Source organism: Vulpes lagopus, chromosome 11 (assembly GCF_018345385.1).
Source record: "Vulpes lagopus strain Blue_001 chromosome 11, ASM1834538v1, whole genome shotgun sequence".
NCBI classification, from domain to species: Eukaryota; Metazoa; Chordata; class Mammalia; order Carnivora; family Canidae; genus Vulpes; species Vulpes lagopus.
This window is the reverse complement of record NC_054834.1, coordinates 77,485,074-77,593,791: the sequence shown is the minus strand read 5'-3', so window position 1 is coordinate 77,593,791 and position 108,718 is coordinate 77,485,074. Positions and strand designations below refer to the sequence as shown.

Genomic DNA, 108,718 nt, shown 5'->3' with positions numbered 1-108,718 from the left:
TTTGAATACATTACTCTTGGCAAATAAAGATACAAAAAGATGTTCAATATTATTAGTCATTAGGGAAGTGAAAGTTAAAACTACAATGAGATATTACTACACAGTAGGTAGAATAGGTAAATAAACCCTGCTAACAATACCAAGTGCCAGTGAGGCTACCAGAGTAACCGGAAGTCTTATACCTGCATATGCAATTATATTTTACCATACCACACAGGCACAATAGGTGTAAAGAGCATTGATAATAGTAAACTGTGGTAAAATAATTAGGAAGAGATGAAGTTAAGATTTTATTTTTACTTTTTTAAAGAAATCTCTCTATGTGGGGCTCAAACTTCCAACCCCAAGATCAAGAGTCAAATGCTGTACCAACTGAGCCAGCAATGCACCCCGGGAGGTGATGGCTCTTGTAGCTGGTTCTAGCACACCACTGTCCTTAAGATTGCCTTTAAGGGGAGGATGGCTGGGAAAGAAGAGAGGAGAAGTCAGGACTGCTGAGGCCCATTCATCTGCTTCCTTGCCTGATCTTTCTTTTTTTAAGATTTTATTTATTTATTCATGAGAGACACAGAGAGAGAGGGGCAGAGAGAGAAGCAGGCTCCACGCAGGAAGCCCGATGTGGGACTCCATCCTGGGACTCCAGGAACTTGCCCTGGGCGCCCCCAGCAGGGGCCAAACCACTGAGCCACCCAGGGATCTCCTTGCCTGATCCTTCAGAAGGGATCCCCATGGAGTTTGAGTGGCAGACTGGTGGGATCAACTATTCCAGGAAATGGACAGTGTCCATACGAACTGGTATGTGACAGTTCTGAGGAAGCAGACGTGTCTGTTCTTGTTGTAGGGTGGGTCAGGATCTTTTATTTACAACATAAAAAAAAAAAACAAAACATAAAAACCTTACTCAGGCTACTGGGAGTTTGCTCAAAGCCTTAAGGATTGTCCGGCTCTTAAAAAAATAAAATAAAATAAAAAAAGGATTGTCCGGCTCTAGAACCAGCTACCCTGGCTGAGCCTTACTCATGGGTCTGTGTCTCATGGTTTCTGCCTCTTTCTGCATGGCCCTTTTATCAGTCAGAGTCTCAACAGGGAATAGATTGCATTTTCACTCCGGTTAATTGAGGGGAGTTTAGCAAAGGGACTGTGTACAAAAAAGTGGGCAGAGTTGAGGGAACAAACAAATCAATTCTCTAAGCCCCCCATGCGTGTGTGTCAGCGGGTTGGGGGGAAACGGGAAAGAGGAGTGCAGTGACTTGGTTTCTCACACCAGGAGGGAGGACTGACTCCTGGGCTCTGATTTTGGCTGCTTCATCTCCTAACTACCTGCAGCAAGGAGTGGGGTGCTCCATTTTATTGAACAAATGACTGCATAAAAATCTGGAATGTCCTAATATGCAAGAGTCTTGGAGGTCAGACACTGTAAATTTGAATCGTGACCCTCATGTGACCTCAACTGTCTGAGCCTGGTCCCTCATTTGTAAAGCTTGCCTAGTGGTGTTGCTATATACATGAAATGAGATAAAGACAGCTTCTTACTATGCTTACTATGTGAAGGCAGTCTTCAAATATTTGCCACACGAATGCGTCCTGCTAAAGCACTTTATTCATGTTGTCTTTTTTTTTTAATTTTTTTTTAATTTTTTATTTATGATAGTCACACACAGAGAGAGAGAGAGAGAGAGAGAGAGAGAGAGAGAGAGGCAGAGACATAGGCAGAGGGAGAAGCAGGCTCCATACATCGGGAGCCCGACGTGGGATTCGATCCCGGGTCTCCAGGATCGCGCTCTGGGCCAAAGGCAGGCGCCAAACCGCTGCGCCACCCAGGGATCCCCCATGTTGTCTTTTATTAGCTAATTAATTCCGTTTAACAGTATATTGCGCATCTCTCCTAGCCAGGAAACTGTTCATTTAGAAGAGGCAGCATTTGCGCCGCTGATGACCCGGGCCGGAAGGGCGGGGCCTCACAGATTTCCCGCCCACGACAGCGATGCCCAATTGGGTCCGCGTAGGGGGCAGAGTCCCGCCCACGTGGCGGGGACAGGCCCGGAAGCAGGGTTCCGGAGGCGGTGTGTGTTTCCGGTTGGGTGAGAAACGCGGCTACCACCGAGGCAGTTTGGGTTTGGCTGCTGTCCGGTCCCGGCTGGGAAGATGTTCTATCACGTACGCGGAGCACGGGGTGGCCGCGAGGGCAGGGTTAAGAGGAGGAGCGAAGCGGGGCGCCGGGACGAGGAGATGCTGTTCCTCGCCCTTGCTTGGTCTCCATGCCGCTTTCCCCGCAGATCTCCCTGGAGCACGAGATCCTGCTGCACCCGCGCTATTTCGGCCCCAACCTGCTCAACACGGTCAAGCAGAAGCTCTTCACCGAGGTGGAGGGGACCTGCACCGGCAAGTGAGTCCCGAGTACTTCGTGCCGCCTGATCTGCAGCCTCTACCCAATTCCTATTCATCCTGCAAGCACCGGCCACCTGCCCCGGGGAACCCTCTCACCCTCTCAGGCACCCGAGGCAGTCACTTGCTTCCGGCCTGGGTTCCCGAGGTGCCCTCTGGATCGCGAGACTTAACTTCAGTAGAGACTGGTCATTTGTGTACTCCGCAGACTTTTTTTTTTTTTTTTAAAGATTTTATTTATTCATTCATGAGAGAGAGAGAGAGAGGCAGAGACACAGGCAGAGGGAGAATCAGGCTCCATGCAGGGAGCCTGATGTAGGACTTGATCCCGGGATTCCGAGATCACACCCTGAGCCATCCAGGGATCTCTGAGAATCTGTGTTTTAAGAAGTTCCTCTTAGGTGATTCTGAGGCATCCTCAAGATTGAAGTCTCTTGGCTTAAGGACTGCAGTCTCCTTGGACATTTATTGTGAAACATGAGAGCAGTGTTTGGCATTATAGATACTGATCGGTATTCTTCTCCCAACATTAAGTTCTGTGGGCAGGGGTGCCATCTATTTCCCTTTGTGCCGTCCTCTAACCCCCATCATCACTGATTTGTTGTAGATGATTTTAGAGGCTCTTGCACACACACAATGCCTTTCTTTTTTTCATCCTCCTTACAGGTATGGCTTTGTAATTGCTGTCACCACCATTGACAATATTGGTGCTGGTGTGATCCAGCCAGGCCGAGGGTTTGTCCTTTATCCAGTTAAGTACAAGGCCATTGTTTTCCGGCCCTTTAAAGGGGAGGTCGTGGATGCTGTTGTCACTCAAGTCAACAAGGTGAGACCATACATAGTGGAGGCAGTTGGGTGGCTGCTCAGAAGATGGGGGATGGGTCCCAACTGCTCTTGCTAACTCTGTGTCCTTGGGTAAGTCACTTTTGCTTCAGTTTCTACACCTGTCAAATGGTGCAGAAACCTCCCTTGGGGTCCTGTAAGTCAGTATGAGTTGTCAGCAATAGTAGCCTCCATTCATTGAATACTTATTATGGGCTGGGTAAGGTGCAAAACCTAACGATGACTAAGGTCATGCTTTTATCCATTTTTATAGAAGCTTACACCTGGAGAAGTTAGAAGTTGTCTAATGGCCAAGGTCATGTGATCAACAGGTGGTCAAATTGTGGACCGACAAGTGCCAGGCCTTGGCTCTATAGTGCACTGTATTTGTGTAACTTGAAATGAAATCTCGGCAGAAGAGACATGAAAGCAAATGATACAATTCAGAGTGGATTCAAAATATGAAGAATATTATTAGGAATTAGATAAAGTTGGAAAGCTTAGGTGAATTTGAGGATAAAAGAAAAAGCAAAGTCGAGGTGCCTGCCTGGGTGGCTCAGTCGGATAAGCAGCCGCCTTCGGCTCAGGTCATGATCCTGGGATGGAGCCCCGCAGCCAGCTCCCTGCTCAGCAGGAATCTACTTCTCCCTTTCACACTCTACAGAAGTTTGCTCTCTCTTTCTCTCTCTCTCTCAAATAAATAAAATTTTAAAAAGAAAAACAAAGTCCCTCATTGTCGTCTTAGGTTGGACTTTTCACAGAAATTGGACCAATGTCCTGCTTCATTTCTCGACATGTAAGTCTGGGCGTGCTGGGGGTGCTAAGGAGAGAAGCCAGTCATGACTCTCTGGAAGCACTCCTGTAAAGCTCTGTCTTGCTTTCCTTTCAGTCCATCCCATCAGAGATGGAGTTTGACCCCAACTCCAACCCACCATGTTATAAGACAATGGATGAGGTGAGTGGGGAAGAAGTCCATGAGAAGGACGAAGAATGAGCCCTCAAAGAAATTTTGGCTTGGGGGTATCTGAGTATCCTGTTTACTCTTCCTCAGGACATTGTGATTCAGCAGGATGATGAGATCCGCTTGAAGATTGTGGGGACCCGTGTGGACAAGAATGACATTGTGAGTCTCTTGCCTACCTTCCTACCTGTACCAGGCAGAGCTGGGAGCTGTTGATTTCTTACCATGCAGGGTTCCTGGGGGTTTTGTTCTCTTCTGCCAGGAAGAGGGGATGGGTGAGCAGAAGGCCTGGGGCTGGGCTAGAAGTTAGTTCTATGCTTGCTTAGGTTCATTTCCTTTCTGCCTTCCCTCCTGCAGTTTGCTATTGGCTCGCTGATGGACGATTACTTGGGTGAGTGCCTGATCGTGCGTCCAGGGTTGTTGCCTAGAAAGGGGTGTGTGGAGGCAGGGGGTGGATGTGGGACTTAATGCCCGAGTCACAGATGAAAGAAACTCTTATGACTGTCTGCTTGGAAGATCGGGACCTGTGCCTCGTGAGATGGGAAGTGCATGGTGATGGCTTCCCCGAGCCTGAGCCTAACTGGTGTGCTTTTCCTGTCCTTATAGGGCTTGTGAGCTGAGCACCGGGGCCTCCTGCTCTGTTTGGTCCTCATCTAGGAGCTGTGACGGTCACGCTGTGCATATTGTCCAGAAGCCTAGTCTGGCTGCTGTGGAGAGGCAGAGAAGGTTCCTTGTCCACAGAAAATATCTGGTTCTTCTTGATGCTTAGCCACTCCCCAGGTTTTTGACTGTACATTCTAACCATAAAAGGTCCTTGTTCGCATGGAGGTTTTATCCCCTTTCTTTGGTAAGAACAACTCTTTCTTTGAAAAGGCTGGAGTCCAGTTGCTTGCTAGCCTCCCTTTTGGTGGCCTGCTGCCTCAAGTAGCCTCAGCTACCCAGGGGATCTGACTATCCCTTCTGCAGAGGGCTACCACTGACTTCAGTGAAGGGAAGGCCCTAATGTTAGGTCTTTGGCTTCTAGCAAATGGCATTGTCATTAGAACCACTCTGAGTCCTGATCTAGTCTCAGAATATTTGCCCTGCCCTCGCCTTTACTAGTAGCCAAAGGTAGAGCTGGGCATGAGGGAAGACAAGATAGTGAGGAGGGAGAGGGAAATAAGAGGATAGTAATGACCCAGACTATGGCTTCCCAATGCAGCCCTCCCTAGGAGGGATCTGCAAACATTTTATTTTTTTAAGATTTTATTTATTTGAGAGAGAAACAATATAGCAGAGGAAAAGGCAGAGAGAGAGGGAGAAGCAGACGCCCCATGGAGCAGGGAGCCTGATGTGGGGCTTGATCCCAGGACCCCAAGATTGTGATCTGAGCCGAGATCATGACCTGAGTCAAAGGCAGATGCTTACCCAGCTAAGCCACCCCAGGTGCCCCAACAGAAGTCTTTATATATTAATCAGTCACTAAGCTGAATTGAAAATGTGAGCGGGCCCAAACTGTCATTAGAGTGACATAAACCAAAATCTATGAAATGACTGAAAGACTAAATAAACACACTACCCTCCCTCACAGTGTGCTCACACTCTGCTTTTGTAATACAATTTGTCTGTCTTGGAATGTCCTCTCCCAGACTGTCTGCTTACTGCCTGTTACTCTAGCAAATCTCAGTCAATTCTTTTTAAGATTTTTTTCAGCTTTTTTGTTTCCTTGGAAAGTAGAGCTGCGTCGTAGAAAGCGTGGTCTTTGAATTGGTGCAGAACTGGGTTCCAGTCCGAGCTGGGGGGCCTTATGTTTTCTCATTAACCCTCTTTGGATGGTTGCTGCTAGTATGAGATCACATGTACAAGTGGCTTGTAGAGAGCCTGGCCCATAATAGACCCTCAACTGTTGATTATAATAACCATGATATAATGCATATAAAGCAGTGATTGGGGATCCCTGTGTGGCTCAGCGGTTTCGCGCCTGCCTTTGGCCCAGGGCACGATCCTGGAGTCCCGGGATCAAATACCGCGTCGGGCTCCCGGCATGGAGCCTGCTTCTCCCTCTGCCTGTGTCTCTGCTCCCCCCTCTATCATAAATAAATAAAAATAAATCCTTAATTAATTAATTAATTAATTAATTAATTAAAAAAACAGTGATTATCGGGGCATGTGGTTGGCTCAGTGGCTGAGAATCTGCCTTTGGCTCAGGTGGTGATCCTGGGGTTCTGGCGAGTTCCGTATCAGGCTCCCTGTGGGGAGCCTACTTCTCCCAAATGTCTCTGCCTTTCTCTGTGTATCTCTCATGAATAAATAAATAAAATCTTAAAAAAAAAAAAAACAGTGATTATCAACTGGGTGATTTTTGTCCCGAGGGGACATATGGCAATGACTTTTTTAGTTGTGACCACTGTGGATGGTACTGCCTTCTAGTGGGTAAAGGCCAGGGATGCAGCTAAAGTCCTACAGTATATAGGATAGCATCCACCCTCCCCCCAACAAAGAATTATCTGGTCCCAAATGTCAATCATGCTAAGGTCTAGAGACCCTGATATGAAGCATCCAGAACATTGGCAGGAACATGGTAAGAAAATGGCACTTGAATGTAGTTTTCTTCCTGCCTTCACCACCCCTGCACAGACTGATGCAGGCTTTTCCATTTATACCTCTACAGTGTATCACATAACATGTGCTTTAATTACTGTGTCCTGTTTGCTTTTCCTAAATTATTTATCTTTTTTTTTTTTTAAGATTTTAATTATTCATGAGAGGCACAGAGAGAGAGAGAGGCAGAGACACAGGCAGAGGGAGAAGCAGGCTCCACAAAGGGAGCCTGATGTGGGACTTGATCCGGTGGCTCCATGATCGTGCCCTGGGCTGAAGGCAGCGCCAAACCACTGAACCACCAGGGCTGCCCTCTCTCTTTTTTTAAAAAAAACTATTTATTTATTTATCTTAGCACAAGTGGGAGGGGGAGAGGGAGAGAAAGTCTCAGCAGACACCTCACTGAGCGCAGAGCCTGACTTTGGGCCCAATCTCATGACCCTGAGATGACCTGAGCCGACACCAAGAGTGGGATGCTTAACGGACTCTGCCACCCAGGGGCGCCCAGGTGGCTCAGTGGGTGAGTGTCTGTCTTCACCTTGGGGCGTGATCCTGGAATCTGGGGATCAAGTCCCTCGTCAGGCTTCCCAGGGGGAGCCTGCTTCTCCCTCTGCCTGTGTCTCTGCCTCTCTCTCTCTCTCTCTCTCTCTCTGTGTTTCTCATGAATAAATAAAATCTTTAAACTAATATAAAATAAAATTGTGCTATCATTTTGTTGTACTATGAGTTGATTACCCAGGTTGGACTTCCCCTAAGCTGTGAACCTCACTCCTCGTACTGAGCAAAATTCTTCCCATGCCCTCAAATGGAACTAGCAATCTGCAAATTTTGTTGGGGGTAACCTGAAAGTAACATCAGGCCTGGAATAGAAGCAACTGATGGACAGAAAGGGCTCATTGAACATGAGCCCGTGGGTGGCAGTGAGGATGTAGGGTGTGACACCCACTAAAAGGGCACCAGCCTTGTGGGGAAAGGGATCAAGTGCGGGTGGCCTGGACATAGTCTGCAGGATTCATATCTTTTAAGCTTTTTTTTTAAGATTTTATGTTTTTTATTGATTAATGAGAGACACAGAGAGACAGGCAGAGGGAGAAGCAGGCTCCACTTAAGGAGCCCAATGCAGGACTCCATTCTGGGACTCCAGGATCACACCCTGGACCAAAGGCAGGCGCCAAACAGCTGAGCCGCCCAGGGATCCCCTCTGAAGGCTTTGTAACTGAAAGTTACGGCCTCTTAAAAAGGTCACAGGTAACAGGAGTATCTGCCTGCTAATGCCAGATCTTTGATTTTTTTTTTTTTTTTTATTCATGGGTGGGGGTAGAGACAGGGGCAGAGGGAGAAGCAGGCTCCATGCAGGGAGCCCGATGTGGGACCTGATTCCGGGTCTCCAGGACCACACCCTGAACTGAAGGTGGCACTAAACCGCTGAGCCACCCCGGCTGCCCTGCCAAATCTTTTACACACATTATTGTTTTGTTTACAACTGTTCCATGAAGGTTCTGTTCTCCCACTTGACAGTTGATAAAGTAGGTTAGAGACATAAACTGTAACAGCAAGGTCACACAGCTAGTGAGTCGTGGAGCTTTGCTTTTGCTTTTATCAGCACCGCGCTCTAACCAACTGAGCTAACCGGCCAACTACTGCTTTTGCTTTTAAACTGTCAGTCTGGCTCCAAAGCCATCATAGCTCTTTTTTGCCAGGCACTAGGTAGTTGGTGAGTGAGTGGGACCCACCTTTCTCTTACCTGTGGCTATGTGAGTCTCACTACCACTTTTCCTTGGCCTCTGCCTCCACTTGAGGTTGGGCGTGGATGGGCCCCAGACAGTTTGAATAGTTTTACTAAATCCTACAAGCCCCAGGTCCTTCTACTGTTGTCTCCTGCCTCCAAGGTAGCCAATGGCTATCCAGACTACTAACACCTCAGCAAGACGATCTGCCAGCAGCCCAGATCTCACTAAGTTGATCTCAGACTCAGGACAGTGGAGGAGCCCCCACTCCTCTTAATGCAGAGGTGGGCAGACACTCCAATGTTCACAGTACTGAAACTACTCCAAACATCATTCTGAATATAACTGGAAGAAACTCAGCAGGGTCACAGTCCCCTTAGGGGGTGTTGCCATGGCAACTTCAGCCACATCCATTTGAGTATCCCTGCTCTGGCCTGGGAGGATCTTTTCTAGAGGCAGCAGCATTTAACCCTGAGAGGGAGGAAGGGTGAGGATGTGTACATTCATGCTTCCCCACGGGATACCATGGGATACTCCTTTTTTTTTTTTTTTTTAAGATTTTATTTATTCATGAGAGACACAGAGAGAGAGGTAGAGAGAGAGGCAGAGAGAGAAGCAGGCTCCATGCAGGGAGCCCCATGCGGGATTGGATCCAGGCATCCCAGGATCACACCCTGAGCTGAAGGCAGACGCTCAACCCTCAACCGCTGAGCCACCCAGACGACCCGGGATACTCCCTTCTGTAATGAACAGCCCATTGCAAACCACCTCATCTTGGATGAATATAAAGGAATTAATTCACTGTCTGCCACGTGCTTTTCACAGATACTATCTCATTTAATCTACAGTAATCCTGTGGGGTGGGTATTAGTACCATTTTGTAGTTGAGTGAAAATGTGGTTAGGTAATTTGCCCCAAAGCAGTGACAGAATTTGAACCCAGGTGGTCGGACTTCAAATACTATAACTTAACTCACTAAGCCCACTTGGTTCTTTTTTTTTTTTAATTTTATTTTTTTAATTTTTATTTATTTATGATAGTCACACAGAGAGAGAGAGGCAGAGACACAGACAGAGGGAGAAGCAGGCTCCATGCACCGGGAGCCTGACGTGGGATTCGATCCCGGGTCTCCAGGATCGCGCCCTGGGCCAAAGGCAGGCGCCAAACCGCTGCGCCACCCAGGGATCCCCCCACTTAGTTCTTAATTGAGAACTAACTGCCCAAGTTCAGGAAAGTGTGCGCGTAAAATGGCCAAGGAAGTCAGCTAGTCAGGTGAGGAGGGGCTTATATTTGGCTTACTGAACAGGAGTGAGAAAGACAGGAGGTAGAATGCCAGGATGAGCACAGCCCTGGAATCTGCAGCTTGCACATGAGCTTGGGGCAGTGAGAAGACCCTTCTGCCCGAAGAGAATACCTACTGGGAACTCCATTCATCGTGCGGGAAAGGAAGTGCAGGTGATGGAGAGGTAAGTTGAGCTCCACCAAGCGGGCAAAGAAAACCGATTTAGGCGCCAAAGTTTAAGGTTTCGCTGCAATTGCGTAAATGCAAATGCTCGGAAACTCAGGAGCAGACAGGACCAAGAGAACCGGGACGCTTTCCTTGACAATACGCCTTTTTTTTTTTTTTTTAAAGATTTTATTTATTTATTCACGAGAGACATAGAGGCATACAGGCAGAGGGAGAAGCAGGCTCTATGCAGGGAGCCCGATATGGGACTCGATCCCGGGACTCCAGGATCAAACCCTGGGCGGAAAGCAGGAGCCAAACCGTTGAGCCGCCCAGGGATCCCCGACAATACGCTTTTGAAACATACACGAAACCATAGGTACGGACTCGAAAACTCCCCAGAGCTGTTGCTTTAAGAAGCCCGATCTTCAGTGTCACGTGACCCCTGGCGCCCAGATGCTTTTACAGCTCCTTCTAAGGACCAATCGCGTGGCGGGAAGCTCCCCGGGAGGGCGGGAACTTTGTAAGGCGCTCGCCGATTGGTTGTGCTCTTGGAAGGTGGGTCCTGGGCTCGGAGAGAGGGAATTAGGGTGAGTGGGAGCAGCCGCCGCGGCGGCCGTCTCGGTAGCCTCCTTCGCCGCGCGGGAGCCCTCTGGTGAGCAGGTCCTCGCAGACCCGAAGACTCTCCGCCCCCCTGCGGGCTGCGCACTCAGTGGTCTTAGGGCCGGCGCCGCTGGGGGTCCGCCCCCTTCGCTGGCCACGTGACCCAAGTTCCGTAACCCCTGACCTCCTCCACCCCGCTGCACCTTACCACTTAAGTTGTAAGTATGAAGCGAGGCCCGGGGTAGGATGCACACCCTCGAAGCGGGTGGCGGTCAGTGCCTACGCTCTTTACCAATGTGGCTCGTGGCTGCCGATGCAAAGAGGAGGCTGAGGAGGGGGATACCTTGGTCATTAAGACTTTGTGCGTCTTAATGTGGGCACTAGTAAGGAAACTCCCTCTGCGCTTTCCGCGTCGGCAGGACTATTTACTCGCATTTTACAGATGGGGAAGCAGAAACTTCGGGATTATCCATTGGCGGGTCTCCAGCGCCAAGTCTTCGGGCTGGGAATCCAGGCCTTGTTCCCCGGCACAGCCCGCCACTGCTGATGGTTAGGAACAAGAGTTGAGTCCCTGCTCCCTACTTAGTGCTTGCTGGATGATCTTGGACAAGTCATTGAGTATTTAACCTCTCTGAGCTTTGATTTCCTTGGCTGTGAAATAGACATAGCATTTACATAATGCGCATCTCATTGTTAATGAGGATAAAATGAAATATATGCCTGTAGAGCACTTAGCTCTGTGTCTTAGGCATAGCATGTGCTTAGAAAAAAAAAACAACAACAGCTTTTTTTATTTGTTTTTGTAGCCAGTGTTTATTGAGGGCGTATTATGTGCTGACACCGTGCGGGACGCTGGGGATGCAAAGGTGAGCAAACAGGCATGATCCTAGCTGGTGTGGAGCTTACAGTCTAGTGGGAAGGTAGGTGTTAATCACAAAGCTATACAAATATGTAATTACAAATTGTGGGGAAAAATTGTGATCACTACTGTGAAGGCAAAGTACTGGGGCAGTGTGGAGGTCTGAGAAGACTTCCTGAGCAAGTAGTGACATTTCAACTGAGATGTGAAGGAGCAACTAGGAGTCCACTAGACAGAACGGGGATGGAGGAGGAGGAGAGTGTTTGAAGAAGAGCAAACAATGTATGAACATCCTGATAGCAGGTGTTTTTGGGGAAATGGAAAGAGGCCATGGTGGGAATGCAGAGCACAAGAGGGAAAGAAGGGTTGTAGAAGTAAGTGGACACACAGGACCTGGGAACCAGGTTTGTTCTTTTATTATTTTTTAAGATTTTATTATTTTTTCAAAGATTATTTATTTATTCATGAGGGACAGAAAGAGAGGCAGAGACATAGGTAGAGGGAGAAGCAGGCTCCATGCAGGGAACCTGATGTGGGACTTGATCCTGGGACTCCAGGATCACTCCCCGAGCTGAAGGCAGACACTCAACTGCTGAGCCACCCAGGTGTCCCACTTTTTTCTTTTTTTTTAAGATTTTATTTATTTATTCATGAGAGATACAGAGAGGCAAAGACATAGGCCGAGGGAGAAGCAGGCTCCCTGCAGGGAGCCTGATTAGGGATTCGATCTCAAGACCAGAGGATCACAACCTGAACCAAACGTGTCCCTAGGTTTGTTCTTTTTATTATTTATTTATTTATTTATTTATTTAAGATTTTATTTATTTATTCATGAGAGACATAGAGAGAGAGAGAGGCAGAGACACAGGCAGAAGGAGAAGCAGGCTCCCATGCAGGGAGCCCGACGCGGGACTCAATCCTGGGACTCCAGGATCACGCCCTGGGCTAAAGGCGGTGCTAAACCCCTGAGCCACCTGGGCTGCCCTAGGTTTGTTCTTTATTCCAAAACCAATGCAGAGCCACTGAGAGGAATTTTTTTGTTTAGCGATTTTTACTTATTGGAGAGAGCGAAGGAGAGAGAGAGAGAGAGAGAGCGAGCAAGTGAGCGAGCATGAGCTAGAGGAAGGGCACAGGGAGAGGGAGAAGCAGGATCCCAGCTGAACAGGGAGCCCAATGTGGGGCTTGATCCCAGGACCCTGAGATCATGACCTGGGCCCAAGGCGGATCCAAAGGCAGCTACGTAACTGACTGAGCCACCCAGGTGCCCCCCCTTTGTTGCGTTCTTATTCTGCCATATCCTGCGAGCGGAAGAGCAGGTTCCTGCTCTTAGGCCTTGCAGCCAAACTGGGAGATAGTCCAGCTCTAAAAGCCCGGTAGTCCTCGGTGGCATATGAGCAGAAAGACCTTAAAGGACAGACTGGATTTGCCTTGCCAAAGAGGCTTGGAAGAAAGAGGGAGACAGACCAGCAAGAGCTGGTGGTGAGCACAGGGCAGGCCGGAGCACACTAGGCTGGGCTCACTGGGAGGAGGGATCCATCCACTTGAACAGCTGTGGGGATTGGGACCAAACACAGAATTTCAAGCTGGGGAGTTTAGAGTTTCTTTTAGAATCAGTGGGGAAGGGATCCCTGGGTGGTTTAGCACCTGCCTTCGGCCTAGGGTGTGATCCTGGAGTCCCAGGATCGAGTCCCACGTCAGGCTCCCTGTGTGGAGCCTGCTTGTCTCTGCCTCCCTCCCTCTCTCTCTCTCTCTCTCTCTCTCTCTCTGTCTCTCATGAATAAATAAATGAAATCTTAAAAAAGAAAAAAAAGAATCAGTGGGGAAGGACTGAATATTTATTTATAGATATATTTTTAAAGATTTTATTTATTTGAGGGAGACAGCAGGAGCCATGGGGAAGGGCTGAGGGAGAGAAAGAAGCAGGTTCCCCACTGAGCAGGGAGCCCAGTGTGGGGCTCCATCCTCGGACCCCGAGATCATGACCTGAGCTAAAGGCAGACCCTTAACCCATCGAGCCACTCGGGTGCCCAGGCCTGAAGATTTTTGAGCAAAGGAGAAGTAGTGTTTTCATTGAGAGTTAGTTGGTAGCACCTGTAGCAATAATCAGAAGGAAGAAGACATGAAGTTTATACTTAACTGACCACGGTTACATCTTCCATCGTCTGTTTGGGTGGTGTTGCATTCTAGTCCCTGGCTTCCCTGTACACCAGCTCACTTTGTCCTCACAGCAACTTTTCAGAGTTAGGGAGGGTAGGGATGATGGCCTGTTTTACAGGTTGGGACAGGAGGGCTCAGGCTGATGAGGATCTCAGCCACAGCTCAGCCACATCTGGCTCAGGAAGTGGTAAGGCGTGGCCGGGACCCAGTGCAGTGCAGTGCCCGAGGCCAGGCCCCTGTCGGGCAGCACTCCTGTCTGATGCAGCTCGCCTTTTTCTCACGCTTCACCTCAGCGCTCAGAGCCTCGGTAGCTCCTTGTTCAGGGATCTTGGAGCCAGAGCCATAAGACTGGCCCAGAAGGCCTGGAGTCAGGCTCCTGAGCTCTGAGGGGGCCCAGGGGGCTTTTGACACCTTCTCTTCTGACCGCCAGCTCCATCAGCGTCATGTCGGAGCGGGAAGAGCGGCGGTTTGTGGAGATCCCCCGGGAATCGGTCCGGCTCATGGCGGAGAGCACGGGCCTGGAGCTGAGCGATGAGGTGGCGGCCCTGCTCGCGGAGGATGTGTGCTACCGGCTCAGGGAGGCCACCCAGGTCCGCTCCCCTTCTCTCCCCGCACGCCTCCCTAGCTCTCCCTGTACACACCCTCATGGGGATTTAGTCAGCAGGTGTTTGTCTGGCACCCACTCTGCTGTGAGGGAACACCGTGGAGGTGGCCCCCGCCCTCCCCAGAGCTCCCATTGAGCCTTCTGGCCAATAGAGTGTGGTTGGGCTTCTTCTCACGTGTCCATCTTCCCAACACCCGTGCCAGGCTGACCAAGCGAGTTCATGTGCACGTTCTGCCTGTGAGAACTTGGGTCACAGAGTGGGAGCATACTCTGGGGGCTGTTTGCCCAAGACCGGAGCTGGATTTGGGTTTTCTGATCTCGGTTCCTGTGTCCTTCTTGTCGCCTGGCTATCTCTTCCCTGGGGGACTCCAACCCCCTGCTCTCTGTCCCCTGACTTTGTTCCTCCCCTCTCAGAATAGCTCTCAATTCATGAAACACACCAAGCGGCGGAAGCTGACTGTTGAGGATTTCAACAGGGCCCTCCGATGGAGCAGTGTGGAGGTGAGCTGAGCATAGGCTGCAGAGGCCTGTTGTGAGGCCTGCATTGGATTGGGCCAAGAGGAGGGTAAGGGAACAGCCTGGGCACAATGTCAGTATTAAAGTGTCCTGCAGAGTTGTTGTGGGCCAAGGACTTGAGGGAGGAACGTCACGTGTAGCAGAGAGTAGTGTTGGGATGCCTGGCTCACTCACTTGGTGGAGGACCTGACTCCTAGTCTCAGAGTTGTGAGTTTGAGCCCCATGTTGGGCATGGAGCCTACTTTCAAAGAAAAAAAAGAGTAGTGTTATCAAAGTTGGGTGAGTATAAGGACCAGCAGCATGGGGGTGCGGGGCTCAGCCTGTACGAATCTGGGAGGACCAAATTCTCCTCTCTGACCCAGTGAGCACTGGATGCTCCAGCCAGATGCCCAGCAATAGGCTTGAAGCCTCAGGTGTCTCCCCTTTTTCAGGACTTTTTTTTTTTTTTTTTTACGATTTTTTATTTATTTATTCATGAGAGGCACAGAGAGAGAGAGAGAGAAAGGCAGAGACACAGGCAGAGGGAGAAGCAGGCTCCATGCAGGGAGACCGACGGACTCGATCCCAGGTCTCCAGGATCAGGCCCTGGGCTGAAGGAGGCACTAAACCGCCGAGCCACCCAAGCTGCCCCCTTTTTCAGTACTTTTGGACCTCCCTCAAACATAGACTCTTTTCCCTGGTTGGTAGAGTGCCTCCTCCCTCCCTGGATTCAGCCTGCTCTCTGATCCTCTCTTTGCTCAGGCCGTGTGCGGTTACGGATCCCAGGAGGTGCTGCCCCTGCGCCCTGCCAGAGAGGGTGAGCTTTACTTTCCTGAGGACCGAGAAGTGAACCTGGTGGAGCTGGCCCTGGCCACCAACATCCCAAAAGGCTGTGCCGAGACAGCTGTGAGAGGTGACTGCTGAGGTCCTATGGTGGGGGTGGGGGGCCGAAACTGGGTTGTCAGAGGAGGGGTGATGGGCTGGCTGGTGGATAGAGCAGAGCTCAGAGGGGTGGGTGATGCTACAACAGGCAAAACCCTAGGCTGACCCATCTCTCTGCTCTGGTTCTAGTTCACGTCTCCTACCTGGACGGCAAAGGGAACCTGGCACCGCAGGGATCAGGTAAGGTGTAGTGTGAGGAACAGACTCCCTGAACTTTCCTCCCTTTGGAACTGAGAGGGGTATCCCATACCTCTGATTGTTCATCTGACAAAAATTTATTGATACCCTGTTCTGAGTGGGCACAGTCCCTGCCCAGAGGGCTCGGATTTGGAGATAGGAGCCCAGACCTGGAACCAGTCATGGGTTGGATGGGTGTTGGATGCTAGCACAGAAGTCTGGGCAGCTGGGGTCCCTGAGAGCAGGTGTGCAGGAGAGATTGAGGACTGAGCAGGAATCTGCCTAGGCAGAGTACAGAGCAGAGGGGTGTGGAAAAGCCTGCAAGGTCAGGGCTGCACAGGCTACTCTGAGGAGCTGGTGGCTCCGTGCTCTGGGAGTCTTGTCTGAACAGGTTTCTGGCGGGGGGGGGGGGGGGGGGTAGGAGGGTGAGTGAGAGCGGGCAGGGGAGGCCAGCTAGGCTCTCCACCCAGACCACCTTCCGCCCATCTTCCCACAGTGCCCAGCGCTGTGTCTTCGCTGACTGATGACCTTCTCAAGTACTACCAGCAGGTGACTCGGGCTGTGCTGGGGGATGATCCACAGCTGATGAAGGTGAGTGAGTGGGCCAGAATTGGGGCGTAGAGTCCAGCTTTCAGGTTCCCATGAAACTCTTTCAGATGCCTACTTCCTGTCCACCCCATACCACTTGACTGACGTGGCTGGAAGCTGCTCTCGGTGGGGGTGTCATGCTCAGAGGCTGGTGCTCCAGGACTGACTCGTCTTCCCACTCTAGCAGGAACCCTTGTTCTCAGCAGGGCCATTTGGGGGGCTCAGGTGGTCAGTACCCCCACACTTTAGTTCCAGAGCCTCCACTTTAGGGTGTCTGTTGACCTGGGGCCAAATGGGGCAGCCATGTTGCAGCTCTCATTTGCGTGTACTTGAGAGGTAAAGAAGGGAAGTAGAGAGAGCCTGGTCAGGGGGCCCAGCCAGGCCTGCCCTGAGACCCTGCTGCTTTAGCCTCTGGGACTCCCCAGAGTGTGCTGGACACTACCTATGGTTGGTTGGTCCTCTCCTATCCAGAGACAGGTGAGTGCTAGCTGGGGGTTCTGCTCAACCACGTGGCCTTTCTCTGATGGTTTACATCCTGTACTTCTTCAGGTGTCTGGCCATTGTTGCCGCTTCCCCTGCAGAATTGGGAATGTTGCCACCATATGTTCCTGCCTCGGGAGCTTGGCTCTGTTTCTCCAGGACAGTGCAGATGGCTGGATGGAGGGCTTGGGAGCTGAGCTCCTTCCTAGCCAGTTGTTTGCTTTCACAGCATCTGAGTATAGGAGCTTTATCTAGAGGGGTTTGGAGTATATAAGTAATAGAGACTCAGGCCTAAGAGAGTTTTTCTCATTAACTTAACTCTCTTTTTTTCTGCTTAGAAAAGTAACACCAGTATGTTCATTATAGAAATATTGCAAAATAAAATATATGAACTGGAAAGTGAGAGTCTCCAATTGCTATTTTTTAACTATGATTACTTTAGTATAAACTAACGTGGTATTATAGTAAAGACCTGGTTTTAGAACAGCTGCTTTTCTCAGTTAAAAAACATGTTGGACATTTAGGTTGCATTCAATTTCATATTATCACAGACAGGTCTGTGAGTGGGTATGTGTATCAGTGGGTGTTTCTTATAGTGGGTTAAAGTGATAGAAATACAGTTGCTGAATCAAAGAGTGTTGACATTGAAAATTTTAATGTGTAAGTACTCAATCATCCTTTAATAAATGTCAGTTTAGGGGCGCCTGGGTGGCTCAGTTGGTTAAGGGCCTGCCTTTGGCTCAGGTCATGATCTCAGGGTCCTGGGATCGAGCCCACTTGGGCTCCCAGCTCAGCAGGGAGTCTGCTTCTCTTTCTTCCCTTGCCTCTCCCCCTGTTTGTGCTTTCTCTGAAATGAATAAATAAAAATAAATGAGTAAGTAAATCTTTTTTAAAAAGTCAGTTTATATTTAGGGCTGGTAGATCCAGTGTAATCCTTTTCAGATTGCTCTCCAGGATCTGCAGACAAACTCCAAGATTGCAGCACTCCTGCCTTACTTTGTCTACGTGGTCAGTGGGGTGAGTGACCAGGCTGGGGGAGAGGAGAATGCTTTGCGGGGAGGTGACCCAGCATCGTGTAGGGCTCGTGGCAGGTGCAATCAGAGCAACAGGCTCCAACCTGCACCCTCATGTGCCCCTCAGCCACCGTCTTCTACAAACAGGTAAAATCTGTAAGCCACGACCTGGAGCAGCTGCATCGGCTCTTGCAAGTAGCCCGGAGCCTGGTTCGGAACCCCCACCTCTGCCTGGGGCCCTATGTTCGCTCCCTTGTAGGCAGCGTCCTCTACTGTGTCCTGGAGCCATTGGCTGCCTCCATCAACCCTCTGAATGACCACTGGACTCTTCGGGATGGTGCTGCCCTCCTGCTCAGCCACATCTTCTGGTAGCCATGGGGCCTCGCCGAACACAGGGTGGGGTGGCCCCAGGGCTGAGGAGTTTGTAGTCAAAATCAGGTGAAATGTGTGGCCTCAAGGCTGGATGTTGAGAGGTCAGGGAACCTCTTCCATTAGAGCTTTCCAGCCTTGAAGCTGTGGCAACCTGGGAGTCTGCACATGGATGGCAAACACCAAGGGCCAAGGGTTTGGTCCTTCGGCCCTTCAGGTAGTCTTGTCACCCGGAGCCCCATTGCTCACTCACCCCAGTGGGCCACACAAGTGCTGTTTTCTCTGTGGGCTCTGGATTGGGCTTGAGTCCAGTTGGGCAGCCCCGGGCCTCATTGTCCTCTTTGACTGAAGGTTGCTTCCTTAGGACTCATGGGGATCTCGTGAGTGGCCTGTATCAGCAGATCCTGCTCTCCCTGCAGAAGGTCCTGGCAGACCCCGTGCGGCCTCTCTGCTCTCACTACGGGGCTGTGGTGGGGCTGCATGCCCTTGGCTGGAAGGTGAGTACCATAGCCTTTCCCACAGAGCCATAACGTCTCTCCTTTAGGATTAGAGAAAACAGTATTTGTTTCTTCTCATAAAAATGATCTGTGCTTGCTGCTGCCAGGTATTAAGCTCTTGCCCGAGGGCAGGCTAATTGATACTTTCTGTATATTAATGTCTTATTCTTTCAAAAGTCGTGCCAGGCAGATAGTAATATATCCTCCACTTCATGAATTCCTGCCCATTCTGTGTTAATCATGTGAAGGATCAATTCCTCTACTATTTAAGCTTATTTACTTTTAGTAATCTTTGCACCTACCGTGGGGCTCAAACTCATGACCCCAAGATCAAGAGTTGTACACTCCCCACTGAGCCAGCCAAGCGCCTCATTCTTTTTTTTTTTTTTTTTTTAAGATTTTATTTATTTATTCATGAGAGACAGACAGAGGCAGAGACATAGGCAGAGGGAGAAGCAGGCTCCATGCTGGGAGCCCGATGTGGGACTCAATCCCGGGACTCTAGGATCCCGCCCTGGGCTGAAGGCAGACACTTAACCGCTGAGCCCCCCAAGCGTCCCTTCTTTTGGGTTTTTAATGTAGGTCATATAGTAGAAATAATGACAGCTTTATTCCATCTAAACCTAACACCTTTAATTTTTTACTTTATTGCTGGGACTACTAATATTTTAAAGATGATGATAAGGGGCATCCTTGTATCATTTCCAATTTTAAGAGAAGTGCTAATAATCTTCCCACTTAGGCTGATGTACCTTGTGTTGATAACCTTTATCCGATGAAGAAAATTATTTCATATTGCTTTATATTCTTGGTTTTATCATTTATGTTGAACTTTTATTGAATGCTTTTTCTGTATCTTTTGAATTGATCCTAAGGTTTGTCTGCTTTTTTCCGTTAATGTGATTTATGGATTTTTATTTATTTTTTAAAGATTTTATTTATTTATTCATGAGAGACACACACAGAGAGAGAGAGGCAGAGACACAGGCAGAGGGAGAAGCAGGCTCCATACAGGGCACCTGATGTGGGACTCGATCCCGGGTCTCCAGGATCAGGCCCTGGGCTGAAGGCAGCGCTAAACCGCTGAGCCACCCAGGCTGCCCAGATTTATGGATTTTTAAAAAAGATTTTCTTTATTTAGGGAGAGCCCAAGTTCTCACCCTCTAAGTAAAGAAAATCTTTGAGAACTTGTACACTTAAGAGCAGTGCAGGGAGTGGGAGTGGGAGATGCAGAGGCAGAGGGAGAAGTCGATTCAAGTGGATTCCATGCTTTGTGACCCTAAGTTCACCCCCTGATCCAAATGGAAACTAAGAGTCAGGACTGAGCAATCCAGATGCCCTTATTTATAGAATTTTAATAGTAAATCACCATTACATTTGTAAGATAAACTTAAATAGGCTATAGTATAGACTTTTTTTTTTAAGATTTTATTTATTCTTGAGAGAGAGAGAGAGAGAGAGAGAGAGAGGCAGACAGAGAGAGAGAGAGACAGACAGACAGACAGAGGGAGAAGCAGGCTCCATGCAGGGAGCCCGACATGGGACCCGATCCCAGGTCTCTAGGATCATGTCCTGGGCCGAAGGCGGTGCTAAACCGCTGAGCCACCAGGGCTACCCTATAGTATAGACTTTAAAAGGAATCTAGGGACACCTGGGTGACTCCGTGGTTGAGCATCTGCCTTTGGCTCAGGGCATGATCTCAGGCTGAGAGCCAGCTCCATACAGGGACCCTGATGTGGGACTCGATCCCCGGCCTCCAGGATCACGCCCTGGGCTGAAGGCAGGCGCTCAACTACTGAACCACCAGGCGTCCCATATAGTTAGAAAATTATTTAAGTTTTTATAGCTGAGGCAGTGGTGAGTTATATTTCTCTAGGAGCTTGCTGATTTAACATTTTCAAATCCTCAGGCTGTGGATGATGACCAACCGAAGAACTCTCACCCACCAAAGCACGTAACAGAGGTCTCCTCTGTGAAATCTCAATTGCTTTCCTGAAAATTAATCACAGGATTTAAAATTTGGCATGATGAGTCCAGGTCTATGATCAGTTGTTTGGTTTTGTGGAAGTGGTTTGAACTGAATCTATTTACCTCAGCAAGATGTAAACTTGCCTACTGACTATATAGGCTAAGAGTTGGCAAATTAAATTGGTCTGTTAGCAATGGGCATTACATATACCCTCTTAGCCCCTGTCATACCGGTCAGTGATCACAGGGTCACTTTATATTGTTTGTACCTGACCTTTATTTCCAGTGCTTATTAGCAAAGGCTTGGGCATACAGCGGGTTCCAAGTAAATGTTGGTGGAATATACCAAGCTGAGAATTTCATATGGGAGATAAAAATAGGTCTTCCATGGGAAAGGGTACTTGAGAGGCAATAAGCAACAAAGAGGTGCTTTACTGTGTTCCTTCTCTCCCTTCCAGGCAGTGGAACGAGTCCTGTACCCACACCTGTCCACTTACTGGACAAATCTGCAGGCTGTGCTAGATGATTATTCCGTCTCTAACGCCCAGGTTAAAGCAGATGGGCACAAGGTTTATGGAGCCATTCTGGTGGGTGCCTGCCCCTTCCAGCCTCCCTTCTTCCCTGCTTGAACTCAGCAGCTCACCTGCCCTAAATCTTTATGGGCCCGGGTTCCTCCTAGTTCTTGCCTATCCCAGCCCCTCTGCTCTTGCAGGTGGCTGTAGAGCGACTGTTGAAGATGAAGGCCCAGGCGGCAGAGCCCAACAAGGGAGGCCCAAGCGGCAGGGGGTTCCGGAGCTCAGACGACCTGCCCTGGGACAGCCTGCTCCTGCAGGAGTCTCCCTCCGGGGGCAGCGCGGAGCCAGGCTTCGGGTCCGTCCACCCGCTACCGCCAGGAGGCGCGGGGCCAGAGGATCCTTCCCCCTCAGTGACTCTGGCGGACATCTACCAGGAGCTGTACGCTTTCTTCGGGGACAGCTTGGCTACCCGCTTTGGCACGGGTCAGCCGACACCTACCACTCTGCGGCCGCCCGGGGACAAGAAGGAGCCGGCGTCCGCCCCGGACTCGGTGCGGAAGATGCCACAGCTGACGGCCAACGCCATGGTCAGCCCGCAGGGCGACGAGAGCCCCCGCGGCGGCGGCCCCGCGTCCGCCTCTGCGCCCGCCGCCTCCGAGAGCCGGCCGCTTCCGCGCGTGCACCGGGCGCGGGGGGCGCCCCGGCAGCAGGGCCCCGGCGCCGGCACGCGTGACGTCTTCCAGAAGAGCCGCTTCGCCCCGCGCGGCGCCCCTTATTTCCGTTTTATTATTGCGGGGCGGCAGGCCGGGAGGCGGTGCCGCGGGCGTCTCTTCCAGACCGCCTTCCCCGTGCCGTACGGGCCCAGCCCGGCCTCCCGCTACGTGCAGAAGCTACCCATGATCGGCCGCACCGGCCGCCCGGCCCGCCGCTGGGCGCTCTCGGACTACTCGCTGTACCTTCCGCTCTAAGGTGGCGGGCCTCTTCTGTAAATAAAGCCCAGTGCCGGAAGTGACGTCTGTCGCTCGCGGGTCGTGCCGGATGAGGCGGGGCTTGGGCGGTTGGCTCCCGCGGCCGCGCTTCCTGCTGGCGGGGGCGCTATGGCGCTGCTCTGGCTGCAGCGCTTCGAGCTCTTGCTCCTCACGGCCGCCTTTCTGTGCGGGGCCGTGGCGGCCGCGATGCTGACCCGGACCCAGGTGCGGGGCGGGGCGGGCAGGCGGCGAGGGGTGTGGGGGAGGCAGGCACGGTCTTCCGGGCGGGGCCGGGCCCGTCGGGCCGCTCTCGGAGCGGGTGGGCCAGGGGAGGCCCAGGGCTCGCCGGTCTGCGGCCGGGATGCTTCGGCGCTCACGGCACTCTGTGGCTCCGCCCGCCGGTGTGCTGCGTCGCAGCCGTACCCTCGCCAAAGGGACGAGTCCTCAGGGGTGACTTAAGGCACCAGACGTAGCCCGGCCTGCCAGCTCCGGCTGCATTAACTTACCCGGCCCTGCCTTCATCCTTTAAATCAGACACTGTTGTGCCGAGCTCCGCCAGGAAATAAAGCTCGGTGTGGCGGAGATGACCAAGCTACCGCACCATTACAGCCCAGTGTGTGTGAATGACAAAAGAGCCATGTAGAAAACGCCCGCGTAAAGCAGAGGGTTTCCCCAGCCAGGCAGTCATGTTCACAAACACAGGCTCATGTAACCATAAAGTAGGCACCGTTAGGAATTTTTGATTTTACGGATTAGAAAACATCGGAGAGAGCCGAAGGTTACACAAGTTCTGGTTTTACTCTAGGATTTCTGAAGAGGGAAGACCAGAACTTGTGAGGCATCTCCGAAGCTCACTGTCTTTTATAACCACCGCCTATTTCCTGATCCTTCTGGCCACTGCAGGTTTGACTTCCCCAGCAGGCCCTCTCCATCAGTCTGTGGGCTCAGAAACAGGACTGGACAGTGCATATAGAACTTCCTAGGGTGGCCCTCTCCTAGGTGATCCCTCACACCTGTCCTGAGCCTGCGCCAAGGCTTTCACCTGAAATGTAGGTAGGGATCAGCAGCTTCTCTTCACAGGGCTCCTTCAGTGGCTGCTGTCCCCTGTATGGTGTGGCCGCCCTGAATGGCTCCTTCCTGGCCTTATCCCAACCTTCGGCCCCGTCCGTTTGCTACTTTGTGGCTGGGGTCTCTGGCCTCCTGGCCCTCTACTGTCTCCTGCTTCTACTCTTCTGGGTCTACAGCAGCTGCATCGAGGACTCCCACAGGTGACTGCCCTACCCTCAGGGCTGGGGGCTGAGTTGGGAGTAGTCCCATCTCAACTACAAGGCTGGTTCTCTCCCTCCTCCTAGAGGCCCCATAGGGCTCCGCATTGCATTGGTCATCTCGTGTATAGCCATCTTCTTGGTCTTAGTGTCTGCCTGTATTCTTTGGTTTGGCACCCGTTCTCTCTGCAAATCCATCATCTCCTTGAACATTACAATTAGGTAATGGGAGAGGGAGGGAACCCTGGATGGGGCTGATGGCCTTCCTTCTGCAGAGGAGAGCCCATAACCCTCTTTCTCACCACCGTCTCTTTGACCTCACAGCTGCTCCGAAGCCCAGAAAGTTTCATGGACACCCCCTGGAACCGCCCTGCAGTTTTACTCCAACCTGCACAATGCTGAAGTGAGGTCCTGGGATATGAAAGACCGGGTGGAGACCCAGGGGTCTGCAGGTTCCTAGAGGCATCCGTAGTTATGGGGGTGCCCTGAAGCAAGAGGCTCCAAGGGACTGAAAGGCTTTTGACCTGACAGTGAATAGAAAATAGCGGTATGTGGGTGGAAGTGGGTAAGATGGCCGCACTCCTCACACTCCTGTTCCTGTTTCCCACAGACCTCTTCTTGGGTGAATCTGGTTTTGTGGTGTGTGGTCTTGGTGCTTCATGTGGTGCAGTGGAAGTCTGAAGCCACCCCATACCGGCCCCTGGAGCAGGGGGACCCTGAATGGAGCTCTGAGACAGATGCTCTCGTTGGGTCTCGCCTTCCCCATTCCTGAAGAGTAACCAAGGGATGCTGCCTGCAGCCTAAGACTCGGTGCCCAAGTGCCTACAGTCCTGTTGCCCCCTCGTGGCCCTGTTTATACTGGGAGCCCCTTTGCCCTCCACGAGGGAAACAGGATACTAGGCCCCCTCCACCTCTCTTCCTACAGTTGTTTTTGTACCAAAATATTATATTACTTTTTCCCTTCATCTTGGTACTGAGTTCTTGGTGTTAAAGCACTGTAGGCAGGTGGATGGGAGGATATGGTGAAAGCTCAACAGACAAGGAACAGAAGTAAGAGGTACCATCAGCTGCCCTTGGGATGGCCACCCTTTTATTTGCTAATGAACCTTGGGCCCCCTTGTGACCTTGGTTGTCACCCCATCCCTAAGGTTCAGCTTTTATTCCCCTCTGGGAGGGATGAGTGACTGGAGGTGGTTTCTTCACAAGCTGCGGTAGGCACCTACAGTATTGTCAAAGAGTTTTGTGTTGGGGAAATGTCCAGCTTTGTCCAAGAGGAAGTAGAAGCGCCGGCCTTTGATCTTTAGAGGCAACATAGCAGGGACTTCACCGCGGTGGGCCATGCAGGATACCTGATTTAAAGGGACGGTGAAATGAGCACCCAAGCCAAAGGGGGCATGAGTGGTGAGGGTCACCTGCTTCCCTCCAGCCCGGAGCATCACTGAACGCACAGAACGGAGGGAGAAGAGAAGACCAGCACCAAGTACCAGGGTACCTGCAGGAAAACCAAAGCTTGGGGTGAGGGGTTTTCACTGGAGAGGTAAGTAACCACCTTTCCAGTGCCCTCCGAATTAAAAAATTGTGATGATAGTAACATTTACCGAACTCTTCTACGTGACTCTTGTGTTCATCCATCCCCCCAACAACCTTCATGTCCACCCTCGTTTTAAAGGCAAGGAGACAGGTCCAGAGCTCGCAGAATGATGGGCACACCTCCTAGCCTGAAGGTCGGGAGTCCCGCCCCGTCCGTGCTGGAGCACAGTGGGTCGTGCCCAGCTACCCCACGTCCCCATGGCGGGAAGCCAGCCCGCGCCTTACCAATGGCGCCGCAACCGACAGCCAGACCGTAGCGCCAGAGTGTGGAGCGTAGGTCCAAGCGGCCGCGGTCTGGGATCTCGGTGTCTAGAGGCAGCGCCTGGGCCGGCGGTCGGGCCAAGGCTGCCACGGCCAGAGAGGCCCAGAAGACGCCCTGGCCCGCGCAGAACAGGCCGAGGACGGCGAAGAAGCTGCCCCGTTCGTGCTCAAAGAGCAGCACGTCCCGCGGCGGGGCCACGTCGTGCAGGAGCTGGCGCGCCGGCAGGGACCGCAGTGCAACTAGTAGCCGCACGGAACACAAGCCCCCAGGTGCCCCCATGGCCCATACGGCTACGGCGCCGCTTCCGGGGTAGGACTTCCGGTTGGAAAGCCCCGCCCCTGAGCTTCCGGGCAACTGGCCCGGGTTAGTTACTGGCGGTAACAGGGTGGCGGCCCTTCACCCCAAACCCGCGCGCATACTCAGCAAGAGCGAGGCAAAAACAATGTAGCAAGCATGACAAAAAAAATACAATATCACTCTTTATCTTAAAAAGTAGGGCAGGTTTGGGGGTTAAGTACACAGAGCACCTAAGTCCTTCGGGGAGTTTAGTGTCAGTTCTACAAAGTAAGCTTTGGCTTCCTGGCACCAGTGAGGCTCAATCTTCTGGAAGTCTTCCAGAAGTCTTCCAGAAGGCAGGTGAGGAGAGGGATCCAGCAGCCCTTCCTCTTGAGTCACAGTCACGGGGTGGCCTCGGGGCCAGAGAGGAGACGACAGCCATGACAAGGAGACATCAATATCCAAGGGCTATTTTACAGGGAGCTTCTTCTGGGGCAGGACTACAGATCACTTCATAAACGCCACTTCTGGGATCTCGCCCTTGGCCTTAGAAAAAAAGAAAAGGTCAGATCCAGGCCCTCTCCCCCATTCCCTCCCCTGGCTTGACCTCTTAAGGCCCAGAGATCCCTCGCCTTTTTGCTACTGACGTCCCCAAACTTACCTTGAGATGAGTAAAGGCCTGGGCAGATCTGGTGTAGTCCCAGTTGTTGTCTTGAAGGCACCTGGAGTGGGGGAAGAGCAGGAACCCCCCATCAGAACCAGAATAATGCACTCACCCTGACCACTTCAAAATCCACCCTATTAACCCCCAGCATGTGTGCCAACAATTATATACACTCTTGCACTATGTGTTACAAATGAAAAATTAGTAAAAATCCAAATGTCTACCACTGGTCTATTGGATACAAAGAAGTATTAAATAATGGATCAAGATTACTAAGGTAATTTTTATAGTGATAGGGAAAGACAATAATGGGATAAGCAAAAAAAGTAACTTGTAGAACAGTATTAAAAACAGTAGGGCAGCTCGGGTTGCTCAGTGGCTTAATGCCGCCACCTTCAGCCCAGGGTGTGATCCTGGAGACCTGGGATCGAGTCCCCTACATCTAGCTCCCTGCATGGAGCCTGCTTCTCCCTCCTGCCTCTCTCTCTGTGTCTCTGTGTCTCTCATGAATAAATAAATAAAATCTTAAAAAAAAAAAAAAATAGAAAACGTTTGTTATGCTGATGTAGGCATAGGCCAAATTTTTTTATGGGCCATATTTATAAATTTTGGCTTTTAAAATTTAAGAAGCACTTTTTTTTTAGGATTTGATTTATTTAATCATGAAAAACACACACAGAGAGAAAGAGAGAGAGGCAGAGACACAGGCAGAGGGAGTAGTAGCAGGCTCCATGCAGGGAGCCCAATGCAGGATGGACTCTATCCCGGGACTCCAGGATCACCACTGAGCCACCAGGGATCCCCCAAGGAGCACTCCTTACTCATTCCCACCCCTACCTCCATTTACCCCTATTCTTACACATGCCCAGCACTTACTTCTGGGACCATTCAAGGTTCATGCCAGACTGGGTAGAGAATGCCTGCAGCATTTCCTGCTGCTCTGGGGACAGGGTGGGCACTGGACTGGAGGAAGGTGTAGGTGCAGGCATGGCGAAGGCTCTCTGGATCTCATCAGCGCTGGCATTCCGCACAAATAGCTCGTCATTTACGATGCACAGTCTTTGGGACAAAAAGCACTTTAAACAGCTGGACAGCCAGCCAACCTCATCTTCCCAAAATTATTCCTGTTCTCACACTTGACAGATTTTTTCAATATCCCCAAAGTCCTCCTCCCTGTTCTTGGTCATTACCTTTTATCATTTATGCCCCTTCCCATAGAACCTGAGTATAGGGTTAGCTGCCAAACATTAGAATTACACATTTCCTCCAATTCAGGACAGTTCTTCTCCCCATTTATCTTCACAACAGACCAAGGAAGTTGTTAGTAGGTAGCTTATACTAGTTTCTAGATGAGGAAACTTGCCAGGATGAAAAATCCAGACAATCTGGCTCCAGAGCCAAGCTCACCACCACTGTGACAGCCTCCTCTTGATTCCCCCTCAGCTTTCTGAAATTCTGAAAACATCCTGAGGACTGGCTCCCCCTATGCCTCCCCCACCAACTCCCATTTGCTGGCTATGGATTGGGACTGGGAACCCATGTGGAAAGCCAAACACTTACCCTGAATTGCTGGCAGGAACAGCGACAAATGTCCGGGTGAAGGCTCGTAAAGAATCCCGAGACTTTCCATCCACTGCAATGTCAACAACGGCAAAGACCTCTTAGAATCAGCTACACCATGTTAACAAAAAGCTTCTCCAATCATGGTCTTACTTGATACAACTAAACTGAAGTAGACTAGACTGATGATTATGAGTGTCCAGGGGAGCAGAGGGGAAGAGGAGTGTCAGAGGCCAGGGAGGACAACCACCACCACAGTTAGCCCGCCAGGAGTATTAGTGAGCCAGCTCCTGTGTCAGGCACTTCACTGACTCCCCACAGCACCCTATGACATGGCTATCACTAACCCTCTTTTACAAATCAAGAACTTGAGGCTCAGAGATAACATAAGTTGCCCACATGGGACCAAGGCTGGAATAGAAACTCACTACTGCCTGACCCCAAAGTCTGTGTCCTCATCCTAAGACTTGTCCCATTTCCCAGACAGAAAAGACAGGTGGAGATGGTAGGCCTCATGGAGATGGCCTGGGGCAGAACAGGAGGAGCTCAAGGAAGGAGAAGGAAGAGAATGGAGAGTGCTGAGAAAAAAAACTAGCTGCGGGAGGGCCCACTCTGCACACCCCAAACTCCAAAGATTCTCACCTTCTTTGAAGACCCCGTTGACAGAAAAACACAGCAACGTACTCTGAAAGAGAAGAGGCGCTGGTCAGCACACAGGCTCCAGCCCGAGCCTGAGGTCCCCATGCCTTGTACCTGCCCCTTCACCCAGTTCAGGCTTCTGTAGCAGCAGAAACAGGTGCTTACGGTCTGGGCACTTATGTCTACCACAAAGGAATTGACGTCATGCTGAGTTTTGGGCAACTCATTGAGGAAGGCCACCACGTTGAGACGTGTGTGCTTCAGCAGCCGGAACCGCAGGGCTGTGGGAGAGGAGAATTCAAGATTAGCAGCTACCACAGTCTCCTGGACCCTGTGACCAAGTCCCACCTGCCCCCCTTCCCATGCTGCCCTGCCCCCTTCACATCACACACTTACTCGGGTCTTTGAGCTTCTTCACATTCCTGCTATCCTTGAAGTACTCGGCCAGATTGCTTCTAGAGGAATAAGCGGAGAAAGGCAAGGCCCAGAGCAGTATGAGTGCTGGCAGGCGCTTGCCTGCAGCTGCTGAGAGATGCTGGTCCTGGGCAGGCTCTGGGCAGGGATACTCACCGGGCAGGGTTCTGGGGGGTGAAGGGAATGCTGAGGGAGCAGCAGGCCCCATCGTGGTAGGCATCTAGTAGCCGCTGCCGGTCTCCAGAGTCGTAAACTGCATAGTACCTATGGAGAGAACAAAAGGGAAAGCCTGAGCCCCGTGGTCTGGAGGGAAACCTGACTGCTCCCGAGAGTCAGCTGTGCTGGGGCTAGCTAGCCCTCCTCTCCCAGCCTCAGGGGCCCTGCAATACTCACTGCTGCAGGAAGTGCAGGACCAGGTTCTTCAGGGTCTCTGTCCCAAAATAGCTTCCCTGGAATCACACAGGTTATCAGGACCATGTCACTGTTATTTACCTGACACAACACAAGTTCAAACTCTATCCCCCCTTCTTACTTTGCAGGGCGGTAACATCGTGGGGGCTTCGACATCAAAGGCAATTGGCGGGGGTAACTCATGGCCATCCTGGGGAAAGTGGAAATTGACAGCATAACCAGAGAGAAAAGGCTTGATGAGTAATGAGATGGGCGAACCAGGAATGAGGAGTCAGAGATCAAAGTGTCTAGGAGACGTGGAAAAGGCTCAGGGATCCTAAGAGATGTGACTCTTGTCTACTGGTCTTTTTTTTTTTTTTTTTAATTTTTATTTATTTATTTTTATTTTATGATAGTCACAGAGAGAGAGAGAGAGAGAGAGAGAGAGAGAGGCAGAGACACAGGCAGAGGGAGAAGCAGGCTCCATGCACCAGGAGCCCGACGTGGGATTCAATCCCGGGTCTCCAGGATCGCGCCCTGGGCCAAAGGCAAGTGCCAAACCGCTGCGCCACCCAGGGATCCCTACTGGTCTTTTTCTAAGGATTATAGCTTTTGCCAGATTCTCAAAGGGCTCCAGGTCTCCAAGTTAATGGTCATACAAACCCACGTGAGCAAAGACCTTTTGGGAGGGAGAGCCTATGATCATTAAAAAGAACTGGAAAAGTTATGGACTTACCAGGCGTAATAATTTGGGAAATCGTTCTCGAATGGCGCTGTCAAAAATGGGACAGAAGTGAGTGATGCTTCAGAGCCACCGTGCCTCCTGAGCTGCTCTAGGAGCAAATACTCCAACACCCAAGGGATTACCCACCCCGTCCTGCTTGTCCTCTCACTCCTCCCCAGCCTCTGAGCTCTGGGGAAAGAGGCCCCACTCCCCACTTCACCCGGGGCACCCAGAAACAACCGCCTTGAAGGCAGACTCTCTTCCTGCTGCCTGACCCGAGTGCCACAAGAGCAGCACTCCCAGCCCAGGCTTTAAGCCAGGACCTCCTTCCCCTCCCTGCCCCCCTTACCTTCCACCTACTCACCTGTGCAGCCCCGGGAGGAGGGAATGGGGTGGGAGCCCAGGGGCTCCGCTGCCTCAACAGGTATCCATCAGTTCTGCCCAGCCTGGCCATAGCCAAGACCAGAACACACCACAGGGATGGCACAGGATGTTGGGGCAGGGAGATGAGCAAGGTAGGGGTCAGGAAGAGGTGAAGGAAGAAGATGGAGAAGGAGAAGAAGAGAAAGAGAGAAGGGAGGATGGGACCAAGGCCAGGGAGAGATGGGGACACAGAGGAGGGGAGAGAGTAAAAAGAAAGAAAGCAAAGGCCAAAGAACTAGAAGGCAAGGAGGCCTTAGGAAAAACAAGGAAGAAAAAAGGAAAGAGGACACCCGACACAGCCTTTTCCTTCAGCTGCCCCTTCTTTCCCTGGTCCAAGGTACAGACGGGAAACAAATTCTCGCTGCGGCCGGAGGGCAGTTGCTGTTGGCCAGGTCTCTGTCTGCTACCTGGGTCCCAATCTGAGCTGGGCGTGGGATGTGAAGCAGCCATGGGGGCAGGAGACCTCCCTCAGGAGGGGTGAGGGTTCAGGCCCCTGCAGAGTTGGGGGGGTGAGGGTCTGTGCCCCACCTCTGTTGGCCCCCAAGTTCTCTCCTGATGGCCCCTCTGCGACTGTGCCTGTCTTAGGTTGTTCCTTCCCTGAGGAATCTTACCCGTCTCTGGCTAACCAGCCATCCTCCGGGGCCAAGCAGGGTGACGTGAGGTGTGCGAGTGAGGGCGGGGCAGCGCCCCCAAGAGGGTCAGTGCTCTGTCTCCTCCGCAGTCTATGCCCCCGTGGCCTCCACGCCCAGCACCTGCCTTGGGCTTCCCTCGCCTGCCGGCGGGGCCCCAGCTCTGCTCACACAGCTTGGGGAACCCAGGTTTCTTCTCCAGGGAGGGCCCAGCTCACACAGCTCCAGGCAAGAGAGACAGAATGCATGGCACCAGCTCCGAGGAGGCCTCAACCTCAGCACGAGGGAGAAAGCCCAGGCAACAGTGGCCTTGGGCACCTGGACCATGAGAAGAGAGTCCCTCTTGGCCAAACGGCAAGAGGGGCTAGCGCAGAACAAAGAAGGAAAGGCCCATCAACAGGAAGTCCCAGGGCAGAAGGGCTTTCTCAGCCCTGGGACAGCAGGCTCTTGCATAAGGCAGCTCCACGTATGGGGCAGATGACAGATACCCCATGGTCATGCCACAAAGCAGGAGATGCCCTTCCTGGAACAGGAGAGTAGGGAGACTCTAGAAAAGGCTGTGTTTGGGAAGAGGAAAGACCACAGAACAGCAAACAGGTAGTCAGGTGAGAAGGAAGGTAAGGAGACCTCGGGGCCAAACTGGGACACACAGACAGACGAAGGGAGGAGCATGTGATCCTCCCAAAGGACAGGTGGTTCCAGCTCAGGGCTGCACATCTCCTGCAGACGGGCACTGGTCAGGGTACATTAGCTCAGCCTCCCAGGGGGTGAAGGTCCCCAGGAGGGGAGACAGAGGCTACAACTGACCTGATGTAGGTGGACTGATCTCGGAAGGTGTCGCACAGTGGGTTTCCGTCGAGCCACAGCTCTTCCAGCTTCAGCCCTTTTACCTTGTCCAGCTCCCTCTCAGATTTCAACTGTGGAGAAGAGGGCAGAGAGAGTGGGCAGGAGACCCCAATGAGGGGAGCCGAGCCAGTGAGATCCCCACACCGTGCCTTCTGCTGTCAGCAGGGAGCCCTCTGCACCCTCTACTCAACATCCCCCCCCCCCCCCCAACATAAACAGACAGACCCTCAGGTCTCACCTCATTTCCGGAGAGGTTGAGGATCTTCAGGTTGGGTGCTTTCTGCACAAGGCTGGACATGTCATCCAGCCTGTATAGCCTATTGTTGCTCAAGTTCAAGGACAAGAGCTACAGGCAGAGAAAGGATTAGAGGAAGCACTGCCAACAAAGGATTCAGAGAAACATCTGCCTCCTAGCCCCATTCTACCTGTCCCACTCTGCCTCCTCCCATCTCAAAGCAGGACAAAAGCCTCACCTCAGGGATATTCTCCTCAATGATTCGCAGGGTAGCCGCCATACAGCTCCTGCGATTCAGGACAACATCGATGTTCTGGGCCACCAAGTCTTCAGGTAGCATAAAGGAAGGAGAGGAAGTCTGAGAGGACTTTCCCACATCAGAGTTCATACCAAACCATTCTCAAACTTTCCCCGCCCGAGAGACCCCCTCTGCCTCCACCTCTCTGAGAATGACCGCTGCTAGTCATACCTGGGTCTGAACGGAGACCCTTGAGGTCAAGTGCTTGTTGGGAACCATCGTATCGTTTGCTCATGATCAGCTACAGGGGAAGGAAAAGGGGTCAGTGGTCGCTCGGGTTGTGCGGAGGGGTTGTGGATGTGAGAAGTGGTGGAACTAGAGAGGAGACACATGATGTGAGCCTGCCTCACCTTTAGTTGCTCTACTTGTTCTGGCTTCAGTTCGTTCTGTACAGAATGGGGTGGGACAGAGGAGTTGATGATGATAGATATCTGCAGGGAAGACACAGAGAGCAAGGTGAATTCCAGGAAAGCCTAAGCCACAGGACCACGACCCAACCCCAGCCAAGCCAGGCCCTTAACACCCACCCTTCGGTTTTCCTGATCCAAAATCTTATAGTTGACAGCTTTCAATGCAGAGGCGGTACTGGCATCCTCCACAAAAAACTGGGCCCGTGTATTTTCATAGTGAAACTGCACAAAGAGGAAGAAACAAGAGCATGAGACTGGGAGCCCGGGGCCCCTGGTCCAGCTGGCCCCTCACCTTCCTTGGTGCCCAGCCAGCCACCCGGGCCTTATCTCACCTCAATGGGGGTGAAAGGGACACTGCACTTGCTCTGAATCACACTCAGGAGCCATGACTTGTCATATTTTCTCCCATAGGGAATCTAGATGAGAGAGAAGGAATATCATGTAATAAAGGCTGACCAACAGACTCAACCTAGTGCTGCTTTCACACCTTCTGCCAACTTCCATGACATTTCCTAAAGGAAGGGCCAGTTAAAAGTTTTTTTTTTACTTAAGTCAGACACAGATTCCTTACCTTCCTTTCTGCCCATTTAAACTTAGTATTTTTCAAGAAAATAGAACTATGTGGTTCCTTTTTTAAATTTAAGATTTTATTTACTTATTTATTTAACAGAGAGAGAGAGAGAGAGAGAGAGAGAGAGAGAGAGAGCGCGCTCAATCAGGGGGAGTGGCAGGCAGAGTGAGAGGGAGAAGCAGGCTCCCTGCTGGGGTTTGATCCCAAGACCCTTGGATCATGACCTGAGATGAAGGCAGATGCTTCCGACTGAGCTACCCAGGTTCCCCAAACTATTTGGTTCTAAAAGTTCTAAGATATGAAAAAAAAAAAATAATAAAAGTTCTAAGATATGATTTAGACCTGGCCCACCCCTCAGAGAACTTAAGGGACCCCAAGCCCCATACTGGGCCTGAGCCAGAGAGAGACATTTGGATGGGTTACTCCACCTCCCAACCAGTTTGCTTGCTATTTATTTATTTATTTATTTATTTACTTACTTACTTACTATATTTTACTTATTTATTAGAGACACAGGCAGAGGGAGAAGCAGGCTCCATGCAGGGAAGCCGACGTGGGACTCGATCCCGGGTCTCCAGGATCACACCCTGGGCTGAAGGCGGCGCTAAACCACTGAGCCACCCAGGCTGCCCCCCACATTTCCCTTTAGATGGTGTCCCCATCCCCCTCATCCTGCTTATCCCCCTCTAACTCCTTTTCTGAACCTGCTCTTAGGTGTTCTAGGAGAAAGGCTGGACACCTGACTGTGGAGAAAACAGTGAAGATTGATTTTGTTGTGTGAAAAGTAAAGACCTACACTCTGAGCCCAGCCCCCTATCTCCCTTGCACCATCTACTTCCCCAGACACTCACTGTAATCTCTTTTTAGGGGGAGGGGGGAGGGGAGAGGGAGAGAAAGAATAGGAATCTCAAGCTGGCTCCATGCCCAGCACAGAGGTGACGTGGGGCTTGATCTCATGACCTTGAGATCATGACCTGAAATGAAATCAAGTGTAGGACAGACACTAAACTGACTGAGCCACCCAGGCAACCCAGACACTCACTGTAATCTTAAACCAGTTCTTCGAGGTCCCATCCTGGCTGGTGCCAGCCCCTCCTCTCTCTGGAAGAATTCTGTCTCTCCGCACAGTAACATGAATGCGATCTCGATCATGCCAACTGTCACCTCGACGGTTGGGTCGGGGAGGATAGGGGTTGCTGTGGGGAAGCAGAGAGTAAAATGTCCGCAAACACTAGGAATGTCTTCTCAAAGGCTTCCCACACTGTTGTCAGGATTATAGCTAAAATTATTCAACCATTAAACTGGCCCTGACATCCCTCACTTTTCCAGGTGAGAAGGAAAATGGTGTGGGCGGCAGAAAGCCATATAAATAAATCTGGTTTGAGCTCTCAAACCAGATCAATCGGTCGCTTACTGTCGTATTCTGGGAACATCCTGGGCATCACTCATTGCCACATCTCTGTCATCTTCCTCCAGGCGGGAAGACCGAATGCCAGAACCTCCTCTTCCAGACCTACGGTTCCCCTCGCCATACTTCCACCGGAAAGGACCCCGGCCTTTCTTTCTTCTTTGAGGGAAACTAACACGGTCATCATGCTCTGGGGTTAAAAAAGGACATCCATTAGAAAATATGCTGTCAGTCCAGCTACCCTGCTGTGGGAATCACAGTAGGAAGCAGCCTGTGCTATCAAATGAGATACACACCAACTACAGAGCCCACCTCCATGCAAACTTCTGTCTGTTGAGAGGAGAACCCTCTCTGTGGCATGGCAGCAGGAGCGAAACATCACTGGAAGACAGGGCAGGGCTTTAGAAAAAGGACTCAGGAACTGGAACTTACAGACCAGGAGAAGCAATGTGGAAGTGTGAGTAGAATATGGACCCAGTATGGAACTAGACCCCTGAAAAGTCACCTGAAATCTGCTTGCTCTTAGTTTCCCAAATCTATTTAAGCCTTCTCAAAACTTGGATGGTGACCTCTCTCAACATCTCCTAAATCAACCAATCACAACGATTACATCAGCTCTCAGTAAACAAAGCTTCCCTTGCGCAGAGTACAAGTGTCAGTTACAAATAAAATTAAGAGCTTCTTTAAAATTCTTGTTCTCAAACTGCCACTCTGAACTTTTGGGAATGAGCTGTTTATTTCCTTGGTGAAAAATGCTTTTTAACTTAGGAGACAACTCCTAAGATTCAGGTTCTAGTGGCAACTAGGGAGCTTAGCCAAGGGTCCTGGACTGCTCCCCTGGAACATGACCCTCTGAATCCTGGGGTGTAATAGCATCTTACAAAAAAGTCCCTGACTCCCAAAACGCCTCATGCCTGGTGTTCTGCAAACAATGAACCTTAAGAAATGACGGGGGGGGGGGGGGGCAAAAAAACACAAAACACCACAACTGAATAGAAGGCACAGCAAACACTCACTGAGAACTTTCTTCAGTGCCAGGCACTATGCCCCAGGCACTTGATACGAGTGATCTCATTAAACAGAAGGGCAAACTTAGGAAGTAAGTACTGTCACCACCTCCCACGGAGATAGAAATGAGGCCTGGGAGTGGAATTCCCTCAAGCTCGGTGAAGACCACTCCGGACTCAACCCTCGGCTGTCATGTGCTCCTCCTCACCACTCCTCCGGACTAAAACCTTGCGTAGTGTTCGGGCTAGCACAGCAAATTGGTGTGGAAGTCTAAAATATTAAAGCCGAAGCCAAGGCCGCAGGGGACGCGGGACGAGAGACTGGACGCGGTGGAAAATAGGACACAGGGAGCCGACGAACAGAGCACTGACTCATATCAAAGGAAGAGTCCGGGCGCCAAATCCAAGTGACAGGCATCCACCACCCACAAAGTTCAAAGGAGCCTCGCCACCGCCCGCCAGGCCGCCAGGTCCAGGCCGAAGCTCCTCGCAACGCTACGATTCCCGCGTCAACACGTCCGGCGCCCCGCCTCGAGTGCGGCCTGACCCGCAGGCGGCCTCGCCCCCGGCCCGCGCCGCCGCCCCTCCCGCGGCCTCCCGGGCCTCCGGGCCTCCCGCCGCCTCCCGCCGCGGGGCTGCGGCCTAGAGCGGCGCCGCCCACCGGGCCCCGATCGCCTCGCTCCCCGCCCTGACGACCAGCACTGACCGTTGTAGGACTTCCCCTCGTCCGCCATGGCACAGCGAGAAGCGAGGCCGGCTCAGGCACGGGCCGCAACTCCGCCAAACGTCCGAACACCCAAGCGCCCGGGCCAAAGCGCTCCTACCGCCGGCGCCACCGCATTTATCCTGCGAACTACGTCGCGCGCCGCCGACGTCCCGGTGGTGGGCGGTGCCGCCAGGGAGCGCGGCCCGCTGCGCGTGCGCACCGGGCCCCAGGCGCGCTGGGGGCGGGGCTCGCCTCCCCGGTCCTGCCGAGGCCCGCGCTCATCCAGCCTGCCCCGAGTCGGGCCCGCCCCGCCGCCTGCCTTCTTCGGTCTGTCGCTACGCCAGTACCTCCGGGGCGAGCGCTGGAGCCAAGAGCGGGCTGCTGCAGCCCGGGACTCCGGGAGGAACACGGAAGGGGGGCCTCACACGAAGGGCTTCCGAGGAGCGGGCGACCCGGACTTTCCCGGAGCGGGAGGGGTCGTTCACCGACCCCTAGCAGTATACAGCCAGCACTGAAGTCTCCGCCCAGCCTTCTGCCAGCACCGGATAGATACCCTTTCTTGTCTATAGACTGTCAGGCAACAGAAAACTAGAATGTAAACCCCGAGAGCAAGGGCCTTGACTAATTCATCCTTTTTTCTCCAGCTCCTGGCTCAGGAACTCTGCCTGGCATGTGCCAATAACTCCACAAACACTTGTGATATACATGAACTTCCAATCTATGCATCCTTCCAAGAAGTCAATTGACAGTGTGCGTTTATCCAGCTTTGGCAAGCAATTGTCTTCACAACCTCCCCACCCACCCCTGAAGTGCTGTGCGGGAAACACATTCACTGTCAGCTGGGCAGTGAAGATGCAACTGAGACCACCAGGTGAACAGAGGCCAGGGAGAGAGGAAATAGTAAAATGCTGGCCTAGAAAAGATATAGGTTCTCCTTCCTTTTCCCCTCTCCAGCCTGCCAAAGTTCTAGGGTCAGCTCTCAGTATGCTGGTGGTTCTCTGTAACTTGAAATTCCTTTAGGGTGTGAGATGTGGGGGGACCGCAGTAATCTCAGAATGATGTGGTTGTGGCTCCTGGCCCAGAAGTGTATTAATCTCTCTGGAGGGTGGGTGTTGCAGGCAGGTTTCTCCTTCATTCTGTCACTGGCTTGGATTTGGTGAGAGGCTTGGAGTGGACCAAGAGCCTCAGCTGGAGCTGGGAAACCAGTTCTTCACCTTTCACTCCCAGCAGCAGGCAGAGCTCCTGCGTCATCCAGTTCAAGGAAAAATGGGGGCCAGCTGGGTAGAGGATGCAGCTGAAACAGGTACAAATACTACTGGAGACGATCCTGGAAGTTGGCACCAATCAGGGACCCATTCTGGGGTAGTGCTTCCCCCTCTGACGTTTCCATGCTAATGAAATGCTGCTGCACTTGGTTGTTCCCAGCCCAGAGGCAGCTGTGTGCACCCACCCCAAAGCTCGGCCCTCAGAGCCATCAGCCCAGCTTTGCAGTTCTGGTACTAGGCAGCACACTCATTCCACTGGCTGTGAAGGCCCTCGACGCTCCCACCCAGAAATGACAACATGGCTAATGAGGCTGACAGTCTTGCTGTAATTGGGAGAAAATGGGCTGCAGCGCATTTGGCAGATTGAGAGTCACCAGCAGCCAAAGGTGGGGTTGTGCAGGCAGCTTGAGGGGCTCAGGGCCCCCTGCCTCATGTAGTGGAGAGAGGAAGAAGAGAGAGGTCAAATTCTAACCCAGATGGGAAAGTTGGTCCCGGGGGCAGTTTCACTTCCTTTCCTCACTCTCAGGAAGGGGAAGGGCATCATCTCCCCTTGCTGCCAAAGTTTCCTTTGGAAGAGGTTGGGGAGTTTCTAAAAATCTCCTACCTAGTGGAGACAACCTCCCCTACCAGCCCCCCGTTGGCCTCTGCTCCCTTCCAGCCACTTCACAGCAGAGTACACATCCAGAACTGTGTGTGTTTTGAGGGCCTGAGGGTGGTGAGGGGAGGACAGGGTGGCCAGAGTCAAAGGGTCAGGGGCATTGGCCATTCTCAGCAGTCCCAGGGAAATAGGGCCTTCCTCCCAAGCACCCTGCACAGGCTCAGTGGCAGCACTGGCCACCCGCCCTCCCAAAGGGGTTCCAAACTCGCACAGAGTGCCTCAGAGTTGAGAGGGTTCAGGCAAGGAAGACCACAAAGATGATGAAGAAGACAATGAGGATGAGGAAGATTTTGACCATGAGCCACCGGTTAGAGGTGACTGACTGGAAGTACTTGAGGATCTCTGAATGGGCAGCCTCAACATCCAGCTGGGCGCCCAGCACGTTCTCGTCAATCCTGGAGACAGGGCCGAAAGAGGAGGAAACAGAAGGATACTGGGTTAAAAAGTATGCTGTTGAAGTGTATTTACCAACATGGAAAGATGGTCACAATATGTAAAAAGTATTTACATACAATAGGATCCCCATTTTTGTGCATATATACTTGCGTATAGAAAAAGCTCAGTGGCTTTTTCAGCTGGGCGTCTGCCTTTGGCTCACTCAGGTCATGACCCTGGAGTCCCAGGATCAAGCCCCACATTGGGCTCTGTGCTCAAGGAGCCTGCTACTCCCAGTCCCTCTGCCTCTCCCTATTCATTCTCTCTCACTCTCTCTCAAATAAATAAAATCTTTAAAAAAGAGAAAATAGAAAAGAAAAAACTCTGGAAGGGTAATGCAAATAAGTCTTCGCTCTGATTTGAAAATCAGCTCTGCAGCTCTTTAGCTTGTGATTCTGAGCCATTTAACCTCCAGACTCATTTTCTTAAGCTGCAGAGGGAAAATGAGGTTAACAACACTGCATCTCTAGTTGTTGTAGGCCTCAAATGAGTTAACAAAGTGCCCAACCCACACTATGAGCCCCTAAGATGTTAGCTATTATACTTTTTTGCTTCTTAGTATTTATTGATTTTTGTCTAATGAATAATATTGCATTTGTAATATGGGAGAAAACACTCACAGACCATTAAAGTCAGGAAATTCCGGTTCTGAGTGAGACAGGAGGGATGCCTCGGTGGCTCAGTGCCTGCCTTCAGCCTGGGGTGTGATCCTGGAGACCCAGAATCCAGTCCCATATCAGGCTCCCTGCATGGAGCCTGCTTCTCCCTCTGCCTAGATCTCTGCCTCTCTCTCTCAATCTGTGTCTCTCATGAATAAATAAAATCTTAAAAAAAAAAAATTACTGAGATGGGGGAAAAAAAAACATATTGATCTGGACAGGAAGTCAAGAGATAAGAAAAGCCCTACAATTCAGAGAACATGTCTCTCCAAGGTACAGAGAAGTCCTCAGAGGAAGCGCCATCTCTTGAGAGACTGCTGAGGAAAATAAAACATTTCCTGGCCACCTTGCATATGCAATCCTGAAAATCCCTGGTCTTTGCAAAGGGAGTCCGTGGGAACAGAAACTGCACTAAGTCCTGAGGACAGAAAGCTGTAGCCTGGTAATCCAGCTGGAACAGGAAAGGAAAACCTGGGCCAATGGGTGCAAGCTGCAGGGCCACAGGAGGTAGGCATGAAGGCTGCGAACTATTTTCTGTTCATATGTAGGAGCCCAGGGATGCCTGGCTGGCTCAATCAGAAGAGCATGTCGCTCTTGGGACACCTGGGTGACTCAGCTGGCTGAACTTCCAACTCTTGGTTGCGGCTCAGGTCATGATCTCAGGGTCCTGGGACTGAGCCCTGTGTTGGGCTCCCTGCTTGCTGGGGAGCCTGCTTCCGATTCCCTCTCCCTCCCTCTCTGCCCCTCCCCCTTCTTGCATTCACTTTCTCATAAATAAATACATCTTTTAAAATAATTTTTTAAAACACTTATTAATTTATTCATGAGAGATACAGAATGAGAGAGAGAGAGGCAGAGACACAGGCAGAGGGAAAAGCAGGCTCCCTGATGTGGGATATGATCCTGGATCCCGGGATCACAACCTAAGCCGAAGGCAGGTCCCCAACTGCTGAGCCACCCAGGCATCCCTAAATTTTTTATTTTTAAAGGTTTTATTTATTTATTCATGAGAGTCAGAGAGAAAAAGACATAGGCAAAGGGAGAAGCATATTCCGTGGGGAACCTGATATGGGACTTGATCCCAGGATCCTGGGATAACAACCTGAGCCAGAGGCAGACACTTAGCCGACTGAGCCACTTAGGTGCCCCAAATAAATTTTTTAACTTATTTAACAAAAAAGGACCCCGAAAAGATTTTACTGGGGGTGCCAGATGGCCAGTTCATTGAGCATCTGCCTCTGGCTGGGGTCACGATCCCACAGTCCTGGGATGGAGCCCCACATTGGGCTCCCCGCTCTATAGGGAGCATGCTTCTCCCTCTCCTCCCTGCTTGTGCTCTAGTTCTGTCTCTCAAATAAATAAATAAAATCTTAAAAAAAAATTGTATTTATTTATTTATTTGAGAGGTGGCTGGGGGAGAGGGAGAGAGAATCTGAAGTAGACTCCTCACTGAGCAAGGAGCCCAATGCAGGACTCGATCTCACGACCCTGAGATCATGACCTGAGCTGAAACCAAGAGTTGGTCACTGAACCACCCAGGTATCCTGAATAAATATTTCAAAGGAGGGGTGGAGGGCAGACCCGGTGGCACAGCGGTTTAGCCCGCCTGCAGCCCAGGGTGTGATCCTGGAGACCTGGGATCAAGTCCCATGTAGGGCTCCCTGCATGGAGCCTGCTTCTCCCTCTACCTGTGTCTCTGCCTCTCTCTCTCTCTGTCTCTATAAATAAATAAATAAATAAATAATTAATTAATTAAAAAAAAATAAAAGGAGGGGTGGAGTGCCTGGGTGGCTCAGTTAGCTAAGTGTCTTCCTCAGGCTTAGGAGCCCACCTCTCTCTCTCCATCTGCCTGTGACTCTCCCTGCTTGTGTTCTCTCCATCAAATAATAAATAAAATCTTGAAAAAAAAAAAAAAAAGCATGCAACTCCTGATCTCGGGGTCATGAGTTCGAGCCCCATATTAGGTATAGAGATTACTTAAATAAGTAACTAAATTTAAACAAAATGTCAAATACAGGAGCCTGGACTGTGCATGATTCCCTATTTGTGTCAGAGTGGCTAACTCAAGTATCAGGTTTCCTACCTTTGGACTTAATTTCATGTCTCAGTGTGGGCGCAAATGTCTTCTCATACCCAAGAAAGCTCATCTTGGCAATTAAGAATGGTTTTAACGGAAACAGATGCACAGTAAATGCAGTCTGGCATAAGAAAGATTTTAAATGGGAGTCCATGAATGATAACTAATGGGAGGGTACTCTGGTGGGGGAAAAAAATGAGCAATCCATGGGATACTCAGAGACGGTAGTAGGGAGAAGACAGAAATGAGGGGCGGGGGCAGAAAATAGGGGCTTGGAAAGGAGAAGGCTGAAGAAAATGGGAAAAGTTAGCATAATGAGGAGGACAAAGGAATGTCTCATGGAGAGTAAGAAAGACGAAAGAGAGAAGGAATCAAGCATTACGAAGCTGGAGTCTCAGGGCACCTGTGTGGCACAGTAGGTTAAGCATCTGGCTCTTGATTTTGGCTCAGGGTATGATCTCAGGGTCATAAGGATGAGCCCCATGTTGGGCTCCCTGCTCAGTGCAGAATCAGCTTGTCCTCTTCCTCCCTCTCTGCCCCACCCTCCTCCTAGTTGAGAGAGAGAGAGAGCGAGCACGAGCAGGAAGGAGGGGCAGAGGGAGAGAGGGAAGCTGACTCCTCGCTGAGCAGGGAGCCCGATGTGGGGCTCGATCCCAGGACCTAAGAATCATGACCTGAACCAAAGGCAGACACTTAACTGACTGAGCCACCTAGGTGCCCATAAATAAATAAATCTTAAAAAAAAAAGGAGCTGGAGTTAGGAGTTAGAATAGCAAGGATACATGACCCGATTGAAGGAGAGGTATGGAAACCCAGAGGATCAGAAGGTGAGTGTAAGTTGGGGATGACAACAAAAAGAAGGTTAAACAGAAGATAACAGTAAGTCCAGAACTGGAAAGACAATTTGACCTTGACTACAAGATCTGAGATTTTAGTTTTCAGAGTATATGTTTCCCCAAAGCTTTGTAATGATTGACAGGAGTTGGGTCATGTTCAAAGGCTACAGAAGCTGCCTTTATGGAGTTCCACATGGCCAGGTTTAGGAAATCAGACTCTAATGAAAAAGATGATGGTAATGGATTACAGTACATTGAATATGAGAAAGAAACCCATTATTCCTAGTAATATTTTGAGAAAGCTCCTGCTTTACAGAAGGATGCCAGCTAATAAATGTACAAGGGATGAACTGGAAAACTGCCACTTTGCCACACAAAAAGTCATGAATGAATCGGGCAAGGACAGTCATGGGTCTAAGGAGCTGGACGTTGGCATGGACTTGAAGCGTCACTCCACAGATGAAAAAAGGGAAAGCAAATGTGAGAAAAAATTAAATTGACAATTCTGGGTGAAAAGGAAATAGGTGTTTGTACCATCCACCCAACTTTTCTAGATAGAGATTTTGTTAATTACAAATTGGGGTGCAAAGGGAAATGACGGAGTAAGAGATGAGCAGTAACTGTCCATATTCATCCCTTCTGCTAGACATGAGCTCCATGAGGACCAGAACTGTCTTACGCTTTCCTGTCCCCAGATCCAGCTGGACTACCTCACAGCAGCAACAAATGTTTGCTAAAACAACAAACAGGGCAGCCCCAGTGGCTCAGCAGTTTAGCGCCACCTTCAGCTTAAGGCGTGATCCTGGAGACCTGGGATCGAGTCCCACATCAGACTCCCTGCATGGAGCCTGCTTCTCCCTCTGCCTGTGTCTCTGCCTCTCTCTCTCTGTGTCTCTCATGAATAAATAAATAAAATCTTAAAAAAAAAAAATACAAAAAAAAAATGAACAAATGATTTTAGTATATGTGCTGCCAAAGTAAGCACACTAATGAACACTAACACTTAAAGATACTTCACTCATTCAAGGAAGGCCAGAATGTAAAGTTGCATGCATATGCATATAATATTTTTTAATAATTCTGTTTCATTGAATCTATAATATTCTTTTTTTTTTTAATTTTTATTTATTTATGATAGGAACACAGTGAGAGAGAGAGGCAGAGACACAGGCAGAGGGAGAAGCAGGCTCCATGCCCCGGGAGCCCGACGTGGGATTCGATCCCGGATCTCCAGGATCGCGCCCTGGGCCAAAGGCAGGCGCCAAACCGCTGCGCCACCCAGGGATCCCGAATCTATAATATTCTAACATTTGGGGCCTGGATGGCTCAGTTGGTTGGGTGTTGGCCTTCGGCTCAGGTCATGGGTCTCAGGGTCCTGGGACTAAGCCCCACCTTGGGCTCCCTACTTAGGAGGGAGTTTGCTTCTCCCTCTCTCTCTGCCCCTCCCTGCTGCTAGTTTGTGGACATGTGTGCTCTCTCTCTCTCAAATGAATGGAGTCTTTAAAAACGAATAATAATATTTTAATATTCAAAATACAGGGCAAAAAAAAAAAAAATACAGGGCAGCCCACGTGGCTCAGCAGTTTAGTGCCGCCTTCGACCCAGGGCACGATCCTGGAGACCCAGGATCGAGTCCCATGTCGGGGTCCCTGCATGGAGCCCGCTTCTCCCTCTACCAGTGTCTTTGCCTCTCTCTCTGTGTCTCTCATGAATAAATAAAATAAATAAAATAAAACACTGTTAAAAAAACCAAAATACATCACAGCTTGAGGAGTGATAGTGTTTATGGAACAACCCAGTAAGGAGTTCCCTAGGTCTCAGCTAAGCCAGGTAAGAATCAGCTCTTAATTCCAGGACCAAGACAGCTAGACTCACTGCACCTTATAAATGGCTGGTACCATAGTCGTTGAATAAATAAACAAACATCCTGTTAACTAGTGGGTTCTCAAACTTGGATGCTCATCAGAACTCCCTATGGGCTTATATAAAATGGAGATTCCTTGAAGTCCACTCCACTCACACCTATGGCATAGGAATCTCCAAGGGTGAGATGGCTAGGGACCTATTGTCTTTACCTTGGCCAATTAAATATGTGAAGCTGCTTAATGGGCTGGTGCTGAGAAATCTGCCTTATGTAAATGTAGGTGTTCACCCAGTCTCACATGATCAATAACCTAGGGTGGAAGCTCTCTGCTAGGTGCCATGGGGAATAAGGATCAACCACGATCTGATATTGCCAAAAGGCCTAAGAGCAAGTGGGCAGCAATGTGTAGCCATGTGGACTCCTCCCCCTCCCACATCTCTTCCTCTGCTCTCTGTACTGGCTTTCCCTCTTACTGAACTGAGAACATTGAAACAGCCTGAGGAACTGGGCATGGTCTGAGTAAGTAACGGCTAAACGTTTCCTGAACTTTGTGAAAGACATAGATGTACAGATTCAAAAAGCTCAGAGAATCCGAAGAAAGAGAAATTCAAAGAAAATGACATTTGGAGAATAGTCAACTGCAGAAAACTAAAGACCAAAAAAAAAAAAAAAAAAAAAAAAAATCTGCAAAGCAGCCAGAGAAACACATTACATATATAAAGTTACCACTGCCTTCTCCTTAAGAAGAAGAAAGACTAAAAGACAGTAGAGTGATACATTTAAAATGCCTAAGAGTAAAACTGTAAACCCAAAATTCTATATCCAGGGAAAACATCCTTCAAAAATGAAGGTGGGGGGATCCCTGGGTGGCGCAGCGGTTTGGCGCCTGCCTTTGGCCCAGGGCGCGATCCTGGAGACCCAAGATCGAATCCCACATCAGGCTCCCGGTGCATGGAGCCTGCTTCTCCCTCTGCCTATGTCTCTGCCTCTCTCTCTCTCTCTCTGTGACTATCATAATTAAATTTAAAAAAAAATTTTAAAAAAAATGAAGGTGGGGGGGGCGCTGGGTTGGCTCAGCAGTTGAGCGTCTGCCTTTGGCTCAAGGTGTGATCCTAGAGTCCCTAGATCGAGTCCCACATCGGGTTCCTGGCATGGAGACTGCTTCTCCCTCTGCTTGTATTTCTGCCTCTTTCTGTATGTCTCTCGTGAATAAATAAATAAAATCTTAAAAAAAAAAAAAAATGAAGGTGATAGCACCCGGGTGGCTCAGTCAGTTAAGTGTCTGCCTTTGGCTCAGGTCATGATCCCAGGGTCTCAGGATCAAGTCCCTCATCAGCTCCCTGCTCCATGGGGAGCCTGTTCTCCCTGTCCCTCTGTCTGCCACTCTCCCTACTTGTGGGTTCTCTCTCTGTCAGATAAAAAATAAAATCTTAAAAAAACAAAATAAAACAAAGAATGAAGGTGGGGGTGCCTGGCTGGCTCGGTCAGTAGAACGTGCAGCTCTTGATCTAGGGGTTGTGAGTTCAGGCCCCACGTTCGGTATAGAGCCTACTTTAAAGAAAAAAAAAGGCAAAAACCACATGAAACAAAAAAGAAAAAGAGAATGAAAGTGAAAAAAAGAAATGTTCAAATAAAAGGAAAGTAAAAGAGCAGATCTGGGGCATCTGGCTGGCTCATTCTGACTTTTGATTTCGGCTAGGTCATGATCTCCATGTCGTAAGATCCAGTCCAATGTATGGCTCCATGCTCAGTGTGGAGTCTGCTTCTCTCCTTTTCCTCTCCCTCCTCCTCCCCTCACTCAAATAGATAAAGCTTTAAAAAAAAACAAAAAACAAAAAAACCCCAAACAAACAAACAAACAAACAAACAAAAAACCAGAAAACTGCAGATCTGCGCTACAAAAATGCTATGGGAAGTTCTTCAGGTTAAGAGGAAAGGGCTACCAAATGGAAACTGGCTATCTGGGAATGAACAGAGAGCCCGGGAATGGTAAACATAGAGACTGAACCACAGAGAACAAACTGAAGGCTGATAAGGAGCAGGAGATGGGCTGGATGGGTGATGGGCATAAGAAGGGCACTTGTGACGAGCACTGGGTGTTTTATGTAAGTAATGAATCACTAAATCCTACTCCTGAAACCATTATCACACTATGTTTTAACTAACTAGAATTTTTTTTTTTAGATTTTATTTATTTATTCATGAGAGACAGAAAGAGAGAGAGAGAGGCAGAGACACAGACAGAAGAAGCAGGCCCCATGAAGAAAGCCTGATGTGGGACTCGATCCCGGTACTCCAGCATCACGCCCCGGGCCAAAGGCAGGTGCTAAACCGTTAAGCCACCCAGGGATCCCCACTAACTAGAATTTAATAAAAATTGGGGGAGGAAAAAAGGGAAATGGTAAACACAGAAGTAAATATGAAACACAACTTTTTCTCTTAATTTTTGTAAACAAAAACTGTAATACTGGATTATGGAATTTCAAAGGAATGTAGGTGCACAGATAGGTCAACTAGAGCATAAGGGCTAGATGACAGGGTTGGACAGTTCTTTGTTGTATTTTTTTATTGGTGTTTTTATTTGAATGAATGTGTGTATAAATAGGGTCGAGGGCCAGAAATAGAGGGAGAGAGAGAATCTCAAGCAGGCTCCACACTCATCGCAGAGCCCAACATGGGGCTTGATCTCATGACCCTGAGATCATGACCTGAGCTGTAGTCAGACTCCCAAGTGACTGAGCCACCAAGCACCCCTAAAGTTCTTATATCTTATATGAAGTAAGCTATGAGAGCTGATGATGTATGCTGTAATCCCTAGAGCAGCCACTTAAAAAAAAAAGAAAAGCAAGGCAATGACATGTAGCTAAAAAATGTTTAACAGAATTCATTCTGAAAAAAATTTCAGTTGTTCAAGGGAAGATTAGGGAAGGAGGAACAAAGGAACAAAAAAAAAAAAAAAACAGGAAAAAGAAAAAGAAAGCAAATAGTAAAATGGTAAGCCTAAATCCAACCTTATCAAATATTACACTAGTTTTATGAATCACAAAAGACCCTGGATAGCCAAAGCTACTTGGAGCTGTTTGGAGAAAGAATAAAGCTGGAAGTATCACACTCCTTGATTTCAACCTACACTTACAAAACTATAGTCATCAAAACAGCACGGTACTGGCACAAATACAGACACACAGATCAATGGAACAGGAGAGAGAGCCCAGACATAAAGCCACCCACATAAGATCAATTAATTTACACCAAAGGAGGCAAGAACATAAACAGGGAAGACAGTCACTTCTATAAATAGTGTCGGGAAAACTAGATAGCTACATGCAAAAGAATGAGACTGGACCACTTTCTTTCCCATGCACAAAAATAAACTCAAAATGGATCAAAGGTGGGATGCCTAGGTGGCCCAGCAGTTGAGCGTCTGCCTTCAGCTCAGAGTGTGATCCTGGGGTCCTGGGATCGAGTAAAAATTCTAGAGTAAACATAGGTGGCAGGCTCCTTGACATCACTTAGCAATATTCTTTGGACTGGACTCCACACTAAAAGGGCAAGAAAAGCAAAAATAACAAATGCGAATACATCAAATTAAAAAGCTTTTACACAGGGATGCCTGGGTGGCTCAGCGGTTGAATGTCTGCCTTTGGCTCAGGGTGTGGTCCTGGAGTCCCAGGATGGAGTCCCACAATGGGCTCCCTGCATGGAGCCTGCTTCTCCCTCTGCCTATGTCTCTGCCTCTCTCTGTGTGTGTCTCTCATGAGTAAATAAATAAAATCCTTAAAAAATAAAAATAAACAAATAAAAAGCTTTTACAGAGAAAACTATCAACAAAGTTCTCTCCTCCTAAAAAGGAGAAAGATTTGCAGGGGATCCCTGGGTGGCTCAGCGGTTTAGCGCCTGCCTTTGGCCCAGGGCGCGATCCTGGAGTCCCAGGATCGAGTCCCACGTCGGGCTCCCGGCATGGAGCCTGCTTCTCCCTTCTCCTGTATCTCTGCCTCTCTCTATGTCTATCACAAATAAATGAATCTTTAAAAAAAAAAAAAAAAAAGGAGAAAGGTTTGCAGATCATATATCCCATAAGGGGCTAATATCCAAAAAATAGGGCAGCCCGGTGGCTTATCAGTTTAGCGCCGCCTTTGGCCCAGGGCTTGATCCTGGAGACCCGGGGTCAAGTTCCACATCAGGCTCCCTGCATGAAGCCTCTGCTTCTCCCTCTGCCTGTGTCTGCCTCTCTCTGTGTGTCTCTCATGAATAAATAAATAAAATCTTTAAAAAAAGAGATAATATCCAAAAAATATGAGGAATTCATACAACCCAACAGCAAGCAAGCAAACAAATAAATCCAATTGCAAAATGGGCAGAAGGTCCAAATAGATTTTTTTTTTTTTTTTTTTATTTATGATAGTCACAGAGAGAGAGAGAGAGAGGCAGAGACACAGGCGGAGGGAGAAGCAGGCTCCATGCACCGGGAGCCTGATGTGGGATTCGATCCCGGGTCTCCAGGATCGCGCCCTGGGCCAAAGGCAGGCGCCAAACCGCTGCGCCACCCAGGGATCCCTAGATATTTTTCCAAAGAAGACATCCACGCAGCCAACAAGCACATGAAAAGATGCTCAAAAGCAATCATCAGGGAAGTACAAATGAAACCACAATGAGGGGGCAGCCCCGGTGGCACAGCGGTTTAGCGCTGCCTGCAGCCCAGGGCCTGATCCTGGAGACCCGGGATCCAGTCCCACATCGGGTTCCCTGAGTGGAGCCTGCTTCTCCCTCTGCCTCTTGCTCGCTCGCTCTGTGTCTCTCATGAGTTAATAAAATAAAATCTTAAAAAAAAAAAAAAATGAGGTCTGAGGTATCACCTCACACCTTTCAGAATGGCTAGTATCAAAAAAAAAAAAAAAAAAAAAGGAAAGAAACAAACAAACAACACGTGCTGGTGATGATGTGGAGTAAAGGAACCTTCATGCACTGTTAGTGGGAATGCAAATTGCTGCAGTGACTATGGGAAACAGTATAGAGGTTCCTCAAAAAATTAAAAATAGAATTAATCACATTATCAAGTAATTCCACTTCTGGGCATTTATCCAAAGGAACAGAGAATACTAACTCAGAAAGATATCTGCGAAAAAGAAAAAAAAAAGAAAGAAAAAGAAAGAAAGAAAGAAAGAAAGAAAGAAAGAAAGAAAGAAAGAAAGAAAGAAAGGGAAAGGAAAGGAAAGGAAAGGAAAGGAAAGGAAAGGAAAGGAAAGGAAAGGAGAAAGAAAAAGAAAGAAAGAAAGAAAGAAAGAAAGAAAGAAAGAGGGGATCCCTGGGTGGCGCAGCGGTTTGGCGCCTGCCTTTGGCCCAGGGCGCGATCCTGGAGACCCGGGATCGAATCCCACATCAGGCTCCCGGTGCATGGAGCCTGCTTCTCCCTCTGCCTGTGTCTCTGCCTCTCTCTCTCTCTCTCTCTCTCTGTGACTATCATAAATAAATAAAAATTAAAAAAAAAAAGAAAGAAAGAAAGAAAGAAAGAAAGAAAGAAAGAAAGAAAGAAAGAAAGAAAGAAAGAAAGAATCTGCACCTCTATGTTCGCTGCATTATCTACAACAGCCAAAATACGGAAGAAGCCTAGAAGTCCATCAAGAAGAATCACTTAGCCCCTTTCTTCACACATCATCCCACTGTAATTCTCTGTGTAGACCTTATCACTACCTGAAAAGTTCATGTCAACTCTTTTGAACAGCTGTCCTCACCCACCCTACTGAATTCCCCACCTAAACTACAGAGACTTTACTCATCTACTAACTGCTATACCCCCTGCACCTAGAATAACCTGACAAAAAAACAGGCGCTCCATCAACACTTGTTGAATGGATTCCCTGGGTGGGCCAGACTCACTCTACTCTTCCAAAGGACATCCAGCTGTCCCTGGGAACATTTAAGATGCCACCCCACAGGGAAGAGAAGGCTCTTCTGTCTAGGGTGAGAGAGAGTCTCACCTCTGAATGGTTTCTTCCTGCTCCTTGACCATGTGGGCCAACTGCTGAAAGATGGAGCCCAGCTCGACAATTGTGGACTCGATGTTCTGCATAGTGTCTGCCCGACTCTGGATGTAGGAATCCTTCGAAGGAGAGCACACGTCAGCGCTAGGAGCTTCCTCAAGGCAGGGCCTGCCTCTTTAGGACCCTCCCAGGTTGCCACTCTACTCAAGGTACATTTCAAACACTTGCTGGTGGCCCGCAGAGGAGGACAGAGGAGCATCTCCTCCCCAGTTCAGAGCCCAGGTACCTGCTCATCGATGAGTTGTAGTTGCTGGCTGGTCCGAGAGTCCATCATGTCAATGGCCACATCCCCAGAAGCACCGGACTCTGCTCCCAAAACCACAGCACTGCCCCCTGGAGAAAGAAAGAAAAAGCACTTTCTAGTGGTTGAAAGGTTCAAAGTCCACATGCCCCGGATTTGAATCCCAGCTCTGCCACTTACTAGCCTTGCGACCCTAGACAAGTCATCTAACCTCTCTAGTTCTCAGTTTCCTCCCCCCATGAAATGGAGCATAGTAATAGTTGCCCCTCCATGAAATGGAGCATAGTAATAGTTGCCTTCTCAGAGGTGGTGGTGAAAATTAGATGAGAGAACCTGAATGAATTAAAAGAATACTGGAAACTGTCATTCTACTGCCCATGATTGAATTCAGCCCCAACAGTGAGAATGTGGGAGATGAAGTGCAGGTCATGAATGCCAGCAATCAGGTCTGATCTCTGAAAAATCCTGGCATCTCCCTTGGCTGTCCATTCTCCTATGCAAGTCCTGCCCTCACAGGGTTAGAGGATGCCATCACAGCCAAAGTAACTGAGCTTTACCCCTCTGGGCTCCCTGCACTGCCAGTGACTTACCCAGGTGGTTGGGGGCAAGGGGCAGGGCTGACACAGGTGCCCGGGAGAACTGTTCCCGCCGATTCCTCTGCTGCTTCAGGTTCTGGGGTTGGGGAAGAAATGCAAAGGTCCTGAGGCCTCTGGAAAGCAGGTGTTAGAGAGAGACTCTCCTGTTGGCCTAGGACCCTGTTACCCTCACCCCTGCACTTGTTTCTTCCCCAATTTCCCCTTGGGCCCTTATCCCGAGTCCTACCCCTTACATAGATTCTTCTTACCTCTGTCCTCACTTCTAAAACTGATTTGAAGTCATTGGACATCGAGGCCAGTTTTGACTAGAAGAAAAGGAGAGAGGGTCGGCCAAAGGAGACAACACCTTTCTCCCTTCTGCCTCCCCCTCTACAGACCCCAGGTCCCACCTGCAGGGAAACCACAATGGTGTTGGAATGGGTTTGCAGGTGCCGGCCACTCTGGCTGCCTTTGGCTCTCACAAAATCCTGAAGCTGGGCAATTTGTTTGTTGAGGCTATTGATGTCCTAGGGAGAGCCAAAGAAAAACTATTAACAAAAGGGTCCTCAGCCAATGTCTCTCCCACATGGACACCTCTGGCACAGAGGACAGAGTGGAAGTTACGAGCAGGGGTGTGGGTATTTCAAAGTCAGACCAGAAGCGCCTGCTGGGAGGTTCCAAGCACTGGACCTTGCTCTGGTTCAGTCCCTGCAGAGTAGAGCCAGAAAAGGAGAAATACGGTCTCATTTTTTTTTTAAAGATTTTATTTATTTATTCATGAGAGACACAGAGAGAGAGAGAGGCAGAGGGAGAAGCAGGCTCCATGCAAGGAGTCCGATGTGAGACTTGATCCCAGGACCCCAGGATCACGCCCTGGGCTGAAGGCAGGCGCTAAACCCCTGAGCCACGGTTTTTGGGATCCTCCTTTTTGTTTTTTTTAAAAGATTTTACTTATCTATTTGACAAAAAAGAAAAAGAGAGCACAAGCAGGGGGATCTGTGGGCAGAGCAGGGAGCCCAATGCAGGGCCCAATCCCAGGACCTTGGCATCATGACCTGAGCCGAAGGCAGACGCTTAGCTGACTACCCCCTTCATCCTACAGCCCAACTCCACCTCAGGAGGCCAGGCACATGGCCACAGAACTACTCTGAAGACCAAAATTTCACACCTGGAGCATGCTGACCAACAAAGCACCTGTGGCAGCAGTCAGGCGAAGGGAAGAGTCAAAGTCTCTGTAATTTCCAGGAAGCACCAACAAAATACTTCTTATATACAGAATTCCTGTCAAGAATTACTATTGCAAAGGAGTAAAAGCTGTGAATTGTCCAAGATCACACACGATGAGGTAAAGTAGCACAGCCAGGCTTTCTACACCCGACCAAGGCATCCTCTGCTCCCTGACTGGGCTTGCCAAGGGCCACATAAGACAAGAGAGATGAAGTTGGCTGGGGAGTGGCAGAGAAAGGTTTCCCAGGAGATGGGGGTGGGGTGGGGAAGAAGAGGTCAGGAATAGTGAGTCCAAGGATCAGGCTAAGGACAACCTAGATTTGGAAACTTCTAGAATTCTTCCAATAGTCCCCCCACTTAGTATTCTAGCCACAACCACTCTTGAGACCCGTGGGCAATACCCACCGCCAACTGGTCTGTACCTATGGAGCTGACACAGTCCCCTTAGAGCCCCACATCCAAAACTGCATTCCACAGTTTCTCCCAATAAAATCTCCTCTCCCCAGAGTTCTGGCTTAGAAAGCAGTACCACTTCCCACTGAGGAGCCCAAACTAGAAGCTTCTAGTCAGAGACTCCCACCTCTTAACCCATCTTATATGCCACAACACAACCACACTCTACTGATCACTTACCAAGCACTGAGCACCTTTTTTGTCTGTTTACTGTGCTTGCCACACACACATTAAGCAGCTTACAACTATTTTTTGTCCTTAATGCAGAAACAATTTCTAATTCCCCACCAAAAGCTGTTCCGCATTCTCTCTCCTTATCCATTTTGGTAAATGGCACCACCAGTCACCAGCTGCTCAGACCAGATACTGGAGAGCCATCCTCAATTTCTCTCTTTCCCACTTAATCCATATGGAGCCTAGCAGGAGCCTACTGAGAACCCAGCCAATTCCAACAGATAATCTGAATTAGGCTGTTCACCTCTTTCGCTGCTAAACCTACCTTAGACCATACCATCACCTTCTCTCAATACTCACCAAGAGCTTCCTAAATGACCTTCTTACAGCCTGCCCACGACAATCCACTCTCAACACAGCAACCAGAGTGAGCTTTTGAACCAGAAACAGAGCCATCATCCGTCTGCTTAAAATCTTCCAAGAGGGGCAGCCCAGGTGGCTCAGCGGTTTAGTGCTGCCTTCAGCCCAAGGCCTGATCCTGGAGACCCGGGATCGAGTCCCATGTCGGGCTTCCTGCATGCAGCCTGCTTCTCCCTCTGCCTGCGTCTCTGCCTCTCTCTCTGTGTCTCTCATGAATAAATAAATAAAATCTTAAAAAAAAAAAAAAATCTTCTAAGAGCTTTCCACTAAATTTAGAACACAAACCAAATACCCTACCTGGCTGACACAGACTCTCTAGGGTCTGACCCCGTCCATTTCCCTGACTTCCCAGTCTCTTTCTCACTTGCAATGCTGTAGCCATGCTGGCCTCCTTCATGTTTATCAGATGCATTAAGGTGGCCCACCCTTCAGGACCTTTCCCTTTGCTATTCCCATTTTCTGGAAAGTGTTCCCACCAGATCTTTGGATGACTGACTTTTTCTTCACCATTCGGGTCTCAGTGTCACTTCTCACAGGCTATACTCGATCACCCCATCAACATTAATTACCTACCCTGACAAACTCATTTCCCTTTTTTTTTCCTTTTTAAAAAAGATTTTATTTATTTATTCACGAGAGACAGAGAGAGAGAGAGGTAGAGACACAGGCAGAGGGAGAAGCAGGCTCAATGAAGGGAGCCCGATGTGGGACTCGATCCCGGGTCCCCAGGATCACACTCTGGGCCGAATGTGGCGCTAAACCACTCAGCCACCCGGCCTGCTCTCATTTCCCTTGTTTCTTTAAAAAGATTCACCACCCTGAAACTTTTCTACTTGTCTAGTGTCTGGTTCACCCATTTAGAAAGGAAATTCCTGGGGCACTGGGTGGCTCAATTGGTTGAGTGACCGATTGTTGATTTTGGCTAAGGTCATAATCTCAGGATTGGGATTGAGCCCCGAGATGGGGTCCGTGCTGAGCATGGAGCCTACTTGAGATTCTCTCTGTTCCGCCCCTCCCCCTACTGTCTCAAAAAAAAAAAAAAAAGGGTAAATTAAAAAAAATTCCCCGAGGCAGGGATCCCCGGGTGGCGCAGCGGTTTGGCGCCTGCCTTTGGCCCAGGGCGCGATCCTGGAGACCCAGGATCGAATCCCACGTCGGGCTCCCGGTGCATGGAGCCTGCTTCTCCCTCTGCCTGTGTCTCTGCCTCTCTCTCTCTCTCTCTCTGTGACTATCATAAATAAATAAAAATTAAAAAAAAAAAAAATTAAAAAAAAAAAAATTCCCCGAGGCAGATACCACACCTGTCTTGTTTAGACTGACTCCCCCCAGAACCAGGCAGCTAGAAGTCACTCAATAATGTGACTCCAGGGCAGCCCGGGTGGCTCAGCGGTTTAGTGCAGCCTTCAGCCCGGGCCTGATCCTGGAGACCCGGGATCGAGTCCCACATCAGGGTCCCTGCAGGGAGCCAGCTTCTGCCTCTGCCTGTGTCTCTGCCTCCCTCTCTCTCTGTGTGTCTCTCATGAATAAATAAATAAAATCTTAAAAAAAAAAGTGACTCCAAAAATAAACAACTGGTTCCCCATGACCACCCTCTGACATAGATGCTGTTATTCACCCCCTTCTATTTATAAGGGAGCTGAGGCTCAGAGCAGTCAGGTGGCTTACCCAACGTTACACCATAACTAGTGAACTTGGGATTTGAACTGTCTTCAAAGCCTACATAATAGTGCCCCAAAAGTTCACAGCATCTTCTGTCTTCCACCCTGCAGGCACCCGCTGAACATGTCTGCCCTGGTCTCTGCCATGTTACCTTCACACTAGAGCAGAGCCTCCTCCCTAGCCTCTCTGCCTGCCCATGCTCCAGGCTGGTTTTTTTTCCCCCTCCATGGTCATTCAACTTCACATTTTATTTTCATGACATTGTGCTGGGAAAGGAAGGAATCACAAATGTACAGATTCTGCTGTCGGGGGCGGGGGGGTGTCTTTCAGATAGACTTGGAATCCAGATTCTGATTGTCTTTGCAGCCTATGGCATTGATTCCATCCTCCCTTAACAAAGCCCACAATGATCTTCACAACCAGCCACCAAACTACCTTCCCAGCCTCATCTCCTGCCCATCAGTCATCCAGTCAACAAATAGTGAGTGCCTGGTCTACACCAGACACTATTACAGACATTTGGGATGCATCCGTGAATAAGCAGGGAAAAAAAAATCTCTGCTCTTGTGGCACTTACAACTTTTTTCTTTGTTAGGGGTGGTGGTGGGATGAGGTAGATGAGAGGGAACAAAAACAAACATCAGTAAGTTGATGATAGAGAATGTTAGAAAGTATCAAATGGTATAAGAAGGAAATAGAGCAAGGTAAGGGACGTCATAGTTAGGAACAGTGAGGTACTAAACAACACAGTCAGGATAGGCCTTCCTGAGCAAATAACATCTGAACACACACTTATCAACAAACACTTAAACTTTCTCTTTTAGAAGCTGGGCCACTGCATACACTGTTTCCTCTGTTTGGAATGTTCTTGCACTGCTTCTATGCAAGCCTTGAAACCAGTTCATATTTCACTCCCTCTATAAAATCTTCTCCAGCATCCCCAGACTGTCTAATTTATCTTTTTGTAAGGTCTAGACCACTTGTCTTCTACTTGCTATGAGTTTGTGGGGCTAGATATCTCTTACAGATGATAAGCTCTTAAGGTGGAAATCTTGCCTCAAGTTTTCAGGCAAGTTGACAGCTGATGATCAGTAAGTGTCCGCTGACTCAACAGATGAGCAGGATGTTTGGGCTGGCTCTAGAAACTTGCTCTGGACATCCAGGACAATGGAAAATCATCCTAGTGATCTCTTTGGAAGGCTAGCTCCTGATAGCTAATAGCTCACCTGTTTGATGATGTAAGTTAGCTCTTCAATTTCCACTGCTTTATCATCAAAGAGAGACTTGCGCTTTGCCACTGCAGAGACAATGAGGCCACAACGTGGAAGGTCAAAGACAAGGCTCAGGAAGTATGGTTCCTCAGCCCTCTCTGGTTCACTGCCCCATCTCTGAAAGACCCCAAGAACACTCACAGATTGTCAGCTTCTCCAGCTTGGCAAATGTGTTGCTGAGGTCTTTCCCAATGCGCCTGGAAATGAGCATTAGTGAGGGCACCACAGGGATGGGAAGGACAGAGCCTATTCCCCCATTAGCTCCAGCTTAACCAATGCAGTCCTTCCTCCCTCACACCAAGGGCACTGAAGGCAAGCCTACGCCTCTCCAAACTGCATCATCCCACAACATAACTTCTCTCAACTTACTTGGCCATGAGGGTAAATTCGCTACGCTGCCGGACAGCACGCAGAGCTGGCTTATTTGTCTGGATTCCATTCTGAAATGCAACATGAAGAGGTAAAGGTTTAGTGCCCCCTCACTTCCAGCTGCCACTGTTCCTCAAGCGTCCAACTCAATTATCTCTAGTACCCTCATCAGGTAGTCTAATCTTATCAGTAGCAGTCATTTAGAACTCAGATCTGAACATGGAAAGACCAAGGTTCAAATCTTGACTTCACCACTTATCAGCTGGGAGGTTTGGGTTAAGTGCCTTAAACCATTCTGAATCTCTTTTCCTCTTGTATAAGATGAAGAAAATCCACACACCTATTCTTGCCGGTAAGATCACACAACATAGGACTATAGAGTATTTTAGTCAGATACCCCATACATTGTAAGCACTAAATAAGTGATAAGCACTATTGCCATTCTATTCCTCCAATCAGGAAATCAAAGATGATAACTAGAAAGCTCTTGTAGATCATACAGAAGAGCAGCTGTTAAATGCTGAGCAATAAAAATATCTAAAATTACTAAAGTAATTATCTATTATCTATTATCTAAAGTCACTCAGGTCCCACTTTGATTAGGACGTCTGGACTGAAAAAAGGGAATCTAATTTGTAAAAAAAAGCACTCTAAAGTAATTTTAATAAAAATTACTTATTGAGAAAGCTCTTTTCATTCTATAGATATAAAAACCGAGGCCCAGGGGTGCCTGGTGGCTCAGATGGCTAAGCCTCTGACTCCTGCTCTCAGTTCCAGTCTTGATCTCCAGGTCAGGAGTTCAAGCCTTGTGTTGGGCTCGGCACTGGACAGGAGCCTACTTTATTTATTTATTTTTTTTAATTTTTTTATTTTTTCAGGAGCCTACTTTAAAACAAACAAACAAACAAAACCCCACACACCCAAAAAGCCCTGAGGCCCAACTAGACTAACTTCCGTGTGGCCACAGAGCAAACTTATGGTAGGACTATTCCAGAACTAGAATTCAAAGTGTCTGTCTCTGAGCTAAAGGCTCTCTCTAGAACCTCTTTCTTACCCAAATCAAATATACTGCAGCTACCTTTCATCCTGAGATATTCCTTCCAGAGTAGCGAGGCTACCCTCTGGGGTAATTTCTCACAAAACAGTTTAAGTCCTTGCTTCTAGACAGCTGATCCACCCCTTTTCTGTGGCTTAGTAGATGCTACTGCCCCCTCTAAGCCAGATCAGTTCTCCATCATGTCAATCAACAGTGCTGGAGCACAGCCTCTCCTAGATTTCAGTAAGGCTCACTCCTGCCTTTCCCACTCCTGGTCCTTACCTGACGGCTCTGCAGGGACTTGCAGGCAGACAGGAACTCCTGGGTCCGATCTCGGCAGGACATGGTGTTGGGAGGGGGAGGGACCAGGGCCACTGGGGGGGGCAGAGGGGCGATGTCGCTGCTGCTATTGCCAGCAGTTGCAGGGGACAGGACCTGTGTCTTTGAGAGACCCAGGTAGACACCCTGATCCGTGTTCTTAGACCCGTAGCGTTTCCGCGGGATCATTGAGACGCATAACCTCGGACTGTTGTGGAGGGCAGAGTGTCATTCCCCAGGTGGCCTCCTTCCCCACAAATCCCCCGTCCCCACAGCAAATCCTTGGGCCCCTTCTGCACTTGGCACGGACTTTCGCGCCCAAAAGCCACCCGCAAATTCTGGGCCCGGCCCACGGCGGCGGGCAGGGCCCCGCTCTCTGGCCCAGTCGGTCCAGCTCCTCAGACTCTTCCAACTTGGCTCCGGCGGCCAGATCGCGGGGCCGGGGGCCTTGAAGCCGAGACAGGGCCAGAGGCAGGTCCCGTGGCCCCGAGGCTCCAGCCCGGCCTGTGCAACTGCCCTAGGTCCTAACCGGGCCCTCTCGTATCCGCAGATCCCTTCGACTCCTCAGGGAGAAACGGTGACCGGCCTCCTGAGGGGGACACACTTCGGTAGGCGGAGGGGGGGAAAAATCTCTGGGTGTTTATTTGAAACAGGAAGTTCCTCCCCCGCCCAAGTCCCGCCTCCTGGAGGACTGCAACCAGTGATTAGCTAATGCCGACGTCTTTCTCAACAGGGGCTTTCCTGATTGGACGGCGAAGTATTCCCTCACCCCGAGCCCGGCCGGCAAGACTAGCCCGCTCGCCCCAGGTTCCCTTCCCCCTTCACGTCACCGCCCCCGGAAAGCCGCTGCCCGGAGCGGACAAGGCAGTCAGGCCCCTTCTAGAGCGAGTCCTACCTCCTCTCTGCCGCCTGCCGCCGCCACCACTGCCACAGCCTCCTGGGTAGTCACCGCCTCCTCCCCAAGCGCTGAATCCGCCGAAATCCGACCGAAGACTAGGAGCCGCCACGTCACCCACACGTAGCCCCACCCCCGGTGACGGGAGGGCGGTGCTACGCCTTTTGGAGCACAGCGACCCGAGAGACACGCCCTCCCACCATCGCCGGAGCGACTCCGCCCTCCCATTGGCTAGGCCGCCCGCGACCCCGCCCCCGAGGAGCTAGGGCCGGAGCCCAGGGGGCTGGGCCAATCTCAGGAGAGGAGCCTTAAAGAGCCCGTAGTCCCTGCGGTGCCCAAAAGTCATCCGCAAAACGGGCAGCAGAGGCGCTTGTACTCGGGCAGGTACACGTTAGAAACTTTATTCTCTGGAGGCTGGGGCAGACTGAGAGCAGGGCTGGGGTCACCCCTTCTCCGGCTCCTCCAGGATCCCCTCCTGGTTGCTCTCCTGCAATCCCTGCTTTTGACTCTGGGCTGATGGTCTGTTTGACCCCCGACGGCTGAACAGGGATAGCCGCCGCCACAGCACGGTGATCAGGAGGCTTTCATTCGACCTCTGATTCCGGTGGTCGGGCGGGCCCATGTCGACCTCTTCAGAGCCTGCGGAGATGATAAAGCCGCTGAGCTCTGCTTTGCCCTCCCGGGTTCAACCTCCTGGGCGGTCCTGTCAGAGCAACCCCTTCTCCCGTTCCCTGGGTCCCGTTGGTGTGTCTTGGGTCCCACCTTCGACTTCCTCCGACTCGGCCTCCTTGGCCGGCTCATCCGTCTGGAAGTCCTTGTCTTGGCAGCAGCCCATGGCCCCGAGCGGCCCCCAACTCCGTGCCACCCACGCCAACCCACCAGGCTCCGGCCTGCCTTTTGTGACGTCAGATATCCTACTGCACCAGCGTAGGGAGCAGCCACCCCTCTTTCCTTTCTCCCATCACAAAAGGCTCAGGGTCATGGCGGGTGTTGAGCTGTTTATTTACAAAGTGAGCACAGGCTCTTCAGGTGCTGGTGGACCCAGGCCGCTGCTTTTTTCTCCGTCTGGTTTGGAGAGCCCCTTGGGTCTGCTCGGAATCAGGGAGCGGCCGCTTGGCAGCTGCCTCCAAAGAGGCCCAAAGTTCATCTGTCTCTGTGTCTTCCGGTGGTGCCTTTTTGGCCTCTTGGGGCTCATCCTGGCAAGTGGGAGAAAGGTTAGAGGAGTCAGGGACACAGTAACAGATACACAGGGAAGAAGGATCTAGCTGGGAAATAATCGCTTTTATTTCCTGTTGCCAGACACTATTCCCATCCATGCTATGTCAACCCTTGGCAGTAACCCTATCAGGAATATAACACTCCTCAGAGAACTTCAGTAACTTGGCAGACAAGGAGACAGTTCCAGCCACTGTTTTTTTTTTTTTTTTCTCTCCCCAGGGAAATGCTCACACCTGCGCCCTTACTCCCACAGACCCAGCTGCTTACCTCCCAGTTATCCCTGCCTGACAGAAGAAGGCAGTTCAGTTGAGACTTGAGATAAACCTACAAAAGATCAGGAGCCTTAGGGAGGCAAGCACACTGAAACAAAAACCTGGATGGGGACACATGAGGCAACCAGCTCTCACCTTATGCTCCAGGCCCCGTGGATTCTGGATCCTGTGTATCCTCAAGACTCTGTCCAAGCCACAGGAGGCTAGGAGGGGCTTTGAAGGGTGGCACTGTAATCCTCGGACACTGCCCGCCAGCCCCTTCAGACAGCCCAGTAGGCACCCTGGGGAAGAGAGGAAGCATCAGCACTAGCTGGCCAGCCAACAACCATTAAATGTTTCTTTTTTTAGAGAGAGAAAGAGTGCATGTGCGGAGGGGGTGGGGATTTTACACAGGCTCCATGCCTAATGTGGAGCGGGTTGTTGGGCTCCATCTCACAGCACTGAAATCATAACCTGAGCAGAAATCAAGAGTTGGACACTTACCCAAATAGCCAACCCAGGTGCCCCAGTTCTTTACTGTTTCAATCACCTTGTGTTTCAATATTCTTTCTAAAAAGATTTTATTTATGAGAGACAGAGAGAGGCAGAGACACAGGCAGAGGAAGAAACAAGCTATCTGCAAGAACCCAATGTGGGACTCCATCTCAGATCGCAGGATCACGCCCTGAGTCAAAGGCAGACGCTCAACCGCTGAGCCACCCAGGTGTCCCTATGTTTCAATAATTATTCCTCGATATAAAACTAGGACAGGAATTATCACTGGTATGTCTCCATTTTATAGGTGAAGGAGCTAGAAGACACAAGGAGTTGAAACAACTTGTCCAAGATCATATAGCTTCTGGTGAAACCAGGATTTGAACCCAGGCAATAGGCACCTGAATGAGGGCTCAGCCACTCCACTGCACCCCCTCAGAGGGAATCCCATCCTTCCTCCCACCCTTTGTCCTCTTGCAAGGTTCCCTAATCCACTCACCTTGTCGAAGGTCAATTTCTGCCAGCTGCCCGTGAGTATTCCCCACGATCACAGAACTAAGGAGGAGACCAGAGGCAGGTGGGGTCAGCAGGAGCCCCCATGAGTCCTCTCTGAGCCCCAATCTTTGTCCTCTCAACACTTACTTGCCCCCAGGAGTGAGGGTCATGGCCATAAGTGGGTACTCTCCATAGGTGACCTCTAGGACCGGCCGCCGCTGCGGGGAGGCTGGATCATAGACACGGACCTGGAGACACCAAGGTATCACAAGAGTACCATATACCCCCAGCTCTGTTTTCTCCCCATCTTTACCCCTTCCTTCACACACTGCTTTATTTATGACCTACTCTTAGAGAAACTTTCTCATTTGAAATGTACCTCCTTTCCTCTGAGTGTCAGGGAGGAGTGGGCAGCGGAGATCTGCTTAGGAGCATGAATGGGCAGGGCTGAGAAAAGAGTTACCCCAGATTGGGGGGTGGCAGCATTCCCATGGTCTTCATGTGTGAACATTCTATCCCTTCATACTCTCATCTGGGGATGAAAAAAGCAAGCCAGGAGATGCCTGGGGCCCCAGTGGTTGAGCATCTGTCTTCAGCTCAGGTCGTGATCCTGGCCAGGGTCCTGGGTTCAAGTCCTGCACTGAGCTCTCCATGGGGAGCCTGCTTCTCTCTCTGCCTATGTCTCTGTCGCTCTGTGTCTCTTGTAAATAAATAATTAAAATCTTAAAAAAAGAAAAATAAAAAAAGCAGCAAGCTAGTCCAACTGTCAGAGTACTGAATTCCAGAGAAATTTAGCCTGAACAACAGAGAGAAAAAGCCTCATACTGTGTTTGAACAGAGGCAAATCAACAAGATCAGATTTCATTATGCAGGAGTAAAGGAAATGGGGCAAATAGTGACCCAATCCTGCCTGGGTCTTAGGATTCAAATAAGGACGGCTCTAAAGATCCCCAGTTGGACCCTCCTTTCCTCCTATAAAGCTAGAAGCTGAGGCTGACAAGGGTCAGGCCTTGATCCCAAACAAATCAGAGGCTGCATCAAAACCAGAACCCGGGGACATCTGGGTGGCTCAGCGGTTGAGCATCTATCTGCCTTTGGCTCAGGGTATGATCCCAGGATACGGGATCGAGTCCCATGTCAGGCTCCCTGCATGGAGCCTGCTTCTCCCTTTGCCTATGTCTCTGCCTCTCTCTGTCTCTCTCTCTCTCTGTCTCTCATGAATAAATAAAAAATCTTAAAAAACAAAAACAAAACAAAACAAAAAAACAGAACCCAGAGACACCTGGGTGGCTGAGTGGTTGAGCATCTGTCTTCGACTCAGGTCGTGATCCCGGGGTCCTGGGATCAAGTCCCGCATTGGACTCCCTACAAGAAACCTGCTTCTCCCTCTATGTCTCTACCTCTCTTCTCTCTGTGTCTCTCATGAATATATAAAATCTTAACAAACAAAACAAAACCAGAACCCAGTTTTCTTGCCACCCAACCCAGTGTCCTCTCATCACACCTGTACCCTGTGATTCTACTATGAAAAGGGCATTCTCTTCTTCTCTCCTCCCTTCCAGATAGGAAATAAAGGGTCACAGTCCAGAACACTCGTCCTAGAATGCACTAGAAGGTCACTGGCTCAGCCATGGGGCTGGGATGGATGGGGGAAAGGCTCTCTCTGAAAACTCAGGGACAGAGCCTAAGAAGGATAGCTGTGCCAAATGATGAGTACTGAGCCTGTGTAGGGAGGCTATTTCTCCAGGAGAGAAAGCCCAGGAGGCAGGAGTGGGATGGTGCCTCACCTGGTGGTACCCTGTGCATGTGACAAGCTTCTGAGACTCAGGAAGAAACTGTATGTCCTGATCCCAGATGGGAACTCGCAGGTCAAGCCAGTCGTTCCGTACCTGGTCAGGGGTGGGTAGATGGGAGATAAGTTGTGGGAAGCTCATAGGCCCTTTCCTTCAGCCCTTTATCATCATCCCGTAAAGCCTACCTGGTCTCTGACTCAGTCAGTGGCCTCAGCCCCAGAAGGCCCTTTCCTTCAGCCCTTTATCATCATCCCCTAAAGCCCACCTGGTCTCTGACTCAGTCAGTGGCCTCAGCCCCAGAACCTCCCACCCATTACTTACATTCTTGGCCCTGAACACAGGTTCCTCAGACCCCTGTAGGTCCCACACCTTCAAAGCATTCTCTTTCCCACCCGTAGCAACCATGTGGGGGTGAGCTGGGTCTTGGCGCATCCTACACACCCCAGGACCCACACTCAGTTCCAAGAGCTGAAAAGAAGAGGAGATGGGAGGGGAGATGAGAAGCAGTTCCATAGTCTTTAATTCTTCAGTCCTCTTCCCCCAAAGCCCTTGCTTGGTTCCTGGCCCCCACCTTCCCCAACCATCACTGGCAAGCCAGGGGAGCCTTACTGGGTCAGAGGATGCCTCCTTGTCATTCTCACGCCAGACTCGGACAATCCCAGAATCCACACATGTGATGAGGGTGCTGCAGACAGAGGAGGATAGAATTAGGTTAAAAGAAGAAAAGTAGGGCACCCCGGCTGGCTCAGTGGTTTAGTGCTGCCTTCAGTCCAGGGCGTGATCCTGGAGACTTGGGATCAAGTCCCATGTCCGGCTCCTTGCATGGAGCCTGCTTCTCCCTCTGCCTGTGTCTCTGCCTCTCTCTCTGTATGTCTCTCATAAATACATAAATAAAATTTAAAGAAAGAAAGAAAAGAAAGAAAAGAAAGAAAGAAAGAAAAGTAAGTGTAAAAGTAATCTCTAGACCCCAGTGGACCCACTCCCAGATTTATTACAAGACTCTCTCCTTCCAGGTCTGTTACTTAATATCCTCAACAAGAGGAGGGCTTATCAGTTTTGTGAGTGAGGAGACTGAAGCTCTCAGAAATGATAAGAGACTTGCCTACACAACTATAAATGTCAGAACCAGAGCTGGAAATCAAGTCTGTGACACTCCAAAGCAGAAAGCCTTTGCTATTCCACAGCAATGTCTGGGGGCACCTGGCCCTGCTGGTCTTTCTGAATCTTAAGTGGGTCACCAGGAGTCAGGATCAGTAGCTCTGGTGAAGTGGGACTGGTCTAAATTTAGGATCTGGCCAAAATCAAACACTAGCTTCTTCCCTCAAGTTCCCTGTTTGGAGTTCCAGATGGTAAATATCAATCTTGCCCTCAAAGTATGCACCCCTCCCATGAACCCTAAGCAAGTCTCTCCCAGGAATAGGAGCTGCAGAATCTGAGCCTATGTTCTTTCTCATGTCTGCCCACCTTCTCTACCTCGGTTCAGGCTGTCTCTCTTGCCTGGATGAGAGCCCACGGCTCTTTCCAATCCATTTTCCTTGCTCAAACCCAATACCCCCTACCACCTGCAAATCACAAGGGCAAATATCTCAGCCTGGCTGTGAAAGACCTTTACATTTAATACCTACCTAGCTTGCTCATATTGTATTAAAATGCATCCTCGGGCTCGGTGGTTTAGCACCACCTTTAGCTCAAGGGTGTGATCCTGGAGACCCGGGATCCAGTCCCAAGTCAGGCTCCCTGCATGGAGCCTGCTTCTCCCTCTGCTTGTGTCTCTGCCTGTGCGTGTCTCTCATGAATAAATAAATAAAATCTTTAATAAATAAATAAATAAAAATAAAATACATCCTCGGCTTCAACCCCCAAATGCTGTTTATCTTTCCCATAATTACAGTGTAGCCTGACACCAATCCTTGGCCTCTGCCCAGGTAGTAGCCTCTTTCTAAAATGCATTTACTCTTTTCTCTTCCGGTCAAAATTCTGCCCCTCCTTCATGGCCCAGTGCAAATGTCTCACCCACACAGACATTTCTACATCTCACTTGTCAGAACACCACCAAACCTACACAGCTTATTCATTCACAGCCTTCTCCATTTTTGGAAGAAAAGAAAACGTTTGGCAAGTTACCTAACCGCTAGCACTTTCCTATCCTTTACTTTGGGAACTTCACCATGTTGTTGGTGGTTGTTAGTCTCTGTTTTCAAACATACTTTAAACTATTAAATGACCTGCTCATGGTAACCCAAAAGATTATGGAGCCAGAATGCAAAACTCTAGAGGATGCAAACTCCATGAAGGCAGGTACTTCACTGATGCATCTGGTTTACCTGCAGCCTTTGCATTTCACCCAATGCCTGTTACTCAGCAGGTATTCAATAAATGCTTGTTACAGGTAGGACACAGGTTCCTGTCACCCGCCCCAGTCCGTGGCACTATGGGTTGATTGTCATTACTCGGCCTTCCTGAGGGAGTCTCCACGCTCTTCCCACAATCTGAGCGTTCAGCGAGGGGCTCGGTCTTACCTGTCGACCTGGGCGAGGCCTCGGAACGTGCCTTCCCCACCGGGGCAGTGCTTCTGGCCCTGAAATCGACCCTCCTCGGTGCTGAAGAACCTCACTGTTCTGTCGGCGCACCCCACCAGGATCTGCGGGGAGAAGAGGGCAGGATGACGATCAAGCAGGGCTGCCGCACCCTGGCTCCCCAGCTCGGGACCGAACAGCTGCCGCTCACCTGAGTCTCACCGCCGGCGCCCCAGCACAGGGCGCTCACCGCCTCCTCGCGCCGCGGCTGTCCAGCCGCCGTGAAGTTGGCCGCCTGTTTGCGTTGAAGGTTCACCCCTGCGGGAGGCGGGCGTCAATCGCGCCGCGGTCACGAGCGGGGGTCACCCTCCACCTTCCCCACGCCGGGCCCAGCCACCCACCTTTCAGAATCCCGGTCTCGGTGCCCACCCACACATGGTTCCAGCGTGCCCCAGCAGCGGCCGCCATAACGGAGCCCGGCAGCCCACTGCTCGCACTTCCGGCGCAGCGTCTGCGTCACCAGCGCGCGCGGAGCGGATCTGGACGATCGCGGTCTCCGGGAGTTCTAGCAGCCGGAACCAGGGAACTTGGTGGTTACTTGGGAAAAGCTTGCGACTTTTGATCTGGGGATCGTGTTGGCGCTCCACGTTGGGTGTAGATATTTAAATAAATAAAAACTAAAGAAAAAAAAAGAGAGAGAGAGAGGGAAGAGTAAGGACCCCCTGCCTGCGCCAACTGGTTTTGCTTTAGGAAGAGGGAATCTGGAGACACCTGTTTAAGATCCGGAGTAACTTGTTTTGCACTTGGAGTGGAAGGCATCCTAGGCCGACCGTCGCCCGGGGAGCCAGGCCTAGTCCGTCTCCCTATTCCAAAGCATCATGTACATCTTGTTCTCTGTACAAGAAAGCACACTTTAGAAATGACTCAAATCACTAATGAGGCACATGGCTTCGACCTCGAGTGTAAAAGACAAAAGAAAGAAAGATGGGGAAGATGAAACTGACGATCTTAAAGCAGAAATCTGGAAAGTGGAGGTAGGGACGTCGTGTTTTCTTTCCTCATCTTGAGGTTTGGTGATGGTGAAAATCAGTTCTGACAATAAAAATCTGCAAAATTAAAACAGTATTTCTCTCCCAGGGACAAACGGCTACTTTACAACGTCGTGACAGCCCCTTCTTTGAGTGACTACTGTTTTCTTACGGAGAGATTTTTCCTCTCTGAAATTAGAGTACCAAAAACTTGACTGTTTGAGATGATACCAGTAAGAATAAAAACATCCCACTTTTGCCTGCACAGGCCTCTACAGAGAAACAAGCCTCGGTTTGCAGCTCAGCTGCAGAGCTGCTGGTGCGAGTTCTGGGCATCACATTCCACATTTATCTTAACGTCGTGTTACCAAGGAAACAATCACCCTGGGTCTACTTCACAGTCTATACCTGCTATTGGCCTCCTTGCGCAGCCGCCCGCGCCCCCGCTCCCCCCGCCCTACCTGGTATTGAAATAGCACAGCATTAAACTAAACCTAAATTCGCCCTTATCTTTAAAATTCTACATTTAGGGAGCCCGAGTGGCTCAGCGGTTTAGTGCCGCCTTCAGCCCAGGGTGTGATCCTGGAGACTGGGAATTGAGTCCCACGTCGGGCTCCCTGCATGGAGCCTGCTTCTCCCTCTGCCTATATCTCTGCCTCTCTCTCTCTCTCTCTCTCTCTCTCTCTCTCTCTCTCTCTCTCTCTGTGTGACTATCATAAATAAATAAAAATTTTAAAAAATCTTAAAAAAAAGCTCTACATTTAAATCCTTTATCTTGCGAGAGCCTCTTTTGGGCGGGTTTTCTCATTGTAAGCGTCTACCTTCCAGCCCAGGGCGTGATCCTGGAGTCCCAGGATGGAGTCCCAACAGAGCTCCTTGCAGTTGTTTCGCTGTTATTCCTAAAACATCTTGAGTTCAGAAAGAGTTTCATAGAACACTGCTTAACCTGAGAGAAACCAAGTTAAGTTGCTGGCCGGTTGAGAAACAGGCAGTCACTACTCCACCTGTTTCAGCTGTCATCAACACAGGACAGTGTTTACAAAGTGGATTTTCCCAATTCGAACTGCAATAGCTTTTTCTTGCACTTTATGCACCGGCATTACTCTACCTTTAGAAAAGGTGCACTTTTTATGATTCATAAGTTATTTGACGAGGGTGGACGGAGTGGTTTGTTTACTGTTTTTAAGCTCCCCATGTTACCTGGTATTATAACAGAAGACCACTGGCTCAACCCGGCTGGCCTAGGCCTGTTGTGTGCTGGACCTGACTTACAATGAGACAACTCAGCAATTAACCGTCTACCTTCCAGCCCAGGGCATGATCCTGGAGTCTCAGGATCGAGTCCCACAACCGGGTCCCTGCATGCTGCAGGGCCTGCTTTTCCCTCTACCTAGGTCTTTGCCTCTTCCCTCTCTCTTATGAATAAATATACAAAATCTTAAAAACTGCAAGAAGCTACTTTCTAAAAGTTTTTTTTTAATCCTTTTTTTTTTTTTTTAAATTTTTATTTATTTATGATAGTCACAGAGAGAGAGAGAGAGAGAGAGGCAGAGACACAGGCGGAGGGAGAAGCAGGCTCCATGCACCCGGAGCCCGATGTGGGATTCGATCCCGGGTCTCCAGGATCGCGCCCTGGGCCAAAGGCAGGCGCCAAACCGCTGCGCCACCCAGGGATCCCTAAAAGTTTTTTTTTTAATTTTTATTTATGATAGTCACAGAGAGAGAGAGAGGCAGAGACATAGGCGGAGGGAGAAGCAGGCTCCATGCACCGGGAGCCCGACGCGGGATTCGATCCAGGGTCTCCAGGATCGCGCCCTGGGCCAAAGGCAGGCGCCAAACCGCTGCGCCACCCAGGGATCCCCTAAAGAACTTTAAATAGCCTTCTTTGCTCCTTAGCCTGCCAGTTCGCCCTAGATGTTTTACATAACCCCGCCCCTCCGCTGTTTTTACTTTCTTGGGATTGGCCCACATAGAGGTTGTATGACCACGTGGGCGTGGCCTCTTTTCCTCCTAGGCCGTCGCGACAGCCAGCCAGTCTGAAAGCGTTCAGGCGCCTCCCGGGGTCGGTGCGGTGTCGGTCTCGGTTGGTGGGTAGCAGATGGTGTGGCGGGTGCCGGGACCCCTCGCCGGGTCCTTTATTTGGCGAGGCGGCGGCTGCCCACGCACAGGCTTCGGAGTCCGAAGAACCGGGTTGGGATCCCCGCTGCCTAGTTGGTGACTTGAAAACACGAGGTCCAGAGCTTGCACGACCGCCTCGGTGTCTGTTAAATGGGTCATGAGAACCAGCACAGCGTGCGCGCGGCTAGGGCTGGCGGTGAAGACTGGCCTAGAGGGCTGCGTTCTCCTCGCCGTCCCCGTGATTGTAACGTCCACTCCCGGCCCCCTTACGACTTGCGGTCTGCGCTCTCTGGTCCCACGCCGTGAGCTCTTCGCAGAGGGGAAAAGAGGCCCCGAGAAAGGCCTTTGGGATTCCGGATCCTAAACTCGTGTGGGAGGGAGGGGGTCGGCCAGCGCAGATAAACTTGAGCGAAGTTCTTTTCGTAGGCTCAAAGCAAAGTCTGGCTGTAGGAAAGGGATTGAGATCAGGCCGGGCTGAGAAGGGACTTGGGGTCCCGTTTCCTTAGAAACTGTATTATATAAATGTGGAACGTTCTGTCCCACACTCCCTTCACAAGATCTATACCCAGGCTGGAAATAGAGGCCGAATCTCCGGGTCGAAGTGACCTGGTGGGAACTTCTTTCTCCCGGACAGGCTTTCAACTAGCAGAATGTGTGTGATCTGTGCTTTTAGAGAACACGGCTCTCAGTATTGTGTCCCCGATGTTAATTGAGGCAGTCTCTATAGATCCCCATAAGTAAACCCAGAGCCTCCAGCGAGGTGCTGAATTGAGGGCGTGGCAGCAAGACCAAGATGCCCGGATCCTGATTCTCAGGGCCTCTCCAGTGTGTTACGTTGCATGGCAAAAAGTACTCTTCAGATATGGTTTAATTAGGGTTTGGGGGATTATCTTGGATAATCTGGTAGGCCCTGAGATCACAAAGGTCCTTATCAGGGAGAGGGAAGGCAGGAGCCAACGTCAGAATGATGGGGCATGCAGAAGATGGATGAGGCATTGCTGGCTTGAAGATGGAAGGTGATCAGATGGATATGGGCGGCCCCTTAGAAGCTGGAAGAGGCAAGGGAACAGATTCTTCCTTAGAGCTTCCTGATTGGAACGCAACTCTACCAACACAGCTTGATTTTGGCCCAGTGAGACCCGTTTTGGGACACCTGACCTTCAGGACTGTAAGATAAGTTTTGTTGTAGGCCACCGAGTGTGGTAATCTGTGACATTAAACACGAACAGGGGCAAAAGCAAAATTCAGGTTTTTAAAAAAGATTTTATTCATGAGAGACAGAAGCAGACTTGGCAGAGGGAGAAGCAGGCTTCCTGCAGGGAGCCTGATGCAGGACTTGACCCCACGACTCCAGAATCACGACCCAAGCCAAAGGCAGACGCTCAACCACTGAGCCAACCAGGTGCCCCCCAAATTCAGTTTCTTTTCATCTCAACTTTCTCCAAATTCTGCAAGACCCAACCTCAGGCAAGTCACAGCTTGCCCGCGAGCTGAGCAGGCTTCACCTTCTGCCCAGGCTACAGCCTTTGTTACTGGAGCACAGATCATAGATCTTGGGGTGGGCAATTCCCCAGACAGGGCTGCACTCTGCAGCAGCCGCCATCTTCCTCGGAAGCCAGAACAAGTGGGGAGTGGCTCCTTCACCCAGTCTGCTGTTACCCCTTCTTCTTCCTACACAAGTAAGGGAGACTGATGGTGCAGGTGCCATAAGAACTTGGGATTACATTTGCTCCTGGGAGGCATTTTGTTCACTTGTTTGTGCTTGTTGAGCACATTCTGCAATAATAAAATCAGATGGGGTCCTTGCCTTCCTGACGTTCAGAGTTTCCTGGGGAGAACAGGGAGAAGAATCCTGTGATCATCTCGGTGAGAGCCTTGGGCCTTGACTGCAGAAGTGGAGGCAAGTGGTAGAGTTCAGAGAATCACTGGCTTTGAGGACAGGCAAAGTGAGGCCAAGGAAGAATATTCTTTCCAGGTGCATATTCTAAATTTATTTTCATGAAACCAATATTCTGTTAACTGTTGCATAATATTCAAAGGCTTTTAACATTTCCCCTTTTTTTTAAGATTTATTTATTCATGAGAGACTCAGAGACAGAGGCTGAGGAACAAGCAGGTTCCACGCAAGGAGCCCAATGTGGGACTTGATCCCAGGACTCCAGGATCATGCCCTGGGCCAAAGGCTCAATCGTTGAGCCACACCCTTTTTTGGTGTTCTTAAGCAGATGTTATAAACTCAAAAATTAGAATATAGAGCAGGTCAAAAAAATGCCTAGTCAACTTGAAGAGGTTCTTAATTCTAACTTTATTTTTTTTTTTAGATTTTATTTATTCATGAGAGACACAGAGAGAGGCAGAAACACAGGCAGAGGGAAAAGCAGGCTCCATGCAGGGAGCCCGATGTGGGACTTGATTCCGGGACTCCCAGATCAGGCCCTGGGCCAAAGGCAGATGCTCAACCACTGAGCCACCCAGGGATCCCCTTAAGTTTAACTTTATTGCATTTCCCAACCGCTCTAAGAATCTGTTGAAGCTTTACCCAAATGAGTTGCTGTATACTCATTTTGTATACCATTTTCAGGCAGATCCTTAGCATCCCCTAGGCCCATTCGCTAGTCTACAAGTTAACCACCACAGCCCTAAAGAGGCTGGAGAACTTGACAGAAGGTATCCAAACACCTAACAAGAGGTCATACCAAGTAGAGGCACAGATGGGGAGGTCCTGTGGGAGGCCGGTTGCAGGGTTGTCCGAGTGCTGCCTCTGGGAGCTGGCTCTACTGGACCCACTTTCCTGTGGCAACTTTGGGATGGATTTGGGCAGCTCCTGGAAAAGAAGCACCAGCTCTCCTTTTGGCCACCAATTTCACTCTTTGCTAATTGGTCTCAGCCCCTTGGCAGCCTTGAGAGTAGTTACTATCATTTTCCCTCTTTAACAGATGGGGAAACTGAACCACAGGTTAGGTGGTTTTCTTAAGGTCACACGGCTAGTGGCAGGACTCCAAAGTCAGGCAACTTGGCTATAGAGCCCGTATTTCTAAACCTATGCCATACCACCTTTGCTGGACTGTCTCCCTGGGTGTCTGGGAGGCATTTCAGACTCCTCTCTATCCAAAATGGTTCCCACTGTCTCCACCGGAACATCTTTCATTTCCTCTCCACATCCATCAGCTAGTCCTATTGCTTCTACTCCAAAATACATTCTGAATGACTCCAGTTCATTCCATGGGCTGCTCCTCAGCCTCCACACCTCCCCACCTTCTTTCCTATCTTTGCTCAGATGTCACTTCCTCATAGATGCCTTCCCTGACCACCTTACCAAATCAGATTCTCGTTCTCTGCCAGCTTTTCTATGTATCTTAGGGTGTCTGCAACTTATTAGCACTATTGATATTTTTGGCTGGATAATTCATTGTTTGGGATGTAGCGGAGAGCTCTCCTGTGCATTACAGGTTCTCCCCATTGGATGCCAGTAATACAGCAACCCCAAAGCTGTAACAATCAGAAGGATCTCCAGGGATTGCTAAATGTTCTCTGGGGGTCAAAATCACCCCTGTTTGAAAACCACAGTGCTCAAATATCTTATGTATTGGCGGTCTTCTTTTCTGTTTTCCTCTTCTTCTAAAATGTAACCCAACAGCAGTCAATAAAAGCAAGAGCAAGGCTGTGGCTCTTCTGAGTACACTGCTAGGTTTGGGCAGAGCAGCCTGTCGGCGCTGTGACCATTTACAGGGGTGGGGGATAGAGGAGTGTAGCAGATCTGAGCAGGGCAGGGAAATCAGACATCTCAACATCCAGTTGGGTTTCAAGTGAGGAGGGTCAAGGCGTGAGTGGACACACCTGAAGCTCAGGGGAGAGATCTGAGGCATCAGGAACACAAGCCAGGCCTGTCATCCTCCTGCATTTCTCCAAGTTGTCTATTATTCCTCTCATCTTTCAGCCAAAGTAGCCATTGACTTGGACCTGAATTTGAATTCATTTGCCAAATAGTGAAAATAGTGTTCCTGGAAGTCTTGTCAACCACTCTCCTGGTGAATATGGCCTGGCTCCTGTGTTGACCTAGACCACTTCTCTGGGCTGGATTAGGGTAGCAGTGGCCTCCAGGCTCCCAGAGGTAACAGCCTGGCCTAATGGTTAAACAGTAGGATTTTAACTGCTGGCCCTCTCCTCCTCTGTTCTTTTGAGTATATTCGTAGCACCTCCTTCCATGGTAAGGGATAGAGGGGCTACAAATATCAAGCCCCAAGACCAAGACCTGAGCCAAAACCAAGAGCTGGACACTCAGCTGGCTGAGCCACCCAGGCATCCCTAAGTTGCCCTGTAACTCTGACACAATATACTTTAAAAACTCATATATGAAAGTGAATCCAATTTCATCATTTGGCATCCATCCTCTCATTTTGAATAGAAGAATGTTGACTATGAGAACTACTCATTGCAGCCAGAATTGCCTGGTGGGATGGAGTTTATGAAAATGCGAAGTGTGCAGATTTGAGCCTCCAGGTGTAGAAAACTATGTAGCTGCTCTGCAGACTAAGAATCATTGACCTAAGCACACCTACAACTACCACCTAGTGTTTCAGGTTTGACAACTTCCTTTACTGTCCTTCATCAAAAGCCAACTCATCCAGGGAGTTAAAATGCAGACTTGGAAAAAAGAAAAATGCAGCATTGGGACACCTGGGCGGCCCAGTGGTTGAGCATCTGTTGTTTGGCTCAGGCTGATTGATCCCAGGATCTGGGTTTGAGACCCACATTAGGATCCTTGCAGGGGGCCTGCTTATCCCTTGCTCATGAATAAACTCTTCTAAAATAATGCAGCATTTGGGGGCACCTGGGTGACTCAGTTGCATCTTGGGATCCAGTTCCCCTGTTGGGCTCTGTAATCAGTGGAGAGTCCCCCCCCCCCCCACTAGCTCTCACACTCTAGAATCTTTAAAAATTAGTAATGTGTGGGAATAAACCATCTGAAGGAGATTCTAAATTCTTAAGTACCCAGTTACATCTTAACTCCACTTCCTAAATTTATGGCCAGATACAATGGTAAAGGTAGAAAAAAGAAAAGTATTTAGTGTTATGTTTACTGGACACTCCTACCAGATGTCCTAAGTGAATAGAAATTCTGGTTTCCCATGGAAAGAAATGGAAGGAGAGACAAGCACAATTATTCCAATCAAACTATATACCAACAGCATAAATTGACAATGATTGGCCAAGGTAGGCTTTCTAGCAGTGCCTTTTTTAAAAAAAAATTTATTTATGATAGTCACACACATAGAGAGAGGCAGAGACAGAAGCAGGCTCCATGCACCGGGAGCCCGACGTGGGATTTGATCCCAGGTCTCCAGGATCACGCCCTGGGCCAAAGGCAGGCGTTAAACCGCTGCGCCACCCAGGGATCCCTAGCAGTGACTTTTAAGTAGGCTCCATGCCCAGTGTGGAACCCAATGCAGGGCGTGAGCCTGTCAAGTGTTTAATGGACTCAGCTACCCAGGTGCCCCCCCAAGCAGGGACTTGAGCAGAGAGGGCCCAAGTCACCCACATGAATAAAAAAAACCTAGAGAAATAAAAACACAAAAAACGAGGAATCCAGAAAAAGGGAATAAATGCAGAGACCTGGAGTTTCACCACAGAACAGCAATTCAAGGGCTGTAGAGACCTGTTCCTACAGACAAACCTGACTCCACAGCAAACATGGTTAAGTTTCATGTGCAGAAAAAGGGCAGTGGAACACCAGAATCTGACAGCTAATTTTTTGAGTAAAGGAATCCTTGATGTCCATACGTCCCACTGACTTCCAGTGCCTGCAGCCAAGCCCAAAGTTATCACCCAAACCCAGCCAACATTCCAACAAGGCACAATGGTCAGTGTGTGCTCAGGGCATCTGGGTGGCTCCGTTGTTGAGCATCTGTCACAACCCAGGGGTTGTGATCCCTGGGTTCTAGCCCGCATCAGGTTCCCTGCTGGGAGCCTTCTGCCTGTGTCTCTAATGAATGAGTAAAATCTTAAAACCACACACACGCAGACACAAGCAGAGGGAGAAGCAGGCTCCATGCAGGGAGCTGATGTGGGACTTGATCCTGGATCTCCAGGATCACACCCTGGGCTGAAGGCAGCGCTAAACTGCTGAGCCACCTGGGCTGCCCCTAGTTCACATTTAAAAAAAAAAAAAAAAAGATAGATTGATTGCTTGATTGATTTATGATAGACAGAGAGACAGAGACACAGGCAGAGGGAGAAGCAGTCTCCCTCCCGGGAACCCCACATGGGACTCGATCCTGGGACTCTAGGATCATGCCCTGGGCCGAAGGCAGGCACTAAACCACTGAGCCACCCAGGGATCCCCCCTAGGTCACATTTCAAAAGCCTTTTTCTAGGTACATTTTTCTGTTTATCCTAGTCTACTGAATACGAAACACCAATATTTAAACAGATACATACCTGTTATATAAAAGCTTTGTTCTTTCTTTAGACCTACAAAGAAGTATGTACAGTTGACTTCACCAAATGATTTATTCCCTTTTCCCATATTTAGAAATCCCTTATGATCCCTCAGACAGTTCCTTCTGGAGCAAATCTTCCTTCCCCCAGCCAGCCCCAGTGGGTTCACCTTCACAGGCTCTGGGACTAGGACAGGAGGTAAGACATGTGACTGTTTCTTCATTGGGAGGTTCTAGTTTGGGTCACTCTGTATGTAGACTTACTTGCCTCAGACAGGAGCTTAACAGAAAAATGGCTGAGGGTTCCTGCAAAAGAAAAAAGCCTCTCATCAGCACGTATTTTTCAGTAACCACCAGTAGTCCACAAGACTTCCTACTGGCTTAAAACCTACTTGATAAATTTCTCACTGTTGTCACCTCAGCAAGACAAGCTCACTGCTCAGAAAATACCTTTCAGTCACGGTGATCAGACTGGGGCGGTATTGAATTCATCACTGGTGAGAGGGAGCTTGTTGCAAGTGGTTCAGAATGGCCAGACAGAACTTTGGAGTAAACCAGTAATGTCTTCTTACAACTACCCAGACCAAAGTGCCACCCAACACCCCAACCCCCACCCAATTTATAGCAACTAAATAGGGTTATAAAGGCATTTACCTCAAATCATTCTTGAGTCCCACACATGGTACTGGACCTGATACAAAGAAGGGAATCAGTAATGCTTACCTCTAGCAATAAAGATTCTTCCCATTTAAACTATCATTCCTAGTTCAGATTTCCGAGTCTCAACAGCAAGTTATCAGCCGAACGAGATTCCACGTAAGTCATCATGGATTTAGGCTCCCAAAAGGGTACTTTTCTGCCCAATATATTTCATGTACCACATAAGGAAACTACTCACCTTTCAGCAAACAAGCAGGTCATAGGTAACAGGACCTAGAGGATGAAGATGTGGGTGAATAAAAAGACCCTTCCACATAGCATCCCTCCACTCCTGCTGTCTCCAGTTTCTCAGGTGTTCACTTATTTTCATTGTATAGGTCATAGTGAGCTAGTTTGACTCATCATGGAAACTGCAGATTTGGTGGCATGAGCCACAGACATTAATCAACTAACCTGTTAACTCTGGAGACTTTGGGATAGCATACAGGAAACAAGCTGCTCCTGAATGAGATCACATAATTAGTGAAGGATCCAAACAATTAGTGAAGATTCAAAATCTATTTTAGCTATGGCTACTGGATTTAAGCTAAGAAAAGCCAAACAAATGTTACTAACAGGCATATACTGTGCCTCAGACTGTTCCCTATGGAACAAATTCTCATCCTCTCTCCCAGTCAGTCCCAGTGGGTTCACCATTACTGGCTCTGGAACTGAACAGGGGGTAAGACAGGATGCTTGCTCTCCTCACCGGCACATACTCAGGACAAGCCACAACTATTAAGGTTACAAGTACTCACCATCCTTAATGTTGCTTTTGGAGAGCTCAACCCTGGCTCATCAAGGCAGTACCCAGAAGAAATAAAGCAAAGGATGCCTGGCTGGCTCAGTTGGGGGGGCACCCAACTCTTGATCTTGAGGTCCTGAGTTTTGGCCCCATGTTGGGCACAGAGCCTACTTGTAAAAAAAAAAAAAAAAATCACTCAGAAAAAAGATTAACAAACAAAAAGAACCAGTAATCTATATGGGCCAATCAAGTCTCTGCTCAAATAAACAAAAAAAAACTCCAGGATGCTAAAATCATTCTTTGGATTATGGATTCACATATATGCTAACTAATCACAATACTGGGAAAAGCTCTTACTGTAAATAGATGAATGGATCACCATCAAGTCAACCTGTAAAAGGTGAACAAACAGTTACCCAAAAATATTAGGATGGAATAAAGTTTCCTTGTTAACAGAAACTGTCATCAGAACTCTAACATGCTATTAATTGTTGTACCTCACAGAGGATCAGCATATCTATTCAAATCATCTGACAGTGATGAAAGGGGTAAGGGAGAGCACAGCCTCACAAGTATACAGCTGGGCTGCTCTCTCCCTCCACAGGAAAGTCATTCCTAAAGGAACAAGCTGGAAGGAGCAAAAAGGCAACACTGCTCCACTGGACATTTGCTCTTCCGGTTGTAGGCAAAACTGGAGAGAATTCTCCAACCCCCCACATTTGAACAATTATTACCTGTATTCACTGTGGAGGTCAGTTGGATTCCTCAGGCTTAGAGAAGAGATGCTACACGCAGAAACAAAAGGCATTACATGTACCTAGCAATAATCACTTCTATGACTATAGTCATAGACCCTTAAGTACTCTTGGCCCACTTCTCAGCAATAAGATGACATCACTTCTGAGTTCAGCCATATGCTTGTCTTTTTTATGTTCATCATAGAGTGGTCAGCACAATTTGAATAAGAAGCAACCCCACCTAGACCATGCCCACCCACACCTGCGGAAATCCCTGCATACCCACCGGGAGCACCGCGGTAATGCCTAGTTCATAGACAGGTCTTATCTCATCCTCCAAACTTTTAAGGTCTTTGGAGCTGAACCACATCTGAAAAAAAAAAAAACCGAAGAGGACCCCTCACTTAGTTCCACACCTTGCAGTCTGTCTCCTGTTCGTTCCTAGGAAATCCGCGCTAAAAACGCAAACGTTTGCTGCGGAATGGTGCTACTCAGAATCTTTACATTTTCTCCACCAACCCATCAGAAAGAGAGAGTTCAATTCCTAGTATCATCCCCGTAGCACATTCCACGGGACTTCCCTGAACCCTACAACAGAAGAACGCGGTAAAGGTTGTCACACTTACTCTATCAAGTCGGTTCTTTTCCATTCTTCGGCGTTCCCAAGTGCGCCTAGAATCTGCAGACCAAAGAATATTAAATCAACAGCCATTCATTTCACAAGCGCTTTGTTTTCCGGAGCCACGACAGTGTCGGACTCCGGCTGTGCCAAGGCCCGTCTCCTGTTCTTATTTTACTTATGTATTCATGAGAGACACATAGAGAGAGGCAGAGACACAGGCAGAGGGAGAAGCAGGCTCCATGCAGGGAGCCCGACGTGGGACTCGATCCCGGGACTCCAGGATCAGGCCCTGCGGCGAACGCGGCGCTAAACCGCTAAGCCACCCGGGCTGCCCTCCTCAGAGTTTTTTTATCCTCACGGAGATCAGTACAGGTCTGTGAAAGGTTCTCATCACAGAGAGGGCCTCCAGTGCGGCCCGCCACCGCCATTTTGTCCTCCGCAAAGCTCCGCCGCGGCTCCGTGCAGTCGAGGCCACGGCCGAGATTTCTCATCCCTCCCTCGCCCATCAATGAGTGAAACTGAAAGTGCTCAGGCATCCTACGCTCACCCAGTTTTTCTGCTCAAGTCACTTAAAAAACATAAAGCAAAAACGAAGCTCACCAATTGCCGCAGGAAAATGAGACCGAAGGACCGCAGCAAGACACTTAAATACCACCTCGCAAGGGCCCACGGGATGGGGCAGGCGGGACTATGGCGACGCAGGCGCATAAGGAGAGGGCGCTCGAACGCGGGGGGTTGTGGGTAGAGAATTCCTGGGAAGGCGGGAGTTCGGTGAGCCCCGCCTGGAGCTGGGGCGCGAAAAAGGTGCGCATGCGCCTTAGGGAAGCGCGCTGGCGGTCTGGTCTTACTACCGGGAGGTTGGTGCCCGGCTTTCCCTGGGACTGAAGGGCGGAGGCTTCGCACGGAAGCTGCGACGCCCTGCCTCTGTCACGGCTGCCTGTCCCGGCACCCTTCCCTGAGCACCCCCCTTACCCACACACCCCCTAAACCAGTGTGCAGCTTCCGCGGATCCCGAACCTCCCGAATCCTGGACTGGTGTCATCTGGGTTCCATGGCCGCCGCCTAGCCTGGTGCGCGGGGTCCTTAGGGGGTGGGTGGGGGGGGTCCCTTGCCTGGAACCCTTTCCGGAAAGTGAGTCAGGCCGTAAGTGCTCCGCTTTTCTAACAGGTTCTGATTTTTCCTGAGCGGCCATCTATGACCTGCTGTCTGGTCCGCTGTCGCTGGGAATTGGGCTAATATTCGCTAATTTTGGAAGCGCTATTTTAAGCACACTACAGGAATTGATTACTTTTTTTTAATTGATTACTTTCGTTCTCCCAAATCCCAAGCTAGCCCATAACTGGCCCCATTTTAAAGGTAAGGGGCCCTTATTCAGTCTGACTCCAGTGCCTGCGCTTCGGACCACTATGCTTTACTGCTCTGATCACACAGTTACCGCTCGACGTTGTCAGGGCGCCGGCAAATGCACAGAGAACAGATGGAATGATCCCTGGGACCGTATCTCGATCTGTTTTTCAATATCCTCTCGCCCCTCCCCAGGAGTCTTACAAAGACTACTCTCTCCAATCCCGCTAATGAAACTTTAATACCAATGATACACTGTATATTTGTATGATGATCCTTTGGAGGGCCAGAAACCTCTTTAATGTCTAAGATTTTTTTTCCTGCCCCTCCTCCCGCCAAACCAATTGCCACTATTTTGGGCGCAGCCTTGCCCCTATGTGTGTCCCAGAGTAACTGAGAGAATTCCAATTTGAATACATTTAGGGACTAGAATAAGCTTATTTACTCAGTAAATATTAATTGCTCGTACAAATACATGATTGAAAAAAAAAAAACAAAAAAAACAAATACATGATTGAAAAGTTTTAACAAGATATATAGAAGAGGCAGCCCCGGTGGCGCAGCGGTTTAGCGCCGCCTGCAGCCTGGGGATCCCTGGGTGGCTCAGTGGTTGAGCATCTATCTGCCTTTGGCCCAGGGCCTGATCCTGGAGACCTGGAATCGAGTCCCACATCAGGCTCCCTGCATGGAGCTTGCTTCTCCCTCTCTCTCTCTCTCTCTCTGTCTGTCATGAATAAATAAATAAAATCTTAAAAAATATATATATGCTCTTTTTGGAAGCTCCAAAGGGGGTAAGGAGAGAAAGCACCAAACAAGGCAGTGTTCTTGGCCCTTGAAGATCACAGGTGACATTCAGTTAATATTTATTCTACCAATATTTATTTGAGCACCTGTTAGGTGCAGGAAATATAACAAGGAACAAAGCAGACAGTCTCCTTATGCTCCCTTGGTGCTTATATTTTGGTGAGTAGATAGAGAAAAAAAAAATACTATGTTAAGAGTTAAATGCCATGGTAAACGTTAAGCAGGGAAGGAGAGAAATGAATGCTGAGGTCAAAGGGAGGACTTGTCATGTTACTCAGAGAGGGCCTTCCTTTATTTTTTTTTTAGAATATTTTATTTATCTGACAGAGAGCAAGAGAGAGTGAGAGCATGTATGCACAAGTAGGAGAGGGGCAGAGGGAGAGAGAGAAGCAGGGAGCCAAACATGCCCAATCCCGGGACCTTGGGATCATGACCTGAGCCCAAGGCAGATGCTCAACTGAAAAAGCCACCCAGGCACCCCTCCACTCCCATGATTTTAATGACCACCATTATGCCTATAACTCCAGCCCAGGATCTTTTTCCTGTGCTTCATAGCTGTACATCCAGTTGCCTTCTGGATGAGTGTTTTTTTTTTTTTTTTTTTTTTAAGATTTTATTTATTTAGTCATGAGAAACACAGAGAGAGGCAGAGATACAGGCAGAGGGAGAAGTAGGCTCCATGCAAGGAGCCCAGTGTAGGACTCAATCCCGGGACTCCAGGATCACACCCTGGGCCGAAGGCAGACAGTCAACCAATGAGCCCCCCAGGCGTCCCTGGATGAGTGTTATCTCTTGATTGGTCCACAAACTTACCAACTTTTCCACAGATTTTTCACACAGAGACAATATTTTAGCAAATGGAATTCAACTCACTCTTCATTTCCACCCAATTGTCCAAGCCTCACCCTTCCACTACTCTAATTCAGGCCATTCATCCTGTGGTTTTCTTTTCTTTTTTTTCTTTTCTTTTCTTCCTTTCTTCCTTTCTTTTTTAAAGAGTTTATTTGAGAGAGAATGCGTGAGCAAGCTGGGGGGTGGTGAGTGGGGCAGAGGGAGGAGGTGCAGACTTCCTGCTGAGCAAGGAGCCTGAAGCAGAGCTCAATTCCAGGACCCTCAGATCATGACCTGAGCTGAAGGCAGATGCTTAACTAACTGAGCCACTCAAGTGCCCCTTTCCTGTGATTTTTACAGCAAATGTAATCTGGTTCCCTGACCCTGGTTTCCTCCCTTCTAGTCAATCCATTTTCCACCCTGGTGCCAGGGTGATCATTCCAAATAAAACCTTTGTGCTCAGGGGACCCCTGAGTGGCTCAGCTGAGTGTCTGCCTTAGGTTCATGGTGTGATCCTGGAGTTCAGGATCGAGTCCCACAATGGGCTCCCATAGTGAAGTCTGCTTCTCCTGCCTGAGTCTCTGTCTTCTCTCTGTGTCTCTCATGAATAAATAAATAAAATCTTAAAAAAAAAAAATTGTGGTCAGGTCTCTCTTCTCAGCTCATAATCCTTCAGTGTCCTTCCATAGTCTTTAGGCTAAAGACCAGACCATCAATATAGCCGTTAAGAGCTGCTTTCCTTGCCATTTTTTTTTTTAAACCACTGCTCCCTCCCCAAGCCTGATCCACCCTGCCTCCCACTGTAATTCTTCTAGGTTCAAGAGATCATGCCTATGTAAATCATCATTGTATACCTGTTGCCTGGCAGAATGAAAGAGACTAAGGAGGACCCAGTATATATTAGTTTATCTCCATATTTTTTTTTAAGATTTTATTTATTTATTCATAGACACACAGAGAGAGGCAGAGACACAGGCAGAGGGAGAAGCGGACTCCATGCAGGGAGCCTGATGTGGGACTCGATTCCAGGTCTCCAGGATCACACCCCAGGCTGCAGGCGGCGCCAAACCGCTGAGCCACCGGGGCTGCCTTATCTCCATAAATTTTGAATGTCCTTTTTTCAGCCCCAATTCATTGCCCTGCAAATGGAATGAGCTCCTTGCTCAGAGAAGTCGGGCGAGTTTGCTGGGTGAGCAACTCTGCCTCCACCTGGCTGTAAGAGGCACTGCCTCCCCTAACGGAGGAGGAGGATATGCAAATAACCATTGCTTTGGCAGGAATTGGGAGACCTGCCAGTAACCTCAGTGGAGACACAGTCCCATTTTTTTTTAATTTTACTTTTAAGATTTTATTTATTTATTCATGAAAGACACACAGAGGCAGAGACACAGGCAGAAGGAGAAGCAGTCTCTATGCAGGGAGCCTGATGTAGGACTCAATCCTCGGACTCCGAGATCACGCCCTGAGCCAAAGGCAGACGCTGAACTGCTGAGCCACCCAGGCGTCCCAGAAAGGTCCCAATTTGATAACAGAATTATCTGGATTGTGGTGGAGCTTGATATTGGGAAGGATTAGCCTGATCTCAGGGAAGATAAGGATGTTGAAGATTATAAGGACGCCAGGCTCACATGCTGCATTTGTGCACTGCGGGGGGAAGCTTTGGGACTGGAGGGATGATGGGAGGTTGATACAGGTAGTATAGATTCTTGGCCTTTTGGCTAAGATCAAGCGTGGTATCTGTTCTTACCAGTTTAACATCGGATATGTCCTCTATCTGAGGACAATGTATTCCATTGATTTTTGGAGTAGGGGCTGTATAGGAGCTTGCTTTGTGTACTCCATACATCATTTTCCTGGTCCCTGGGTGTTTAACAGGGTTGATACACTTGGAGTTGGAATAATGCCACATTAGGGTCTTTGGCCTGAGAAAAAGAGCTATCACAATGGGAAATACAAAATAGAAATCTCTGAAACTGCCCCGTTCCCATTCTAGTGATGTCCTTTCTTCTTCTCTTTTGAACCCATCCATGCTCTAGCTCCTGTACCCACCCCTCCACCAAGGCCACTACTGACCTCATTCACGTAATCCTAGAAGATACTTGAATCTTTTTTTTTTTTTTAAAGTAATCTCCGGGCTGGAACTCACAACCCAGAGATCAAGAGTCACACGCTCTACAACTGAACCAGCCAGGTGCCCCAAATACTTCAATCTTTCTTGACCTCTCAATAGCATTTGACACTATTGACCTGCCCTTCTTCCAGAAATAATCTCTACCCTTGCTTTCTGGGACCTTGCACTCTCCTGGGTCTCCTCTTCTTATTTGTTGACCATTCATACGATCTATCCCTACACTTTCTTCAGGGTTCTGTCCTAGGTCCTCTTGTTTTTTCATTTGCTATGCTCTGCCTAGAGCAACTTCCCCTTCACCTTGGCCTCATTTACCATATCTATGCTGCCATGTCCCCAACATCATCTCACCCCAGGATCTCCTGGTTTGCATATCCTTGTATCTAACTGTTTACCAGACATCTTCATTGGAATGGCCCATAAACAGCTCAACTTGTCCAAAACAGAATTCATTGTCTTTTCCTACAAGCCTGTTCCTTATCCAATGTGCTCTCTTTTGCTCAATTGTCTAAGCCAGAGTTGGTCACTGTGCCCAGTGCTGATGCACTGTAAATGCTCTACATCAAAACACTGCTGGGAACATATTTGTATTGGAGCAACTTGGATTTATTACTTATTACAGTGAGAAAAAACACATACCATGGGAAACTGCAGGGTAGTTAGGTAGGTAGTCGGAGGGTGTTAGAAAGAACTTATTATAGGACTTGGGATTGTGTTAGATGATTTTGGGGAGGGTTTAAGCAAGTGAGGCTCTGGATTCAATGTTTTTAGGAAGTGGCATTGTTTTATTATTGGGTCTCTTAAAAAGTCTTACCTAGAAGGAGGGAAGACTAGAATGAGGCTAATGGATGATGGGTAAAGAAGCAACAGTCATTCATATTAGCCAGGATAGGAAGCTTTTTGGACTTTTGTGATTTGGACAATGTTTATGTTTTTTCTGTGTTCAGATGTGATTATGGAATGGGCCTGTTTTGATCGCAGAGTATCTTCATCTTATGTTGGTATTCTGAAAGTATGATCAGCATGAGAACATCAAGGAAGGCCTTGTTGTAAGTGCTAGGCTAGTTTCTAGATGTCAGCAGCTACTTTTCTCCTTCTCAGTACCCTACTTAAGCCACTCTCCTCTGTTTTTCTGCTACGGAGTCCCAACCTGGTTTCTTGGCTCTGACTTTACCACCTCCTTCTCCTTCTCTTTCTCCTTTTTCTTTTGAGAGTTTGTTTTTAAGTAATCTCCATTCAACATGGGTCTTGAAATCACAACCCTGAGATCAAGAGTCATGTGCTAGCCACTGAGGGAGCCAGGTACCCCTGACTTTACCCCCTTCTAATCCATTCTCCACATTATAGCTAGACTAGTCTTTCTTTTTCTTTTCTTTTCCTTTCTTTTCTCTTCCTTTCCTTTCTTTTCCTTTCTTTCTTTTCTTTTTTCTTTTTTTTAAAGATTTCTATTTATTTATTTTAGAAAACACAGAGGGAGAGGGAGAGGCAGACTCCTTGCTGAACAGAGAGCCTGTTGTGGGGCTCTATCCTAGGACCCTGAGATTATGACCTGAGCTGAAGGCAAACGCTTAACCGACTAAGCTACTCAGGCACACTTTATAAAAATTTTTTAAAATTTTAATTAAAAAAATTTTTAAAAATTGTATTTATTTGACAGAGTACAAGCAGAGGGAGGGGTGGAGGGAGAAGCAGTCTCCCCTCTCTGGACCCTGGAATCGAGCTGCTGAGCATCTATCTAGTTCCCTGCTGGGTGAGGAGTCTACTTCTCTCTCTCCCTCTTCCCTCCCCCTGGTTATACTCTCTGTCTCAGTCAAATAAATACAATCTTAAAAAAAAAAAATCGGAACTCAGCTCAAGATCCTCAGTGCTCCTCCTTTGCTCTTAGGTTCAAGCCTGTGCTTACCCGCAGAGCCAGCAAGGCCCACTTTGGTTTTTAAGTTTGTTTGTTTTTTTTTCCCAAATTTTATTTATTTATTCATGAGACACACACACACACACACACACACACACACACACACAGAGGCAGAGACTAGGCAGAGGCCTCCTGCAGGGAGCCAGATCCCGGACTCAATGTGGGACTCAATCCCTGGATGGTGGGATCACGCCCTGAGCTAAAGGCAGACCACCCAGGCGTCCCAGGATTTAGTTTTAATATCACTCCTGCACTCCTTCCCTTGCTCTACTTAACCCACATAAACCCCCCAAGGCCAGACTTCGTGTCTGAAGACTTTATTTTATTCCCATCGTATAGAACAAAGCATGACACTGTAATTCATTGATTGACTGTATGCCCTGTGCTATGAAGTAAACTCCGGAAGAGGTGGTTGGGAGAAATACTTGAACTGTACACAGCTTCCCCACAAAGGGAAGCTCCTTGAGGATGGAAGCAGCGTCTGCCCCCTCCTGGCAGCAAGAGGCACTGTACCCATTAATGGAGGAGAAGGGATTGCAAATACAGAGTTCTCTGCTGGGAGCTGGGAGGAGGGCACTCACCTCTGGGAAAAATTAAATTTGAGAACAGAATTTCCTTATTTCCTGAACTGTGGAGAAATATGCCATTGGGAAGTTGTCCCAGGACAGGATTAGACTTTGATTAGACTGGTTTTTGGAAGAGTTGAGATGTGGAATTTCATAAGGGACAGCTTTAATATAGCCTTGAGTGAAAGTTTGTGAAGTAAGTTGCAGTGAGAACTTTAATTTTAGATTATTTATTTATTTTTTGGCCCAAGATCATGAATAGTATGTGTTTTTATTTAATATTTCATAACTCCTCTACCTGAGAATACTTTATAAAGTGGATTTTTGGAACAGGGAGATTGAATAAAGGCTTGCTCCATTCATTCCACAAACCAATCTGATATTGCAGTACTTCCGTGAATGATGTGGTTCTCCCTTTTGGAATACTTGTCAGTTTAAATGCATCTATCTAGCTCCTCCTGTTGGTATTCCACTGTATATTTTGGTTTCGGGGGGGAAAATTGAAGTTGAATCTGCTATTTCCCCTCTTTCTTTAATGCTATATTTTTGATGCATATTTTGTCTTTTATGTCCTGGTTCTTTAAGATTTAGTCTTTATAAGAGCAGCCTGGGTGGCTCAGTGGTTTAGCGCAGCCTTCAGCCTAGGGCCTGATCCTGGAGACCCTGGATCGAGTCCCACATCAGGCTCCCTGCATGGAGCCTGCTTCTCCCTCTGCTTGTCTCTCTGCCTCTGTCTCTCATGAATAAATAAATAAAATCTTTAAAAAAATTAGTCTTTATAGTTTTCTATTTAGAAAATTTCTACAAACTATTTTGTCCCCTAGTGATAGACACTTTTTCAGATTACCAAATATTTATTGCTATAACCAAGTCTGCAGTGAAATCTGTAGTATGTTGCTTTGTGCACTTGTATGAGAGTTTCTCCAGTGTATACACCTAGTAGTAACATTTCTGGATAATCACAAGAGTATTTTCAGTACTATAGCTGTTGCGAATTGCCCACATATTCTGAATTGCAATTCTCTGCTATTCCTGAATGAACCCATTTTTGCTGGTAAAATAACTGCCAGTTTTACTTTTAAGGTTAACAGTTGTTAGTATAGGGACACCTGAGTGGCTCAGAGGTTGGGCGTCTGCCTTTGGATCAGGGCGTGATCCCAATATTCTGGGATCAAGTCCCACATTGGGCCTTCTGCATGGAACCTGCTCCCCCTCTGCCTGTGTGTCTGCTTCTCTCTCTCTGTGTCTTTCATGAATAAATAAATAAAATCTTAAAAAAAAAAGTTGCTAGGATAAATGGCAACTTAAAAAAAAAACATTTTCTAGTTTAGTTTTTTGCTACTGGTATACAGAACAGAATTATTTTGTGTCTAGTTTTTTTTTTTTTAAATTTTTTTTTAATTTTTTTATTTATTTATGATAGTCACAGAGAGAGAGAGAGAGAGAGGCAGAGACACAGGCGGAGGGAGAAGCAGGCTCCATGCACCGGGAGCCTGATGCGGGATTCGATCCCGGGTCTCCAGGATCGCGCCCTGGGCCAAAGGCAGGCGCCAAACCGCTGCGCCACCCAGGGATCCCTGTGTCTAGTTTTTATTGAACCTTTATTCTAAAACTTTGTAGATTCAATTTGATTTTTCTTTTTTATTTTTTTAAGATTTTATCTTTTAATAGTCTCTACACCCAACATGGAGCTCAAACCTACAACCCCGAGATCAAGAGTTTCATGCTCTACCAACTGAGCTATTCAGGCACTCCTCAATTTGTTTTTTCTGTAAGTAGAGCAAAACATTTAGGTCTCAATTTTTCTTCCAAACTGAATGTTAGTTACCTATTTGTAAATTACTGATGGTAACCTAAATGTGAGACCCAAAACCATTAAATTCCTGGAGAAAAACACAGGCAGTAAGGTTCTGACATCAGCCATAGCAATATTTTTTCTAGGTATGTCTCCTGAGACAAGGGAAATATAAGCAAAAATAAACTATTGAGACCTCCATAAAATAAAAAGCTTCTGCGTAGGGAAGGAAACAATCAACAAAACTAAAAGGCAATCAACTGAATGGGAGAAGATGTTTGCAAATGACATATCCAAAAAGGATTAGTATGAAAAAAATAAAGAACTTATACAAATTAACACCTAAAAAATAATCCAGTTAAAAACAGGCAGAAGATACGAACAGACATTTCTCCAAAGAAGATATCCAAATGGCCAACAGACACATGAAAAGATGCTCAATATCATTCATCATGAGGGAAATGCAAATCAAAGCTACAATGAGATATCACCTCATACCTGTCAGAATGGCTAAAATCAATAACACAAATGTGGAAAAAAAGGAACCTCTGTACTGTTGGTGGGAATGCAAACTGATGCAGCCACTGTGGAAAACAGTATGGAGGTTCCTCAAAAATAGAACTACCCTACGATTCAGTAATTGCACTGCTGGGCATTTACCCCCAAAATACAAAAATTCTAATTCAAAGAATTACATACACCCCTATGTTTATAGCACCATTATTTACAATAGCCAAATTATGGTAGCAGCTCAAGTGTCCATTGACAGATAAAGGAATAAAGAAGACATGTATATACACACAGTGGAATATTATTCAGGCATAAAAAGGATGAAATCTTGCCATTTGCAGCACTGTGAATGCAACGCTGAGTGAAATAAGTCAGGGAAAGACAAATTCCATATGATTTATTTTAAAGATTTTATTTATTCATGAGAGACACAGAGAGAGGCAGAGACATAGGCAGAGGGGGAAGCAGGCTCCCTGTTCAGGGATTCTGATGTGGGGCTTAATCCCGGGACCCCAGGATCACGACCTGAGCGGAAGGCAGACACCCAACTGCTGAGCTACCCAGGTGTCCCAAGAAACAGATTCTTAATTATAGAGAACAAACTGGTGGTTACCAGAGGAAAGGTAGGTAGGGGGAATGGGTGACACAGGGGATGGGGATTCAGGAATGCCCTTGTCTGATGAGTCCTGGGTGGTGTATGGAAGTGTTAAATCACTATATCATACACCTGAAACTAATATAACACTGGATGTTGACTATACTGGAATTATTATTTTTTAAAGGAATTTATTTTATTTTTTATTTATTCATGAAAGACACAGAGAGAGAGGCAGAGACACAAGCAGAGGGAGAAGCAGGCTCCATGCAGGGAGCCTGACGTGGGACTCGATCCTGGGTCTCCAGGATCACACCCTGGGCTGCAGGCAGTGCCAAACCGCTGAGCCACCCAGGCTGCCCTGATGGTACTATTTTAAAGAGACTAGCTGGGCACCTGAGTGGGTCAGTTGGTTAAATGTCTGCCTTCGGCTCAGGTCCTGATCCCGGAGTCCTGGGATTGGGTCTGCATCAAGCTCCCCACTCCTCAGGGAGCCTGTTTCTCTCTCTCCTTCTGCCTCTCTCTCTCTCTCTCTCTCTCTCTCATGAATAAATGAATAAAATCTTAAAAAAAAGAAAGAAACTGGCTGATCAGTTCTAATGCTGCTTTCTAATTTGAGGATGAAAGGGAATCTTTGTTCTAAACTTGCTAGTAAAAAAAAAAATAAAAATAAACTTGCTAGTAGATTAATTTTCCTTAAACTTAAAATTTTTTAAAAAATTTATTTATTTATTCATGAGAGACACACAGAGAAGGCAGAGACATAGGCAGAGGGAGAAGCAGGCTCCCCACAGGGAGCCTGATGCGTGGGACTTGAGCCCTGGACCCCAGGATCATGCCCTGAGTCAAAGGCAGATGCTTAACCGCTGAGCCACTCAGGTGTCCCTTAAATTTAATTAAAACAATTTTTTTAAGTAATCTGTACACCCAACATGGGCTTGAACCCAGAACCCCGAGATCAGGAGTAAATGCTCTACTAAGTAAACCAGCTAGGCACCCTCATTTTCCTTAAACTTTTGAGTTTTAGTTTTTCTGTAGTCAACACCATTATTTATTTAATTATTTAATATATTTTATATTTTGAAAGCAATTTTAAATTTACAGAGAAATGGACAGAAAAGATTGCATTCCCATATACTTCCTTGTCCTCCTTTCACCCCTACCACTTCTGTTATTATTAGCATCTTTTTTTTTAAGATTTTATTTATTTATAAATGAGAGACACAGAGAGAGGCAGAGACATAGGCAGAGGGAGAAGCAGGCTCCCTGCGAGGAGCCTGATGTGGGACTCGATCCCAGGACCCCAGCATCACACACCCTGGGCCGAAGGCCGACCCTAGGCGTCCCATATTATTAGTATCTTGTATTAGTGAGGTACACCTCTTAAAATTGATGAGTCAGTGTTGATACATTATTATTAACTAAAGACCATGGTTTACATTAAGATTCATTCTTTGTGTTGCACATTCTGTAGGGTTTGACACATGTATAATGACATGTATCCACCATTACAATGATACAGAATAGTTTCATGGCCCTAAAAATCCCCTATGCTCCACTTATTCACCCCTCTCTCTTCCCCTCCTCCCCTTGAACTCCTGCCAACCACTGATCTTTCTAACTGTCTCCATAGTTTTATCTTTTCTAGAATGTCATATAGTTGGAATCATACAGTATGTAGCCTTTTCATATTTGCTTCTTTTGCTTAGAAATATGCAATTAAGATTCTCCCCTGGGTCTTTGTGTCTTGGTAGCTCATTTCTTGTTATTGAACTGAATAATATTCCATTATCTGGATGTACCTGATAAATCTTGATGAACTAGATTTATCTGTTCACCTACTGAAGTACATCTTGATTGCTTCCAAGTTTTAGCAATGATGAAAAAGTTGCTCTAAACATCCATTTGCAGGTGTTTGTGTGGACATAATTTTTCAGCTCATTTGGATAAATATCAAGGGGTATGATTCCTGGATTATACATAAGAATATGTTTAGTTTTGTAAAAACTAGTTTTGTAAAAGCTGTACCATCTCACTTTCCTACGAGAAATAAATGAGAGTTCCTTTTACACTACATCCTTTCATGTTGTCAATATTTTGGATTTTTTTTTTTTAGAGAATAGATTTTTTTTAAATTTTTATTTATTTATGATAGTCACACACAGAGAGAGAGAGGCAGAGACACAGGCAGAGGGAGAAGCAGGCTCCATGCACCGGGAGCCCGACGTGGGATTCGATCCCGGGTCTCCAGGATCGCGCCCTGGGCCAAAGGCAGGCGCCAAACCGCTGCGCCACCCAGGGATCCCAATATTTTGGATTTTTTAAAAAAGATTTTATTTATTTATTCATGAGACAGAGACAGAGAGAGAGAGAGAGAGAGAGAGAGAGAGAGAGAGAGAGTTAGAGACACAGGCAGAGGGAGAAGCAGGCTCCATGCAGGGAGCCTGACATGAGACTCTATCCGAGGTCTCCAGGATCACACCCTGGGCTGAAGGTGGCGCTAAACCACTGTGCCACCGGGGCTGCCCAGTGTTTTGGATTTTAGCCATTCTAATACATGTGTGTGGTATATTATTGTTGTTTTGATTTGCAATTCCCTAATGACACATGATGTTGAACATCTTTTCATATGCTTATTTGCCATCCCCTGCTTCTTGTTTTTTTCCTTGCACTTACAGATAACCTTTTTTTTTTTTTAATTTTATTTTTATTTATGATAGTCACAGAGAGAGAGAGAGAGAGAGAGGCAGAGACACAGGCAGAGGGAGAAGCAGGCTCCATGCACCGGGAGCCCGATGTGGGACTCGATCCCGGATCTCCAGGATCGCGCCCTGGGCCAAAGGCAGGTGCCAAACCGCTGCGCCACCCAGGGATCCCTTTTTTTTTTTTAAGATTTTATTTATTCAGGAGAGACACACAGAGAGAGAGAAAGAGAGGCAGAGACACAGGCAGAGGGAGAAGCAGGCTCATGCAGGAAGCCCGATGTGGGACTTGATACCGGTTCTCCGGGATCATTCCCTGAGTGAAAGTCAAACGCTCAACGGCTGAAGCCACCCAGGCGTCCCTAGGTAGCCATTTTATATTGGCTTTTGGTTTATCCTTCTGTTGTCACTTAAGAAAAGAATACACACACACACACACACACACACACACACACACACTCCCTTACTCAGACAGTGGTAGCACACTGCATACATTCCTTAGCATTTTATAGAGCATTTGTTTTCAGAGGCATCAGATTGCATAATATGGATGTTCCATTACTTCTTTTATTTATTTTATTTTATTTTACTTCTTTTATTTTTTTAAAAAGATTCTATTTATTTATTTATATCAAACTTGGGGCTTGATACGGGGCTTGATCTCATGACCTTGAGATCATAACTTGAGCAGAAACCAAGTGTTGGACAAATAACTGACTGAGCCACCCAGGGGCCCTTCCATTTTCTTCTCTGACTAATGCACTCTTTAACTGGGCCAGAAGCAGTGACTTTTACAAGCAGTTGCTCATAGAATTCCAACAGAACAACTGGTATTTGAACCATAAAACTGCTGGTATTTTATGAGGAGAAAAAAGTTAACTACTGCATAGCAGAAACAGTTTTGTTTGATAGCACGGGTAGAATAATCGATTAGATAGTAACCAAAAGTAGTGCAATGGGTCAACACCAAATTAACAGGTGGTTTCTTTCTTTCTTTCTTTCTTTCTTTCTTTCTTTCTTTCTTTCTTTCTTTCTTTCTTTCTTTCTTCCTTCCTTCCTTCCTTCCTTCTTCTTTCTTTCTTTCTTTCTTTCTTTCTTTCTTTCTTTCTTTCTTCCTTCCTTCCTTCCTTCCTTCTTCCTTTCTTCCTTCCTTCCTTCCTTCCTTCCTTCCTTCCTTCTTCCTTCCTTCCTTCCTTCTTTCTTTCTTTCTTTCTTTCTTTCTTTCTTTCTTTCTTTCTTTCTTCTTTCTTTCTTTCTTTCTTTCTTTCTTTCTTTCTTTCTTTCTTTCTTTCTTTCTTTCTTTCTGATTTTATTTATTTATTCATGAGAGACACAGAGAGCCAGAGATACAGGCAAAGGGAGAAGCAGGCTGCATGCAGGGAGCCTGACGTGGGACTTGATCCCGGGTCTAAAGGGCTGAAGGCAGCGCTAAAATGCTGAGCCACCCGGGGTGCTTTCCTTTTTTATTTAAATCATGTTATTACTCCCTCTACTTTCTCATAAAAACCTTTTACTTTCCCCACATGAGTGGGACATGTTTTCTGGTTACTCTGGAATCTGTGCCTCCCAAATTGCAATTCTGAGACCCCAGTTTCACTTCTTCTTCTTGGTTGACACCACTATGATCTGTTTCTTTTCTATTTTTTTTTTTTTACTATGATCTGTTTCTGTGCAGAGTATTGACACCACATGTGTGAGTTTCCACACCAAACAATTTTCTAATTTTTCCAAAAACTGGAAGTCCTACAATTTAATGCAACATGACACTAACTGTCCTGGGTTAGCACAGACCCCACAGGTTAAGGGCTCAGTCCCACAAGACTGCCTACCGCTGCAGACACCAACCTTCAAGTTGTAGGTCCCAGGTTATCCACAATTCTGAGTTGGCTACAAATCAGGATTCTCACAATCCCCTCAGGTCTAAATTTGCTGTAACAGCTTGTAAAACTCAGGGAAACTCTTTACTAACTATTACAAATTTATTATGAAGGATGTTATAAAGGATACAAATGAACAGCCAGATGAAGAGGTATATAGGGTGACATCTGGAAGGGTTCCAAGCACAGGATCTTCTGACCCTATGGACTTTGAGGTGTGTCACCTTCCTGGTACATGTTCATCAACCCGGAAGTTCTCCAAACCCCATTGATTAGGGTTTTTACAAAGGCTCCATTATGCAGGCATTATCATTGGCCATTGATAATTGACGTAATCTCTATCCAATCTCCCATTGCTGTAAGTTGGGGGATAGGACTGGAAGTTACAACTGTGTCTAGTCATGCCTTCGTTTTCCTGATGGCCAGTCCCCACCCCAAAGCTGCCACAAAGAGTTGCCTTGTTGGAAGAAAAGACTTTCTTATTATCCAGGAATTCCAAGGGATTTAGGAGCTCAGTGTCAAGAACTCAGTGTCAAGAACAAAGGCTGTGCTGCACTCTCTCTCTGCTTTTAACTATATCTATCTTATACCATAAATAAAAACCAATTAAACATGGATTTAAAAAATAAACATAAATAAATAAAAATTAAAAAAAGTAAACATAGATTAAAGGCTTAAATGTCAAAAATAAAACCTTGCATTTTTTAAAAATTTTTATTTATGATAGGCACACAGTGAGAGAGAGAGAGAGGCAGAGAGACAGGCAGAGGGAGAAGCAGGCTCCATGAAGGGAGTCTGATGTGGGACCCAATCCGATCCCAGGACTCCAGATCCCGCCCTGAGTCGAAGGCAGACGTCCAACTGCTGAGCCACCCAGGCGTCCCGGACGACCAATCTTGGTTTCTAATACCATTCTCCAATAAAAGAAACCAGGGCTCCTTGGAGAAGTGGCTGATTCTAGGACTGGGGCCCTCGCTGCATACAAGGTAAGCCTGGACCATTTTGTAGTGCCAGGACAAAAGGAAGTGCTAAAAAAAAGTATGTGTGTGTTTGGGCAGGGAAGGCAAGGGACAGGGGGAAGAGAAATGTTTTAAAGGAGCCAATCTGAAAGAGCTCATAGTGGCCAAAGCTGGCGCAATTTGAGGGAAAAACCCCAATAATAAAGTGTTGAATTCTAAACCAACATATAAAATAAATATCCATGAGTCCTTACTGACATGAATAAATGAATAGTTTAAATAAATAAATGAAGGATTAAAATAAATTTAAATAAATAAATTTTAATGAATAATTCAAATAGATAGGTAGATAGATAGATATATGAGTGAGAAGAGACAAATCACCTGTTCAGTAATTCTTGCTTTATATAGGAGATAGTTTTGCTCTCGCCCCAGGAGGCAGATATTAATGCCACATCTCGAGTGTGGATGCAGTTGGTAATTTTCTTCCAAAGAATGTGATGATGGAAAGTTTTGAAGGTCGCAGGGGATGGGAAAATGAAGCTCCCCACCAGTATTGTATGACCACGATGGCAGAAGGAGCTGATGTTGGAGGACTTAGGTCAGCCTTTTAAGGCTAACGGAATAAATATCTGATGTCATCTATCCAAGAAAAATATGTTAAAAATGCTTCTCTGTCTCTTCCATGCATTGATCTGCTGGATCTCTGATGCTTCTCTCTTTTGATACTTAGTTGCATTAGAGAAAGGCTGGCTGTGGTATTGTTCATTTGTCTAATTTACCAGACACTTTTCAGTTGATGTATTTATTTCTCTTCTAAAAGATGGCTTTGGTGGTATTTCCTTTATTCTTTCTGGCTTTCATAGTCCTTATCCTTCATGAAGACAACCGTGGTAGTTCTTTTCTTTAGCAGCCAGTGTCCCTTGTGCAGTATTTGTAACAACAACTTTTTTCTAACATTGGTTCTTCCAGTACCAGCTGCCAAGGGAGCCCCTTTGATTGGGGTGAACCTCCTCTGTTTTCATCACCACAGTGCTTTTTGACTTTCAAACACTCAGTTATTTAACTTCAGCCATCACCCAGTTTTCCAATGTCTGAACTCCCCAAGGCTAATGGATATTTTAGAAGTGGAGCCTGGATGCTTTGTTTCTGGGTCTTTGGAATAATGCCTTGGGCTCTGGCAAAGTTGTGGAGTTTGTTGGAGCAGACAGTCTCCTGGAGAGTTTTGAACTCTCCTTCTGTCTTTGGAGATCCTTTTTGTACACATGGGGGAAAATAACTTCCCTATATTTTGGCTAAGATCAAGTATAGTTGGCGCTTGAACGACACGGATTCGTACTGCACAGATCCACTTATATGCAGATTAAATTTTTTTTTTTATACAGTACACTCAGTGTGGTTTCTCTTTCTTATAATTTTCTGAATAACATTTTCTTTTCTCTAGCTTTATTGTAAGAGAACAGGATATAATATGCATACCATACAAGCTGTGTTAATCAAGTCTTTAAGTTATCAGTAAGGCTTCTAGTTTAATGGTAGGCTATTAATAGTTAAGTGTTCAGGGAGTCAAAAGATACATGCAGATTTTTGGCTGCACCACTAATCCCTGCATTGTTTAAGGGTCAACCACAATACTCATTTTTTTTTGGGAACATGTGACATGAATTTTTGCAACAGGGGTTTAGAAAGGAATGTTGTCTGTACAGTTAGCTCTCTGCATTTCAGGGCCCAACCCCCACTTGCCGGCCTGAGTGTAAAGTCCTGAAGACGTGTAGCCTGATGTAGTCACTGGACCTTTGAACTGCCTTTTATCTTTGCTTTGTCCTGGCCTTCTCTTAAAGGCTGAATTCTTCTTGACAAATGATAGACTCTGCAGTCCTATGGTAAATTTTTTTTAAATATTTTATTTATTTATTCATGAGAGACAGAGAGAGAGGCAGAGACATAGGCAGATGGAGAAGCAGGCTCCCTGAGGGAGCCTGATGGAGAACTCCATCCCAGGACCCCGGATCACGCTCTGAGCCAAAGGCAGATGCTCAACCACTGAGCCACCCAGGTGCCCGTCCTACAGTAAATATTAAGTTTTTTATGTATCAAAAGACACTGAAAAAAAAAAAAAACACTGAAGGATCTGAGGATCCCTCGCCACCTTGTGCGTTCTTTCTCAGTCTTTCCCTATCTTCTCCTTCCCCTAGATTTATTCCTTTCATTTTGGTTGAACAGGTACAAGCCATGGTTTGTTTTCCTTTCATTTTTCTAAATATTTTATTTATTTTATTTTTTAAAGATTTTATTTATGAGAGACACAGAGAGAGGCATCCTTTTCCTTTTTTTCTAAAGATTTTATTTTATTTTTTAAAAATTCTTTATTTATTCATGAGAGACACAGAGATAGAGAAAGAGAGAGGCAGAGACACAGGCAGAGGGAGAAGCAGGCTCCATGCAGGGAGTGGGACTCGATCCCTGGTCTCCAGGATCAGGCCCTGGGCGAAAGGCAGCACTAAACCTCTGAGCCACCTGGGCTGCCCCTAAAGATTTTCTCAAGTAATCACTACAGAGAACCTGAGGCTCGAACTCAACTTCGAGATCAAGAGTCATGGATTCAACCAGCCAGGTGCCCCTGTTTTGCTTATTTATGCTATTGTACAACGTTGTTTATTGTTATTGTACAATGTTGTTTCATTTTTATCCATTTATCTTCCTATGCTACTTTTGTTGTTTTTAAGGAGGGAAATATTTGGGTTTGACTGTGTAGTTTATCCACTCATTTTCCAGAAACTCATGGAGTGCCTACTTATGCTCCTTCTGTAAGTAGGCGGGCCTGTCAGCAAATAGCACGAGGCCTCTGCCACTTGTCTTAAAGTGCAGACATTCAGAAAGGAAATGTAGTAAACAAACAGTATGTGTTGTAGCAGAGGTAAATGGAAAACTGTTCTTTTGGAGAAGTTGAGAAAAGCTGTAATCTGAGCTAGGTCTCGAATGGAATGTGAGCTTCTAAGGTCAAATGGCGTAACAGGGAGGGAAAACATGGAATGGCAGGTACAAAGATGAAGAGGCCTGACAAAGCTGCACGTGCTGTGAGACTGGCAGGTGTTCGAAAGCTGATGTCGCTGAGGGAGGCAGGCGTAGTCTTTGTGGAAGGCGTGTGTGGGGGTGATAACCTTGGGGAGGTCAGTTGCTAGCTTCTTCACGCAGAAGGAATTGGCTTCATCTTTCTGGAAACATGGGGGGCTGTAATGTTCCCTGGGGTGTTATGTTGGACCATCTCAAGGAGAGCTTCTGACCCTCCTTCTCAACCGTGAGCTTTCCCCTTGGGAATAAAGTCTGTTCAGAGCCTCTGGTTGGTGCTTATCTGGCATGCTCAGGGCACCTTGGATTCACTATCCTCTTCGCACACCCATCTGACCTCTACTGATTACCCCCTGGCCTGCCTCCCTCTAGGAATTGGTTCTGGCTTTCCTAGGGTGGAAGTGGGGTATGGGCTTTGGTATGCAGAAGGGGAATGGCAGAAGATGAGCCTTTTCACACCCTTGGGTCTCCTTTGGCTCCCCTTTCTGTCTGCTGTTTCTTCAGATCTTGGTTTCTGCTTTCTTCCAACTACACAGCTATCTTGGCTTCTAGCCCAGGTGGGAGAAGGAGAAAGAACTATTTTCCTTCACTTCCTCTCTGAAAAATAGCCTGGCTGGCACCGGTCAGGAACAAGAAGTTCCTGAGTGAGTGTGTGTGCCTCCCGTGGTATCAGTGTCCAGCTGTCCCTGCTATGAACCTGTCTCTTGCCCCACTTACTCTCCATCCCAGGATCTCTTTGGAGGTTAGGGGTCTTCAGGGCCTCTGCAGCTGCCTCCAAGGTTTAGCATAGTGAAGTGATGGTGGGTGTGGGTGGGGAAGGTAACCCCGGCACCCTGGGGAGGTTGGGCTAATATGTGGGAAGCCCTGCAAAGTGGGGGAAAGTCTGGTCTGTTGTAGGAAAATGGTGGATGCCTCCAACTGAAGCCCAACCTTGGAATATTTGCTACAGGCCTGAGGTTGCCCATCAGGCTTCTACAGATCTGGATGTCGGATTCCTAGCGGCCCCGACATCCTGGCGCCAAAAACTGTGGGTGGGGTAGGGCGAGGGAGTGTCAGCTTCGACTCTCCTGTCCGAACAGGTTCATTTTAAAAACATCTCGGGGAAGACTGGGTTAGAGTTGATTCAGTCTAGTTAATAAAGCAAAGTATTGTAGTGGGCGCTCAAGAGTTGCTACGTGATGAAATTATCTGAACTGGACTCCAGAGTAGTCTTGAAGGACCAGTGGGAGTAAGCCCTGCGGGAAGCGTTGGTCGAGCGCCAAGTCCCAGAGGCTGGGGAGACAAGGCTAGGTCGGGGAAAGAGGGGGAGCGGAGTTTAGCTGTCTCAGTGGCCGTGCGAAGGTGGGACGGCTTCCCACCCGTGAGCCCGGGGCCCGGGGCAAACCGAGGACGGGGCCGGGGTAGTCACCCGCCTCCGGAGTGCGCGGGGAGGGGCTCCGGAACCCCTGCGGTGCTGGACCGCCCCTCCCGTCCCCTTCCCGGGGCGGGACAGATCAGGCTCCCTCCACCTGAAGGTGGCGCGGTGCTCAGCCTCTGGGCGTCCCCCCACTGGAAGGAACTTTAGGGGCTAACAGGTGGAGAGGAGGAGCTGGAGGCCGCCGCGGCGACCGCGCGCCGCCGCCACCGTCCCCTCTGCCGCCCACGGGCGCGGCACACAAAGGGCAGTCCGGGCGGTGCCCCTTTAAGAGGCGGGGCGGGGGCGGGGCTCCCCGCTCCTCCCGGAGGCGCCCGGGTCCCGCCGCCGAGCAGCCGAGGTCGCTGAAGCCGCGCGGTGGCGTAGTCCAGCGAGGCCGAGCTGACGCCGAGAGGGCCGAGCAGGAGTCCAGCCACCGGTTGACCGCAGGCCGCCTTGCGTCGCCGGTTCCGCAGGCACCATGAGCCAGGACACCGAGGTGGACCTAAAGGAGGTGGAGCTGAACGAGCTGGAGCCCGAGAAGCAGCCGATGAACGCGGCGTCCGGGGCGGCCATGGCGGTGGTCGTGGCCGGCGGCGCCGAGAAGAACGGGCTGGTGAAGATCAAGGTGGCCGACGACGAGGCGGAGGCAGCGGCCGCGGCCAAGTTCACCGGCCTGTCCAAAGAGGAGCTGCTGAAGGTGGCGGGCAGCCCCGGCTGGGTGCGCACCCGCTGGGCGCTGCTGGTGCTCTTCTGGCTCGGCTGGCTCGGCATGCTGGCGGGCGCCGTGGTCATCATCGTGCGGGCCCCGCGCTGCCGCGAGCTGCCCGCGCAGAGCTGGTGGCACAAGGGTGCCCTCTACCGCATCGGCGACCTTCAGGCCTTCCAGGGCCCCCGGGCGGGGGGCCTAGTGGGTGAGTTCTGTGCGCGCCCCAGGTGCCCAGGTTGACCCCGAGGCTTCCCCATGCTCCCCCGCCCCCGTTTCCGTCCGCGCACCCTGGGACGCCGCTTCCCCTTCTATTCTTCGAAGAAAACCGCCCCTACTCCCTCTTGCACCAGGCCAGCTGACTCAGCGTCCTCCCTGGCTCCTGCGGCGGGCGCCGGAAGCCGGTAGCTGACGTTTCTGAAGTAACGTGCAAGGGATCTTACATCAGCTCTTCTGAGTCTCGTGCTCCCAGCTCACCCTCGACCCCACACTTAGTTCCGGGGGGGGGGGGGAGGGGAGAATAGGGGAGATCTGGGGTTTCTCCGGGGGGTTTCACTTTAACCCTGCCTTCCCGTTTCAGGCCTAAAGGGGCATCTGGATTACCTGAGCACTCTGAAGGTGAAGGGCTTTGTGCTGGGCCCAATTCACAGGAACCAGAAGGATGACCTGTCTGGGACCAACTTGGAACAGATCGACCCCACTTTCGGCTCCAAGGAAGATTTTGACAATCTCTTGCAGTCGGCCAAGAAAAAGAGTGGGTGTCTCGGAGATGTCACAGAAGCAGCTGAGAAGGGCTTGGCCATGTTCCCCCGCCCGGGAAAGACAGGATAGGATTTTTGTTTGGTTTACCGCTGACTGGCTCTGAGTTTTCCTGAGGCAGGTACAGGGGAGGTTTCTTAGGCTTCAGCCTAAAATGAGTTTGTTGAGTGGTTCAGAGATTTTCTACTTGCTGTGTGTCCAGTCATTTAACTTCTGGGCTTTGGTGCCCTTACTTGCAAAATGTGGGCACCACATTTCCTCAGTGATTTATTTTTATTTATTAAAAATAAAATTTATTTTTATTTATTAAAAATAAAATTTATTTTTATTTAAATATTTATTTATTTATTCATAGAGAGAGAGAGAGAGGGAGAGACACAGGCAGAGGGAGAAGCAGGCTCCATGCAGGGAGCCCGATTCCAGGATCACACCCTGGGCCAAACCGTTGCACCACCAGGGCTGCCCTAAAAATTTTTTTTAAATAGGCTCTACTGCCCAGCATGGGACTTGAACCCATGACCCTGAGATCAAAACTCATATGCTTTACTGACTGAGCCAGCCAGCAGCCCCTAAGTCAGTGTTTTTTTTTTTTTTTTTAAGATTTTATTCATTTATTCATGAGAGACACAGAGAAAGAGAGAGGCAGGGACACAGGCAGAGGGAGAGGCAGGCTCCATGCAGGGAGTCCAATGCAGGACTGGATCCCAGGAATCCAGGATCATGACCTGAGCTGAAGGCAGATACTTAACCACCAAGCCATCCAGGCGCCCCATTTTTTTGTTTCCTCATGGAAGATCTTAAGCCGGGTTCAAATCTAAGTTTTGTGCCACATAATACATAGGGAATAGTCTACCGCCTTGTGTTTGTTGATTTTTTTCCTTTTCCTTCACTCCAAAGTCTTTTTCACGACTACCTTTTCCTCTATTGTTCCAGGCATCCGGGTCATTCTGGACCTCACTCCCAACTACAAGGGCCAGGACTCATGGTTCCTCCCTACAGAGATTGACGCTGTGGCTGCCAAGATGAAGGTGAGTGTGTTGGTGCTGACAGCAGGTGGGAGCTTGATGCTGGGGCTGTGTTGATCCCGCTGGCAAGCCCCATAAATCCAGCCTGGCTCTAGCTGAGGGTTTTCTTTTTCTTTTTTTCTTTTTTAAAATATTTTATGTATTTATTCGTGAGAGACACACAGAGAGAGACAGAGACACAGGCAGAGGGAGGGAGAAGCAGGCCCCATGCAGGGAGCCCGACGTGGGACTTGATCCCAGGTCTCCAGGATCATGTCCAGGGCTGAAGGCGGCAAGAAACCTTCAGCTAAACCACTGAGCCACCTGGGCTGCCCCGCTGAGGGGTTTCTTGCTCCTGGGAACCAAACTGGCTCACTCTTCCCACAGGCAGGTGGGTAGGCCAACAGGGCAATCTGTCTTTGCTTGTTCCTTTTCTGGCCACGTATTTATCTTGTTTCCTTGATTCTGATGATAACAGTGCCAGGAAAGGAACTTCTCAGATGTTACTGTGGGTTTGATTTTCCTTCCTTTTGAGAGAGGAAGCCATTTCTCTGTGGGACTCCTGTTCTGTCTGGTTTCCCAGTTCTTTGATGTGTCTTGGAGTGGAGCCCAGTCTGAAATTGTAAGCATTGTGGTCTTATGTGTGCGGGACAATGCCAAGTACTTTGTATGTGTTCTCAATTTCTCTGTGACCACACAAAGTCCCTGTCACCTCTCATCTGTAAATGAAGAAGCTAAACTAAGGTTCAGAGTAGCTTGTTGTGCTTAGGACTTGAGGTCTTAAGTAATCTCGTTTCGGTAATTTGCCTTCACTGAATGAAGGTATAGGTGCAAAGAGGGCAGGCTGGGAATGGGACTTTGTCATCCAAGCTCCTAATGGGATATTGGGTCCTGGGATATTGACAAGTTCAGCAGGGGTAGAATAAAAATGAAGCAGATTCAGACTCTTTGCTGGCCCCCGTGATACTGAAATATAATTCTTCTTTTTTTAATATTTATTTATTTATTTATTTATTTATTTATTTATTTATTTATTTATGATAGACACAGACACACACACACACAGAGAGAGAGAGAGAGGCAGAGACACAGGCAGAGGGAGAAGCAGGCTCCATGCCAGGAGCCCGATGTGGGACTCGATCCCGGGACTCCAGGATCCTGCCCTGGGCCAAAGGCAGGTGCCAAACCGCTGAGCCACCCAGGGATCCTCCTGAAATAGAATTCTTTACTCCTTAAATTTCTATAGGACCCTTGGGGTCATCTAGTTCAGCTCTTTAAAAGTTATTGATAGGGGGATGCCTGGGTTGCTCAGAGGTTGGGTGCCTGCCTTCAGTTCAGGTCGTGATCCCGGAATCTGGGATCAGGTCCCGCATCGGGCTCTCTGTGGGGAGCCTGCTTCTCCCTCTGCCTGTGTCTCTGCATCTCTCTCTCTCATTCTGCCTCTTGTGAATAAATAAATAAATCTTTTTTTTTTAGATTTTTTAAAAAAATTATTTATTCATGACAAACAGGGAGAGAGGCAGAGACACAGGCAGAGGGAGAGGGAGAGAAGCAGGCTCCATGCAGGGAGCCCCACGTGGGACTCGATTCTGGGTCTCCAGGATCACACCCTGGGCGGAAGGCGGCGCCAAACCGCTGGGCCACTGGGGCTGCCCAATAAACTAATCTTAAAAAAAAAAAAAAGTTATTGATAGGAAGGGTGCCTGGCTGGCCCTGTCGATAGAGCATGTGACTCCTTTTTTTTTTTTTTTTAAGATTTTATTTATTCATGAGAGACACAGAGAGAAGGCAGAGACATAGGTAGAGGGACAAGCTGGCTCCTCATAGGGAGCTCGATGCGGAGACTCTGTCCTTGTACCCTGGGATCATGCCCCGAGCCAAAGGCAGAGGCTCATCCGCTGAGCCACTCAGGCATCCTAGAGTCTTGATCTCAGGGTCGTGACTTCGAGCCCCACATTGGCAGTAGAGCTGACTTAAAAAATTCCTTAAATTAAAAAATTACTTAAAAAAATAAAGTCTCGGGCTCCCTGGGTGGCTCAGCGGTTTGGTGCCTGTCTTTGGCCCAGGGCATGATCCTGGAGTCCTGGGATCGAGTCCCATATCGGGCTCCCTGCATGGAGCCTGTGTTTCCCTCTGCCTATGTTTCTGCCCCCATCCCCCATGTCTCTCATGAATTAACAAATAAAATCTTAAAAAAAAAAGTCTCTTAAAAGTTATTGATGAAGGAATGTTTCAGACAGTATGGCATGAGGACTAGTAGCCTCAGATGAAAATGGAGATGAGAAGAGAGAGCAAAGGGACCAGAGAGAGAAAGGGTACAGGGCTGTGGAGGTGGGCCCCAATGTTCTGCCTTCATCAATGCCCTCACTTCAGGCCTGGCCCTGTGCTGCAGAGCTGACTCCTCTTTTCAGATATTCATCAAGACTGCCCTGGGGCTGTGCTTTGTATTTCACTCTTTCCTCTTGGGCCTTGCTCTCTCACTCCTACCCTCCCCAGGCCTCAGGACACTGGGAGAGAAATATGGACATTTGTCTTGGGATCTTGGCTTGCATTCCCTGTGTCTGCTGCTCTCTCACTGTGGTTGTGGGCTTGCTTCCTTGCTCCTCTGAGAGTGCTTTGTCATTTCTGAAATGAGTATATAAGCATTTCACACATGCTAAGGGTTATTTTATTTATTTATTTATTTTTAAAGATTTTATTTATTATTCATGACAGAAACAGAGAGAGGCAGAGACACAGGCAGAGGGAGAAGCAGGCTCCATGCAGGGAGCCTGATGTGGGACTCGATCCCAGGTCTCCAGGATCAGGCCCTGGGCTGAAGGCAGCACTAAACCGCTGAGCCACCTGGGCTGCCTGGGTTTTGTTTTTGTTTTTTTTTAATTATTTATTTATTTATGATAGTCACATAGAGAGAGAGAGAGGCAGAGACATAGGCAGAGGGAGAAGCAGGCTCCATGCACCGGGAGCCCGACGTGGGATTTGATCCCGGGTCTCCAGGATCGCGCCCTGGGATCCCTGGTTTTTTTTTTTTAATTAAAAAAAATTTTTTAAAGATTTTATTTATTCATGAGAGATACAGAGAGAGCGAGACAGAGACACAGGCAGAGGGAAAAGCAAGCTCCAAGCAAGGGAGCCTGATGTGGGGCTCAGTTCTGGGACCGCGGGATCACTACCCGAGCCGAAGGCAGATGCTCAACCGCTGAAACGCCCAGGCATCGCCACACATGCTTAGGGTTAAATGAAGTTATTTTTATGAATGTACCTTTTCTCTTGGGCCTTTCCTATAGGAGTCCAAAGGTGAAGCTGTGTGATTTGCCCTGGGGTGGAACAGAGAAGTGAAATGCTGTACTGTTTAGAATCAGTGATAGTTCAAAAAGGGAGGGAACCGAAGGCTAAACCTTTATGATAGAGGTGGTTAAGTGAGGCTGAGGCTGGTCAAGGCAAGTGACTCTCCCAAGGTCATGGAGAAGTGCATGGTGGTCATGGTTTGACATGGGCTGGATTTTGTAAGCTTTTGCATCAGAGTGTTGATACCTTTTGTCTGTTTTCTTTTGCCCCCTTCCCTGTAGTTTGCTCTGAGTTTTTGGCTGCGGGCTGGTGTGGATGGGTTCCAGGTTCGGAACGTGGAGAATCTGACGGTAAGTCCCTTTTCCCTGTGAGAGGCAGAGCCTGGGTCAGAGCAGAGGGACTTTCCAGGGCTTGGTAGTGTTTGCTCCTCCTTGACTCTGCTTTTTTTCCTTCTAGGATGCATCTTTGTTCTTGGCTGAATGGCAGAACGTCACCAAGAGCTTCAGTGAAGATAGGTAGGTGCCAGACCTCCCCTGCCAACTCAGCTTCCCCATGGGAACTCCTCAGCTGAGTGCTAGGCCCCAGGAATGGGGGGATCCCTAGTCCAAGAACCTTCTTCACCTTCTTTCTTTTCTTGCTCTTTACAAACTTTGTCCTATTCTCTTGCTCTGTGCAGGCTCTTGATTGCGGGGACTGAGTCCTCTGACCTTCAGCAGATCCTGAGCCTGCTTGGCTCCACCAAAGACCTGTTGTTGACTAGCTCATACTTGTCAAGCCCTGATACCACTGGGAGGCATACAGAATTCCTAGTGACCCAGTATTTGAATGCCACTGACAATCGCTGGTGCAGCTGGAGTGTGAGTACATAGTGTGGAGTAGAAGGTGCAGAAGGAGGCCTTTTAGAGGAAGGGGTGTTCACGGATGGAGGCAGAGGTGGGCTTCGGGGCTCACCAGTGCATCCATTCCTGCAGTTGTCTCAGGCGGGATTCCTGACTTCCTTCGTGCCGGCTCATCTCCTCCGCCTCTACCAACTGCTCCTCTTCACCCTGCCTGGAACCCCAGTTTTCAGCTATGGAGACGAGATTGGCTTGGAGGCAGCTGCCCTGCCTGGCCAGGTATGGCTTGCTACCTCCCCAGTGTGGTGGGGGAGGCTGTGTTCATCTATCTCAATGGTTGTGTGGATGACTGCAGGCAGATGTGAGCCTCAGGGGGAGCTGCATTTGATTCCTGGTCAGCCACCTAGTTGGTCACTGTGTGGCCTCTGCAAGTCATTTCACTGCCATAGCCTTGATCATCTCTTCTGGGTTAATGCATTTCTTGTGGGGAAGTTGGGATTCAATGAGAGCATATATATATTTTTAAAGATTTTATTTATTTATTCATGAAGACACAGAGAGGCAGAGACACAGTCAGAGGGGGGAGAAGCAGGCCCCATGCAGGGAGCCTAACGTGGGACTTGATTCCGGGACTCTAGGATCATGTCTTGGGGTCGAAGGCAGGCACCAAACCCCTGAGCCACCCAGGTATCCCGAGAGCATATTTTTTAAATGCAGTGCCTGAACATGTGGTAGGTGTCCAGTATGGGAGCCATCATTCATTCATTCATTGATGCATTCAAGGGGACTCTATGTCCTCCACAACTCATAGTTGAGTGGAGAACCAGTATGAGTACGAGAAATGCACGGTAGCCCCTGCCATGATCAATAAGAGCATGAAGACACTCATTTAGCTTTAGCCACAAGCTTGGACACCCAAGCTGGTATTTATAGAACTGGTCATTTAGTTAATCCATAGTTTGATGGAGTAAATCCTATATGCCATGCACAGAGGATACAGCAGTACACAGAAGGGCTGAAGGTGGTGAAATTAGATAATAGAATAAAGGTACCCAGTGCTGTTCAGTGCCATGCAGAAGAGAATAGGGCCAGGGGCCTAGAGAACATGGAGTGGGGCAACCTGGGTGGCTCAGCAGTTTAGCGATGCCTTTAGCCCAGGTTGTGATCCTGGAGACCTGGGATCTAGTCCCATGTCAGGCTCCTTGTATGGAGGCTGTTTCTCCCTCTACCTGTGTCTCTGCCTCTCTGTGTCTCTCATGAATAAATACATAAAATCTTAAAAAAAAAAAAAAAAAGAAAGAAAAGAAAAACATGGAGTGGGGGGATGTTTTCCATCGAGTGGCCACAGAGGATCTGGTGAGACAACTGAGCAGAGACCAGAGGGCAGTGAGGGAGGTAGCTTGTGGCTCTCTGCAAGAGCCCTCCAGGCTGAGGGCACAGTGTGGGGCAGGGACCGAGGCAGGAGCCTGCTTTGCTTGTCCAGCAGAAATTAGGCCAGAGTGGGGAGTGGGGGCATGGGGGAGGCTCTGCATGGGTGAGTCTGGGAACAGGAGGAGGGAGTGCAGGCCCAGGCCTTTTCCAAGTCCTGTTTTCCCTGTTTTTCAGCCTGCGCAGGCTCCGTTCATGCTCTGGGATGAATCCAGCTTCCCCAACGCCTCAGGACCTGGAAGTAGCAACATGAGTGTGAAGGTAAGGGTTTTGAGTGGGCTAGGCCTGCTCAGCAGAGGGTGGGCAGGTGGCTTGTAGGAGTTTGTGCCCAGGGGTGTCTTTTATCTTTTCTTGCTATCTTGATCATTTGCAGAGCCAGAATGAAGACCCACGTTCCCTCCTTTCCCTGTTCCGGAGGCTGAGTGATCAGCGAGGCAAGGAACGTTCCCTACTGCACGGAGATTTCCATGCACTCTCTTCGGGGCCTGACATCTTCGCCTACATCCGCCAGTGGGACCAGAATGAGCGTTTCCTGATAGTGCTCAACTTTGGGGATGTAGGCCAGCCTGCCAAGTTGGGGGTTTCGGGTCTGCCGGCCATAGCCAGCCTGCCAGCCAAAGTCAACCTGCTGCTCAGTACCCATCTGGGCCATGAGGAGGATGCCTCTCTTGAGCTAGAGCATCTAAACCTGGAGCCCCATGAGGGCCTGTTGCTCCGCTTCCCCTACGTGGCCTGACAGGACACACTATTCCTCCCTTCCTCTGGCCCTTTGGGTCCTGGTTTCGTTTTCTTTTCTTTCTTTTCTTTTCTTTTCTTTTCTTTTCTTTTCTTTTCTTTTCTTTTCTTTTCTTTTCTTTTCTTTTCTTCTTTTCTTTCTTTTCTTTTCTTTTTTCTTTCTTTCTCTTTTTCTCCCTCCGTCCGTCCCTCCCTCCCTCCCTCCCTCCCTTCCTTTTCTGTCACAGATTACAGATGAAACCCCAGATAAGGTATATTCTGGCTTCAAATAAAAGTCACTCCTGGGGAACCCTGGGTGGTGGCTCAGCGGTTTAGCACTGCCTTCTGCCCAGGGCACAATCCTGGAGACACGGGATCGGGTCCCACATCGGGCTCCTGGCGTGGAGCCTGCTTCTCCCTCTGCCTGTGTTTCTGCTTCTCTCTCTCTCATGAATAAATAAAATATTAAAAAAAAAAAGTCACTCCTGCCTGGTGAGGTCTTGAGTTTCCTCCACCTGTCAGGGCAGGATCTCCTCCCCACAAAGAATCGACTGTGTGCTCAGTGTGTGCCAGAAATCGGTTTAGGTCCCAGGGTTACAGGAGGGAACAAAGTACAGCATCTCTCTGTCCTTGGGGCTTATGGTGCAGTGAGGAGGTGGAGGAGAAATAAAGTGAATACAATTCAGAGTGCTGGGTTATAGTGATAGTGTGCCAAGGGGAAAAAAGTCAAACAGGAAGAGAGGGAGGGGCTTGGGGCAGAGGGAGCTTGAGGAAGGAGGGGAGGCCTCAGCCAGGAGGTGACATCTGAATGAAAGGCCCTCCAAAGGAGGGGGTTAGCTTGCCAGGTACCCGGTGAAGGGGGCTCTCTAGGGCCCTATGGCAGGGGCCTGCCTTGCTTGAGAGTGAGGGGGGTGAGGGGCGATGAGTTCTGGTTGGTAGGGGTTGAACAGATCACAAAGGCCCAAGTAAGGTGGTCACATTGAAGGGTGCAAAGAATTTGGCAGAGGGCATGGGACCCACAAGACTGACTTCATTTCAGACACCAGTTGGAAGTTCCGGGTCTGCAGAACCACCCTCAGTGGGTAACTTGCTAGAACGACTTATAGAATTCAGGAAAGCAGTAAGATGATGGTGTTTTAATATCTGGAAGGATATACGTTCAGCCAAAAGACAGGTTGCATAGGGGTGGAATGGGTGCGCAGGGGGAATGCGAAGAGGTGTTCCAAGAGTGAAGCTTCCCAAGGATTGTTCTCTCCCAGTGGAGCCCTCGACTTGAGACCTCCTCCTGGTTTGTGACACACAGTGTGGCCAAGCAGGGAAGTTCACCTGAGCTGTGGGGTCCAGGTTTCTGGGGGATTACTCACGATCTCGGATGTGGCTGACTCGGTCTCTACCTC

At 48.7% G+C, this 108,718-nt stretch overlaps 9 protein-coding genes, 1 long non-coding RNA gene, 9 other non-coding genes and 1 pseudogene across 37 annotated transcripts; 6 read left to right on the top strand and 14 right to left on the bottom strand.

Annotated features, from left to right (window-relative positions):
• Positions 1–2,037: 2,037 nt before the first annotated feature.
• Positions 2,038–4,991, top strand: POLR2G (RNA polymerase II subunit G). Its single transcript, XM_041723486.1, has 8 exons — positions 2,038–2,157; positions 2,277–2,386; positions 3,052–3,211; positions 3,953–4,003; positions 4,097–4,162; positions 4,259–4,330; positions 4,526–4,559; positions 4,775–4,991. The coding sequence occupies exons 1-8, from the start codon at positions 2,146–2,148 to the stop codon at positions 4,786–4,788; spliced, it is 519 nt and encodes a 172-aa protein (XP_041579420.1). The 5' UTR covers positions 2,038–2,145; the 3' UTR covers positions 4,789–4,991.
• A 4,886-nt stretch (positions 4,992–9,877) lies between these two features.
• TAF6L (TATA-box binding protein associated factor 6 like) lies at positions 9,878–22,201 on the top strand. 9 transcript variants are annotated; one of them, XM_041773616.1, is made up of 13 exons: positions 10,475–10,743; positions 10,968–11,074; positions 11,332–11,391; positions 13,972–14,131; positions 14,560–14,646; positions 15,403–15,553; positions 15,712–15,762; positions 16,256–16,350; positions 17,770–17,844; positions 17,988–18,208; positions 18,574–18,706; positions 21,133–21,261; positions 21,387–22,201. In XM_041773616.1, exons 3-13 carry the CDS (start codon positions 11,384–11,386, stop codon positions 22,155–22,157), a joined length of 1,881 nt encoding a protein of 626 aa, XP_041629550.1. In that variant the 5' UTR covers positions 10,475–10,743; positions 10,968–11,074; positions 11,332–11,383; the 3' UTR covers positions 22,158–22,201. The 9 variants fall into 9 exon arrangements, with proteins under 9 accessions (XP_041629549.1, XP_041629547.1, XP_041629550.1 ...); XM_041773617.1 differs by having other exon boundaries at positions 10,968–11,087; XM_041773615.1 differs by lacking the exons at positions 10,475–10,743; positions 10,968–11,074 and adding an exon at positions 9,878–9,941 and having other exon boundaries at positions 17,782–17,844.
• A 24-nt stretch (positions 22,202–22,225) lies between these two features.
• On the top strand, positions 22,226–24,387 carry TMEM179B (transmembrane protein 179B). Its single transcript, XM_041773631.1, has 5 exons — positions 22,226–22,382; positions 23,238–23,425; positions 23,510–23,644; positions 23,747–23,825; positions 24,033–24,387. Exons 1-5 carry the CDS (start codon positions 22,287–22,289, stop codon positions 24,192–24,194), a joined length of 660 nt encoding a protein of 219 aa, XP_041629565.1. The 5' UTR covers positions 22,226–22,286; the 3' UTR covers positions 24,195–24,387.
• A 103-nt stretch (positions 24,388–24,490) lies between these two features.
• Positions 24,491–25,593, bottom strand: TMEM223 (transmembrane protein 223). The gene is made up of 2 exons (XM_041773632.1): positions 25,238–25,593; positions 24,491–24,914 (listed from the first exon to the last, which is right to left on the bottom strand). Exons 1-2 carry the CDS (start codon positions 25,551–25,553, stop codon positions 24,622–24,624), a joined length of 609 nt encoding a protein of 202 aa, XP_041629566.1. The 5' UTR covers positions 25,554–25,593; the 3' UTR covers positions 24,491–24,621.
• A 147-nt stretch (positions 25,594–25,740) lies between these two features.
• NXF1 (nuclear RNA export factor 1) lies at positions 25,741–37,904 on the bottom strand. Its single transcript, XM_041773623.1, has 21 exons — positions 36,475–37,904; positions 34,768–34,951; positions 34,396–34,549; positions 33,115–33,198; positions 32,900–33,004; positions 32,723–32,803; positions 32,544–32,613; positions 32,313–32,401; positions 32,078–32,185; positions 31,801–31,910; positions 29,954–29,990; positions 29,360–29,428; positions 29,221–29,276; positions 28,984–29,091; positions 28,810–28,868; positions 28,579–28,694; positions 28,417–28,459; positions 27,775–27,847; positions 27,091–27,273; positions 26,212–26,272; positions 25,741–26,096 (listed from the first exon to the last, which is right to left on the bottom strand). Exons 1-21 carry the CDS (start codon positions 36,500–36,502, stop codon positions 26,058–26,060), a joined length of 1,857 nt encoding a protein of 618 aa, XP_041629557.1. The 5' UTR covers positions 36,503–37,904; the 3' UTR covers positions 25,741–26,057.
• A 141-nt stretch (positions 37,905–38,045) lies between these two features.
• STX5 (syntaxin 5) lies at positions 38,046–59,190 on the bottom strand. Of its 5 annotated transcripts, none has more exons than XM_041773625.1 (11): positions 58,948–59,094; positions 58,017–58,175; positions 56,699–56,769; positions 56,471–56,526; positions 56,285–56,355; positions 51,536–51,652; positions 51,395–51,451; positions 51,141–51,222; positions 50,536–50,642; positions 50,247–50,368; positions 38,046–38,792 (listed from the first exon to the last, which is right to left on the bottom strand). In XM_041773625.1, the coding sequence occupies exons 2-11, from the start codon at positions 58,077–58,079 to the stop codon at positions 38,633–38,635; spliced, it is 906 nt and encodes a 301-aa protein (XP_041629559.1). In that variant the 5' UTR covers positions 58,080–58,175; positions 58,948–59,094; the 3' UTR covers positions 38,046–38,632. The 5 variants fall into 5 exon arrangements, with proteins under 5 accessions (XP_041629559.1, XP_041629562.1, XP_041629563.1 ...); XM_041773628.1 differs by having other exon boundaries at positions 58,017–58,260; positions 58,948–59,085; XM_041773629.1 differs by having other exon boundaries at positions 58,017–58,108; positions 58,948–59,080.
• A 155-nt stretch (positions 59,191–59,345) lies between these two features.
• LOC121501535 (testis-expressed protein 54-like) lies at positions 59,346–59,938 on the bottom strand. Its single transcript, XM_041773634.1, has 2 exons — positions 59,710–59,938; positions 59,346–59,586 (listed from the first exon to the last, which is right to left on the bottom strand). The coding sequence occupies exons 1-2, from the start codon at positions 59,780–59,782 to the stop codon at positions 59,390–59,392; spliced, it is 270 nt and encodes an 89-aa protein (XP_041629568.1). The 5' UTR covers positions 59,783–59,938; the 3' UTR covers positions 59,346–59,389.
• Positions 59,933–66,283, bottom strand: WDR74 (WD repeat domain 74). The gene is made up of 11 exons (XM_041773630.1): positions 66,117–66,283; positions 65,927–66,033; positions 65,719–65,840; positions 63,809–63,884; positions 63,521–63,667; positions 63,194–63,295; positions 61,554–61,654; positions 61,411–61,466; positions 60,573–60,718; positions 60,433–60,489; positions 59,933–60,143 (listed from the first exon to the last, which is right to left on the bottom strand). Exons 1-11 carry the CDS (start codon positions 66,181–66,183, stop codon positions 59,973–59,975), a joined length of 1,152 nt encoding a protein of 383 aa, XP_041629564.1. The 5' UTR covers positions 66,184–66,283; the 3' UTR covers positions 59,933–59,972.
• Positions 66,284–69,286: 3,003 nt separating this feature from the next.
• On the bottom strand, positions 69,287–78,780 carry LOC121472016. 7 transcript variants are annotated; one of them, XR_005982754.1, is made up of 13 exons: positions 78,702–78,720; positions 78,106–78,158; positions 77,766–77,849; positions 77,477–77,527; positions 77,100–77,133; positions 76,756–76,909; positions 76,412–76,459; positions 76,197–76,231; positions 75,953–75,989; positions 75,563–75,604; positions 75,300–75,332; positions 71,558–71,685; positions 69,287–69,305 (listed from the first exon to the last, which is right to left on the bottom strand). It is a non-coding gene; the product is annotated as an uncharacterized LOC121472016 (long non-coding RNA). The 7 variants fall into 7 exon arrangements; XR_005982751.1 differs by lacking the exon at positions 69,287–69,305 and adding an exon at positions 70,144–70,689; XR_005982752.1 differs by lacking the exon at positions 69,287–69,305 and adding an exon at positions 70,710–70,845.
• LOC121472413 lies at positions 75,406–75,527 on the bottom strand. Its single transcript, XR_005982892.1, has one exon. It is a non-coding gene; the product is annotated as a small nucleolar RNA SNORD22 (small nucleolar RNA).
• On the bottom strand, positions 75,732–75,800 carry LOC121472412. Its single transcript, XR_005982891.1, has one exon. It is a non-coding gene; the product is annotated as a small nucleolar RNA SNORD31 (small nucleolar RNA).
• LOC121472410 lies at positions 76,061–76,130 on the bottom strand. Its single transcript, XR_005982890.1, has one exon. It is a non-coding gene; the product is annotated as a small nucleolar RNA SNORD30 (small nucleolar RNA).
• On the bottom strand, positions 76,302–76,368 carry LOC121472405. The gene has a single exon (XR_005982886.1). It is a non-coding gene; the product is annotated as a small nucleolar RNA SNORD29 (small nucleolar RNA).
• Positions 76,585–76,711, bottom strand: LOC121472414. The gene has a single exon (XR_005982893.1). It is a non-coding gene; the product is annotated as a small nucleolar RNA SNORD22 (small nucleolar RNA).
• On the bottom strand, positions 77,203–77,277 carry LOC121472406. The gene has a single exon (XR_005982887.1). It is a non-coding gene; the product is annotated as a small nucleolar RNA SNORD28 (small nucleolar RNA).
• LOC121472407 lies at positions 77,615–77,687 on the bottom strand. The gene has a single exon (XR_005982888.1). It is a non-coding gene; the product is annotated as a small nucleolar RNA SNORD27 (small nucleolar RNA).
• Positions 77,966–78,041, bottom strand: LOC121472408. Its single transcript, XR_005982889.1, has one exon. It is a non-coding gene; the product is annotated as a small nucleolar RNA SNORD26 (small nucleolar RNA).
• Positions 78,781–82,778: 3,998 nt separating the features above from the next.
• Positions 82,779–82,955, top strand: LOC121472428 (annotated as a pseudogene).
• Positions 82,956–85,919: 2,964 nt separating this feature from the next.
• On the top strand, positions 85,920–86,104 carry LOC121472429. The gene has a single exon (XR_005982904.1). It is a non-coding gene; the product is annotated as a U2 spliceosomal RNA (small nuclear RNA).
• A 7,956-nt stretch (positions 86,105–94,060) lies between these two features.
• Positions 94,061–107,772, top strand: SLC3A2 (solute carrier family 3 member 2). The gene is made up of 10 exons (XM_041723048.1): positions 94,061–94,151; positions 99,063–99,500; positions 99,873–100,046; positions 100,985–101,079; positions 104,625–104,693; positions 104,800–104,858; positions 105,020–105,200; positions 105,315–105,458; positions 106,785–106,868; positions 106,981–107,772. The coding sequence occupies exons 2-10, from the start codon at positions 99,068–99,070 to the stop codon at positions 107,341–107,343; spliced, it is 1,602 nt and encodes a 533-aa protein (XP_041578982.1). The 5' UTR covers positions 94,061–94,151; positions 99,063–99,067; the 3' UTR covers positions 107,344–107,772.
• Positions 107,773–108,718: the final 946 nt, after the last annotated feature.

Bases quoted from the DNA above. Each gene is read 5' to 3' on its own strand.
- POLR2G (XM_041723486.1), top strand. The intron at 2,387-3,051 runs GTGAGTCCCGAG...TCCTCCTTACAG, and splicing joins GAGGGGACCTGCACCGGCAA to GTATGGCTTTGTAATTGCTG. The intron at 4,163-4,258 runs GTGAGTGGGGAA...ACTCTTCCTCAG, and splicing joins GTTATAAGACAATGGATGAG to GACATTGTGATTCAGCAGGA.
- TAF6L (XM_041773613.1), top strand. The intron at 16,351-17,769 runs GTGAGTGAGTGG...AATCCTTTTCAG, and splicing joins ATGATCCACAGCTGATGAAG to ATTGCTCTCCAGGATCTGCA. The intron at 21,262-21,386 runs GTGGGTGCCTGC...CTGCTCTTGCAG, and splicing joins AGGTTTATGGAGCCATTCTG to GTGGCTGTAGAGCGACTGTT.
- TMEM179B (XM_041773631.1), top strand. From the start codon at position 22,287: ATGGCGCTGCTCTGGCTGCAGCGCTTCGAGCTCTTGCTCCTCACGGCC. The intron at 22,383-23,237 runs GTGCGGGGCGGG...TTCTCTTCACAG, and splicing joins CGATGCTGACCCGGACCCAG to GGCTCCTTCAGTGGCTGCTG. The intron at 23,645-23,746 runs GTAATGGGAGAG...TTGACCTCACAG, and splicing joins TCCTTGAACATTACAATTAG to CTGCTCCGAAGCCCAGAAAG.
- TMEM223 (XM_041773632.1), bottom strand. From the start codon at position 25,553: ATGGGGGCACCTGGGGGCTTGTGTTCCGTGCGGCTACTAGTTGCACTG. The intron at 24,915-25,237 runs GTAAGGCGCGGG...GTTTTCCTGCAG, and splicing joins TGTCGGTTGCGGCGCCATTG to GTACCCTGGTACTTGGTGCT.
- NXF1 (XM_041773623.1), bottom strand. From the start codon at position 36,502: ATGGCGGACGAGGGGAAGTCCTACAACG. The intron at 29,277-29,359 runs GTAAGAAGGGGG...GTGTGATTCCAG, and splicing joins CGATGTTACCGCCCTGCAAA to GGAAGCTATTTTGGGACAGA. The intron at 26,273-27,090 runs GTAAGTGCTGGG...CCCCCACTCCAG, and splicing joins AACCTTGAATGGTCCCAGAA to GTGCCTTCAAGACAACAACT.
- STX5 (XM_041773626.1), bottom strand. From the start codon at position 59,175: ATGGGAGGGCGGAGTCGCTCCGGCGATGGTGGGAGGGCGTGTCTCTCG. The intron at 56,356-56,470 runs GTGAGTGTTCTT...TTGTCTCTGCAG, and splicing joins GCTGGAGAAGCTGACAATCT to TGGCAAAGCGCAAGTCTCTC. The intron at 51,452-51,535 runs GTGGGACCTGGG...CTTTTCTTCTAG, and splicing joins CCATTGTGGTTTCCCTGCAG to TCAAAACTGGCCTCGATGTC.
- LOC121501535 (XM_041773634.1), bottom strand. From the start codon at position 59,782: ATGGGCTGCTGCCAAGACAAGGACTTCCAGACGGATGAGCCGGCCAAG. The intron at 59,587-59,709 runs GTGGGACCCAAG...TCATCTCCGCAG, and splicing joins CGAGTCGGAGGAAGTCGAAG to GCTCTGAAGAGGTCGACATG.
- WDR74 (XM_041773630.1), bottom strand. From the start codon at position 66,183: ATGGCGGCCGCTGCTGGGGCACGCTGGAACCATGTGTGGGTGGGCACC. The intron at 63,885-65,718 runs GTAAGACCGAGC...CTCTGTCTGCAG, and splicing joins GGCCTCGCCCAGGTCGACAG to CACCCTCATCACATGTGTGG. The intron at 60,144-60,432 runs GTAAGCAGCTGG...CCCACTTGCCAG, and splicing joins CAGGCAGGGATAACTGGGAG to GATGAGCCCCAAGAGGCCAA.
- SLC3A2 (XM_041723048.1), top strand. From the start codon at position 99,068: ATGAGCCAGGACACCGAGGTGGACCTAAAGGAGGTGGAGCTGAACGAG. The intron at 100,047-100,984 runs GTGGGTGTCTCG...CTATTGTTCCAG, and splicing joins GCAGTCGGCCAAGAAAAAGA to GCATCCGGGTCATTCTGGAC. The intron at 105,201-105,314 runs GTGAGTACATAG...CCATTCCTGCAG, and splicing joins ATCGCTGGTGCAGCTGGAGT to TTGTCTCAGGCGGGATTCCT.